Raw genomic sequence first — 144,179 nt, forward strand, 5'->3', positions numbered from 1 at the left:
ATATCTTATAGTAGGATACGTACCTGGTGGTATATTGAACGAAGATCTATCTTTGTATAGTATCTTGCCCCGTGGACTTGATCAAAAAATTCGTCCACTCGAGGCAAAGGATACTTGTTCTTGATGGTTATTGCATTTAATCCGCGATAATCTACGCACATGCGCATAGTACCATCTTTCTTTTTTACCAATAGAATTGGTGATGCCCAAGACGAAGTGTTAGGTCTAATGAAACCACGGGCGAGGTAGTCAGCCAACTGACTCTCAACCTCCTTGGCTTCTTTAGCACTCATACGATAAGGTGGTTTACTCACCGGCTTAGTGCCTGGCAAGACATCTATGCCATGCTGCACGTCACGTGTAGGGGGTAAACCCAGTGGTGAATCACTTGAGAATACATCACTATACTCTGTGAGTAAGTGAGTTAGCTTTTGCCGTGCAAAAGGAGAAAGTAAACTAGAGTTATACTGGGAAGAAGAATCTTGTAATTCTTGTTTTACAAAAGTTGCACGTTGATCTATAGAATTAAAATTGAGAGCACTTTGCTCGTTAGATTTGTTAACACTTTGTTTATCAGTAGAATTCATTGCATTTTGCATACCATTACTAGAATTCACCGCACTTTGCTCTTGACAATTCACAAGACTTGGAGACAAGTAGTAACACAAAAAGACTTCATCTATTAAATCTGCTCTCTACAAAATAGAAAGCTCGGTTGTACATATAAGAGGTGCAGATGGTATGTTTTTCTCACCAAGCAAAAGCACATGTTTACCATTGGCCATAAAGGATAAGGAGTTGTGTTCATAACTAGTGTGCAATGTGTTTCCTAAACCATGTAGACACTCCCATCCTAAAACTACATCAGCACGGTCCATGTTCATAACTTGGAAGTCAAGGGTCATCATATGATCTTGAACAATAAGCTCAACCCCTTGAAATACCGTGTTCCATACTTCTTTATCATTCCCAGACATCTGCTCCACCACATACTTGTGAGAGTAGGAAGTCTGTGTAAGCTTCAATTTCTTGACTAGCTTATAGTTCAAGAAGTTATGAGCTGCACCAACATCCACTAAAATACGAACACGTTGTTCGTTAATAGTGCCATGCATGCAAGTCAAATCATGGGGACCAAAGGTGGGCTATCACATTGAAGCAGGCACACAACACTTGTGCTTTTCTTCCATATGAAAAACCTCTACAACACAATATTTAGGAGATGAATCTAATGTGAGGCGTTGCACTGTGTGCATGGCCTTTTCTTTGCCTTGCAAAACGGACAATCTTTCTTGTTATGTTGGTCCGAAAGACATCTAAAACACAAATTGTGTTTCTTTGCATGCTTAAAATCAGCCAATGCTGAGAGACCCACGCGGAGTATCTCGTGATTGCTTAGGCTTCTTAGCCTCTTGTGGGTGTGGAGAGGTAGATTGTCTCTTATTCCTCTTGGAACGTGTGGGAGATCTACCTCGCCATTGGCTCTTAGCCACATTGCTCTTAGCAAAAGTATTCTTAGAGTAGGGAATATTTCCTTTACTCTCTTGGTCATCATCATATCTTTGTGCATGACTGATGACTTCTTCCAAAGTTTTTGGATGTTGGGTCTTGACATGAAGACGATAATCTTTGTCAAGACCCCTATTAAAACCCCGTATCTTTTGGAATTTATCTAGACCTTTTAGTTTTAATACGATTTCCCGATACTTTGAAAGGTACTGTGTGAGAGAGAGGCCAGACATGCGGCATGCATCCCATTCTAACCAATTCTTATCTTCTTCATTGGAGTCCAAAAACTCTTTGGAGAAAGAAGTTTGAAGCGTAGCCCAAGATGGAGGACGAGCATCTATTGGAAATGTCATCCATCACTTATACGCCTTGCCTTTAAGAGATAGACTTGTTTCCATAGCCGTCTTTATATCCGGGGTGTGTCTCAATCTATGAATATCACTCCATTTGTGTAAGAACGTATTGACCGCATCCTTGTTGTGATCACACTCTTCCTGGTGAAACGCAGGAATGGTGATATTCTTAAGTAATGCATTGCTACCTTCTGCATCTTCTACAACACTTGTCTCTTGGAATCCTTGAGTCGTGCGAGCTTGGTTCCCTTGAATTGTGCCACTTGTGGCTCCTTGAGTCGTCTGTGAATTCATAAATTTCACAAGTAACTCCGTAAGATTGGTAACATTTTCATTGAGTGCAGAGAGGTTGCTTTCAAGTACGCTTTGGTGATGTTCCAAAGTCTTGAAAGAAGCCATATCTACAAGCCCATGATCTCCTAGATCATCATCATCATGCATATTAGTGTCAACAGCACCCGTGGTGCCCTGATTTTGATCTACGTGCTCAAAATCGAACATGTGTGTAGGTGGGATATCCTCACTGGCCATGGTAAACACACACTAATGCAAAGAGAGAAAAAAAACGATAACTTGTACCTTGGGAAATTGAAGTCTTTGTGCTTTGTATGCTCCGCGATTTGCGTTGCATGCGAACCTCGCCTTGCGAGAATTTGGGACTTCACTTGTCGTTCGTTGTAAGAACACCTTTGATGATTCTTCACAAAACTACGTCATTTTTGTGAAGGCTTTTCTTCACTTTGAAGCTACCTCCTTGAGGAAAAAAGAATTTTTGGAGGAAAACTTGCCTTCCTCCAAGAAGTAAAAAGGAAGGGTGAAGCTACTTCCTTGAAGTTTGAAGCTTTCCCTTTCCTTCTAGTTTTCTTTCAACACAAGTAGACTATCTTTCCTTGTTATACACAACAAGGGCCAATAGCTTGATGGTAAAGTGTTGACCTCTTACCCTCATGGGGTGGGTTTAGTCCTCCTTCATGCAAGGGTTAAGCTGGCCTTCCTACGCACGCAGCCAACGACGCCAACGGAAGCCTTTGGAGCCTCGATGCCGTCGAGTTTGCCTTGGTCGCGTGCCGTAGGTTGGTGGCCGTGATCGGCCGTCGCTATCCGTCCACGCATTGCTCGCATAGAAAACTGTGTCCGCCTTCTTTTTATTGCACATCAAAGACGTCATTGTGTGCAGAACGTGGGAGAGAAACAGAGCGTCGCACGCACATGCAAGCCGCTTTTAGCCTCCTCCCAAAAATATCTCGGATACTAGTGAAAGGACGGTGGTAATACGTGTGCTAGTCTCCACCAAGCCGTGCTATCTTATAGCCTCGCCTAGCGTACACATCGTCCGGCCGTGCTGGTGGCCTTGCCCATAGGAACCATGTCCTTACAATATCCATATGGTCTTGGAGAAAATTCTTAACCTGTTGGAGTTTTTTGGTTGCCAACCCCACCGTAACGGGTGATCTAGGTTGAAAACCATACATGAGCATGAAAGGACTAAATCCAGTTGTGACATGTTTAGCACTGTTGTAAGCAAATTTAAGAAGAGGTAGATACTCACCCAACCATGCTATCTTATAGCCTCCCCCTAGCGTACACACTATCCGGCCGTGCCGGTGCCCTTGCCCATAGAACCCATGTTCTTACAATATCCATATGGTCTTGGAGAAAATCCTCAACCTGCTGGAGTTTTTTGGTTGCCAACCCCACTGTAATGGGTGATCTAGGTTGAAAACCATACATAGCATAAAAGGACTAAATCCAATCGTGACATGTTTAGCACTGTTGTAAGCAAACTCAAGAAGAGGTAGATACTCTTCCCAGTCTGTTTGTTTCTTGCTACCGTATGTGCATAGCATATCCTCTAGCACTTGGTTAACTCGTTCACTCTGACCATCCATTTCTGGATGATCGGCTGTACTAAGGGTGAGTTGTGTACCCAATCATTTAAACACGGCCCTCCAAAAATGATTGTTAACTTGGGATTACGATCACTCACAATGTTACTTGGCAAACCATACAACTTGTACAGATTGTCCATAAATAACTTAGCTAATTTTGCAGTCTTAATCATCGATTGGATTGAAATAAACTTGCATAGTTTAGTCAATCGATCTACGACCACCCATACTAAGTCATGGCCTTGTACAGTGTTTGGTAAACCCACAATAAAATCCATAGAGATACTTTCCCATTTTCCATTGGGAATCTCCAAAGGATGTAAGAGTCCTCCTGCCTTCAGGCGCCTTGCTTTGTTAACTTGACATTTTTAGCAATGTAAGACATAATCCTGAACAAAGCCATGTAAACCTGGCCAATAAAATTATCGTCGTACGAGAGCATAAGTCTTTTTAATACCCAGGTGCCCTGCACTTGGACTATAATGACATTCATAAAGAATTTGGCACCAAATGTCCGTGTCCGTCAGTACACAAACTCGCCCCTTGTGGAGTATGTACCCATTGTCGATGGTAAAATTCTTCCATCGTTATAGTTCATCACTCGACAGAGGAGAACCATGTGTGGAGGTTAAGACACACTACCAACATTGGAGTGAGAAGGATCCCTCATTTGCACATGGCTCCACACTTTGGAATATGCATCATCATGCTCATATTTGCACTTCAAAGAATCCAAAAATTCACTGCGAAGTTTCATGAACAAAAGGGAATTGATCTTAGGCATACAACTAAGAGCATCAGCCACCACGTCCTTTATGATACCAGAGCTTTGCGTCATACTCCTGAAGGATCTCAGTCCACCTGGCTTTTCGACCCTTCAAGCTGATTTGTTGTGTAAACCATTTAATGCTTTCATGGTCAAACACAATCTCAATCTGAGCTCCATACAAATAATGTCTCCATGTCTTCAAGGCAGACACTATTGCATAGAGTTTGCGTTCATAAGCAGAATAATTATGATGTGCTGAATCAAGCTTCTTGCTTTCAAATAAAATTGGCCTCCCTTTTTGTAGAAGGGTTGCTCCAATAGCACGGTTACTGGCATTCGTTTCCAAAACGAATGGTTTCAAAGGATCTACATTAGCTAGAATAGGAGTTGTAGCTAATGCATCCTTGAGTGTATCAAAACTATGCTGTTGAGCAGTCCCCCCACTGGAAGGTCTTGCCTTTGCTTTTAGTTGGTCCGTCATTGGAACAGCAATATTAGCATAGCTTTTAATGAACCTTCAATAAAAACCTGTAAATCCCAAGAAAATTTGTAACTCTTGCAGATTTTTAGGAGAAGGCCACCTCCGAATGGCATCCACTTTGGATGGATCCATGTGCATCCCAGTAGCTGAATAACATGCCCAAGGGTAGTGAATTTCCTCCTTGAGAAAATCACATTTGGATGCTTTGGCATATAATTGATTTGTTCGTAACAATTCAAATACCTGCCTTAGATGTTGCAAGTGTTCTTCCTCAAAAGCACTGTATACAAGAATGTCATCGAGGAGAACGATAACAAATTTGCCCAAGTACGGTCTCAAGACACTATCCATGAGTGTCATGAGTGTTGCGGGCGCATTGGTTAACCCAAAGGGCATAACCAAAAACTCATAATGTCCAAACCTTGTTCGGAATGCAATTTTGGGTATATCAGCAAGTCAAATATGTACTTGGTGATAACCCGACCATAAGTCTACTTTCGGAAAAATGCGAGATGGGTGAGCTTGTCAAACAACTCATCCACGCGTGGCAATGGGTACTTGTTCTTAACAGTAATCGCATTTAATCCACGATACTCTACGCACATGCACGTACTACCATCCTTTTTCTTCACTAGTAGGATAGGAGAAGCCCATGGTGAAGAACTGAGTTGAATAAACCCTCTGCTAAGATAGTCAGCAAGCTGACATTCCACCTCAACATCTTCAGCATAACTCATTCTGTAGGGTGGTTTACTGATTGGTTTACTGCCTGCAACCACATCGATGCCATGTTGCACAGATCGTGTCGGCGGTAATCTTGATGGCAAATCACTAGGAAAAACATCGTTCGTGAAATTCCTTTAATTAATTTTCTAATTTACTAGTAACCTTTACTTGTTAAGAAGTAGCCAATCGTGAAAGAGATGAGAGAGAAGCATGCGGGTTGAGGAATGTTCAACAGATTCAACATTGGAAAGAAAATGACACAATGAGTAACACAAGAAAACGTCATCTATTTCATTATCAGAAACGAGCTTCATAAGCTCTGCTATACATATCAGGGGTGAGGAAGGTACATCCTTCTCTCCTAACAACAACACATGTGCGCCATGGGATTCAAACATCAGGCTGTTGTGCTCATTGCTATGCTTCATTGATGGTCCTAGGCTATGCAACCACTCCCTACCAAGTACCACATATGCCCTCTCCATATTCATAACCTGGAAATCCAAGGATGTAGAATAGCCTTGTATTTCCAATGGTATAGCTCTGACTTAAGTATCGGCATCATAACCATTCATCATTGCTACCTTGTAGCGGTGGGAACTCGGGGCACTTTGAGTTTTTTCGCTAATCCATGGTTAATAAAATTGTGAGTAGCACCATCATCTACCAAGATGCGCACCTTGTGCCCTTGAAGAGATCCGTGCATACGCACTAACTCATGTTGACTGAAGGTCTGTTGCCACATGGAAGCTGTGATATAGTATTCATGCACCACCTCGGTGTGTGTTACTTCCACCGTAGAGAATCATGAGGAAGACTCAAGAGGCAGCAGTTGCACCTTGTGCACTACTTTCTTCTTGCCGGCCATGAGCAACAGACTTCCCCTTGGGACAATCCTTTTTGCCATGGCCGCTTCCCAAGCATTGAAAACATAACTTCTCTCTTTTAACCTTCTCAAATTCCTCAGGAGAGAGAGGACCACGAGGCCCCTTGGGCTTTTTAGCTGCTTCGGAATTGGCTACTATAAATTTTCTTTTATTGTGCCTACATTGTGTGCGTGTATTACCATGTGTATTAGCAGGCACATGATTATTATGTGATTTCTTTTCATCTGGATCATTATGAATGTGTGCTTTCACTATGGCCTCCTCAAGTGCTTTAGGGTCCTAAGTCTTGACGTGCACTTGCTGAAAGGTGTCTAGTCCTTCCAACTTGAGGATAGCATCCCAATAATGAGAGATATACTCAAGCAATGATGGGTGTTGGCACATGGAACACGTGTCCCAAGCCATCCAATTTTGATCTGCCTCATTCGTGGGCAGAAACTCTTTTCGAAACATAGCATCAAAGGCTACCCAACTCTATGGTATGATATTCTTCTCCTTGAGAGACATCCACCATTTGTACACCTTGCCTTATAGAGTTAGACTTGTCTGCATTGCTCTGATTGCATTCGGAGTACGTCGTAAGGTGTGAATTCCATCCCACTTGTTGCTGAGAAAGATATTCATTGCATCCTTATTGTGATCTCGATCCTCTCCCTTAAAAGTTGGCGGCTTGGTATTTTTCAACAACTTGTCCACATCCTTTGCAGTGAGAGAGTTCAAAGAGTCTGGAGATGGACCTTGTCCATGATCAAAACGGCCCTGCCCCTGATCGGTAATGTGCATATGCATAGGTGTGTCATTAGGGCCCTTGGCCTGCTGATGCATATATTGTATCACTAAAGTGAATAATTTAGTGACATTTTCATTTAGGGATGCAAAGTTTGTTTCCATTACTGAAATACGTGCTTGAAGTGTCCAAAATTCTTGGATATCGAGCAATTCATAAGCGTCGTCTTCTCTCGTAGCGTCACGGGTACCCTGCGTGAGAGTATCCGACTGCAAGCCATCATGGGAAGGTTCAGGCGTATTATGCTCAAAATCAAATGTCATATTGATATCTGAATCCATGGAAACACCGTGCAGTGCAAGAAAGAGAAAGAAGAATACCTTGATTCAAAAAACAATCTTGTAGCCGTAGTACGCACCGCAAACAGTGAGAATTAGCCGTGCTAATTACGTTGTTTGTCCAAACTTTGTCAACCCGGAATTCCACCCGTTCAATTACATCGCTTGAATATGTCGCAATCGACTTGATCTTCCAAAGCAATAAGTGATGATGCGTACTGGTTGGAAAATCTCAAGACCATCGTAAAATTAATCTTGATGCAGTTTTTCAATTTTTGCAATTTGAGAGAAACTGCAGCAAATTGACGGCCCGTCAAATGTTGTCACGGCCCGTTGTGGCTAAGATTAGGGCTTTCTGTTGCGGACCACCGGCTACGGGTGTGTGTCGGGTGGGCATTCACCCTTGCTGGAAAAATATTGAGACTGCCCAAGGCCAAAGGCCATAGGGCTTGTTTTTTGAATTGTTATTGGTGTGAAATCTTCGCACATACAGTCGGATATAGCGTTCAGGACTGTCCCGCAAGCTTGGCAAGTGGATGGGGGCACACTCGTTGCTTCCCACAGCTTGCTCCACTGATGGGAATTGCGGGCATGTCCTGCACGCACCCTCCAAGCTCCTTAGAGAGGCGTTTGATTGAGGTCGATGTTGCATCCCTCCCCGCCTCAAGAGGCCCTGCACGCGGTGGTGTTCCTAGGCTTCCTTCCCTGCTTGGCAAGAGGAAAGCCTCATGGCCATGCAACATGCAACATGCAAAGAAAGAGAAGGACGCCCTTTTCCCAGTTAACCTGTGGCTCTGATACTAGTGTAAGAACTAGGGAACTAGAGCTTGAGATCCTCCTCCCAACCTCCCATTATATAGGCAGGCTCCTAGCCTCTTGCCCTAGACAGATCCCCTATCCACACTGCCTAGCCCGGCCGCCTGGCCGTAGTCCGTGACCTCCCTAGTCCTTAGGTTTGGGCCGTGCCCCTTAGGTTTGTGACCCTTGTCCTAACACTTCCAGGCGGCATAGGATTTCCTATGGCCTCTTCTTTTAGGTGGTTCAAGAGCTGCACCATCACTTTCTTTAGAAGAGGAATAGTATGAGGAGGATGGCGAAGAGGGTGACCTCTTTCTTGCCCTTTTCTTCCCTTGTGCCTCCTTGTTTGCATCATCACTTTCTTTAGAAGAGGAAAAGGATGAGGAAGATGGAGAAGAGGGTGACCACTTTCTCGCCTTTTTCTTCTCTGTTTTCTCTCTTCCCTCCTTGAATTATGGTGTAGAGAAGTATCTGATGGTCTTCTCCGTTTAGGGGGTGTTGGAGAGCGTTTTTCTTGTTGTCTTCATGGAGCCATCTCCATTGCAGGAGACTCACTTCTTTCTTGTTCTTTCGGTGGGGGCTCTACCGTTGAAACTTGGGTTCTCCTTTGAGAGGGATCCTCCTCTTCTTCCCTTATCGGAGAGAGTCCTGTTTTGGAAGTCTCACCAGGAGCTTTTCTAGGTGTGCTCTCTTCTTGACGGGGATTTTGGAGAATACCCTAGGTGCGCAATTGTTGTAGCACTTCACCTTGGAGGGATGGGTTTCCCAGGGCTTGTTGAAGCCTAGAAACAAGATATTTTACAAGCATAGGGGCATCATTAGTTTCTCTTTCATTAGCAAAATCAAAGCTATCAACATTCATTTCAATCTCTTTTTCCATGTCAGCCATACTAGCAAATTTTACGTGTAAATTTTTACTTGTACATTGGCACTTCAATCCCTAGTTGCTACTCCTCTTTACCTTCAAAGATAAGTACTCAAGCATCTATACTCGTGGCTCGAATATTATTGATTGTAAGGAATAGAAGAGAGGCTTTAACAAAGCCAAGACAACACGAGTTCCTGTCAAGCTTCTACTAGCTCAATAAATCTTACGCCATAGGCAAGCCCCGTGGAATTCCATTATTAAGACCATAGGTACCATGTACCTTGAGTAGCAAGGGAATTTTTAATCTGCTCATTATGGTCCTTGTTTTTCATCGTTTAAGATTTCTCTCAGTCCCTTGTTGGAAATTGATTCTTGAAGCCACCATGGTATGGTGTATCACCGCAGATATGGAGTTTGGCCTTTGGGAGTTAACATACTCCGCCATATCCTCAGCTAAACGTGCACAAAATTGTTGTTTTGCTCTCCAAAATCCATCTTTTTGAAGACAGTGGCTTTTAGGTGTAAATCCCAAAATTTGTCTACATATTTGTCAATAGATTCATAGGGAGAGAGCTTCAAGCTTCACCATTTGGTGAGTACTTTGTTTTTGGCATCGGTAGCCAAAAACTGCTTGATGATGGAAGCTCTTAAAGATTTGGAGCTTCACCGTTTGCTCGTAGGCTAGACCACCATTGCTTGGCGGACTTTTGAAAATGCATAGCTACATGATGTAGCTTAGAGGACTCCGTGAAGGCCTCATCTCCAAACGCCGCATCAAATTGTTGGATAAAGGCTAAGACTTTGTCATTAGCACCAAAGATGCCATCGTAGGTAAGGAAAGGGATGTTCTTTCCTCCCTCTTTGACCTTTTTGAGCTTGGATGACCTCTTCCAGGCGGCATAGGATTTCCTATGGCCTCTTTTTTTAGGTGGTTCAAGAGCTGCACCATCACTTTCTTCAAAAGAGGAAGCGTATGAGGAGGATGGAGAAGAGGGTGACCTCTTTCTTGCCTTTTTCTTCCCTTGTTCCTCCTTGTCTGCACCATCACTTTCTTCAGAAGAGGAAGAGGATGAGGAAGATGGAGAAGAGGGTGACCTCTTTTTCGCCTTTTTCTTCTCTTGTTTTCTCTCTTCCCTCTTTGAATTATGGTGTAGTAGGGGATGTTGGAGAGCGTTTTGCTTGCCGTCTTCGTGGAGCAATCTCCACTGAGGTGGCGGGAGACTCACTTCTTTCTCGTTCTTTCGGTGGGGGACTCTACCGTTGAAACTTGGGTTCTCCTTTAAGAGGGAGATGTGTCATTGAGTAGCAAGTTTTTGAGCCCTTCGTACGGATCCTCCTCTTCTTCCCTTATCGGAGAGAGTCCTCTTTTTGAAGTCTCACGAGGAGCTTTCCTAGGTGCTCTCTCTTCTTGTTGGCGATTTTGGAGAATACCATGGGTGCGCAATTGCTGTAGCACTTCACCTTGGAGGGATGGGTTGCCCAGGATTTGTTGAACCCTAGAAACAAGATAGTTTACAAGCATAGGGGCATCATTAGTTGCTCTTTCATTAGAAAAATCAAAGCTATCAACATTCATTTCAATATCTTTTCCCTTCTCAGCCATACTAGCAAATTTTAGGTGTAAATTTTTACTTGTACTTTGGCACTTCAAGCCCTAGTTGCTACTCCTCTTTACCTTCAAAGATAAGCACTCAAGCATATATACCTGTGGCTTGAATATTATTAATTGCAAGGAATAGAAGAGAGGTGCTAACCCTCATGGCTCACGGACACCCCATCACCTACGACGGACGTGTATTATGTATTTGGTAGAGTCAGGTACCGGGCTTGTCGGACCAATAGGAAAAGGGTAAGAGTGATCGCCGATGAGAGGCACACTCAAGGGACATTCAAGGGATTGTTATGTATGGAGCCTGATTTCACCTTGTAATTTTCTGTGGTAAAAGCGCACATTTGTACGGCCCCCGTTATGAGGAGAAGCCATCGTGAGTGAAGGAAAATCACTCACCGCAAACCAAAATTTTCACGGACATGAATCAGGGGCAACTTTAAAGGCCTCGGGGGCGGACGCCGCCAAGAATTTTTCTCGCCGGAATATTCTTTTTCGATGGAATATTATGGCCGGACGGCGGCCAAAAAGTGGTCGAAAAACAACCGGTCGGTTGACCGGTGGCCGGTAGTCAATGGCCGATGGCCGGTGGTCGGAAGTCAATGGCCGGTGGCCGGTGGCCGAATTCAAAAGCAGACTTGTCTTCTCAAGGGTGGCCACACATGGGCGGATTGGAGGGTTCGATTTGGACTTATTCGTACAAGGGCGGCTACACATGGCTGTCTCTCATAAGAGACGGCAACCCTTTTGGCCTATAAAAGGAGGCCATTTCTACACACATTTCATAGTGTGAAGTTGATGCAACAAGGTGAGTGTGAGGTGGTGAGAGTGAAGCAAGGCGGGAGCTCCATTAAGGGTATAATCCCTTTGTAAACTACTTCTTGTTTTGAAGTACTAAAGCCATTGAGTGGCTGCTTTCCCGTGGACGTAGCCCACATTGGGTGAACCACGTATATCGTGTGTACTCTCTCTCTCTCTCTCTCTCTCTCTCTCTACTCTATAATCTCGTGTATATAAATATGTCTCTCTCCATTAAGACGTAATCTACTCAATTATCTATTTAGCTACGTCTTATTTCCTAACAACTGGTATCAGAGCAAGGTTTACTCGTAGCTAAATTATCTCAAGGAAAGGATTCCTTGAATTGAGTGGAAGTTATGGCGGAGGAAGGGAAGCTCAAGATTGAGAAGTTCAACGGCAAAAACTACCAACATTGCAAGATGCAGATTGAAGACTATCTCTACCAAAAGGACCTCTATTTGCCACTAGGCGGTCTTGCGAAGAAGCCCGCAACAATGGCAGATGAAGCATGGATTGTCCTTGATCGAAAGGCACTGGGAATAATCCGGTTAAGCTTGGCGTCAACGGTGGCCTTCAATGTTTCGGAGATGAAGACCACGGAGGACTTGATGAAGTCACTTGACGACTTCTACGAGAAACCATCGGCATCCAATAAGGTATTTCTTATGAAGCGCTTGTTCAATCTAAAGATGGCAGAGAATGGTTCAGTTGCAGAACACCTAAATGACTTTAACACAAACATAAGTCAACTTCGATCAGTGAAAATCAATTTCGATGACGAAGTGCGAGATCTCTACCGGATAGTTGGGACAGCCTTGTGATGGCTGTAAGTAATTCTATCTCTGGCACAAATACTCTTAAGTTTGACGATGTTGTGGGTGTTATCCTAAGCGAGGAAATGCGAAGGAGAAGCACAGGAGAATCATCAACTGCTGCACTATCAGTGGAAACAAGAGGAAGGCTTAAGGAAAGGTTCAAAAACCAAAAGGGTCGTGATCGCTCAAGGCGGAGCAAGTCACGCACAAAGTCAGTTCTTGAATGTTGGAACTGCGGCAAGAAGGGCCACGTCAAGAAGGATTGCTGGTCCAAGAAGAAGAAGGAGACAGAGTCTCAAGACAACAAGCCAACATCAGAGGCCAATGTGGTAGGTAAAGTAGAGCAAGATGCTCTAATTCTCTCATTAGACAATGTGTCTAATTCCTGGATAGTAGATTCCGGGGCTTCATTCCATGCGACACCACACAAGCAACATTTCCAAGACTACACCAAAGGTAATTTTGGGTATGTATACTTGGGAGATGATGAAGCTTGTGAGATTGTCGGCAAAGGTACAGTTTCTGTCAAAACTGCTAACGGAAATGAATGGAAGCTTAAAGATGTTAGGCATGTTCCTTCTCTTCGCAAAAATTTGATCTCTACAGGACAATTGGACGATGAAGGTCACAACATTGCATTCGAAAACAAACGGTGGAAGATCTCAAAGGGTTCTTTGGTGGGATCCAAGGGTGAAAAAGTCGGTACACTTTACTTGCGTACTGTTAGCACGCAACCTTCAGCTTGTGCAGCAACTACAGAAGTTGACAGTGCGGTGTGGCACTACCGACTTGGGCATATGAGTGCCAAAGGAATGCAAATCCTTCAAACAAAGAAGCTTCTACCAGGTTTGAAAGAAGTGGACTTAGAGTTCTGTGAAGATTGTGTTTACGGTAAACAAAAGAGGGTAAAATTTCAAAAATCAGGAAATGAAAGAAAAAATTAAAAGCTTGAGTTGGTTCATTCTGATGTTTGGGGTCCTGCAAGTACACCATCACTCGGTGGCTCATTGTACTATGTAACATTCATAGACGATGCGACTAGAAAAACATGGGTTTATGTCATGAAGAATAAATCCGATGTATTTTCCATATTTCAAAGGTGGAAAGCCTTTGTGGAGAATGAAACAGGTACCAAGGTTAAAAGCCTCAGATCCGACAATGGAGGCGAATATTGCAGCCAAGCTTTTGAAAGCTTTTGTGCTAGCAATGGCATTCGGAGGCAAAGGACAACCCCAAGGACACCTCAACAAAATGGGATTTCGGAAAGGATGAACAGGACAATCATGGAACGAGCACGAAGCATGCGGCTACATGCAGGCCTACCGCTTGAGCTTTGGGCGAAAGCTATAAGTATGTCTGTGTACTTAATCAATCGGTCACCCTCAACGGCATTGGATGGGGGAGTTCCAGAAGAGGCATGGACAGGTAAACCGGTAAATTATGCATTTCTCAAAGTGTTTGGGTGTGAGGCTTTCATGCACATAAATAGAAGCCTAAGATCAAAGTTAGATGCAAAGTCCAAAAAGTGTTTCTGCATTGGCTATGGAGAAGGAGACTTTGGGTATCGCCTATGGAATCCTGAAGATGGTAAAATCTTAAGGAGTAGGGATGTAATTTTTAACGAACAAAATATGTACAAAGATTACTTGGAAAGAAAACAAACAAAAGAAACAGGTGATGAGTACATGGAGCTTGAGGACGGTGAAGACTCAAGGACTGCAAACGGTGACAATGTGCAACAACGTCAACCAAATGAGGAGCCTCAACCTATTCCCCGAAGATCTATAAGAGCAAGTAGACCTCCAGAAAGGTTTGTTCCTTCCTTCAACCATCTCTTGATCTCAGATTCTGGAGAGCCGGAATCATATGAAGAAGCTATGCAACATGAATCCAAAGAAGAATGGACGAAGAGCATGCAAGTGGAGATGGACTCACTACATCGCAACCAAACATGGGAGTTGGTTGAGTTGCCTAAAGGTAAGCGGGCACTTCAAAACAAATGGGTGTACAAGCTAAAGGAAGAAGAAGGTGGGAAGAAAAGGTACAAGTCTAGGCTTGTGGTAAAAGGTTTTTCTCAAAAGAAAGGTATTGACTTCAATGAAATATTTTCTCCTGTTGTAAAAATGAACTCAATTAGGCTTGTCTTAAGCCTTGTGGCTGCTCATGATCTAAATCTCGAGCAAATGGATGTAAATACGGCATTCCCTCACGGTGACTTAGAGGAGGAAATCTACATGCTTCAACCAAAGGGGTATGAAGTAAAAGGTAAGGAGAAAATGGTTTGCAGATTAAAGAAGAGCTTGTATGGTTTAAAGCAAGCATCAAGACAATGGTACTTGAAGTTTGATCGATGGATGTTTGATCATGGATTCACAAGATGCAACTCGGATCACTGCGTCTACACGGAGAATTTGGGAGATGGGAAATTCATCATCCTAATGTTGTATGTTGATGACATGTTGATTGCAAGTGCTAACATGCAGGACATCAAAGACCTAAAAGAGGAGCTGTCCAAATATTTTTCAATGAAAGATTTAGGTGCTGCAAAGAGGATACTTGGTATGAAAATATCAAGGGACAGGACGAAGAAGACAATAAAGCTATCTCAAGAAGATTACATCAAGAAGGTACTAGAAAGGTTTGCAATGCAAAATGAAAAACCAATTTCTACACCTTTGGCTGGTCATTTTAAACTAACGAAGGATATGTGTCCAAAGACACAAGAGGAGATAGCCTATATGTCTAAAGTTCCATATGCTGCAGCGGTAGGTTCTCTAATGTATGCTATGGTCTTTACAAGGCCAGACATTGCACATGCAGTGGGAGTTGTGAGTAGGTTCATGGACAACCCAGGTAAAGAGCATTGGTAAGTTGTGAAGTGGATACTTAGGTATCTAAAAGGGACAACAACAAATGCTTTGTATTTTGGAGGAACTGATATTTTTCTAGAAGGGTATGCTGATGCAGATATGGCAGGTGACAAAGATACTCGAAGGAGCACTACTGGCTATGTGTTCACGATTGGAGGCACAGCAGTAAGCTGGGCTTCAAAGCTGCAGAAAGTGGTTTCACTTTCTACCACGGAAGCAAAGTATGTAGCAATGACGGAGGCAAGCAAAGAAATTCTGTGGCTTCACAGATTCTTAGAAGAGCTTGGATTCAAACAAGACAATTGTGTCTTGTACAGTGATAGCCAAAGCGCTATCCATCTTGCAAAGAACTCGGCCTTTCATTCAAGGACAAAGCACATTGAGGTGAGATATCACTTCATACGCACTCTTTTGGAAGAGGGACAACTAAAGCTAGAAAAGGTGCATACAAGTGAAAATCCTGTAGACATGTTTACAAAGGTGGTCGATCTCTAATAGTTCTAACATAGTGTACTTTATGGTAGCCGTTATGACACCCTTCAACCACTGGATCATAGTTATCCTATTTTAATAGTTCTAATAAGTGTACCTTATGGTAGCTGTTATGACACCCTTCAACCACTGTATCATAGTTATCCCATTATAAAAGTATGTTTGATGGATTATTCCATTCATCTCTCAAAATTGCAGGTGCGAACATGTCTTGATTTGCATGCAAAGTGTACCATTCTTGTGTGAGCGTTCGGTGTGTCATAGACATCAACATACTGCTATGGACCATAGAAATTCTAAAGCTGAAATAATCAATGAAGTAAGAAGTATTCTTGGGAAAGTCTTCCAATGTCTGCCATCCGTCTGTACGATATATATTGATAAAGTGAGTTAAGCATTGGTGTCTATCATACCCATTGAGTAGGATCTTTACATTATGCAGGTTGTGGATAGTGTACCTCCTCAATAGGTCAAAGAATAATTCCCAAGGCTAGGAATAAATAAATGTGTGTGTCATTATTTATAGATTTTTTGCCTCACACATTAAATATAACAGTATCAAAGCACCCTGATGCCATTACTAAAGGAAGTACAACTCTTGCTAACCAAGCCTCCTTTTTCAGTCTAGGATAAGTTCATGGGAATCGATGTATAATAGCCATTTAGTGATACTGATCTCCTTCCCTATCTTGGACTATACCCACTTGATGCTCCCCACATGTGTAGATTTTTGTTTCGGTGGTCTAAACTCAGAGTTCCCCACAACATAGTGGTACCGTGCCCTAAAAGTATTTGGTACTATACAATCTATGGATAATAGTCTCTTCTTCTTTGTCATGTTTAGTCTGGTTGTAAGAGTCGCTACACCTCAACCCATTTAAAGACTCTCTTTGATTATCAACCACAAAAATATATTCACCCATATCCCACAAGGTAAGATGTCAATCATCTATACACAATACACACACCCCATCAATCAAGTTAGTTAAATTTTGGTAATACTTAAGTTATAGTTGAAAGATTGCTATCTCAAAATAACTCAAACCAATTCAAAAATCAAAATTTTCCAATTATAAATGGTGAAAGCTACATGCTACTAAAGAAGGTGCATAAACATGCAAAGGTCCGATAAACCAATTCTTGGATCCTACGATTGAAGCTATATCCTTGTATCTACTCACATCTCGGGTTTCAAAGTTCAAAAATTTACTTGGGCACTCAGGTTTACATCCTCTTCTTTATACTAATCTTCTCCATTAAAAATATATGTCAGTGGTAATGCACAAATGAACTTTACATGAGCAGGATGTTCATTTATATCGTTTTGCTAGAAGTATTTGCTTGGGTTTATCACCATATGATATACTTCCGAGTTAATGGATTTAAGTTAAGAGAGAGAGAGAGAGGCATAGAGAGAGAGAGAGAGAGAGAGAGAGAGAGAGAGAGAGAGAGAGAGAGAGAGAAAATGTCAAAGTGGAAGCGACAATCGAGAGAGAAAATCATTTGCACAGTAGTCAAAAGGTCATTTGTGCAATGATAGGGGCATAATATGCATAGTGCATATATCAAGCATATATTCTTGCATGCTCCATTAAAGCAGTCAGTGGTGGTTACTCATGGCACTAGCAGATGCTTTTTTAGAATTGGGACCCCTCATGGAACTAACGCATGCCTGTGAGACCCTACGCCACTCATGGAACTAGCAGATGATTTTTGAGACCATGTCACTTCAGCCTATATAAATGGTATAGATTCAAGCAGCATATGCAACACAAGTGACTCTATTGTGCCGGTCAGCATGTTCAACCATCTAAAATGTGCTCGCAACACTGGAGACTAGGAACTTGAGCAAGGCTATGAGACAATGAAAAGTGCTCTAGCAAAGTGGGAGACATGGGGCTATATTGACAACACTCAGAGAGCCGCTTTGTAGGCTAAGATTGACCATTTGCTCGTGTGCAAACGTACTATCAATCTGGTGGATATCTCTGGCTCAAATGTGGTGCAAAATTAAAGCAAGATTTATTCTTAACTAATCTATTTAAATAATTATGTACTAGCAATCAATAAATTGTACTTTCAAGTTTAATGCCTACGCCTAATGTTGTAAAGGACTTATTTTCATTATATGATGCACTAAACAAAGCTTAAATATTTTTGTGGATGTATTAATTCAAACCTCTTGCTTCATGTTTCAGTATTTATCTTGAAAGAACTAGGAGTGGGACCTGCACATAAACCATTACTTGAAAACACCATTGGCCACACTTGCTTGAGTTGAAGAACTGCTTACTGCACACACACACACACACACACACACACACACACACACACACACACACACACACACATATATTCTTAGACCGACATTGTAAAGCAAATTTTTTTGCAGCACACACATTAGAGCCAAAAATCATATAGACTTTTTAAAGAAAATAAGACCATAGCTCATGCCATCAGAGTCAAATACATTCCCGGCGCATGCCATCATAGTCAAATAAGTCCACAGGATATGCATGCCATAGAGTCAAAAATCATGCCAAATAGAGATAATACAATTTTTTCCAAGCTTGAGCATTTTGAATCAACGTAAGTTTACATATGTAAGTACATTTTCTAATCTACCATAGGATAGGACCAAAGTCAGAGTGCAAAAAAGACATAAATTCTATAAATGTAATGGTCACTCTGAAAGGTAAGTAATTTTCTCCCAAGTGTTTAAACAGCTTACAAGTTGCTTCAGTGTTTTGTTTGAAATTTAAAATCCTGCACAGCATAAACAATTTTTTTCTAAGATAGATAATTGCAAGTGGAATAAATTAAAATAAATGCAAAAAAAACTTGAGTATCATACAATAATTATCTAGTTTGGTGAAAGATGCATATTAAACCACCAGCAATTAAATGGGGGGAGAAATCCTCCTTGGTTGTCCGAGAATAAAGGTGATATCCATTGGTGAGAGGGTTGGCTAATGAATAATCATGTGCTCCTTAGGTTCGAGTCCGAGCACTTTCACGTATACATAGTACATGTGCTTGCATGCCAAAAAGGATTTGTTTGTCTTCTCTCGCTTTTAAAAATCTGGACACGTGCATGCTGGACTCCCTCTTATATGAATCTCATAAATGTTTTCAGTGAACATTTGAAAAACTACATGCTCTGGGGACTTTTTCACTTCCTCCAAAAATAAAGGCGTTATATTATTACATGCTTCCAATTTCTTCATGGCCTCTTTAGAAATTCCATGCCTCCACTTTTTCTTCTGTGAGCTTCTACTACCTTCTGGGAAATCACCAGCTAGAGGTTGAGCATTACCATTGCCTTCTCTATCCTAAATCCAGTCTGTTGTAGTGCTGCAAGTTCCTGTGTCGAAATATATGTCTCTCTTGCTACTGGCCAAACATTCGAAGCAGGAGGCAAATCTTTGACTTTTTTTTTGATTGATTGAGTATGCAAAATGTCATGATTACAAAATCATAAGCACTGTTCAATTGTTTTACCCTTGAAGATCCTTTTGGACCTTATACATGGAGCAACGAGACCAATAGAGCGACTATGCAAGAGATTGTCACAATTTTTTCTGCCCACCATTCCAAAACACTTTCTTTTGAATTTGAATGGGCATTCTCCTCAAGGCCAATTGATTGCGTGGCACATCACTCTCCAACACATTGTCTCTGTGAGATGAAAAAGGTGTGGTTGTTCCTTTTAAAGATCCAATAGCATCATCATTGTCACTAATTTGTAGTGGAATGTTAGAAATTCCTGGTCCTTGGTCATCAAACTTGATTTTTTTGGGCCGACCACATTGGTTCCGCTGCCTAGATTCCATGACATATTCCAGGCAATGGGAGCTACTTTTTCACGTTCTACCCCTCTTTTTGCGTTGTATTGTTTCTTTGTCTCCATGCAGAATTGGTTGCACATACATTGGAGTCCCTACAACAACAGCCTTGTATAGCAGGTGGGCCACGTTGGCCAGAGTTGGAGTGTGTTGAGATTCAACTCAAGAAAGCAAGGTCTCCATTGTGGGACATGTTCCTATATATCACCCAGTTGTATATCCCAAACGCTTTACACATTGAATATATGAATTCATAACATCTGTTACACAGGCATCATATAGGGAAATTTTTCTTTTTCCACCTTCACCCGCTAACCAACTGGCATGCACACTTTTTGATAAATTAATATTGGGAATTTGGGCTTGCTCCCACGGACTTGAATCAACCTATGAAACTCAAAAACACATGCGTAGAAAATTGTAAATTTCATGTATGAAAAATTTATAAATTTTGCTAGCAATATAAATTCTCATAAAGGTACTTTACATATGTACCAATCCCTCTCCAGTGAGACATTCGCTGCTCCCACCATTTAAACCATCTGCTCACTCCTGTGATGCTCTCTGTATAGTTAGATGCTTTCTCCACCACTTGTTAATAGAATGCGTCTTTTGAGATGCAAGCTCAATGGTCTTACATGCTTTCCATTCCTCACACATGTCAATGTGGTGATTTGTTAGATTTTGACATATCCACTTTTTAGCATATTTGTGCAGACTATGCTCCGAATGAAATAGAAATGACAGTTCACGTCCCTCCATAATATTATTTGGCTCGCCATTGAAGACTGTTTGAATAGCATTCTAGTTTGCTCTAGCCTCATCAAACATAAAACCTCCAAAATCAGATGCGCGATGTCCATAATTTTCCATTGTTGAATTAAAGGTCTCCCAAAAAATAACTTGAGTCTTTTCATCCTCCTCTTTAGTTTCACATATAGCAATTATCTGCAGTAATCGTATGCTGCAAGATATTAAACATACATATTTTCACACATATCATCTCATATTTAATGAAGCAAAAGAAAAATGAGATATCTTAATATAATTGAAGGTTACCTTGGATCACCTCCGAGCTCTCATCCCTCGAAAAATGGCCCAAAAAGCCCCCACAAATTTGAGAAGACTCCCTTTATAGGGTGCGTACTAAAAAAGTCAAAAAAATGTTTTTTTGACCCGTGTAGCTCAACTTGAGCCCTTCTTTTTTTATCTTTCCTCTTCCAAGCATCCCCATTTTGGCACCCTTTGCATGTTTTCCACATCGGCCAATGGCCACCCTTTATTGCATGTGAACCACACCCCTTAGCCGCCAACTCGGCCTCTCTCTTACACATTACACATTATCCCTTAGAGCCCAAGGGAACAGTCACGGTGCCGTGGCTGTCCCCCGTGGGAACCAAGCTCTCAATCAAAAGGTTTTGGCACCGGTGTGGCATGCAAGAACACCCATCGAGCGGACTGCCACATCATCGTCTACAACACGCGAGCGCGCGTTCCCCAAGGCCATCGGCGAACGCCAACAAATGCCCCCATAGCGCCGCCTAGAGTGGCCACCATAGCTCACACATCCTTGGAGCTCCAAGAGTTGTTCTTTGAGATGCTTTAGGACCCTCACCCCTCTAGGATGTATACCCTGCACCTCAACACCATTTGAGCGCATGTGGGATCAAGATGCCACCACGTGGCATCCAGTGGGGCATCACCTCCAAGGACCTCCCAAGTTCATGAGATTTTCATCAACTTCCAGGCTTTGCCATCTTGTAATCATGCATCCAATGCCCGAACCAAAAAAAAAACCCCTCAAATCTTGAATTGCTCACCTCAAACTCGTCTGTCTCTGCTGCCCTTTGACTATGTCACGTCCATTAAGCGAGCTATCCAGAAACAAGAAAAAACACCTGATAATGCATTATCGCCAATTGCTTCGGACCTCATTCTGTAATATCTCCATGATCCGATCTTCGATTTACGAGTAGTCACTTCCTACCAGCTCCATGCGATGCGCAACACAATTTAGGATCTAATTGAGCTTCAAAAACTTCGAGGTGACACTTTTTCCAAGGAGGTCAAATCGGTTTAGAACCAGTCCCTGGCAAAAATTCAGCTGGTAATATCTGGCACTCCAAAACTCAGATTGTTGATTTGAAAAGAGCGACAGGCTCCATAAATCAAGCCCTACACATCCATCCGCCAAGGCGGGCTCTGATCACATGGTATCACCTAAACCATCCGTCTCATATCTGCAACACACTCCAGCTTTGATCAGTCCTATCTTTTATCATGTAACTCCGTTTGAGGATCTATATAGACCAGCTCGTTCCACACTTCAAGCTCTTCATACCCAAGCCAAAAACTTGCACTTTGGACATCCTTCACTTGTCCCCCTGTATGGACCACTTTGAAGCCCTTCTTGGCCTATAAACCGCATCACCCATACACACCCTTTGCTACCTGTCTGCCCAGGCTCTTTTTACCTGCTTCAAGTATTTGCCATGCACCTGCTAGCTTGCATAAACCTACTTGTGCCATCTTCTATGGTCAACTTTGGTTGCACGAGCGTGTGTCAGCAGAGTAGGTGTGCCCCCACCCCCCCCCCCCCCCCCCCCCCCCCCCCCCCGAGGTCCTGTGGTACAAAGAGGGATAGAGAGAGGTTGTGTGCGTGTGGAAGGCAGCAACTTGAACAATGCAAAGTGATTGGTCTTGTTTGGCAAGTGTGCACATATGGTCGTGTGCAAACAGTGATTTGCCTAGGAATTGTATTGTGTGTGAAGGTGAAATCTAGTGGATTGGGATGATGTGTATATCCTGAGCTATAGAGAGGCATTTATTGTGTGTACCCCTTTCTCCCTTTCCATCGTGAACGAGGATTGGGAAATGGTGGTTTTCTTGGGAATTGTGTTGTGTTTGAAGGTGAAATCTAGTGGATTGGGATGTTGTGTACATCTTGTGTTATAGAGAGGCATTTATTGTGTGTTCCCCTTTCTCTGTTTCCATCATGAACGAGAGAGAAGCTCCTATGGAGATGGTAATGGAGAGCTTTCACCACTCCGAATAGCCATGTAGCAATAGACAAAACTATCGTGGCACTAAAAACTGAGCACTAGTGACCTTTTTATAGGTTTTTTGTGAGGCTAGAGTGCTCCCTGAGCTGAAATAGGGTGACCCTTCTCTTGCTAGGAATAGATGAATGCTTTTGAGAGCCTTTTCTATAAACAAAGATTTTCTTTTGGTGGTTAGTTTGTGTGCTTTAGAATGCTTGTTCCAAAGTTTCTTTCGACGTCTTCAGAATGCTTTTGAGGGCTTTCAAGTGCTTGCAAAAGCTATCAAATACTTGAAATTGATTTAAGGAGCTCATGAAAAGCTCCAAGTGATTCAATGGGCTTCTAAAAAGATTCATTTGAGAGTTGTGTTGTGCTTGCAAATGCATCCATGTGTTGTTGAATGCTTTTTGGTGCTACCAAGGTCTTCCAAGGTCTTTTGAATGCTTCAGAGAGATTTAAAGTGCTTCCAAATCCTTCCAAATACTTTAGGGTGATTTAACAAGATGATGAAAGACTTCAAGTGCTTCTTTTTTCTGTAGAAGAAGTCCTTTGAGTGCTGTCATGTGCTCGCAAGTGCTTTTAAATGCTTTAAAGTGCTTCTAAAAGCTTTCAAGTGCTTCAAAGTGGGCTCCAAGCACACAACAAGCCTAAACTAGCAAGCTCAAGAGAACAAAGGGTGTGTCACTCACCGCTCTACGCTCGCCTTTGTGGTGGATTCCTCGCCGCGATGAAGAAGAAGCTGCAGTCGTGCCGCGCTCAACCGCTTCGCCGCCGTCGTGCCTTCGTAATGCTCGATCGCACACACACACTCTCTCTCTCTCTCTCTCACACACACACACACACACACACGCACACACAAGGAGGTGAAGAAGAAGAAGATGGAGATGGAGATGGAGCAAGAGCACTCTTCTATTGCACAAATGAGAGAATGAGTAAAAATTAGGTTTAGTTGGCTTTTATAGGAGCTCACCCCATTCACACTTGGGCGCCCATGCTTAACCAACTAATCCCTTGAATGTCCCAGTTAGAGTGCGCCTCTCATCGGCGATCACTCTACCTTTCCCTATTGGTCCGACAAGCCCGGTACCTGACTCTAAATAATACAACGTTTATAGATCATAGGGTGTCCGTGTGCCGTGAGGGTTAACATGCCCCCCTTCCTGATGTAGATTCCGTCCTCGGAAGCTATTGAGTTGAAGCTGGTTCGTCGAGGTGGAAGAGCATTTGAGATGAATGTCCTTAGCCTTCTTCAGTTACTGCAAAATCAAACAACATTGGCACAGTAATTGCATTCTCTTAAAAAGCATATGCAGTTTTAGGTAGACAAATTGATTGGTCAAAGAATTTCAAACAATTTGGTAGCAATGAACATTAAATTGCAATGTAATCAAATGCATAAACAGATGTAAAGGTAAAAAATTAAACAAGTCTGGGGTCGCTAATTTGACGGTCGAAAGGCACTAGAGATCGAATATTAATACCATGGGTAAGCTTCTTAATTTTCTGTGGTCAATTAAGTTGTTTAATCGCGAGAGCCAAGTACTCATGTTCGAGGGCTGACTAGAGGCTATATCTAGAAAACCTTGTAGTTAAGCTACCGTAAAAGGAATTTCTCATGAAATCATCGCCTGACTGATTACTTTTTCTTTGACCCCCTAAAGTCTTTTCACATTGATTCAATTATGATGTGTGTGCTTATTTTGTATGCCTTGGGTTTTTTGCTTTTCAAGGAAAAGCGCCCACACTGGGAACCTCTAGGGCTCTAGTACCATAGGCAATACATGTGAGTGAAGTACCAATTTAAGCAGGGATTTCACTTCCAGCTTAAAATTTTACATTGTGGCACTTTGATTTTTTTGCTTGTTCATTTTCAGCATTTAAATTTTGTAACTTTGGGGGGTCATATAACACTGTTACACTCCCCAGGCTCATCACATTAGTAAACTCCCTTTATAATACTTAAGCTAAAGGTCAATAGGGTCAAGCCCACTAGAAAGCCCTAGTACATTTCATACAATGCTGCCTAAATCGGATTAAGAACCTAAGTAACCATTGTTTATTAGGAAGGCATTCCCCATGGTATTAAGAGAAGATTTCTAATACCTAGCTTGGTCAAACTAGCTTAGTCGGACTGCTTGATTTTTACACCTAGACAAGTGACTATGACAAAACACTACATTGAATTAAATGTTTGATACTAAGCCAATGCGCTGAATATTATGCTACCAATCACAATCAAAGCAGACAAACATGGATGCAAAAAGATAAGGGCAATGCTAATGGACAAGAAACACCTGTTTGTGTTGATGGTCGTGCTTGATTTGAAGGTTCCATGAAGGTCCAAATCCTATCAATAGCAACACGCTCCTGTACACACTAGGAAACAAAAGGAATACCTCCAGGAGGCACATTAGTGGAAAAAATTAAAACTCCTAAAAAACAAACTCAAAACACAATCTAGACCCCTAACCTACCTATCTGTCACCCCTTTTAGAATCAAGGAAAGAGGATATTATATAAACCGGGTGGCCACCCTAAGGCTAGGCCTCTATCCTCATCATCTAGATAAATAAAATCGTTGTCCGTGAGGCCATAGTCTTCCTCGGTCTCTATTAGTTCCTCTTCATCATCCTCTTGTGCTAGCATGCTAATCAAGAACCTCGTGATGCGTGGATACTCATCTTGTGCAAAAGAATAAGCATGTGCCATTGGAGACACATTCGCTACTGGGTAGGGATCACTAGTTAGCCATAGACGTATCAGCCATTCTAACTCCTCAAAATTTCTCTCACATGCAAGGCTCTCTATCAAATCCCATTCGCAAGAAAGTATAGGGTAGCATACGTAGAACACTTGTTGAAAAGACAAGGGGTACCTTTCATCAAAAATAGAAGTGCATGCCTCTGGTGAAGTAGCCATTTCTGACAAGACAGATAGATTTGGTTAGGCCTTTAAAACATAAGAGTTGTTTTTGTGTGTTGCTTGAATTGACACGGTGAATTTAGACTTATATGTAAGATCTGATAGGGTGCTCTCTCATTGCTAGGCGCTCTTGCTCTTTACTATTTTTGTTTCTTTGTGAGTATAAGGCTATATATATACATTCCCTAAGATCGGAGATTGAGAGGTCAGGGAAAAAGGTTGAGAGGGAAACAAATGAATGATGACTGTCAGCAAACACTCCCCCCTTCCTTGGGTAGATCATACCGTTTGAAATGAGCTTGTCACCCTTTGAAACCAATTGTTCCAGTTGGTAATAGGTGAGGATTTTTGCCAGTAGTTTTCTATTACCCTAGGTGCCTCGTCAAGTTGCAAGGGTGGTAAGGTACTCTCCCACGATCGAACTTGAAGTGGTTCATCAGGTGATTCTTGAACACTGGGAGGTGTGGGTTCTTTTGTAGCTTCATGGCGGTCCACTACTATAGATGGAGGCTGTGTAGAAGCTTTTACCTCTATGGATGTATTACATGAGGAGCTAGAATCTTCATGGGACTCCCCCCTTCTTGAGCTAGGTGGAACAAATCGTTCTTTCTTTGGTACCCAAACTAGCTCGGGAGCGGGTGTATAGCATTCTGTGATTTTTTTCTTTCCATGATCATTGATTCGTTTTGGAGCTACGGGATTGGGCTCACTTGGGTCAGGTGATAGGTAAGAGCACAATCTACATTTTGGTACCCAGATTTGATCATTTCCTTGATAGTAGCCTTGGGCTTCCAATAGTCGTTTAGGGATCCATCGCAACATTTTCTTACTTTTCTTGGAGCGAGTGGTACGTTTCTTACAAGGCTTCTGTTTTTTAGCACTAGCTATGGTCGCTAAGGAAGCTTTAGGGACCCACTTGTATGTTTTCTTCGTTACATTAGGATGAGTCTTGTCGGAAGCGATATGCATTGCTTGTAGCATATTTAAGGGTATAGGCATTTCATCCCCCTCAGGTGTTACCCAGGTCGTCCCCCTATTTCCCCAAGTGTCTATGGTTGATGCTAGGTGGACCCAATCCACATTGTCCGACTCAGTCATCCCAGGTAGGATATCCATATAAGGAGAATCTTGGCCAATGTCTGTATCCTTCTTACAAGTGTAACAATATTGTAGTGGGGCTGAGTGAACTGTGGTGTTAGAGCGATGATCAATAATGGTTTTACTCCCTAAGGGGTGTACCTTACCAGTCACCAAATCCACTCTAAGGACAGAGTCTTGGAATTGCAAATAGACATGATTTTTAGACCAATCATGAACCATTTGTGCTTCCCTCATGAATGGTCGTCCTAAAATCATTTCATATGACATAAGGTGTTTAGAGAAATCCATTACAATGAAAGTATGTCGTACCTTGTGTCCTAGAACTTTGATCTTAAGATCCTTGAGCATCCCCATAGGTTTGGCTATGGTACCATTTGCCATCTTTACCACAATGTTAGTAACACTGAGGCGGGGTTTTCCCATGGATTCCCAACAATCTTTTGTAATGATGCTAACTCCCGCACCACCATCAAGAATTCCCTTTATAGTTAATCCCTTGGTAGTGATGGGTAGGGTCGCATTACTCGTCGCCTTCAAAATACTGCCCTAATTCGTTAATGGGTACCTCGATCACAGACTCGTGTCCATCTAAGTCAAGTGATTGCACGTGATTTTCCTCATCAATCATAATCGAGTCAGGCCTATTTGGTTGCGCAAACTGCGGTAATCCCGTTCGTAGCTCTCCGTTAAGGAATGCTCGAAGTGCAAGGAATAACTCAGGATCTCCATACAGCTTTGCTATGATCGTGGTTCGGACCTCAGAAGACATGAAGTCCACTAGTTTGGCAACATTCATTGGCGTTTTGCAGGGTGTAGGTCCTTGACTAGAAACTGGTGAGGATGGAATCTCATATTCCTCAATGGGATCAGGTATTCCTTCGTTAAACATCCTTTCCAACAAGAAGGGTGTATGCTCACTTTCAGATGTCCCGTCCTCACTCCCTTCTTGGATGATACTAGATATGGCTAACGGTCTATGGTTCATGTGGGGTGGATGAACTTGCGTGGGAAACACTGTGTCATGAATTTTGACCTGCATGGGTTCTGGTTCTAGTTTCCTTTGAGTCTCCTCCACTAAACCTCTTAGATGTTTCACCTGCTTAATCTCATCTACAGGGTTTGGGTAAGTCCCAATCTTCTTTTTACAATTCTTCCCTTTTTGCCCCTGCGGTTTATCTTGGGGGTCTTGGATTGGATTTGGAAACACTTGTGGTGTTTTCAGAGGCTCTTTATGATTTTCTCTTATTCGGTTTTCATTTGGTTCCATGTTACGGTTTTCTTTGTCGGTCTTTCCCTTTGTGGTATTGGTTCTAGTCTCCATTGTCTCGACTGAATCTGAATCATCCTCGAGGTCATTCATATACACGGGGTCATCTCCTGTTCCTATGTTTGTTTTGGAACTTGGCTTTGAATTTTCCGTATTCTGCGACTTCTTCCTTCGTGTCTTCTTTTTCTTTGCTTGGATAACTGACGCGGTATCTCTCTCTTCGAGGATATGGCCTGGCCCTTGAAGCATGGACCGTGTAATCGCATAAGCGGGTGCGACGGGTGGTATTGGCGATGTCACACTAGCAATTTCGACCAAATTCAGGGGTGTGATTTTAGGCGCATTTGGGTTATAGGGGCATTGGGCAATCAAGTGATCTATGCCACAACGATTACATGTGAGTATTGGCATTGCAGACGTGCTCCCTTGATTCATTTGCATCTGTGCAGCATTCTTTTGCAGCCTAATAGGGCACTCCGCTGCTCGATGTGGTCCACCACACTCGTAGCATTGAAGAGGTGGCCTCCTAGCCTGGGTGTTGATATTTTGACCTCTAGATGCGAGAGCAGCAGCTTGATAAACCGGCTTGACTTGTCCCCAACAATCTTCCATGTAGTATATAGGACACTCTTCCAATGTATCAAGTCCGTAGGCAATACTAGTGTCTATTTCCTCCTCACAGCCATCTGGATAAGCATTTGATGGCTCGCAACCCACTTGGTTCATAGGGGCGACTCTTGGATGCGGGGGCTGCGGTCCTAGCACAGGAGGTGGTAGCGGTGTAGCTTGTACAACATTTTGAGATCTAGGGACCATGTGTTGCGGTAGTTGCTCAACAGGTGGAGTAGGCATCAATACAGGAGCTCGAGGCGCATCCATCCAGGCTACAGGTGGTCTATTTGCCATCATACGTTTGATCATTAAACAATCCTTAGCTTGGTGACCATACCTACCACATACGTTGCAAGTTCCATTAAATTTTACTCTAAACGTAGGGCACTCACTAGTGCTATGTGGACCTAAGCAAATGGAACACCATTGTTGCTCCCTTCTTGGATACATGTGACTATTTTGAGGGGGTCGATTATCCTTAAGAGACTCTTGGATTGCCTTGGTGAGGTCTGTCAAGAATGTCTCAAATACCTTTGGCTCATTGGCAATGGGCTTTGCAGTCATGGGTTCATACTCAATGGCTTGTGAGCTAGTGGATCTCGTGTCAGTAGACACCCTCATGCCTGCTATCATCAAGTTGTCCTCTAATTGGATTGCATTGGCAGTGACATCTTCCCAGGTTGTGATACCTCTAATCACTAGTCCATTATAGATTCCTTCATTCCTCAACCCTCGAATGAATCGATCAAGCAGTTGGTTATTGTTGAAGCGCTCATTTACAGGGCAGCGAGAGTTTAAGTGCTTTAGACGACTAATGAAGTCCCTTACTGACTCTCCTTCCTTACGTTCGGCCTTCTGTAGCTGAGATGCTACACCCCAAAGCACACCTTCTCGTATGTACTCCTGTAGAAACAACCTTCGAAGGGTAGGGTAGATTGTTTTCTCGTCCACCCTTAGGGTCCTATACCAATCTCCAACCTTCCCACTTAATGTCAAGCTTAAGGCATTGCACTTATGTAGTTCGTTGCGTTCCCCTAAGGAATCACATACTTGTTCAAACACTTCAATGTGTTTTCTAGCATCTTCGTCCCCATTGAATTTTTGCGTGAGTTTGGCAATTTGTACTGCCTTACTTCTAGGCTCCCTATCAGATGCGTGACGCATATTTTCCGCAATAGATCGACCTATGGTTTGAGCAAACGCTGCCAAGTCACCTATGTGAGGAGGCAGGGCTGGTGGAGGTACTCTTGAAATCATATGTGGGAGAGGAACGGGTGCCGGTCTTGGCATATGTGTGGATGATGAAGGATATGGAACATAACCGGGCATAGGTCCACTCGGATAAGGGCTAGGGAGCGGCACTCGAGGAGCATAAGCAAGTGGTACAATTGGAGGTGTGGGGGCCATGTGTGCATAAGGGGCTAGAGGCACATATGGTCGAGGCCCCATATTAGGTACTACGACACTAGGTAGTGGCACTGCGCTAATCGTAGATGTCATCGGTACATTCTCTGTCAGGCTTATCCCTGGAGTGAGCACTGTGTTTTCCTTGATAGAGGGTTGAGCCAAGTTAGGGAAGCTAAAGTTTTCGCTCGGAGGCTCAGATTGCATAGAGACCCCAGGTGAAATGACGTAAGATGGGTCCATGGGACTCATTAGAGGAGTCTCCATTTGTGATAGAGTAGGCTGTTGAGCCTTGCTCGTATCCAGAAATCTCATGGGGCCAGTTGAGAGTATATTTACCCCTCGGTTTTGCCTTTCTGATTAAATAATGCCATGGATAACATTACAGATCATTTTCTATTGATCTTCGATGCTCGTGGCACTAGAGGTGGATTGTACAATCTCTATCCATCCTACATGGTAGGCGTGGCCAGAGTGTAGATCCGTCAACACCTCAGTGTGGAGGTCGTATGTCCAATGATCATTAATGAACAATCCTTCTAGAGTCGACGTGTTAACGGTTTCTTGTGAGGTAGAAGCAATGTTGCTCCCCGTGGTTTTACTTGTCACCAACGGTACTCTAGAGGGAACTTCTGAAGGAGGCAGCTCAACAAGGCCTTCTTGGTAAGAAGTTGGTAGGATATCCACATGGACACTCTTTGGGGGTGTGGGGTCCACGTGCGATGTGAAAGGAGAGTCCACTTCCCCACCCCCTTTGTGTGCTTCATTTGCATCAGGTTCCGAGCGAGTAGCTCTACCTAATGTTTCCATGAAACGGCTAAACATACTAGTACTAGGCTGTAGAGCTTCGGGAGGTGCATGGCCTTCTCTCTCAGTGTTTTGGGTACGGTATGCTTCCATGATTTCTGAGTCGGAGGAGGAATCACTAGCGGCTATTTTAGGGTCTTGGGTGGTGCTACCTTGTGTCCCCGCTAAGGGTCTAGAGCTTATCGTGGATGGGTAATGGGTGTCCGTATGAACAGACGCACCCACAATATACTCATGTTCTAGCACCCGCTCAGAGCGTGAGTGCATGTGCTTCTGATACCCTAAGGTGTCAAAAAGCTGCTCTAGGAGGCCTTGTGACTAGTTTTTAGCGTGTTTTTTGTTTGTTTTTTTGCTAGATTTTTTAGAGCGTGTCGTGGAATGGGCCGTATGATAGCTCGAAACGAGCGTATCGGTCAGAGGGTCGTGCCGTGCTTTACAGCCCTCCGTTTGGTCACTCTATGCCCTCGGAATCCCTAAAACTGTCGATTTTCAGTAGGGAACTAGGCCCAAACTAGAAAGTCTAAGGGTGCAAGTGGGAAGAGAAAGGAGGAGAGTGGAGGATTTGTCCCACATGCTCTCATTTTCTCTTGAGGGAGTAGGGTATATATATAAGAGTGAGTGTAGTATATATCAGAAGACTGAGAACTGAGGCCTGGGCCTGGGCTTGGGCTTGGGAAAATGATCCCGATCTATCTTTTATACAAACCAACCCGTTCGTTTGAAGAGTCACGTTTTTTATTTTCGAAGAATTTCGTCGCCCGCTCACTCGCGTTTTTAATTTCCAAATTTTTTTTTTAAAAAAAAATAAATTTTTTTCCAAGATTTTTTTTTTTGAGAAAAAATAAAAAAAATTTAAAATATTTTATTTTTTTTTTGTACAGAAAATACAAAAATTGAAAACGCAGATATGCAGAAATTGCAAAAAACGCAGATATGCAGAAATTTCAGAAAACGCAGAAATTGAAAAAACGCAGATATGCAGAAATTGCTAAAATTGAAAACGCGAAAATTGAAAATGCAGAAATGCAAAAAAATGAAAAAACGCAGAAATGCAGAAAATTACAGAAATTGAAACCGCCGAAATTGAAAATGCAGAAATTGCAAAAATTGAAAAAAACGCAAGAAATGCAGAAAATTGAAACTTGACAGCAAATGCAGAAAACGCAAAAAACAGAAATCTCCACACACTCCTTCCCTGCCTTTCCTATGATAGAAATTGCACCACAAGGAAGCGTAAAGTGCTAACCGAGCTTAATGTAGAGCATATCCCCGACAGCGGCGCCAAAAATGTGCGCTCCTTGCCGCACTGTCGAAGCAAGGGGCTTGCCAATACACCGTGTACGAGCCACAAACGGCTCCAAGCACACAACAAGCCTAAACTAGCAAGCTCAAGAGAACAAAGAGTGTGTCACTCACCGCTCTACGCTCGCCTTTGTGGTGGATTCCTCGCCGCGATGAAGAAGAAGCTGCAGTCGTGCCACGCTCAACCGCTTCGCCGACGTCGTGCCTTCGTAATGCTCGATCGCACACACACTCTCTCTCTCTCACTCTCTCTCTCTCTCTCTCTCTCTCTCTCTCTCTCTCACACACACGCACACACAAGGAGGTGAAAAAGAAGATGGAGATGGAGATAGAGCAAGAGCACTCTTCTATTGCACAAATGAGAAAATGAGTAAAAATTAGGTTTAGTTGGCTTTTATAAGAGCTCACCCCATTCACACTTGGGCGTCCATGCTTAACCAATTAATCCCTTGAATGTCCCAGTTAAAGTACGCCTCTCATCGGCGATCACTCTACCTTTCCCTATTGGTCTGACAAACTCGGTACCTGACTCTAAATAATACAACGTTTATAGATCATAGGGTGTCCGTGTACCATGAGGGTTAACAGCACAATTTATGAAACAAAGAGGAGGATGAGAAGTCTCAAGTATTGTTTTGGAAAAGTCAGAATGTTACCATGGCTCAATGTGGCCAAATGTGATCCCATTATTTATTTTGGCTTTTAGGTATTTATTTTACTCATTTGTCAAAGTGTGGATAGGGTAATTTATAGAGGTTGGTATATATGCAACCCCTTGCTTCCATTGTATACACATTTAGTTATTTCATTGTCAAGGTTGATTGGTTTAAGAGAGTCTCTCTCTCTCTCTCTCTCTCTCTCTCTCTCTCTCTCTCTGTGTGTGTGTGTACTTGGTCCCTACGCTTCCGAATCATTGACTTCTACAATTGTTGAGTCTCCACGCTTTAGACATACCAATGTGCTCATTTTTCTTTGGTACAAACACATATTTTCTAGTGTACTTTTACAAGCTTTGCTCCCAATGAAAAAGACAAGAGTACTCTCTACCTTCCATTATATTATGTGGACCTCCATTATACATTGTTCGTATTGTCAACTAGTTTGTCCCTACCTCATTTGACATGAACCTTGCAAAAACAGATGGTTCTTGCGACAAGCCCGGCCCATGACTAAACATATGCATAATAATGGCGACATCATGGGTTAACAAACAGCATTTCCTAAAATACACCAAAGATAATTTTGGGATACTTGGAGAATGATGAAGCTTGTGAAATTGTCGACATGAAAATGATGCTTCGATGATGAAAATTGAAACATTACAGTTTGAAACAAACGTTGAAAGATCTCAAAAGAATCTTTGGTGATTTCCAAAAGGAGAAAAGGTTAGCATGCTTTACTTGTGTATTGTCAACACAATCTTCAACTTGCACAATAGCTACAAAAATCCACAGTGCGATGTGGCATTATCGGCTTGGACATATGAGTGACAAAAGAATGCAAATCCTTCAATCAAAAAAGCTTCTACTAAGTTTGAAAGAAGTGGACTCAGAATTCTATGAGTTTTTGTTTACGGTAAACAAAAAATAAATAATTTTTTACAATCAATAAACAAAAGAAAAAATAAAAAACTCGAGTTCGTTCATTCTAATGTTTGAGGTCTTGCAAGTACACCATCACTTGGTGTGGCTCATTGTATTATATAACATTCATAAACGATGCGACTAGAAATACATGGGTTTATGGAATGAAAAATAAATCCCATGTGTTTTTCATATTTCAAAGATGAAAATCCTGTGGAGAATGAAGCAACTACCAAGGTTAAATACCTCAGATCCGACAATGGATTCGAATATTGCAACCAAGCTTTTGAAAGCTTTCGTGCTAGCAATGGTATTCGGAGACAAAAAACAAACCTGACATTTCCAAAAGGATGAACAGAACAATCGTGGAGTGAGCATTGAGGGCTTCCCAAATCTATGCATTATATTCATCGCCAAACAATAATCAGATGAAAATCATATGCTTATACATGCTTAATATTATTCCAAGGTTACATTTCCTTTGCAATTCTCTGTAAAGTTTCCTTTGTTTTATACACACCCGAGGGCCCACAAGGGGAGGTGCTTACCCCTTCCAAATATCAGCCATGAAACATGGTCGGGCAAAGGCAGGGTACCATTGGGCAAGAGCCACGCGTAGGCATCACCATGGCCACCTAATTGATGCACCACATGCTGGGAACAATGGAGCGTACTCATAGCAACCAGCTAGGAACCTCCTCCTCAGGTGACCCACCCCAAGAGGAGGATGCACTCCAATGTCCAAGGGCAAGAGCCGACGAACACGAGGTGAGTACAAGGTGTCCCTCTAGAGGTGACCCAATAGGGGATTTAAACCCACAACCCATAGGTTGAAAGGCCAAAGCCTTACCGTTAGACCAACTCTTTGGGGACTTTACACTGTGAAGTTACTCATAACCATTTTCAAGTCGCCTCTCCACACTGTTGTATGGTTGGGCATAAGCATATGCATGCTTAATATCATTCCCAAGGCTACCTTTCCTTTGCAAATTACTGTAAATTTACTCGTAACCATTCTCAAGTCGCCTCTTCACACTGTTGAACGGTTCTCTGATAATAGCATTTCATCTGTACTCAGCACATTGCAGTAGAAGCTTAGTTTTTACCTCTGCAAGGATGTGTTTTTGACAATGGTTAGTGATGTAACCGCTGTGTTGAGCTGTAGATAATCAGTATAGATCAACGCCACTTTCAAAAAAGCTGGGGGAACCGTGCCAGACATGCTCAGAGCTTTGGCCACAAGCTTGAACATAACAAGAGACAATCAATCATTCATGCTTTCTGAAGAATGACACAGTCCATTAAAGCAAACATCCTTAGGAAAGCACCTAGCAGTGCCATTCTTCCATGGGCCCAATAAACATTGAATATAATTAGATAACATGTGAGGTGGTTACCTCGCTTTGCCACTTATCACAAAGCTTCCACCATGTGATGTGTAAGAGTACATTATACATTAGCTGCTACACAAAATATACAACAAACTCTGCCAGGGAATGGCTGCTTAAGGAGGATACCCATGCCGCTGTTCATCAAACCATCAACCAAAGGTTGAAGCAAGAAGATGTTAGGACAAGCTTGTAGCCCATAGGTAAAATTGTGTGCTGCTTGCTAGCAATTGCCAACCGTGTGCAAAAAGATAATTTATGGAAAACCTTCTTCTAGCTTCCTTGTGAGAAAAGGTTTCCACAACTTGATGCTAAGCAGGCTCAGCTTGCAAAAACTGCGACCTCCACATAAATGTCACCAGAGTCTGTTCAAGACCATAGAATGAAACTTCTTCATGATGTGTATGTAATAATCCTATCCTGTATTGTGGTCCTGCAGAGAGGGCACTCTGCGCAGGCTACTGCACAAGATTTGCACACTGCAAATTATCACACAAAGCAAAAGCTGAGTTGTACCGATGGCATTGATACTTCAACCTTTCAGAAATCATACGAAAAAAAGAAACTTACGGGAAAAATGACGACAAGGGAGAAGAACTGCCGCTGTGGGTGCTTCAAAACACACCTTGCAAACATGCCCACTTTTATCTTCTTCAACATGCTCTCCTGTGGGTGCAATTAATCCATTTCCTTTATCTTTATCCTTTTCAAGCTTCTGCTGCATGTTGGCCTGCACATTCACCCATTGAGTCATCTTCATATAAACATGTATAAAAATACAACATTTACAAACCTTAGCATGGCAGAGCCTTGTCAGAGCCTCAACATGAAGAGCACTCAAGTCCTCTAGGGCTGCAAGATCTAACCCATTGAGATCTTCACTCTGGAGAAGGTAAAACTAAATGTTACACCCCATCAAGATCTTCTCTTTTAGTTGACATGTTCAGACGGACAAATAGGGAACTAATCAATCTAAGTTACAAAACAATGAAATCTTGCCTTACAACCTTTTCAGCCGCAAGACACAAGACCATGGAGTTTCTGAAATCTGGAGTGCAATAAACAGCAAAGGTTACCTTTAACTGAGATACAAGCATCTCAAGCTCTGCAGTATGCTGCCTTTCTTCCTCCAGAGAATTTTTTAGCATTGACGGATCGACCTCCAACAGTTTTTCAGATCCATTACAATATCTGATGCCATCTTCCATGTTCCCTAGCCCTTCAGATATTCCTGACAAATCTTGACTATCCAAATTGTTGCCTCTCCCTTTCCTTAGTTTTGCCACAAGGACCCACATCCCAGCAAGATCGTTTTCCAAATCTGCCTCGCGTCTCTTTGCCTCCTCCAACTTTTTTCGGATCTCAGCATCTCTTAGCTCTCTCTCAGCTAAACCAGCTTCCAAAGCAGCTTCCCTTTCCTTGCTGGCTAAGAGCTCTCTTCTCAGATCCTCCGCGATGGCTTCTTCTTCTAACCTTCTTGCATTGTTGGAACTCAGTCGCTGTCTTCCAGCAGACTTTGGTCCAGCACGAGCGTATGCTAATTCTTGAGCTGTTGCCAGCTCAGCTGCTAGCTTTGAATTCTGATATGACAGTTTTGTTACTTCCTCTGCCAGATTCTTCAACTCTACTGCTGCAGCTGATGCTAGTTCCTTGGCATAGGATGATTCCTCAGCCAATTTACAGCTTTGAATCTGAAGAGCATCTTTTTCTTCCAGCAAATGATCTTTCTCCTGCCTAAGCTTTTCTATCTCCATGACCTGATATTTGACAGAATGTAAAACTGTGTAAACCGACACTGAAGCAAAACTTGTCAAAAGGCGAAAGTTTGTGTAAACCGAAACTCAAAAGGCAAAACTCTTAACCAAAACTCGCCATAATAAGAGCAAATTTGTGCCCGCAGAAAAAAAACAAGCACAAGTCGAGGCTAAAAGCTCCACGGTGCGTCTAATTCACACTTCAAATGCGTAAGAATGAAAGATTTCATTACCCCGCATGGGCCTATGATAGATTAGCAAATGCAAGCTGAACACATTTGTATGTCACAAGCCCTGCCAATTGAGCTCCACCAAAAACTCATACACTGCACAGGAACCAAAACATGTATTGCGGTTTACTCAATTGTGCGTGACATTGCAGATGGTGAGCAGCTGTTGTGTCCTTTTATCTCGGAAAAACCCTTTCAGATCCTGACAATCAATCAGGAAAGTCTTTACGAAGGCCAAAACAAAGGAAACTGTAAAATTTCTGTGCTGAGAAGCATCAAAGAGCTGTTTATAGTGCCCAAAACAAGGAAAGTAACAGACCTTGCAAACTAATAAACCTCCATTTATGGTCCTCACAATTTTTACAAAATACTTTGATGGTAAATGATAATAGACTGGGCAAGCCATTCGCATCAGCTACTGCCTATACTTCTACTTGACTTTGAGAGAAGTTCCAAACAGAACAGGGTGGGATTTTTGGAGTACACGATGCAAAGGTTGTGCCTCCCTGCTCAACCGATTGCTGCAGTAGTGGGCTTGTACAGATGATCTTGTAGTGCAGTTTCCATTAGTGTACTTGCGGGCCCAGAGCAGCACTGCTCATTCGCTCAATGCTTTTTTTTTTTCCAAAAGAGAAAATCTTTCTATTAAAATCACCTCAAGGGCACAGACCCCAAGGTAGAATTACATCAGAATAATACAGAGAGAACACCATAAATGGTATCACCAAAAGATAAAATCCTAGGGCAATCTAAGATACAAGATTGCCTCAAATCAAGGCTAGATATGGGGGTTAAGTCTTGAAGACCTCCTAGGCATCTTCAAAGACTCAGTAGACTTCTTAGCACTTTCTACCAAAGAAGGAAAATGCTGCTCATAAGCTGAAAATATGCCTTCAGAACTGCTGTTGATATCCAAATCACTGCCCTGACAATCAACTGGCGGATCATGACCATTGGTTTCCTAAGCTCATGAACATTGAGACCTTGCACCAAATTGAGATATAAAAGAGCCATAACACTGGCTAGAAGAATTTGCAGCATAAAAGAACAGCTTCAGAGGTCCAATACCTAATTCCATTGAACGCCATCCAACTAAATCGTACTAATTGTACAAGACAGTACTAATCACACTAGCAGTCCTGTACATAGGACATGGACAACCTTGCCTGTAAGCAAGATCCTTACCTACAAGGTCCTTGTGCTCATGGGTGCCCAGCTCCACACATGGCAACGGCTTGGCCAATGATACTCCACTAGAGCTGACAGGGTAAAACAGTGAAATCATAACAAAAAGGACATGAATCAGGCCCTCACAGCCACCACGGGGCATACAATCCTAGTGCACTCAGCTGCAATTGTGTAAATGAATTCCCAGAATGCACCCTGATCCTAGAGGCTAGCATGCTATAGGTGTTAAAAAACTACTCCCATCCTGAGGATATGCTAGGGTTAAGGATAAAATACATGGAAGAGAGTGAGATGGCCGCTCTGAGTAGAACTAAGACAGGGATCTGGCAACGCCTCTTCTCTTGTTGTGATGAGCATCTGGCATAAATCTTTGCTATCCATCGAGGCTGTGAACCAGGCAAGCATAGTCTCTATCGAACTCAGTGCTCCTCAAGGTGAAACCTTGAATAGGCCTCACCCTCGATGGTCGTGACTCCGATATATCAATTGCCCTTATTGTCTATTGTCTCTGTCGCAACTCATCTCTGCTTGGGAGGCTCCTCCATGCTAGCTATAAGACTGTCTCAATGCATGTGCATCTCTAGTAGGAAGAGACCTCAGCATTGCTGAGACCTAGGCTTCACTGATCCGCAAATCTTATGATGCAACTTATAGCCCCAAAGCCTTTCCTAAAGAAGCACTGGTATCTCCCTCTGATCTCATAATATACTAGGCATCTACATATAAAATGCTCCTCTGCCTTTTGTTTGTGTCAAAGGTGCAGCCGAAAAGGATGAATCAGGTCTACAGCCGCGACCAAACCTCCTCTCAAGACCAGGCAGCCAATGGATCTTGGATCTATCGTGATAGACCTCCTCGAAATCGACCACCTATCACGTACTGCCCACCAAAAGGGCACATGAACACGATTTGCAACAAATTCTACAGTGTAGGGTGTCAAAGCAGTGAGAAGGTGAAGCACTAGAGAAAGAAAGAGAGATCGATGGAAAAATTAAAAGTACCTAGAGAAAACGCTAGGACTACGTGTTAGGTGCAACGAAAGTGTTTAAGGGTTTAGCTCGGATCTAGTACTCCGCTAAAACACAAGGCTACTTGACTTCACTTATAAGAGAAACTGAACTGAACACAATGAAGGGGAGAGAGACAAAGAGAGAAATGAAATGAAATGTTATATTTAACGTCTTCAAAAGGCCAAAATGACCTATGAGACCAAACTAATACAATCCTTCTGGATCTACTCCAATGTCTGGGTACAAAAATAAGATGAAGTAAAGTGAAAGACTAAACTAAAAGACTGAAATCATCACCATGATCATCAATGCCCGACACCAGGCGTTGTCTAAGAAAGTATTGCATCGGTCGCTGAAGAGCTTCGCCAATGTCCGCCTCTGTAAATAGTCGTATTGGGCGTCTCCCATATCGTGCTAGAATAGTCTTGATCATCTGTTGGAGCCTCCATTGATGTCGTGGTCACCTTCGTAGACATGGGCATCTAGCTCTCGCAAGCTCAATGGCCCTATCTACTAATATACCTCTGGTATAAATGGGCTCTGAAGTCCACGGTGAAGCATGCTCATATGGCTATTGAGTCCTTGCTCTAAAGAAGTGAGTGATCTCCCTCAGTGAATGTCTCCCACTGCCTGGTCTCCTCAAGAGATTGTCCCTGTGTCTGCGCAACTCTAGCAAAAACAACCCGAGGAAGAGCTTCGCCAATGTCCGCCTCTGTAAATAGTCGTCCTGGGCGTCTCCCATATCGTGCTAGAATAGTCTTGATCCTTTGATGGAGCCTCCATTGATGTCGTGGTCACCTTCGTAGAAGTGGGCGTCTAGCTCTCGCAAGCTCAATGGCCATGTCTACTAATGTACCTCTGGTATAAATGGACTCTGAAGTCTACTGTGAAGCATGCTCATCTGGCTACGGAGTCCCTGCTCTAAAGAAGTGAGTGATCTCCCTCGGTGAATGTCTCCCACTGCCTGGTCTCCTCAAGAGACTGTCCCTGTGTCTGTGCAACTCTACCAAAAACAATCGGAGGCATCTCTGATCCTGATATCTCATGACTCTAGACAACAATCCAAAGCCCTCTTTGAATAGACAGTGAAAGTGGCCTTGTATCTCATAGTATACAGGACAATGACAAATGTGATGTAACTTTGTCTCTGGCTCTATATGACACAACTCACGTATCATGGCTTATACTGGTACTCTTCTAAATCTGCCAGTCTCAATCTCTAGCTGGTGCGATGATGTGCGCCTCTGACCAATAGCACATCCTATCCCATAGGATAAATGAGCGTCCATATAGGCCGGTCTCATCACATATCCATCCTCTGTTAGTTGGAGAAGATGCTCTCTATAGAAAGCCATCTTCGTGCCCAACTCTTGTACCAGCTGTATCCATGTGCTTCTCGTATCTACTTGAATCAAATCCTGACGTATAAGTCTAGTGATCTCTGTCCGTGTAAGAAAAAGGGAGAGTGCATCCAAGGAATACTGGAATGGGGGCAATCTATCCATGTTAAAACCATGTGACTGAAACCATGATGTCATCTGCCATTACCAGCATTTTGTCAATCTAGTCTCTGCTACTCTTCTCAATGAAAACGTCAGTCCACTGAAGACTACCCCAAGATAGGTATATGCATCTATATACTCCACCGTCTCTGGGTACTGACCTCTTGACCCACTGTGGTGTGGTGTTAAACACCATAACCTTGGTTTTCCCCAAGTTAACAGTCGATATTGTGCTGATTTCCGACTCCCCAAAGGGTATGCAACATCATTTAGATGCTTTGTCCACATTTTCCCACGATAGTGGATTCAGCATATAACTATAGTGGAATCCATGTCCCTACCAATTGTGCTCCTCTATCACCATCCCTCTCAATGTAGTCACCAACCTCATCCACATACATGCCAAATAGTGTAGGAGATAGCGGGCAAATAATAGAGTGAACCAAATCAAAAATCTCCTTTTTAGTGCATACATGCCCCACTACTGACTTGTATAGAGCCAAGATCCCCCATATCAACTCTTTGGGTACCCCCATCTCTTGCAGTTTGCGCATCAATCTAGCTTTAGGCACTCTATCGAAGGCTTTGCAGAAGTCCACAAAGCAACAATAGAGCCATCTCCCACGTGATCTCCCCTCCTCAATAATGGTTCTGAGTGTCGGAATATGATCAAGAGTAAAGAAACCTCTCCTGAAACCCGTATGTCCTACTGCCCGTACACCCTCTCTCTCTGCCCATCTACTCAACTGCTACTCAAGGATCGATGCAAACAAACGTACCAATGTGTGTCCAATCATGATAGTGTGGTTGTTCCCAAGCTTTATAGGGTCCCGTGACTTGAAGATAGGTATGATTGTGGACCAACTCCTAATATCAGGTAGGCCCTCGCACATGGCACAATTGAACATTACTGCTAGAAGCTCTGCAAGCAAATCTCTAGCATGTATAAAATGCTCTGCTACCAGGCCATCGTGATCATATGCTCTCCTAGTCTTCATCCTATCAATGGCTTTATTTACCATCTCGACGGTAAAGAAAGCACATGTGTGTGGGCATGGCTCTAGCGGATCTGGAAGAGGTGGTTGCCCCGAGACAAAGTAGAGAGATGATGCATACTGACACCTCCGTAGAAGTGATGACTGGTGGGGGAGAGAGCTCATGGAAGAGTTACCATGCCTCGCGTGAATCTTGACTCAAAAAAAACTCATATAAATCCTGCTCTAGTCAAGCTAGAAACGCCCTCTTCTTCCGTCGTACCAAACGCAGAGAAGCAATCAGTGACTGCCTGTGAGTAATGACTCCTAGAACTTCCTCCCTCTGAAGTCGGGCTCTAGTCTCTCTGCACTCCTCGTCATACCAGCTATTCTCGGGTATGCTCCCAAAACGTCGTCGTTGCCCAGGCTCAATATGTTGGTATGCCTTTGCTGCTACATCCTTTAGTGTCTGTCAATATATATGTGAGCTCTCCTAGAGGTCTCCTCGGATCCTCTGTACATAAGAGCTCGTAGATATCATCTATGTAGACGGAATCATTCTTCGAAGTAAAAGCGTATTGGATATGCGTAGATGTTTGTGCCAATCAAGCTGTGCTGAACTGAAATGAGACGATAAAGGTGAGGAGGGCACGATCTATTGCTACCCCAATAGGCCTCGGCCCGATTATAAAGTCCTAAATAGAGAGTATGAAACTGGGCTGAGCCAAAACATAATCCACAGTGCTAACCCCATGTCTATCAAGAAAACAAGTAAACCCACTAGACATTGGAAATCTCTGGATGCCATTCAAGATGGCCAGTCCATGTGCAGTCCCCAAGTCTGTCAGATATCCCCCATATCCATTATACTCTTCATCCTGCGAACACCTTCCCAATCCCATATCATTGGCATCCAATTCTCTCAACATTTCCTTTGAGGTATCGTGAAAGGCTGTCTGAGATTGGCTCGTCTACATCCCTAGAGAACACCCATATGTCCTCGTCCAATATCCCTTGGGCGATGCATAATGAGATGTGTTGAGGGCAAAATAGCATATTGCAATGTAGAGTGGCCTCCTTGTCTCTGCTCTCACTCTGACCCACATATATCTGGTCTCCTCATCCCTCCGAACAATACGAATGAGGGGTTGCATCTCCTCCCTGAATAGGACTGCCACACCTCTTGACCGAAGTCCTCTATGTGTTCATCTCACTCCTAGTAGTCTCCCAATGGTATCCTGTCACTCTAGGTAATGTGCCGCAAGGAGTTTGATTCGTTTCTGAGTAAAAAATAATGTCTCTTCCCTTAAAGCTATCCTCAAATGCGCCTACATCTAGCTTCATTGATCCGTTACAATTCCATGCTTCCATTTTAAGGTTGGTCCCGTAGGTCTCGCACTGTCATGCGGAGGGTTTATCCAACACCACTACTCTCCCTTTCTCCCTCGTCGCCTTGATCTCTGGCATCAGCTCTTGCACGTGTGCTACCTGTGATAGAGTGGGGTCATCATCCAAAAATATTCCAATTTGCTTGAGTATTGGTCTCTTCTTCAAGAATTCCTTCCTAGCTTCCAACGTAGGGAAACGTATAATGAGTGCTCTTTCTTTGAGCCTTCCTTTCTCATCACTTCCCTTCTTGCCAACTCTCCAAGCACATGTGTGTGTGGGTTCAAAAATACCCATGCGCTTCAAGAGCTCTTGCACCTCTTTTACTACCTTTTAGAGTCTTTGAGACCTCTAACATGCACATGAAGGGCTTTAGTCTTTCTCTTTTGCTCCTCCTCAATTGCCATATTGATGATGTCGTTGTGGCTTCAAGCATCTTATCTTTTCCTTTCTTTGAGTCCTCGATCCACTTTTCAATTTTATTAACCTTCTCCTGTGTTTTGAATAGGTGCTCCGTCCATGAGGAGGTTGTTCATGCCTTCTGCTCTTCCTCTTTCCGTAGAGTTTTCACCTGCTCCTTAATGCTTTCGAGCTCCTTGATCAGTGAGGGTTGATTTTTTGCCTCCTTTGCGGGGGTATTTTTGCAAGCTACGAAGTCTCCCTTCAGTGCTTCGATCAATCCTTTTCATTCATGCATTCTTCCATTTCTTATTTCCAAGATTCAAAGACAGCAAGTGCATCCTCTAATCTTTTTGGCATTATACATTCCATTACAGTCACATTTGCCCTCACAATCGTCCACATTTTGACCTTCAATGGTGTGTACATCTTGTCCCGTTTACTAAGCATCTCTTTGTCCAATTCTTTCCTCATATCTACATACATAGCTTTTTTGTAAGTCTCCGCATTTGCATACATCTCTTTTTCAATGTCACCCCTCAAAAGGCAAGGCTCCGCCTTAATCATCACATGTACCTTCTCAAACATTAAGTCATCTTTGACTCTAGAAAGTTGCTTTGCTCTCATAAAACCTGGCGATAGTGTGCTCTCACGAATCCTCCGCCTAAATGTTTTTTTAAATTTAGGCGGGGTTTCATAGATATCGTCATCTCCGAGGTCGGCTTATTGGTCATTATCCCCGTATGTCGGGTCCCAACCACCGTCAAGGGCCCCCTTGCTTTGTTGCCAAAGCAAGTACTTGCTTTTTTCTTGCCCATATGTAGATACAATGGCTAAATGCGAGGATGCTGACAGGAACTTGATGTAGATGCTTGGTACTTCGGTGCTTTGGTATTGTTGGTGTTTGGTACTTCGGGTACGGCGAGGCTACGGGTTGAATTCTGGAAACGCTAAGGGCTGAATGTTGAATCTGGTGCGGTGCTTAAACGCTGATGAAGAGCTGCTGAAAACATTGGTGATCCAAGCTGAAAAAAACTGACTGGCTGGTACTGAAAATGGTGAGAACTACGGGCTGTCTGTATGCCTTCCCTATTCGCTCAATTGTTGCTCAAGGATAGATGCATACAACCGTGCTAGTGTGTGTCCAATCATAATAGTATGGTAGTTTCAAGGCCTTGAAGATAGTCACAATAGTAGAGAGTCTCCAAGTCTGAGGTAGATCCTCACACATGACATGATTGAATAGAACTGCAAGAACCTATGCCAACATATCTCTAGCATGTATAAACTGCTCTGCCATGAGTCCATCATGATCATATGCCCTCGTGATCTTCATCCTGTCGATGGTCGTCTTTACCATCTCAATGGTAAAGAAGGTACTCGTAGAAGGGCATTGTGTTGGAGGGCCTTCTTTGATGGCCTGCACTTGTTCTTTAATCGTGTTGAGTTCTTCAACTACTGAGGGTTGAAGCACTCCGTCTTCGAGTGTGTTACATGATTGCAACTCTAAAGCTCCGTCTTGAATAATACGATCTCCTCATCTTGGGCCGTCACACGATCCTCGAGTGTGTTTATCTTGCTTTCCTGGGCCGACACGCATTCTTTGAGTATCTTTATTGTGCCCAAGAGGTTGCGGTTGATATTGTTCATGGTCTTGCACATTTCTTCTTTCCATTTTTGAATGGCATCCTCCACAAGATCGGCCTTGCCATTTTGCTGCTTCAAGTTGGAGAGCCAGCCGCAAAAGGAGAGGGAGAGGGAGAGGGAGAGGGAAAAAGTTCTTAGAGAGAGAGAACACTATGGGTATGGGTGGTTCCACCTTATGCTACATGTTTCTTGCGCATAGGTGTTCCCACGTCAAGCATACATGTCTATTCCAGACCTAGACACAATCTCTGCAATTTCGAGTGTTTTTGAAATGCTTCCCGCAATGCTTTTGCACTCTGAAGTGTCCCTGCAATTCTGGATTTCCCGCTGATTTTCAATTGTAGTCACTCCTACAATTCTAAATTTCCCTTTAAAAATCTCAAAAAACTCACTAAAATCTGTAAATTTTTCCCCCAAATCTGTAACTGCAAACAGGGGAGCAGGCTGCCAATGTGAGGGATTTACGTGACGTGGCAATGGGGGGGACTGAGGGGAGAGCGAGACAAGGAAGCACGAGAGAGAGAGAGAGAGAGAGAGAGAGAGAGAGAGAGAGAGAGAGAGGCGAGGGAAGGGGGCTGGAGAGGGTACATGACAGGGGAGGGCTTGGGAGGGAGCGCCCAATTGGGGGGGAGAGAGAGAGAGAAAGAAAGAGAGACCGTTGCAGCAAGTAACGTTTTGCATCTGAGGCAATGGTGAGGACTGAAACCCCCGAGGATACTGATGTTGATTGTAGTACTGAACTGGAGTCTATGGGTAGAGTCCCATAAATTGCTGAGAAGGACCCGTTGTTGCATTCTACACTTGTGTACCTGCTCCAGTCCATCCATACCCCATACCCATCATCGTAGGCTGGGTTGCCCTATTTTCATGTAAGAGCAGTTCTCTAAATCCTTGTACCTGATTTTGAAGGTCATTAATTACTTCAGACTTTAACTTCAAGGCATGTTGGAGTGCGAAAATAGTAGCATCCCGATCAACGACGGCGCTCTGAGCAACTCGCAAAGATCCCTCTATAGCTGCGTAAGTAGCTGCGTGACGCTAGCGTGTAGCTGCAAACCGCTCTGCTCCAAGCTCAATGGTGGCAATGGCTTGCTTGGACTCCTGCAGTATATCCTCAGATAGGCGAAAAAGAGATGTAGAGTCCGACACTATGGAAGGTCGTGTAACAGGGTCAGGCGGAAGAGGGCTGGCAAGTGGTACTACTGGTGGCATTGGGGTGGCAAGTGGCACTACTCGTGGTGAACTAGGAGCATGCCTCTCTGGTGGAGTAGAGACGGTTGGAGTGGCTGCAGCAGGACTAGGCATAGGAGAAGAAGCAACTCTAGAGAGCTAGTCGTTGTGGTAGGAGTAAAAACAGTAGCAGTAACGAGAGAAACACACACTGTAGAAGCCACAACTGTGACATGCATAGTGTCATCTGCAGCGCCTGAACTTACCATTGAACAAGTAGTTGGAGTATGCGAAGAACGTCGAATAGGTTGCTTCACTCGAAGCTGCTGGATTTCAAAAATTGACAGTGATACTAAAGATTCAACTGTGTCCTTCACTACTTTCGCCCTTTTTTTCTTCAGTTTCCCAGGTAGATCCTTTGTCTGTTCAATAGCTTTCCCTTTTTCCTTAGAGCTTTTACGCCGAATATCTGCATCCATATCCATGGGGCTAACATGGAAGCTGCAAAGCATTGAAAGCTAGATTGCACGGATTGCACCTGAGCTCTGAATCTTTTTGCCCGCAATTGTAAAGAGGTGAATAGAATTTGATGAAAACCACACGGAATGGTGTTGATGAGGCAGTATAGGCCATCGCAGTGAGAGAACGTAGTAGGTACGTCAAATCTGCCCTTGCTTATTTTAGCAACTCTGACCAGAAAGTAGTCCTTGAAAATGGCCCAGAGCTTTTTATTTCTTGCATAATCAGCATGACTACTACTAAGTAGCTCTTTGCATGCTTCCATGGTCGCATCTTTCGAAAGTTGTGAATAAGTTCTCGTAGCCGGTTTTACTACCGGAAAGGTTGTCATTCCCAAAGCATGACCAAAGCGTGTAGCCGTCAGTGGGTGTCCTCTTACTTTGGGAAAAAGCTTGAGAACCTCATGCACCATATCCATGGGAATATCAGTAGGCAGATCGGCCTCCGCTAATGCTGACAGACCTAGCGTATGTAGCTAATGCTTTGATAAAACTTCTTGAAGAGAGGGATGAGGCTGTTGCAGATGGAAGTTTAAAATGAATTTGGTTTGAGTTTTGGAGGAAGGAGGCCGAGGAATTTGATTGTGCAGCACCTGCGTGATGGCCTTCTTCTTTTTGTCTTTCACAGCATCTTCCTGTTGCTAGAAGAGTCAGAGTCCGATTCAGAGGCAAAGCCGGAGTCAAACGCTTTGTAACTTTCATCACTATGATCAATGGAGGATAGATCAATGAGGCCATGGCTTAAGGTTTCTACATCTTCTTCTGTAGAACTTCGAGGCGTTTCAATAGGTCTCTGTCAAGACAAAGCTTTCTTCCGAGCCTTCTTGCTTGTACCAGCCATCTTGAATTGATCTTTTTTCTTTTCTTTCTTTAACTCACTGTGTGCTGAAATAGGTTTTGAAATAGGTTCTGACTGAAAAGCGTGAGATGAAAAGTTGAAACAGCTTCTGCCTGCAAAGGGTGAGATCTGTCCATGAATAGGGATCGCCTATAGGGTGAAGAGGGGCGCGATAGACTGACCCGATTACTTTACTGATTACTGTAGGGAGGAAGAGGGTGGGCGATAGACTGCAGGAGGGGCGAGGGGTTTGGTTAGGGTAAGGGCGATAGCAGAGAGGGGATGAGGGTAGGGGCGATGGGCTTAGGATAGGGGCGAGGGTTATTATATAGGGGGCGAGAGGGAAAAATTGGGTAGGGGTGAATGGGAGAGTTGTTAGGTAGGGGCAAGGGGGATTAGTTGGGTAGGGGCAAGGGGGAATTAGTTAGGTAGGGGCGAGGGGGGATTAGTTAGGTAAGGGCAAGGGGGTGTGGTGAGGGGCGAGGGGGAATTAGGTAGGGGCGAGGGGGTTGTTAGAGGGTAGGGGTGAGGGGGAATTGGTTAGGGGCGAGGGTAGTTTTAGAGGGTAGGGGCAGGGGGTTTTTAGAGGGTAGGGCCAAGGAATTAGAGGGTAGGGCGAGGGGATTATTTGGGTATGGACGAGTAGGGAATTAGAGGGTAGGGGAAGGGAATTATTTGGGTAGGGGCGAGGGAGAATTAGAGGGAATTAGAGGGTAGGGGCGATTAGGATCAAAGGCATAGTGCACCAAGAGAGAAAGGAGAAAGGGAGAGAAAGGAAGTTGTAAGTGCTGCGAGCATAAAAAAATTTGCATGCTTCAGGAGCAATGAAAGGAGTATGGCAGCAGGAGTGAAGCTACAAAAGAGGTCACACCAGAAAGCAAGGAACTAGATGTGTGTGTGTGAGCTCACCATAAGAGAGAGAGAGAGGGGAAGGGAGATACAGCAAGCAGGTTTGAACAACTTAAGAACAATACCAAAAATCAAAGATCTATCCGACAAGAGCTGAACCCTTGACATTCAACAAATCCATGAGGAGAGAGAGGCAATGGAAACAACCAGAGCAGCAATGATGGATCGTAGTAGGACTCCAAAAAGCCCAATTCTATCAATGAGAGGAGAGCAAAATTGATGCACGCCGTCAACGAGGAGAATTTTAAAGATAACACCGATTACAATTGAGCTGAGATGCGACTGGAGGACTGGAGAGGGAAAAGGGAAGGCCAGAGAGAGCTGAGGACGGGACAGTCATAAGGTTGTTGGTGGGAGGGATAAAATACCAAGATTTCTAAAGAGTCAGGGAAGTGAGTGATAGCACTTAATTCTTGATCCATTTACCAGTGGCAAAGGAAAGCCTGCCAGAGTGACTAACTGGACAGCCCCCTGTGGCAAAATCTCTTGTACCATGAATGGCCCTTGCCAGGCTGGGACCAGGTTCTTAGCTTTTTCAGATACTTCACTTGATAGAGTAGCACCAAGGAACCCTGCATTATTTTCGGCTTTTTGAGATGGCGATCATGCCACACTTTGCGACAAAGTTGCTCGGCTTGGAGAGCATGTGAAGCTAACATCCTGCTTTCTTCTAACATTGAGAGACGAGAGAGGTTTGCGGAAGCAATCCCCGCTTGACGCGAACACTTCCCACTCTTGCTGAACCTGAGTTAAACTCGTATGGTGCAATTGCTTCTAGAACGAAAGCTAGCTGGAATGGGGTGTAGTTAGTGGTTGCCTTGAAGGAGGTGCGATAAGCCCAAACTGTGCCGAGGAATAGCCTGAGCCCAAGAAGTTGGATGCAAGTGACAAGCTTCCCAGAGAAGCGCGATTAGCACTTTGTTAGTGCTCTCAGCGTGCCCATTTGCTCTAGGATAGTAAGAGCAAGATTTGCGATGAAAAATCTTGTAGTTCGTGAGGAGTGTGGAGATCGGGTCGTTGACGAAATGACTACCTCTATCACTGGTGATTTCCAGAGGACACCCAAACCTGCAAAAAATATTTTCATACAAAAATTTTGCGACAGTGACGGCTGTACAGTCGATTGTAGCCACCACTTCGGCCCACTTTGTTGCATAATCCGTTGCTACCAGGAGATACTTACGATTGCCGGGTTGAGCAGGTGGATTAACTGGACCAACAAAGTCCAAGCCCCATCGCTAAAAGGGCAACCACGCCATAGATACCAGCAGAGGGCGATTGGATTGCTTGCTAGGCTTGGGCGCACATCGCTGACAGATATCACAAACCTTGACATGAGCAATAGCATCTCTAAATATATAGGGCCACCATAAGCCGATCTGTAAGAATTTTTGCATCGTGATGTGACCAGGGTAGTGGCCACCTATAGGACCACTGTGTGCATCCTCAAGAATGTGGTCTACTTCATGAGGGGAGACGCACTTGCACAGCACACCATCCGGCCCAGATTTGTAGAGCTGTCCGCCAATCAAAGAGAAGGGTCTAGACTTCAACAAGAGTCTTCTTTTTCGCAAGGGAGAGGAGAAGCATTCTCAGGATAAAGGCCAGTAGAGAGCAGATGTAACACATCTCCATACCATTCTGGGGTCGTGTCGACCTTAAAGAGATGACTATCCAGAGAGTCATCATCAACCCCAGTATCGGGCTCACCTGTATGTATGCGAGAGAGATGGTCGGCCATGACATGCCGTTTGCATGGACTAAGAACTACTTCGAAATCAAATTCCTGGAATATCAATAGCCACCTCCAGACTCTTCCTGCAACTTGTGGTTTATTCAAAAGATAGCGTAGCGCATAATGATCCGTGATGATAGTGAAGTGAACCCCTAACAAGTAATGACGAAACTTCTATAAAGAATACACCATAGCAAAACCTTCCCTTTCTATGGTGCTGTAGTTGCGCTCTGCTTTGGTGAGCAGGCGACTTGCATAGTGAACAAGGCGATCCAGGTTGTATTCCTTACTAGGCTGAGTCAGGACAACACCCACAACCAGTTGACTGGCATCAGTATGCACATGAAAAGGTAGAGACCAATCTGGAGCCACTAGAATAGGTGCTTCAGTGAGGCGTTTTTTGAGGTATGAAAATGCTTCAACCTCAGGTTTTGACCATTGGAAGAGTACAGTAGCGCTAGTGAGTCAAGTCAATGGTTGAGCCACCTGTGCATACATTCGTATAAACCTGCGATGATAGCATGTGTGGCCTACAAAGCTCTGAACACCTTTCGAGTTGATGGGAGGTGGTAACTTCAAGATAGCCACGATCTTCTCTGGTCAGACGCTAAACCTTTGGTAGACACCACATGTCCTAGAAGTGTGCCCTCAGTGACCAAAAAATGACATTTGTTAGGATTGAGCTTTAGGCGTGCCTCTCTTCCCCTGAGGAAGACAGCAGAGAGCTGAGCGAGGTGCTCCTCTAGATTTTCCATTGGGGTTGAACATTGGGCACCTGAGAAGGTCGAAAAATCGTCCATGAAGATGCAAAGATGATCCGTAAGTAAAGGACAGAATATAAGATATACTGCTCGATTGAAGGAAGGTGGAGCGTTTTTCAACCCAAACGACATCCTAGTGTAGATAAAAATACCCCAAGGAGTCACAAAGGCCGTTTTAAGCTGATCACCTGGATGGATGCCCAATTGAATTTATCCACCGAGCCCATCCATGAAACTGTACAATACATACCCTGCTACATCTTCGAGCACACGCTCAATGAAAGGTGTGGGCAAACCATCTGGGATAGTTACCTTGTTCAGAGCGCAGTAATCTACGCACACACGGATTTTATTGGACTGCTTCGTAGGCGCTATCACCATGGGTGATAACCACTCAGAGTGCTCCACAGGTACAATGATCCCTGCCTCTTGCATTTGAGCTTGTAAGCTCGGCCTCGGACAGGCTTAGCCCCTTCAACCATAGGGTAGTGTGCACACCCAATTCTGGTGAGATCCCTTCCAAATCCTTGTAGAACCAAGCAAAAACATCTTTGAAAGAGTGTATAAAAGAAACTACATGATCAAGTAATGCGGGATGCGCCCATAACCAAGCTGCTAAGAGGACGTACTGAGGGTTGTCAGGGTCGCCCAGGTTGACTTTTTTGACCGGATCAAGAGGTGTAATTGTGGAGGGTACTTCGGAAGTTGAAAAGTGAGATGCCTCTTGGAGCTTCGAGACATCATGGGCTTGTGTTTGATCGATTGGAAACTCTGCATACTCTTCTTGTAACCATCCTGGTGGAAGCTCCTCGAAGGGTAAATCTTTCGACACAGACATAGCAGAGTGCTTTTGAGGGGGTGGGGCGTCCGACTTGGGAGATGTTAGAGGAAGGGAGGAATCATTGGCGAGTTCATGCAGAGGAGATTTCTTCCCCCTTAGGTGATGTGTTATAGGTTCACCAAGGCCGAAGGCTTCCATCAAAGCAACACTAGAATCATGGGAATCAGAGACTAACACACTTACTTCTTCGACTGGCACACTTTCTGTTGTAGGGCCTGGGACACTGGTGTCCGCCTGAGGAGCTGGGAGAGAGAGTGTTACCAACACAGGTGAGGTTTGAATAGAGATTTCTTCCCCCTTTGATGATGTGTTATAGGTTCACCAAGGCTGACGGCTTCCATCAAAGGTACACTAGAATCATGGAAATCAGGGACTAACACTTACTTCTTCGATTGGCACACTTTCTGTTGTAGGGCTTGGGACAATGGTGTCCGCCTGAGGAGTTGGGAGAGAGAGTGTTACCAGCACAGGTGAGGTTCGAATAGAGACCACATAGCATGGCATCGAGGTGGTAGCTTCCAACCACTGCAACAGGTCTTCGTCAAACCCGTCAAGTGGGATGGGCTGCTCAGGGTCGAGGTTGGATTGTACTGACAATGAGTTGTAATGAACCACTGGATCCATACCTCCTTCGAGCCGAATTGGTTGCATGGGGGAGCCAGAAGTATGTATCCACATGGCGTCGTTTCCCCAATCATGAAGTACCTTAGTATGCCACAACCATGGTCTACCAATAAGCAAAGGAAATCCTCCCTCCACCTGAGGAAGACTGACCACCACAAAATCCAAGTTAAATGTGAAGTCTTGTACCTTCAGAGACACCCCTCTCTACTATGCCCACAGGGTAGACTGTCCTCTGGTCCACCCATGTAACAGTGAATGGAGCAGGGCGGGTAGGCTGCACACCTAAGGCCAACATAGTAAATTATGGCATCAGATTGATCCCATGCCCACCATCCACTATGACGCCTGAGAATTGATGCCCAAGAATAGACACAGTGAGACGAGGACTTTTGTAGTCGGTGAGGGGAGCAACTGGGTAAGAAATCATGTAGGACTCCAAGGGCTGCACAGGTAGGTGCCCACCACTAGGTCTTGCACCAGGATACAAAGACTCGATGATGAAAAGGGTGTCACTTCGGAAATTTGCATCAGGTCGAAGCATGTCGTACAATGACACTTGCCGAAAGGTGTTTTTCAAGATAGACTCTGTTGTAGGCTTCTCTCGTTTGATGAGATCTTGCTCTAGTATCTTAAGCTTCTGCAAGTCCTCTACTGCTTCCATGAAAGCCCCATCAATATCTGATAGAAGAGAGGTAGGCTGGCTCTTGGCACTACCTGCTGGATTGTCAGCTACTAAGGGAGTTTGACTTATTTATGTGACTGGAGACGGAAAAATTGAACTGCCAGGGAGGCTGAGACCAAGAGCAGCTCTCTGTGCCCGTGTAACCACCCAACCGACTCTTCCACCTTCTTCAACCCATCTCGAAAGGCAACTACAAGAGTGGAAGGCGGGGCCTGTGGAATGGTGCTTACTGTGATGAGGTTAACCTTTGGGAATGTAAACTCCTGTTGGTTCTGGCTTGTGCTTGCAAATGTGGATGCACGTTGTTTTGGGCAATCCTTACTATAGTGATCCTTAACTTCAAGGCAGTGTCGACAAGGAGGGGACCCTTCTAGCAACGGACATTTGCTCTGATAATGTCCATACTCTCCGCGCCTGTAGCACAAAATTGGCCTATCGGAGGGGCGAGGTGGTCTCGACCCTTGCTGCGTGGGACCGGATGCTGACGTGTAGAAGCTTTGGGGAACTGAAGAAGTACTAGCATGATAAAAGCTGGGAGATGCAAAGTTGTTGTGCATACCTTGCATAGGAGGTGTTGTCAACAGAGGTGACATCGGGTTTTGATGGCCATAGGGTGAAACCATGTTGGATGCAAGTGCTAGCCCTTGTTGGAGAGAAGGACCTAGACTTTGTTGTATTTGCCATAATCCCTTGATATAGTAGCAATCCTTGTCTTCATGCCCAGACTTTTTGCAAAGGTGGCAATAAGCCCAAAGGGAACAGTCCTGTGGAGGATGTCCTGGAGAGCGACACGAGCTGCACCATACCATAGCTTTAGTCTCCTGCTGAGACCGAAGCTCTTCTAGCTCTCTCTTGATTTGATCCAAAGCCTCAAGATGTGGTGGTTTCTCTTGTCTAAAAGAGATTGATTTCTCCTCTTGAAGAGTGCGTTGTAGTTTTAGGGCTTCAAGTTCTCTACGCAAAGAAGTCAATGGATCAGCAGGACTTTCCGAAAACACAAAGGGAGTCTCTATGTGAGGGGAGTTGGTGAACAGCTCCCTAGCCCCCTCTATCCTAGTAGCAACTGCGACAAACTCCTCCAGAGTGGCGTCGGGTCGGAGACTCTCTCGGAGTTTTTTCTGAGAAGCTTTGGAAAGAGCCTTCTGCACCCACTTCTTAACCATAAATTCACCGGGTTGCTGGGGAAGCTTGGAAACCAAAGACTTGGTTTTAGTCATAAGTTCTGCAAAAGTCTCCTCTGGCTGGAGCACCATGTTGGCCAACTCATCCAAAACCTTCTCCTGGTAGTCACCTGGCATGAATGCTGCACAGAACTGTTGTCTTAAAGCTGCCCAAGTTGCAAAATGGTTCTTTGCAAATTGACTGCAAATTGACTGTACCATTTGTCTGCTAAGCCATCCAAGGTAGAATGGAAAGAGTACCAAATAAGCATCTTCTCTATTAAGACCACGACCCCTACAGAGAGATACAAACCTTCTCGCATGGTCGTCTGCATCTTCTGAAGCCCTTGAAGGTAGGAAACTTGATATTTACCTTGGCCAAAACTCTGGCCAACGCCTCCATGGCCTCTTGCTCAGGAGCCCGTTGCTCAATAGCCTGCTGTAACAAAATAGGAGAGAGCTTTACTAGGGAAGGTGACCTAGAAGATGTGGAACAGGATGGAGGAATGGGTGATGCCGTATGTGGAGGTATGGGTGATGAGGTTGATGGACTTCTACTACGCACCAAGGGTCGTCTTCTGTTGTAGTACTTCAGAGGACTTAATAGTGCGCTTTGACGCTCGAATGACCACCTTGTATGTGTCATGCAACGACCACAAATCCAACCAAGCTTTGAGCAAGAAGACCTTTAACTGCTTTAACTGGATGAAGACAGGTCTAATCTCTACTAGACCAGTAAGTGACTAGACCCCGACGACCAGGGACGAGGAGGGTTGGGCCAGGACGAGGAGGGACTAGACCAAGGACGAGGAAGGACTAGACCAAGGACGAGGAAAGCCTAGACCAGGACGAGAGAGGACCAGACAGGACCAGACCAGTAGGTAAAGTAGGCGAAACCAACTAGCTTACGATTTGTATCTCAACAGAGAGTGAGACTTCAGTTGAGGTCCCACCGTGATCGCCAAAATGAGAGCACTTGTAGCGCGGATAGTGTGTCGTGCTCTCTACAGTGGGTGCTCCTCGGTGCTATGTACGTGACAATCTCACTCAAAACAGACTGAAAACAAAGGAACAATAGACCACAACTGAGCTCACAGAGACACAACAACAAACCACAACATACGACTCGACTATCTCAAAGAACTGATACAGACTCTGGCGTGGCAGCACACTCGGCTCCAGCCCAAGACTCACAGGTACAATGGGGTGTCGAGGCTCAAATGTGCAGGGATGGTGAAGACGTGCTGTGTGTATAGACTCTCTCTCTAAAACGACGACGTTGGACCATATATCTAGAAGATAATCCGATGACCCAACAACTACTAATCATATATACAACCATAAAGAGCCACCAACGGCTCATAAATGTCAGCCATCTAAATTTATCCCCAAACTGAGTGGTGGTGACCTAGCCACGATGTCCACTAGACCACCGTCCGTATCCTTGCTGCCACGTGTCACTGCCCAGCCAAGAGAGTCCGTCTAGTGTGAACCAGCCTAGACCAATTGTACTAACTGTGTGTCTTGTGAAAGTGACACTGTAGCCTGCTACAACCCCCGTCCTCTATGCCTTGATCTCACTTCTTGCCTACAAGTAGTCTCCCAATGGTATCTCGTCACTCTAGGTAATGTGCCGCCAAGAGTCTAATGCGTTTCCGACAAAAAAATAATGTCTCTTCCCTTAAAGCTATCCTCAAATGCGCCTACATCCAACTTCATTGATCCATTACAATTCCATGCTGCCATTTTAAGTCTCGTCCCATAGGTCTCGCACCATCATGCGGTGCGTTTTTCCAACACCACTACTCTCCCTCCCCAGAAGAAAGCAATTTTCCCTTTCTCCGAGTAAAAAATAATGTCTCTTCCCTTAAAGCTATCCTCAAATGTGCCTACATCCAGCTTCATTGATCCATTACAATTCCATGCTGCCATTTTAAGTCTCGTCCCATAGGTCTCGCACCATCATGCAAGACTCCTAGTCTTAAGCTTTTGCGTTGTGAAAGTCAACAGCAAAGAAAAGTCCAAAAGCACTAATCCCGAGAAATTATACGATGGTCCGTGATACAGTTGTGCCTAGGAAAGAGGTTACAGATATTGAGTTCCTATCTCATAGACGGAAACATGATGAAGCCGTGATTAAGCCATATGCGAGCCTATAACTTAATGATTCAAATTTTCCATTAAAGCTAGAAACCAGTTTTACAGATTAGATCATCTATACAAACCTGGTCCAGAATCTGGGCATGCAAACTTCCCATCTCATCAGGTGCTTTCAGACTCCTTGAGAGACCCCCCTCAGTGCTAGCTTCAACTTCTGCTCCTACGAGATCTACACGCAATCCAGATCCACTGTTGTTCACAGTCACATCTTCATTGACCAGCCAAGTGGAATTTGACTTGCCACTGCTTTCAGACACTGCATCCGTTGTACTTTGCAGTGAGATGTTCTCTGTCTTTTCAGCAATTTGCTGTCGAAGGGCAGCAATGGCTTGTTGAAGTTCTGTATTTTCATTAACCTGAGAAATAGCATCAAAACAAAACACAACTTTGTGAGTGCAGCAATAGAAAACATATCCCAGAAACAAAATTTGACTAGTGCCTTAGCATATGTAAGGATAGACTGTTTCAAGACTAGGGGCACTGTGTCACAGCACCTCTATGATGGCTAAGTCTAAATAGAGTGTATGTATAACCGGAATGGCCCAGCTTATCGAGGATTTAGATCAGAAATGCATGCCATGTGGTACTCGAATAAAATATGCTCTTTATGTACATTTGAAAACGGAGAACAAAATTGCAAGTTATGTATTTGTAGCAGTCATCCAAAAAACAATTTAACCATTATCAGTCATCCAAAATTGCAAGTTATGTATTTGTAACAGTCATCCAAAAAACAATTTAACCATTATCCCCACTTTCAAAGTCTTTATTGAATAATCAGGCATTCCTATTAACATCATCAAGGGCGTGTGAATATATGCTCAACTTAGTTTCATTTCGGGTACTCTCAAGAAAGTAGTGAGAAATTAGGTAGACATATCGTAAGAACCTTCTATGGATAAAACATCTTCCCTCTAACTTCAAAGACAAACATTGGAAAAGACAAACTTACTTTGGCTTGTAACTGCTCCTGAAGAATCCTATTATCCGCACTTTTAATCTGCAATAACAATCAGCGAAGGTAAATGTAACGAAAAAGTCTCAAAATTAAAAATAAAGCCAAACCTTTCTCAAAGGCATACACCATTTACTGTAAAATTTTCACTGACAGAATCATATGTACCTCAAGTTCAAATGACTTTTGATTTAATTGATTTGTCAGCTTAGAAATAGTCTGCACCGAACCCAACAATTTGTTAAAAACAAGCAGATTGAGAGAAAAAATTTGCAATACTTTTGGCTCCTAGCCTTCATCTTTTTCAAATACTAAGCAATATCATGGAGGAATGGGCGTGCATTGCCTGAGAAAATTCTAATGCAGCTGCATTATTGGACGCAACTTCTCCATTACCAACTATCCGGCGCTCAAGCACACGCATCTGCCTTCTTTTCTCCAATATTTCATCCTTCAAATTTTTCACTTGCATCTGTATATTCACCAACCCCAAATAAAGCTATTAGAGCATGTATGTGTAGTCTGCAAGCAGGAAAAACCGTGTGTCAGATAGACTGCCTACTTGAATCTGATTGTCATCAGGATTGGCTGCAGCATGCTCTGTTAGTCTCTTCAATGTGCTAGTGCATAATGCAACCTCTCCAGCAAGCATTTTGACTTGTTCTCTTAAAAGATCCATCTGATCAGCCATGGTTGTCCCTGTCTGCATAATCAGGCAACAATTTGTAAACTTAAACCACGTGCATCCTTGAGATACACCTTGAAGACATGGGAAAATGAAAATAATTTCTAAGCGAAACCACAAAATCACTATAGCTGGTACCAAAACAATTGATTTTAGTTGCTTCTATGCAGTCTAAGCTCAAAACTCGTGTGTCTCAGTCTTGAGATATTCCAAAACTTGGCAACATGAGATAAGTCAAAAGTCAACATTTTAACGTCTACGAAGCTCATCACTACAGCCAATCATACCCTTCATCCATAAGATGGCACGAATATGTGCATGTGTACATTTGTATTATCACAATTTTACTTTTTTTTCCCTAAACAAAGTGCAATACCTCGAGCCATAGAGGATAACCTACCAACTTTCACAGCATTATTGTAATCATTACAACAGGTCAGTGATAAAATCGGAGCTTAAGTAACTGCATCCACACATCCCCATTGATCACAGCACAACTACACTGACTGATATTGAGCAATAAACTTTTCCACAAACATAATGAAAACTTTATTTTACTTCAGAAGTCATTTTGGCCTTCAGAAAAGATACATAAATACTTTTGCCTCCTCCAGTACATCTTAGCCTTTAGGAAAAATTGTTTATGCTGTAAGTTGCTAAAATCAGTTAGTGATGTCTCAGCATCAAGGCTTATAAAATAGCTTCATCTGAACTGGGCTGGACTGTAGACAGCTGGTCATTGGCCTGATGCCTGTAGCAGTCAATGTTCTAGCGACATCGAGTGAAGAAGCTTCCAAACACTAGTCTAGAGAGAGGAAGCAGCAGCACATAGTCAACCCTACACTAAAGCTCTATTTATGATGAAAGATTTGAGTCAGCCATCTTTCAGGTTAGCAACAGAAGATGAAAGAGAAAAATTAGTTCTTAACTCAGACAATTCAGGTCAAAAACGCAGATAAACTTACAGGAGGAGGCCTTCGACCTCGAACAGCAGCACTAAACAGTTCCCCTGCCTGTGTAGGCTCGAAGAAGGGATCGACAGGAGCAACTTCATCTACCCGCCGGCTGACTGATTTTCTGCGGCCCTTGAGATCAATGCCCGGGTCAATTTGGGTCACAGAACCACTTGTTGCGGGTGATGCATTTGATGAATTATCTGAATCAAAGCTTGCTGCATGGCCACCGTTCTCAATTTTCTGTTTTAAACGGGTGTCTTCGGTTATATTCTTGTCTTTTTTCCACTCAAGCAACAAGTCAAATAACAAGAATGATAAAAAGGAAGTGGGAGACGAGCACAGGACTGCATGCAGCACACTTTCTAGTTGCAGAAAATTATACTCGCCTTTGACTTGAACCAGGCAAGCATACTGCGCCGCTTTGTCTTCTTTTCTCCTTTGAAAAGCTCGTCGGAGATAATATTGTCACTCCTTCCATCTACAGACAGTTCTGATTCATGACCATCTTCATCCTCAAAGATGAAGTCATCACGTCTTCTATCAGGTAGATATGCAAGCTGAAAGTCAACATGTAATAACTCAGGCATTATTTTACACTAGGGCAGGCTTATTTAACATTGCCATGTGTGCAGCATAGAAACAAAAACTACGAGAAAAAACTAAACAAAAACAATTGTTGAAAAATCATGAGATTCATAAACAAAAAAACTACCTCTTCTTCTCCAAAAGAATGCCTGCGGCGATTGCCTTGTCTCTCGGGAGGAAGACTTTGAGGGACTGTGTTCTTGGTGGAAACAAGTATCAGTTTTGTCAACCTTTGAATTCTACCCAGTAATGCTGCCTTTGCTTGCTCTTCTTCTTCTAATCTTGATTGAAGCTTGACTTGACCTGCTTCCAACTACCAAAAACTCGTCCAGTAAAACAAGAAATGAGATCAACGACTTAAATCTTAGTTCTGAAAATGCACATAGTGAAAAAAGCCCTACAAGAAAGCTAGAATACTGCTGCATGTAGCATTATTTTCTCAAATTTTTCAGGACTTCAGGAAAACAACAAGACAGCTTTCTTAGATCCATGCAAGAGCAAGATTTATCAATGATGAAAAGCAGAGAGAAAAGCTGCAAACCTGCTGCTTCAATGATGCAAGATCTTCTTGATTGCCCATGAGGTATGTATTGTCTGCAATTCCTCTCTTCACTTGTTCCAATTCATGTTTCAAGCTCATAATTTCCTTCTGATATTTCTTTATCAAAGACTTTTCATCCATAATCTGAAAGACAGGAGAAAGTCAAACGGTGCTACAGCAGTGATTCATTTTATTAACAGAACATTCACCTTGAAGACTTTGAACAAGACCTAGATATATCTTAATAGCCAGAGCACTCTGTTGACTACCGCCACTAGCTACGAGTCGTTTATCCGATGAGTCATGGTTATGCAGGGTTTGAGCAGCTGCATGCATCTAATGGCAAATACTGCAAGACCCATGTTCGTGTCCAGGGTTTACTTGCTCAAATCACAAATTCGACATTATTTCTCAATTAGTCTTCCTTCTTCACAAACAGAAAGACTACTCCAGAGGCTAGCACTAATCATACAAGGCAGCTTTCTAGATCGTATACATGGCCAAAATATTCTAGTATCTACATCTTTGGTGTTGGAAGAGCCTCACGAATCCGACATTGGAGTAATTTGCTTGCGGACTCACTATTCAGCACCCTTAGCAACGTATATTATGGACCATTAGTGTTTATCACCAATACATGTGGTACATCAAGTTACAATCTCAACAAGTTCAATCTCTGCTCCCTTGAACATGAACTAACAGCATTCACTTCCATTTCAGCTATAAGACACTCACTGTAAAATAGCAGCCTATTTTCTGTTGTTCATAAGACACTCGTTGTAGAACCCTCACAAGGTGATTCTTACGAAAAGTGGCACCCTTTTCACAAAATGTGTGACTGCTATCACATCAAAGAAAGACTAGAGTACACCACTTAATATAGCCCATGCAAATGTGCATGTGCACATACATTTGTGTGTGTGTGTGTGTGTGTGTGTGTGTGTGTGTGTGTGTGTGTGTGTGTGTACGCACATTGTCACCCCATCTTTTGGCCATCAAAAACCGACTTATTGGGATGTTGTTTTTGGGGAACTTGAAGGACACATTCCTGGATGTCCCTTTACTTCTTCTCTCATTGTTGATTGGAAGGTTGTCACTTCGCATTTGGCTTGGAATGGTCGACAATCCTCTATGGGTAACTCTCTTCGTTTGGAGAGTCTGCATTGGAGCAAGGTCTTCGCTTCGACTTTGATTCGACGGTCTCCTCGTCAAGCGTATTTTCTTTCCCAAGAAAGAATCTGTCAGGTGCAACAGGTGCTTGATGACTCGGGTTATGTTCTTTCGTTCACTGAGGCAGTGTCCCGCTTTCAGTTGGGTCCTCACTATTCTCCTCTCTGGTAAAAAATTCAACGGATGCTTGCTGATCACTCCCCCATTCCTCCTTTGGATGTGGACTCTCGCTACTCTGATTGGAATTTGGCTACTGCTAGATTGGACTGCATTTCCGCTGGCAGTGTATATGCAATCCTTCAATCTGATGCATGGATTGTGCATCATGGTAACCAGCTGTGGCTGCTTTCCGAGTCATCTTTGTGGTGGCAACACACATTGTCTCGCATTTGGCAGAGTCATCTACCTTTGAAGGAACGTGTTTTCTTGTGGCGCTGCTTGGTGGGAGCTCTACCTGTTGGCAGTGTGTTACCTACTCGGCATATTGCGCCTTCCCGCTGCCCTAGATGCCTTGAAGCTGAGGAGACAGTGCCGCACTTACTGTGGCGATGTCGCCACTCCAGAGCAATCATTCGGCAAGTGTCGACTGCTCTTCGGCTGCGTTTCCCTTCCGACTCTTTTCACATACGCTTTTGGCTTTTTGGGGTGCTCCAGCCACCGCAATCTCAGTTTGCGGTGTTCTTCACTTGGGTCAAATTTTGGACTCTATGGGCCATCTGGCACCATAGGAACTCCTTCATGTTCCAAGGCATTTATGTTGACCCCTTTCCCTCTTTCAAATTATCTCTCGGTCAAGCGCTACATTTTGCTTATGATGCTGGAGACATCACTCCTGACACCTACAGGGCTTTACTTTGTTTGTTTCTAGCCTTCGGAGCCTCATAGTGCTCCGCTTTTTGTATCCCTTTCTTTTCGTGGGTTTTCCTTGCTTTGAGGTTTCCCACTTGTAAATTAATCAAAGCAGATTTACAAAAAAAAGTGTGTGTGTGTGTGTGTGTGTGTGTGTGTGTGTGTGTGTGTGTGTGTGTGTGTGTGGTCTTCAGTTTTCACAGGTGTGTGGTGTCTGTGTGTGTGTGAGAGAGAGACATGCGCGTCGAATTTCTACTCCCCTGTCGCGTGAACTTTTGCGCATTGTTGCAGCTCTTTGCGCCTGCGCCAACAGGTGTGTGTGCGTGTTGTGTGTGGGTAAGAGATTTAGGGTTCGAACGTGAGCGAATAACCCTAATACGCAGGTCTGAACGTGAGCGGATAACCCTAATACGCAGGGACAAGAAACCCTAATCGTGTCGTCTAGCTTTGTTGCATTCCTCAATTCCTTTTTTGGATTTTTTCAAAGGTTTTTTTCTCACTACAATTTAGCAGCGAAGTGTACCAAGTCTCTACAGTTAATGTAAAGTTCATTTAGCATGTGAACAAAAGGTCTTTTTCAGTTCAGCAGCAGGTGTACAAAGTTTCGTAGTGTTCAAGCATCTAGCAGGTTTCAATTCACATAGGGTTTTGAAGCGAATTTGTTCTTTCATGACTGAGTTGGCCTCCGATCTCGATCAGGTTTATAAACGCAAGAAACATATGGCCGCAGAATCCTTGGAAATGGGTGAAATCCAAGCTTGTTTGTTGGAAGACTTTGAAGGTGCATGGAACGCCTGGGAGGGTCAGGAGCCCACCACCGAGGTGCTTATCCCAGTTCAAGCTCTCATGGACCCAATGGTGCAGTATGCTCTCAATGCGGTTATTTTGTTCTTTCCGGGCAAGATGCCCACTGCGCAAGACGTGGGTCAGTGGGTAGATTCTCTTCTTAAACGCCAGGCTGTCCGGGGTGTCTACTTTGGAGCCAGAGGATTCTATGAAGTCTTGTTGGCTGACACTGACGCCCGCAACATGTTGCTTGAATCATCTCCTTTGTTTTCTGGTACTCAGATGACACATGTACTGCCATGGGCTCTTACCAGAGATTATCAAAGCCTTATTCGTCACAAGTGTCCAGTATGGGTCGAAATAGTTGACTTTCCGCGCACCTGGCGACACTTTCTTCTTGTGCTTGCTTCTCGCTTGGGGAAAGTAATATGTCCTCCTAACTTGATGCCAATACAAATAGGTTTTGTGTGCTTTGGGACACGGATGTTCCCACTCCTCAAGGTATTACTGTTAACTTGGGGGACCCTCTTATTGGCAAGCATCCTTTCAAGCTCAAATGGGGGAAATTTGCGAATTCATGTTTTCGTTGTGTGAAATTTGGACGCATGCAATCAGAATGTCTTGAGACTCATCTGCAGCCTCCTCCTTCAACTGTTCCGCAGCTTGTTGTTTCCAATGGAAAAGAGGACTCTAATTCGAGATCGACTTCCATTGGGGCCACTGCCTTGCCTGCTGTACCACCTCTGGATAAAGGCAAAGTTAAATCTGTTGGTTCCCCTAACTCTCAAAGCAAAGGAAAGTTTGACGCAGCTCAGGAGACGCGGAATAAGGATAAAACTGTGGATCTTGGGGAAGGATCTCCTTGGATAACCCCTAAGAAGACTGTTAAAATGCGCTCGCAGCTTTCTTCTCGTAGCTATGTACCTCCTGCGGTGAAATCTGCAATGCAAAAGTCTGTACCTTGTAATGACAATCGTACGCTTGCGGATGCATGGAATAAGGTGGTGCACTCTTACAGAGATGCAGTGATTCATGGAGTTTCTTCATCACCTGTAGGTGTTATTTCTACTAATGCGGGTATGGAGGATGATCTAGTCGAGCCACGATCTATTGATGATGATGTGCCTATGGGCACGTCTTCTTAGTTCTTCCTTTTCTTTTGCCTTTGTACATATCTCCTTGATGCATAGTTGTGTTAAATGCATTTCATACAATGTGTGTGGGTTGTGCAACCCTGATAAATGGAGATTAACCTGGCAGTATGTACATACATGTATGGCAGACATTATTGTTTTGCAAGAACATAATCAGCATGAATTTGTTGGGCAATGTTCGTATTTTGTGAGATACTGGATAGCATATGCTGGTTTGACGGGCTATTCAAGAGTTTTGATGATAGTTAGACATAAGTTGCAGCCAGTTCTTGCGTACAATTATCCAACGGGTCGTTGGCTGGTGGTTCAATGTACAATTGATGGCCAAACTTATGAATTTGGGGGTATCTATGCCCACACAGCCTCGGGACCACGTGCTGTGTTATGGCGTGCGATCTCTTCTTATCCTTGGCTTTCCAATGCCTTTCTTTGTAGTGATTTTAACAATGCGCCTGCTTGATCTGATAATGCCATAGGTCAATCGCACATGTTGGGTGTGGAAGTGCACGCATAGGCAGATCTTGTTGCATGCACACGGATGTTGGATTTGTGGACCTTTTTGCATCCGGATGTTTATGGGTACACTTTCCAGCATAATGCTCGCTCCTCCTATCGCACACGATTAGATCGGTGGTATGTCCTTAACATGCAACAATATGATGAGTATGTATGTGAGATGCGCATTGACCACACCTTCTTGTTATATGATCATGTCCCAATTATGATGACATTGCGTTTTGGGCGACTGCAGGGGGATCAATTTCTCTCTAGGAAACGTTTGTTGCACATCAATAATGCCTATCTTTCGCATGAGTTGTTTCGTGATATGATTCATGATATTATTCCCCCATTGGTTGACCAAATGTATTTGGATCCTAACGTCGCTTGGTATCATTTCGTGATATGTGTGCAATGTGCGATTCAGGATTATGGTAAGCACTATATGCTTCAGATACGCGGGGATGTTGAGGATGCTAAACATGTTAAAAGAGCTACAAATTTTGGCTGATATACGTCCTTTGATTGAATGTGAGTTGACGGCGCTTTGCAATGCTTGAGTATGTCTACAACATAATGATAAACGCAAAATGATAAATGGCACACTCGTGCTCGACATCGAGCACGAGTAGACATGTGCTTCGAAACACTTTTTTCAGCACCTCCATCATTCAAGGGCCTCCATGCCATTAAGAGAGTAATGCTCCAATCGAGCTCTTGGACAGCCTCTAAACGTGAGTTTGTTGATGCCATGACGTCGCATTTTGGAAATGTATTTGTTGTTCCTCCTCCAGCTTCGACTAAAGCTCATCGTGCCCGTCGACTTCTGTTATCTACGGTGCATGCAATTCTCTCGCCTCATGATTCGCAAGCAATGGAGGTGGATTTTACTGAAAATGAATTGCATTCAACATTGATTGCTCTTGGCCGTTGGCGTTCCCCCGGTTAGGATGGGCTCACTGTTTCATCTCTTTCTGGGAGTCCTTGAAAGAGACTTTGCTATATGATGAATGCGGTATGGAGTAAGCAAAATTTGCCATTGTCTTGGAAAGAAGGCTTACTGAAATTATTGCCCAAATAGGAGCTCTGCCAGCATTTCTCTCATTGGCAACCAATTACTCTCATGCCGGTCATTTACAAAATATTGGCTAAAATGATTGTGCATCGCATTAAAGAGTCTCTTCTGGCGGGTATCCATCCTGCTCAGTATGGCTTTATCCCTCGTCGCCAGATAATGGATAATTTGGCTAATGTCTTGATTGGAATGGAATATGCCAACCACCCAACAAGATGTTCTCGTGATGCAGGTGAACATTGAAAAAGCCTTTGATATGGTACAGTGGGATTTCATTGCAGACACAATGCGAGTCCTTGGATTCGGTCCTAAAATAGCAAATGTTGTATTTCTCATGTATGCTCACAATACGTCGTCTGGCCTTCTTGATGGTGAGCTGACCGATCCTTGGCCACTTGGATGCTCTATCAGGCAAGTTGCCCCCTCAGTGCTTTATTGTATGCCATTGCCACCCACCCCTTGTTGATGTATTTGGATCACTTAGTTTCCCTTGGCCATCTTCACGAATTGCAATTGCCTCCTGGGAATGATTTTATTGGACAGGCTTATGTTGATGACTCCATATTCATGCCTCGAAATAATCAGGATGACATGCGGGAGATTATGCAAGCTTTGGATACATTTGGACTTGCGGCAAGCCTTAAGGTCAATTTCAGAAAATCCAAACTCTTGCATTAAGCATCATCCCTTGTGGCCAAATAAAGCCCAAAAATGAACCAATTAAAAGGAGCCTTGAGAGAGAGCCTTGTCGACTGAGGAGAGAGACAAGAACCTCTTGGATAAAAGAGAAAAAAGTCTCCATTTTTATAGCTGCAACACTTGCAAACTTTCCAAAGAGCTCATTTTTTAGCAAGAGAGAGTACACCCCCAACTTTGAATGGCTATATCTCTCTCATCTTTTATCTAGTTTTAGCCTATGGATACTCTACGGACATCTACTCGAGACGAGCTACGTATTAATGTCCTTGGTTTCTCCTAATTCCAAGTGTGCTTCATGCTAGAAGGGTTCTTCATAAAACTTTACAGGTGCTTATCACACGTGGTTTCGGCGGTGCAATAGTTCTTTCCGACGGTGTGACTCATGCAAGGCTATAGAGGCACTCGTTTTCCTTATTTGCACGCTAACAATGGCACCAACATAACTCACAAATGTTTCATGCTCTAGAAATTGACCATTTCCCTTACTTCAAATTTTCGCTTGGACAAGCATTTCACTTCGCTCATGATGTGGGAGACATCTCTCTTGAAGCTTATAGGATTGTTTCTAGTTTTTTGAGCCTTCTCAAGCTTCATCTTTTGTTGTAATGTGCAACGGAAGAGAATGATGATGTATGCTCAAGATGAGTGATCAATGGGTGCTCAAGGTTCCTTTTACTCGGGGAAGGGAGAGCCTTCCTTGGCTTAATGAGTACCGTTATGCATTGTTCTTTCCATTGGTCTTACCATTATGTCGGTCTTGAGGGGTACTTGACTTGTTCTCCCTCGGCTTACCTTTGTTGTGCTTCATTTCTTGCGCTAGAGAGATTCTAACGGCGTCATTGTAGTCTGTAGGGTTGAAAACTTGCACAACGAACTTGATGTACTCGTCTAACCCGAAAAGGAAAGCCTCTATTCGATCCTCATCCGACTTGCACAATTGAACGCCAATCTGCAAAACACGGTTAGAAAAAGACATAAAAGGAGTGCCATTTTGATTAAGACCACGCCAATCTTCTTTTAACCGATCAAGGTTTTCTTGCTAGTCGCAAAGTAAGCATTATATTGATTGCAACCAAGAATGAACCACAGAAGCATACATCTTACCATCATACTTACTAAACGTCAACTTGTCAATGATTGGATTGTTGGAGTCGTCGTCTCAACCTATGCTACGTGATGACTCGCCGGTCTCCTTGAGTGGCTTGCTCTTCGTAGAGAGTACTTGTAGGACCAACTTCTGCATGCGTTGGTCCCTTTACGTAACTCCATAGCTGCTCGCTTTTCTTTGGCCACTATGCGTTGAGCCTCGCGTTTTTGTTCACGCTTGAGCTCCATAGCTATCCTTCTTTCTTCAACCGCTACGCATTGAGCCTCGCGTGCTTGCTCACGCTCAAGCTCCATAGCTGCTCTTCGTTCTTCACGATCTTTATCCCATGGCGGCACGATGAGCCTCTTGTTGTAGCATCATCTCCATCATCGACTTGACCAAAATTACCATAGGGCTTGGTGAAATATGTGGCGTAGATGGGATGACATGGAAACATGCTGTACGGATTTATCATGAGGTGGCAACAAGTTGTACGGACAACAAGCCCAGGATTCGCACTGACAGGCCACGTGGCAACAGTACGGATTTCCGTAATATGCGCTGGCATTCTACCGTGGCTACTCTACAAAATTCTGTAAATTGTCCCGTTTGCTTTTCAGGATAGATTTTGGGACCAGAAGCTTTTGGGGCAGATTGCTTTTGAGTTTACAGCTTTTGGGGCTCTGCTCTTGGGGCATCTCTTATAAGAATAAATAGACCAAAAAGGCCTCACTCTTCAGAGCATCTAGACAGAGTTTGAGAGCAGAGGACCCCTTGGGTCATACACTTTGCTCAAGCATTAATAAAAAAATAAATACCGAAAGGGGCGCCAAAGCAGGCAATACCTATGGGCAGTGTTCTCTCATGTGTCGTGTCGGATTTCCGACTTGGGGTGTCCAAGTCTGTTACTAATCCGCCCCCAAAAGCTGGCGCTCCTTTCGGTATTTATTTTTATATTAATGCTTGAGCAAAGTACAATAGGCCAAGGGATCCTCTGCTCTCAGACTCTACGTCCAAATGCTCTGAAGAGTGAGGCCCTTTGGGTCTATTTATTCATACAAGGGATGCCCCAAAAGCTGTAAACTCAAAAGCAATTTGCCCCAAAAGCTTCTAGTCCCAAAATCTGCCCCGAAAAGCAAACAGGGTAATTTGTGGAATTCCGTACAGCAACCACGGCAACATGCCAACGCATATTGCGGAAATCCATATTGGTGCTACGTGGCCTATAAGCACGAATCTCGAGCCTGTTGTCCGTACAACCTGCTACCACGTCATTATAAATCCGTACAACTTACTGCCACGTCAGCATTTTGTGACATACCCCCCTCTTGAAAGAATTGTAATCACCCTCGATTATGCCTGCAAAATCAGACATAAGCCATAAACCAGTTGAATACACACTCACTCTTAAGTACCGACGCACTAGACGACACAAATCAAACACTTGTACAAAGACGACAGTCATATCACATTCACATCACATCCAGATCATCACATATAATCCATTCTGATCTAGGACTATGATTCCTGGCAACGTATTTAGCAATCGAACCTAGACCCGCACCAGACCTCATTGATGTTGGATTAATTAATCCCATATTGCGATCATGTCAATAGATTTCTCGCGACCAAAATGTTGCAATCATTTTGTCAATCATTTCATCTTCACTCAAGCACAATCATGTGCGAGTAATCATTTTTGGGAATTCCAATCTATCAATCAGACACTAAGTTCATACTAAACGAAGTGTTTCAATCATTCAATTCTAGCTGTGAGGCCATCTCATCCCTTGGGAACTCTTGATGCTCTCACAACGGTTCCATTCAATAATTCATCATGATTCCAAATTCATGATTCTTTTCGTTATCAAGTTTATTATGGAGCTATCATTGCTCCAAAATCATGATCATCGCATTCTCGATCATGTTATCTGTTTACAAATAGCAAGATCTTTCATAACACATTACTTCCATACTTAAATCAAAATCATCTTCAAATAGTCCTACTTAAAAATTATTCAGTCATAAATTCACAAAGGAAAATAGTGTCAGTTCATCCGTAATGTTCTATATAATATCTATTCTGGAAAGAGTATCTCCTTGTCCATTTCTATTTTCATTTGTCAATCATTTTTATTCTTCCATTTGGGGCACCATGTAGAGATATGTCCTTGTTCTCCACATTCAAAACACTTTCCCGCTTTGAAATATTCTTCTGTCAATCGAGATCGTGTCTCTCTCTGTCGTCTGCTTCTGTTATGACTTGTCGAAGGTTCATCTGGTGGATAAGTCAAGTTACCCGAATGCATAGCAAATCCCCGCTTGGCATGTCCCATTAATTGTTGTATGAACTCGGACTTCTGCTCAAGGCAATAGTCTCAGATCTCTTTGGGAAGTCCACAGCAAAACCGCTTGATTTGTTGCTTGAAATTGATCTTCTTAAAGGATGAAGCACGTAAAAAAACATCCCAAAATCTCTCACAGTGATTATCCAAGGGTTCTGCCTTGACCATCTGAAGATGCACGTCCTGTTCATATCTTGAGTGAGCCACAAAGAAATAAAGAGTCTCTTAAACTTTAGTCACTTTGTCGGTGCCTCTTTTCTTAACAAAAGAGTGGACCACCATGTCCGTGCATTGCCTTTCAAAAAGTATGTTGCTCGTCTAATCTTGGAGTGCTCTGTATAGCGGCCTCCAAAAAATGCTATATCAAATCATTGGATAAAGGCTGAAGTCTTGGGAGCATCTCAAAACCCTGAAAAAGTTTCACTTTACTGCCTATCCACCCTCTTTGAATTCCTTGGTCGTTTTGCCCTTGTCTTCGAGAAAATCATATTGGTTGGCTCTGTAAAAGTGCTTCCTTTTTTAGTAACACGTATGGTCATCAGACTCCGAACTGTCAGAAGAGGATAAATCTTCATTACAACTGTCAAAAAAGTGTCGGGATCCGCTTTTCTTGGCCTTCTTCTTGATCTTTCCCAATCTCTTGTTGGATTAAGGGTCCAAATGGCCCCCTTTAATGTATATTTTAAAGGTTACTAACCTTTGGCCAAGTTCACATTGAACTTGGCCACTAACTTATAAATTGGTCCTATACAAATAATAAAAGAAATGTGAGTTTTAACTTACTCACTTATTTCCCTGCAGCAATAGCGTGCCCTCTCTCTCTCCCTATCGTTTCTGCTAGCGCTTCCTCTCCTGCTGGCCTTCACCACCACTACCTCACGTGCTCTATCACTTGCACACACCGCCTCTCATCAACTGGTATCAGAGCCAAATTAGGGTTTGCCTCAAACCTGCAAACGCTGAATTTCAGCCAAGAAGGTCAACTTTCATGCAAGATTTTGCAATTCGGTCGCCAAAGGACTTGTCCCCGGACACTAGAGAGCTCCCGGCAACCCAAATTGACCCAAAACAGACTGAAATTAGGTCAAAAACAGCAAATTACAGGTTATAACAGCAAAATACAGGTTTTGCAAATGATGTATTAAGAAGGTGTGGGAATACTTTTGCTAAGTCCCTGCTACTCGAAAACACTGAAATTGCCGAAAAACAAGCCCTAAAACAGGTGTTTTAAGCAAATTTCAGATTTATGCAAGTTTTTGCAAGTGTTTTTATGGTGCGATTACATTGGGGAAAGTGCAAATTGATGCAATCCACGCACATTTGACAAATTTTGGCAATGTATGACCATTTGTGGCTCAATTTCATGCAATGTTGATGCTACAAATTGGAACTTTTGCTCTTATATGCTTCTAAAGGTTGTGTATTAGCTTTATGTATGTTCTGTGAGGCTAAAAACAACTAAATTTGTTGTTTTCGAGCACAAATTTGCTCGCTGAAATTTCCTGCGCATAAATTTCAGAAATTGAATTTTGTGTCCAAATCGACCTATTTTGCCCCAAATTGCTCCTGTGACCATTTGGAGTTGTAGTGCACATCTCTATGAGACTATACTCCGATTTTTGCGCATTTTGCCCAAAAATTCAGCGTATTATCCCTCTTATTTCGTGCGACTATGGCCTCATCTTCTTCGGATGTGAAGAACCTCTTCGAGATTAGGAGGTTCGATGGAACAGGTTTTGATCTTTGGAAAGACAGCTTGAATCCTATTTCTTAAGGATTGCGAAAGGGCACTTGAACAGGTGAAGCCACAGAATATGACGGATGAAGCATGGGTTAGCATGAACAGGAAGGCCGTTACATACATTAAAATGGCCATGATCGATGAAACCGTCATTGATGTGAAAGGTCTCACGACTGCTTTTGATGTGTGGGAGAAGTTAAAGGGAATGTATGAAAATACAACGCCTGTCAACCAGATGCACTTGATGCGAAAACTTGTTGGTATGTAACTAGATGAGTCCAAGAGCGCGACAGAGCACTTGTCATTATTCGCAGGTACTTTGTCGCAGTTACAAGATTTTGGCTTGTCCCCTTTTGATGATAAGCTGGAAGCTATCTTCTTGCTTATGACCTTACCTGAGTCATGGGAAACTTTGTTGGTTTCGTTGTCCAATAATCCCAATTTGACCTTTGATGGTGTTAGGGGTTCTATCTTGAATGAAGAAATCAGGAGGAAAGCAAGTGGAGAGGAAGGCAGCTCTGCCAACATGGTTAGAGGCAGGACAGAAAAGAAGAATGCTTATGCACAAAGGAGTAAGAGTAAGAGTAAAGAAAGGGGAAATGCAAGCAAAGGCAAGGGTGATGTGACTTGCGATCAATGTGGCAGGAAAGGTCACAAGAAGCCCGATTGCACGTACTATAAAGCTGAGTTAGAAAGGAAAAAGAATGGCAGAGACAAAAAGAAAGAGAAGAAGGAAGTCAAGGCAGATGCACAGGATAGCTCAAAGGACAAAGAGAAGGCCAATGTGGCCTCTAGTGTCGTGATTGAGGAGCTGTCAGATGTAGAGGACATCTTGTGTGCCACTTTGTCGGATGATGATGCTTATGACTTTGATGCTTCTCTAAATGTTCATTCACAGGACATGCAGATCACCAAGAGTGATCTTATTGATGCTTTGTTGACTATCAATGATGCATTGTCCCAGACTTGGATTGTTGATTCCGATGCTTCATTTCATGTGACTCCTATCAAGGAGCGTTTCTCTACCTTTGATGTAGGCAAGCGTGGCCATGTATACCTTGGAAACAATCATGCATGTTCCATTGAGGGTATTGACACAGTGCATCTCTCCATAGATGGCACAAATGAGCTTGTCTTGCATGATGTTAGATATGTGCCGGGAATCAAGAAGAGTCTGCTTTCTGTTGGTCAGATGGATATGCATGGTTACAGCATCTTGTTTGAGAGAGGATCATGGAAAATGACTAAAGGCTCAAGGCTGATTGTATAGGGCACAAAGAAAGGGACACTTTACTGCATGCATGGAAAGGCCGTGTTGGGCAAGTTTATTGCCTTGGCTGAAATTAACTCTCACATGGAGTTGTAGCACAAGAGGCTTGGCTATATGAGCCAAAAGGGCCTTTCTAAGCTTTGTACTTTGAACAAGCTTGATGCTAAAGGCACAAAGCTTGACTTTTGTAATGAATGTCAATATAGCAAGCAAGTAAAGCGTTCTTATTACTCTGGTGCATTTGGGCATTAAGAGGGAGCTTACTGTGCCATACAGCCCCTCTTCTAATGGTGTGGCTAAGAGATTCAATAGGACACTTTGTGAGAGGGTGAGATGCATGCTGTCCACAGCTAATCTCTCTCGTGGATTGTGGGGAGAAGCTTTGAAAACTGCAGTGCATATATGCAATCGATCCCCTCACATGTCTTTGAAAGGTGACATCCTTGAAGAGGTTTGGTCTGGCAAGCCTGCTTCATATAATCACTTACGCATTTTTGGTTACGAAGCTTTTTTGCATGTTAGACCTGAGTTGAGGAGTAAACTAGATGCGAAGTCCATTAAAGGTCTCTTCATGGGATATGGTGAAGAAGGCGAAATGGGTTACAGGATTTGGTTACCTCAGCTCAAAAGGGTTGTACGCAGCCGGGATGTTGTTTTTAATGAAGCAAGTCTGCTTCAAAACAATTGTGCCTCAAAGCATGACCATAAAAGGGTGAAATTTCAGCATGACCAACCACTTGTTAATCCTATTTTTGATCCTCAAGATACACCACAAATGGCTGAAAATGTAGATGATCCAGTGGTGTTTGAGCCATATGATGTTGGATAGCAAATTGAGACTCCTGAAGGGCATTTGCAGCCAAGAAACAATGCTGAAAATGATGTACAGCAGCCCATTGTTGATGATTTTGTCGTGCTACCTGATGTAAACCCATTGCCGAATAATGTGGATCATTGGGTGAGGCGGTCTACTCGACAAAGACAGCCTGTGAGTCGATATGACCCCTCTTTGCATTACATTATGTTGACAAATGAGGGAGAGCCTCTTACGTATAAAGAGGCAAAGACATGTGAGCACAGCGACAAGTAGGAGCTTGCTATGCAAGAAGAGATTAAAGCTTTGCATGCTAATCATACTTGGGATTTGGTTTAATTGCTCAAAGGAAGGAAGGCTATTCCTAACAAATGGGGGTATAAAATCAAGACTGTTGATGCAAAACCCAAGTATAAGGCAAGGCTTGTTGCAAAGGCATATGTTCAAACCAAGGGCATAGACTTTCAGGAAGTGTTCTCTCTTGTTGTGAAGATGACCACGTTGCGTGTATTGTTTGCCATTGTGGCTGCTCTTGATTTGGAAATGGACCAAATGGATGTACATACCGCTTTCTTGCATGGTGATGTGGAAGAAGAGCTTTACATGAAGCAACCCGAGGGTTTTGTTATCCCTGGCAAGGAACATTTGGTATGTATGCTCAATAGAAGCTTGTATGGGCTGAAACAATCATGTAGACAGTGGTACAAGAAGTTTGATCGCTTCATGCTTAAACATGGTTACAAAAGAAGCCATGCAGACCATTGTTTGTTTACCAAACGTGATGAGGATGGCAGCCCTATCATTCTTGTGCTCTATGTAGACGATATGTTGATAGCTACAAAGAAAAGAAACACTGTTGATGCTCTTAAAGGGCAGCTGAAATCTGCGTTTCAATGAAAGACCTTGGGGCAACTGAACATATACTTGGAGTGCGAGTTACACGGCAAAGAGACAAGCGCCTATTGTATTTGTCGCAAGAGAAGTACATTGAAAAGGTGCTGGACAGATTTAACATGGCTGAAGCAAAGCCTCTTGGTGTGCCATTAAAACCATATGTCAAAATCTCCAAGGATGATTGTCCCAAGTCAAAGGAAGAAGCCAATGACATGCAAAGTGTGCCTTATGCTTCAGCTTGTGGTTCACTTATGTATGCTATGGTTGCTACTAGGCCAGACATAGCCCATGCAGTGGGAGTTGTGAGCCGATTAATGGCTAATCCAGGCAGGTTGCATTGGGATGCAGTGAAGTCCATTATGAGGTACTTGAAAGGGACTAAAAACAAATGCCTCTGCTATGGTAAAGGACCAATGGAGTTGAAGGGATTTTGTGACTCTGACATGGCTGGTGATGTGGATACACGGAAATCCACAAGTGGCTATGTATTTACTCTTGCGGGAGGTGCTGTTTCATGGTGTTCTAGATTGCAAAAGATTGTTGCATTGTCTACAACAAAGGCTGAATATATTTCAGCCACTGAGGCTTCCAAAGAAGCTATTTGGTTAGCACGCCTATGCAGTGAGTTTGGTTTGCCTGCCAAGGCACCTATGCTTGGTTGTGATAGCCAGAGTGCCATATGTTTGGCAAAGAACGCCATGTTTCATGCACGCACAAAGCATATTGATGTGCGGTATCACTTCATACGTGAAGTGCTTGAGGATTGCCTTATTACATTGGTTAAGGTCCATACATCACAGAATCAAGCAAATGCTCTCACTAAGTGCTTACCCAAAGCACAACATCATCTATGCATAGAGATGGTGGGAGTCACGTAGCTTAAAGGCGCCATTTATGCCTTTAAGTGGGACGTTGTTGGGTTAAAGGCCCAAATGGCCCCCTTTAAAGTATATTTTAAACGTTACTAACCTTTGGCCAAGTTCACATTGAACTTGGCCACTAACTTAAAATTGGTCCTATACAAATAATAAAGGGAATGTGAGTTTTAACTTACTCACTCACTTATTCCCCTGCAGCAATGGCGTGCCCTCTCTCTCTCCCTATCGTTTCTGCTAGCACTTCCTCTTCTGCTTGCCTTTGCCACCCCTCTCTTCACACACACTGCACTTCCTCACGTGCTCTATCACTTGCACACACCGCCGTGCGCTCATCATCTCTGATTCTTTCTTCCGTTTCATGCCCTTTCTATCCTCATCACTTGAGTCACAAGAGGATGAGTTGTCCGAGCTGTCAGAAGAAGATGAGGACGAATTGGACAATCCTCCGAAACGTACATGCTTCTTCTATTTTCTCGCATTCACAAAAGAGGATTTTCGGCCCACGTAACCATGGAAGTCAGTTCCATCTTGCATTTCTTCAATTGATTCTTCTTTGCCCCCAACAATTGGTTGACTCGTCTTTCGACAACGTCCTCGAGTTCATCTTCAATAAACATCCGTGGGACATGAAGTTTTTGAGGATTGACTTTATCGAGCTTTCTACCAATGGGAATGCACCTCATCAATTGGGTTTCGGGTCAAAAATTAGGCATATCGAGGATCCTTTGCAAACTGAAGCATCTGCTTTGCACAATCATCAACCTGTTGTTGACGCTGCATCTCCATCAATTGATATCCCATAGGTCGAGGTGGCCCATACTCTAGATCTGCTCCTTTGTGCCTCCCGTCTCAGAAGTGTCAAGAGGGTTCATCTGATTCTTGCGGGATTCGTCGTTTGAATCCATTTGTGTCGCGATAAAAGGATCGGATTTCTCGATAGAAGAGAATTTGGTCGTGCTCTGATACCACTATAACAGACTTAGATACCCCAAGTCAAAAATCTGACATGACACACGAGAGAACACTTTACAACTTTAAATCACAGCTAAATTTTACTCGACACGACCCGACATAGTTCCGTGCCCAGAGGTATTAGCCCCAAAAGTACCATGTTGATACAAAGTGGTCCAAGTTTGGGGACCATCTGTGAATCATGACAGTTGGAGGAACATGGAGTATCAAAGAGCCATAGCTTTGTTCGTGGTTCTTGAAACTGAACCTGCGGACACATCCTCTCTAGCCCTCCCAATGCCGCATAGGCTCTGGACAGTCTAGTCTCTGCTGCTCTCCTCAGAGTAAACCTCGGTCCCATGAATACCACCCCCAGATATGTATATTCATCTGTGTACTCCACAGTGTCCTGACCATATACGAGTGTAGGTGCCGATCTCTTGACCCACTGTGGTGTGGTGTTAAACACCATAACCTTGGTTTTACCAAGGTTTACAGACAATCCACTATCCTCTGCAAAGTTGTGCAATGCATCCAACTGTCTCTGCATGCCCTTGGGCGACTCTGATACCAACACAATATCATCAGCATATAATAATAAAGGGATCCATGTCCCTGCTAGCTAAGCACCTCTGTCACCCTCTCTGTCAATGTAGTCAGAGACCTCATCTACATACATACCAAAAAGTGTAGGGGACAAAGGACACCCCTGTTTCACTCCAATAGTGGAATGAACAATGTCAGAAATCCCCTCAAGAGTACATACCTGGCCAATCACTGAGCCGTATAAAACCATGATCCCCCATATGATCTCTGTGGGTACTTCCAACTTCGATAGCCTGTGCATCAATCTGGCCCTCGGCACTCTGTCAAATGCTTTGCGGAAGTCCACAAAGCAACAATACATCCGTCTCCGATGTGCCCAATCCTCCTCAATAATGGCTTTGAGTGTAAGAATATGGTCCAAAGTGGAGAAACCCCTCCTGAATCCAGCCTGTCCTGTTGCTCATATGCCCTCATTTTCTGCCCTTTTACTCAGTTGTTGTTCAAGAATGGATGCATACAACCGTATCAATGTGTGCCCTATCATAATAGTACGGTAGTTCCCTGGCACAGTGGGGTCCCGTGCCTTGAAGAGAGAGAGAGAGAGAGAGCGAGAGAGAGAAATGAAATGAAATGATATATTAACGTCTTCAAAAGGCCAAAATGACCTATGAGACCATCAGATACAAAGTGGTGAATCTAATACAATGTCTAAAGTACAAGTACAAAAAGTATTGAATGTAAAAAATGAAAACTGAAAATGAAGTGTGAAATGTGAAATGTGAAATGTGAAAATGTAGAATAGGCCCTCAATGACAATCTGGGTGTCGTGCTAGAATGCCTCTGATCCTCTGTTGGAGCCTCCGTCGATGGAGTGTGCTCATGTGTCTCGGTCGTGGTCGTCTCGATCTCCCGAGCTCAGTCGCCCTGTCAATGAGGGTGCCTCTGGTATGAATGCGGGTACAACCCTGTGCTGGTGGTTGGTCTCCTGGCTCCCTCAATCCGAAGAAATCCGTGATCTGTCTCTCTGACTGTCGTACTCCATGTCTCCTCAACAGACTATCTCTATGTCGGTGTAGCTCAAGTAGATATGACACCAGATGGGGTCCCAAACGCCCCTCCAAGGGCCCCACAATAGTTCTAAATGCTATGATGCTTGACAACGACGAAGTCGAGGTTAATGTCTGAAATCTGAAAACACTAGGGATGCTGATGGAATTTTGCACATGCGGTGAGGCTACTGGGCTGAACTGCTGTCGTCGGCCACGACAACGGCTGAAAACTAAAAAACGCTACTGATCTGCTGGCTGGAAACTGATCCACTGTCTTGGCCGCGATGGGAAAGGCGATCGTAATGAAGGAAGTGTTGATCTGATGTGGTTCTACGGCAGGATACCGAGGAAGCAAAAACGCTGCTGCTGGCTGAAAATGCTGAGCCAAAAACGCTGATGCCACTCAGAAAAACGCCAGGGCGCTGGTACTGTGGCCACTACTTGGTGCTCAGGAGTGTTGCTGCCTCCTGTGTGTTCTGCCAATTCCTAGCGCCCAAGGGCCACTTATATAGGTGCAACAATCTGGGGTCGAGCAGTCTCATGGATGCCCCCACGACCCTGGAAGCTGAATAGTCATTCAATTAATAATAGGTTGTTCACGTGCAGTTGGGGAAACAGGTTTTGTGCGGTGAAAATGCTTATGCTTGGTACTACGTATTGATGCTAATGCTAATGGGTTGTGCAATCAGAGGGTATGCACTCTAAGTGCCTGGACATGCCCATCTTGCGTACAGACTCACAAAGGTGCCAGAACACATCCTAGGCTAGCTAAACCCTAGAAGTAGGTACAGCTTGTCCACATGCCCATAGGGTTAGATGTGCACGTGACATTTGTACCTCTTCTTTACTATGGGTTTTCCTCGCTTTGAGGTTTCCCACTTATAGATTCATTCAAGATTTTATTTTTTTAAGTGTGTGCACCCGCGCTCCGGGGCACGAGTGCATATGTTTGGTCTGTCTCAATGCACCACAAGCACAGTGAGTATGAGTCAGAAAGAGTGTTACACTCTCAACTATGTGAGAAAAAGTGACAGGTTTCTTCATATTCATGGACATTAGTACCTTAGCATTTCTTGGAATTAACCACATCCATTGGGTATTGTATAGTTGTGTAAGAAGAACTTCCATTTTCAAGTTTTTGAGAACAATATACAGAAACCAGTTTTAGGCTCTTCGTTTAACCAGCTTCAAAGACTGAATTCTACTAGTTGTTCCTTCAGGATGGGGCGTGAACAACATCGTAGCATAACTGCCTAATGCGAATGGTCGCCATTGAGTACACTTCACGCGACGTGAACTTGCTTTGGAAAACCTTGAGCCCACAAACTTTATAAGCCAAACGTCAGAATCATGGTGCAGACACAAGCATGAAACTTTGAAAGCCAATTAAATAAATATAATCTCAATCCTTCTTAGATCATATCAAACGCTGAAACAAGCAAGATAGAAAAACTTATTGTACTTCAACTTGTAACTACAACATAAAGCTGAGAAACAGTTCCATACTTTGTTCTGGGAAGCATGAATCTCCACATTCTTTGCTCTATGAGCAAACTTCAATGTGTTATGTGTCTCTTCGTTACTGGTGGAAGCTGGAGTAACGGTACATATGAGCTGACACAAATACAAAGGAAACCTAAGGTGATGTCATTACCTGTAGCAGTTCACTTATCAAATTTTTTAATTGAAAACTGCAAACATACCGATACTCTGCCATGCCCACTCAAAGAAGACTGCAACAACCTGGTCAATTTCGAGTCCCTGTATGGTATATGGGTAGCTTTCACATCTGTTAATTTAGAAATAACCTGCATTCAGGAAACCAACTGCTAAGGCACACCCTTTAATATTTTCCCTACACCATAAAACAAATCAGATACAGTACTCACAGTTCCTAATGTCAACAAGCTCTTATTAATATAAGAGCCCTCCTTCCTACGAAGCCCGGTGGTTTCTGTTTTGGAGCTTTCAGAGCCTGCTAGATCGATGAGATTCTAAAACAACATAATTGTAAGCTTTTAACTCCTAATAATACTAAACAAGACTTGAACAATACTAGATTGAGGTGCTAAATACCAGCTGTGATAAAGTAACTTCTTCATCGCTAAAGTTGTCACCTCTTGGACTGCTTTCAATTGTCTGCAAAGGAGCATCCAAAAACTCAAATGACACAGACTGAGAAATTTTTCTGAAACTTCATATCCCAAGAGCACCCACCAAGGTGAATATTGTATGACTGCGACTGCTCAACAAGTTGAAATTATTCGATCCCACATGGCGATGCTCTAGCAGGCAACAAAAGCAGATCAGACAAGAGGAGCTAAAAAGTAATCAATTTGGTTATTGGTCATTGAACACGACAGCCTGCAGTATTCTTTGACAAGACATTGCAGAAGATCAAGGTTGCATCAGGTTACAAGGAATAGGCACTTTGCAAAGTGTGTGAATAAGCACACACGTACGTGCATGATGTGTGTGTGTATCTGAGTGAACCTGTCCTACATCTGCAGTCTGAAATACTACTGGAGTGTAGCACTCAAGAACACATTTACCTTCTCCAGTGGCAATCAGAGAAAGGCAATGAGCTGGAGAAAGCACTACTTCCTCCTTGATTCCTTCAACATATGTACCCTGCACAGTAGGTAGGATGTCAGCCTATTAGACAAGGATACTGAGACAGTGGGATGGTCCCCTCCAACTAATTTATTGCATGCTCTCTAAGCATCTCCACAATAGAGTCAACAATCTTTGTCTGCACCAACCTGTGCATCCTCGCGGACACGCAAATTCTGTCCTGCAGGATCTAGAAGGTCATTGATTACCTGACTAGCAACAAAAAGCCCACTCAAATTTCTGATTTGAATGGCGAAGGGCTTTCATTCTATGATGCCTTCATCCATACAAAACTACTAAAACTGAAAACAAACAGACAGACCTCGTTGTAAATCTCCAGGTAAGAGACTCTAAGAAGAAATTCACGTCCTGGGGTCTGTATACAAAATTCAGCAGAAATAAATGTCTAGCCATTAGCTGAAGATTTTTCAAGCACAATAATAGTGTCAATACTTTCAATCTTCTTTCCCAAATGCCTTGAAGGGCAGGAAACAAACATACTAAGAACTAAAAAATGTCTCAAATATGGGCATACCCGTGCAACAAAGCATAGCAAATACAAAAAACACAACACTTTCTCCATCCTTAAGTAGGTCAACGTATGTTTCGACTACATAGAATCCATCGACTTATCATTTTTGCAAGAACCCGTCTTCTTAAGCACAGCTTCAATGCCAACTACATCTCGATTTGCTTCATGCCCCAAACTAGGCATGACTCAAAAGTTCACTCTTCCCCATTCTTTCCATAGTATTGGTTTTTGTACTGCGAAAGCAATGAAGTAAAAGGCAATCTGTCACAGCCTCTATTGTCAACGTGCAACGGTAGAAGTGATGACACGGAGCAAGGGTGTCACAACTCGATGGCATGGCAGATCCAGGACCAGGCCAGAAGAGGAGAGGAAAAGCCGAGCCCGTGGGTGACCTGATGGAAGACCTTGATCATGGCATACTATCTGTAGTCCATTGAGTTCAAGCCAATCTGGAGGGAGATCTATCATCTACTGCCAGATGTTCGAGGCTAGGCAGCTGTTCACAATCTGAGAGGCTATCATCACAGGTTGCTGCCCCGTTCATCATCCAATTCACCTTTTCTAGTGCCTAGGCTAGGAGGAACAGCTATCGAAAGGGGGCATGGACAGATGTGCCCTTTTCTTCTCTTACTTGAGTTAATGGGCAATCCCAACCCTTTTCAACACCCTCAGATTGTTCTAGAGCCTTGAACCCAAGCAACCCTTCAGTTTTAATTCAATAGTTAAAAGTACCTGAAATGAATAGCTTACAGTACACATTGGTGAACATCTCATCCACGCCACTCCGATTGGTACAACACAGGAGGTATGAATCCTACTTTTCCTGATCTACATGATGCCACAGTAAAAACGGCCAACTACCCTCGTACAAAGCATTCAAGCAAACAAGGTTATGCAGAGGTATATACTCACTAAATGGATCTGCTTACACAAACGGGCTCACAGGGGTGCCAGACTAAGATTCCCTAGGCTTTCAAACTTAAAATGGCTTTGGGTAGTAGTAGCATGTCAACGTGGCACACAGAACTAGTGTGCATGTTGACATGCCCCTTAATGTCATGGCAAGTGTTTAGTTTCCCCAAGCTAGAGTACCCATCCACATAGTTGTTGATGCACCAAACTTCAAAACTGCACATAAAACTGCAGCAACACATTGATGCAAGGGGCTACCAGTCATCAGGTTTGGGGGCTATGGTATGGCAGCTTGAATGTGAAGGAATCTGCTTGCAAAGTGTGCTTCTGACCACCATGACTAGGGCTGGCTTCCCTTTGCCCCTCCTGCAAGAGCCATAGATTGTTCTTGAAAACACTACATCAGCCTCAGACACTTACGCCCCCAAACAACAGAGCTATGGTTGCTTAAGTACTATTTGCGGGACTTAACAACTGCACTTCAACTGAGTACCTACATAAAGTGCATCCCATGCTATGCTTGGGCAATAAAGACGAGGTTAAAGCCAAGGCATTTACACACACTAAGCTACATGACAGTCTCCCACTGATATTGTAACAAGCACCCACCTACAATCAGCTCAACCACCTCAAAGAGGGTTATTCATTGTACACAGTTATCTGACAGGCTAAACCAACCATGCAAGTCCTTTGAAAAGTAAACAAAATTGCAAGCAAGATATAATCTCCCATAGTTTTCTAGATTTATTTGGCTCTAATATAGATAGCGCATGTCCACATGGCACATAGAGCTGAATGTGCATGTTGCATCCCTCTTGCTTAAGTGAGGCATGGTCGATATGCATGGCACCTAATAGAATGTTAACAAATCCAAAGACTCACAGAAGTAATCTTTGTCAAATTTTTTTGCAACATGGTAACTTTAAATTAAAGATTTCTTTCTTTGGAATGTGTAAACTGATTAGTAAAAACAAGTGGAGCACTCAAACGCCCACTTATTGTTTGACTTAATGACTCGCTTGTTCGTAATTCATCTATCTCAATTGCATTTGCACATTTCATGCAATCGCTCCTTAAATGACCAGTGCTGGCCCTTGTACTCCTCGCCTCCAGTTTGCAATAAGAGTTCAGTTGATCGGTTTGTGAAGTTATTCTGTTTAGAAAAGATTCTATACACACCTGCACCTATAGACTGATGATAGCCGTAGCTTTTGTCCAAGCTATGCATGGCAAATCTCTTTGGACAAGCAGTGAAGGTTACAGTTGCAAGATGTCGAGTTTTGAAATTTGTATTTAAACAGGTGTATCTGCTCACTCCATGTTGATGCACCAAAAGAGGTTTGTGAATATTGTAAAGAACGAGGTGACGAACCGATACTAGCAGGTACCGGCAGTTAAAAAAAGCAGGACACAACAGAGAATAGACCTCCTTTTGGAATTGAGGCAAGTAGAAGAGTCTCTTTGGTCACAAGTGTGTGCCTGTCAATATACTTGAGAAGTCAAACAAACAAAGTACAGGTAGTGCCACAGCCTTTTTTGTACTTGCAAAAGGGTACCTTGGGAAAGAAGTTTAAGGCTGAGTCTTATACCCATGGCGCAAACAATACAAAACCCCTTTCTAAAGAAAAACAAATCATACGATCAGTTTCTAAAATGAGGAAGGGATGAGAAGAAGACCTCTTGAATTATACTGAAAACATCTTTGACAGCCAGAGGAATAATTCCTGGAGACTTCTGATCACCCTGCATCAGTAAACCGAATAACCTTGAAATGATCAAGAACATCCAACTATTCATTGGCAAAGGCTCCATGCAATAATGAAACTTACATGCATAGTATGAGTTTTCCCGCTACTAGTCACACCATACGCAAACACAGTACCTGATAAACATAGACATAAATTGGTCAATGGGATCTTTTGCAAACACCTCTGGACTTGCTTTAGTCAGTCCAAAGTAATCTATACAAAATGCAAGACTCGTGCAGTGAGACTCCAAATTAAAGGCTCACCATTGACTCCTTCCATTGCACCACCAACCACATGTTGTGCAGCCGCATCATACACATGTCTGGTTGTAGTTGCAGGACCAAAAACTCGGTCTGGCAGAGTAATTAAAAACAAATAAGCGGCTAATGGTTATGACCCTTAACTATAAGATGAGTAAAGGCCTACTCCAGTCAAAACAAAACAAGCCATTCTAGATAAAGGCATTCAACCTACCACCAAAACAAAACCAAAGAGAGGTAAAGATTATCTCTAACAGAAATCTACTTTCCTTGACCCAGCACGCCAGCAATCAATTGCCCTGAATAATACTAGAAACGGGCCCTTGGCATCAATATGAACTATCCTATGAGCGTTCCACACTGTAACAAGGGATGAAGAGCCTGCTCCCAAACAAGACTACTACGTGACTTTAGAACAGGATTGCCTGGATAGTACTAGGATTCTAAAGTTTAAACTAGTCCTTGGCATCACTGAGCTACCTGGGACCTGAAACTTTTCCACACCCCACAGTGATTCATCGTATAATCCTCTCATATGCATGCACACCTGGCCTTAGGGCTATGCTCTATTGTATAATCATGTCCTTCCTCCTGTAGACTGTCTCAGTAGCATCTTGGAAGACTCGGTACTCAATAATACAGCATTGTTTCCATTGAAAAAATAAAACCCAATGATTGGATGTCCAAAAATAAGAATGGTTGATCGTCATTAGAGAATGGGATTGGCCCATATCTATGACAATGAATCAAGGGCTCCACAAGACCAATGAGCAAACTTCAATACCTCTTTCCATGAACCCACCAAGCACGAGAGCAAAGACGATTGCTTACATTTGAATAGTTGATTTGCATTTACAACATGCCACCATGGTGCCTCTATCAAAGTCTTGCCATGTGGGAGAACTGTCACGTGCACATCTAACCCTATGTGCATGTGGACAAGCTGTAACTCCTACTTCTAGGGTTTAGGTCAGCCTAGGAAGTGTTCCGGCACCTTTGTGAGCCTGTACGCACGACGTGCATATCCAAGCACTCTAGAATAGTTGCATACCCTCTGATTGCACAATCCGTAAAGTACCATTAGTACCAAGCCTAGGCAATTTACCGCATGTGAACCCAATTTATTGCACGTGAACCATCTCTTATTACTGAGTTGTCAAACTTATTAATAAGTGACTTTTTAAGCCTTATTTCTCAAGATAGTGGAGATAAAGGGTGCTGCTCAACCCAACCTTCTGAGGCTAGAAAGGCAGTGATGGGGGCGCTTGGAAGACAGGAAGTAGAACCGCAACACAAGGACCCAAAAGCTCTAGCGTTTCCACCCTCCGCCTCAGCAAGCGTTTTTCAGCCATCGACCTCAGCATTTTCAGCCCATCAAATCAGCATTTTCAGCCCCTCAGATCAGCGTTTCCAGCACCTCAGATCAGCGTTTCAGCAATTGCAAGCATCAAGCATCTACCGTGAGTACCATCAGCATTTCAGCATTCAGAACCCATTGCAGCAGCATTTGTGCAATCTAAAGCAAACACCTCTCTAACAATAGAGAGGGGTGCCCTTGGAGGGAGGTTTGGGAACTTCTATCGCAGTGGCAAGAGTCATCTCTCTCTCTCCCCTAAGGCATCTGCAGTACACGCAGAGAAACTTGGTACAATAAGGGTGTTTGCGGATGGACCAACCAGTCGATGTGGGGGATAACATTTCTGAAACCCCGCCTAAATCGAAAGTGACATTTAGGCGGAGGTTTCAAGAGAGCACACTATCGCCAGGTTCTGTGAGAGCAGAGAAACTTTCTAGAGTCAACGATGACTTAATGTATGAGAAGGTATAGGTGATTTAATTATTAAGACGGAGTTGAGCCTCTTGAGGGGTGACATTGAAAAAGAGATGTATGCAAATGCGAAAAGTTACAAAAAAGCTAGTATCCAGATATGAGGAAAGAATTGGACAAAGAGATGCTTAGTAAGCAGGACGAGATGTACACATCATTGAAGGCCGAAATGCAGACGATTGTGAGGGCAAAAGTGAATGTAATGGAATGTATGATGCAGAAAAGATTACAATCTGCACTTGCTATGTTTGAATCCTGGAAATTAAAAATGGAAGAACGCATGAATGAAAGGGATGCATTGATCTAAGCACTTAAGGACCTTGAAAGTTGCAAAAATACCCCCGCAAATGAGGCAGAAAATCAACCCCCAATGATCAAGGAGCTCGAAAGCATTAAGGAGCAAGTGAAAACTCTACGTGAAGTGGAAGAGCAAAAGGCACGAACAACCTCTTCATGGGCAGAGCACCTATTCAAAACACAAGAGAAGGTCAATAAAGCTGAAAAGTGGATCGAGGACGCAAAGAAAGGAAAAGATAAGATGCCTGAAGCCACACCGATATCCACTATCATCAATATGACAATTGAGGAGGAGCAAAAGAGAAACACTAGAGCCCTTCATGTGCGTATACAGGTCTCAAAGACATTGGGTGGAAAAGTAGAAGAAAAAGTGCAAGAGCTCTTGAAGCGCATGGGTATTTGACCTCACTCTAACACAGGTAGCACACATGCAAGAGTTGATGCCAAAGATCAAGGCGGGGAGGGAGAAAGGGAAAATTGCTTTCTACCAGGGAGGGGGAGTAGTGGTGTTGGAAAAACGCACCACATGACGACTGAGACCTATGGGACCAGCTTCATTGATCCGTTACAATTCCATGCTGCCAGATGTAGGCGTGTTTTGAGGATAGCTTTAAGGGAAGAGACATTATTTTTTACTCGGAAACGCATTAGACTCCTGGCGGCACATTACCTAAAGTGACAGGCAATTGGGAGACTACCTGTAGGCAGGAAGTGAGTGCTTCAAAGTTCAAAAATATGGCTGTTGGAGAGGAGCTGGCCGTTAGAAACGATCAGTTTTTCAAATTTTTAAAAAAGTCCCCTGTCGTTCCCTGTCATCCCCGGGACGTTTTGCCTATGTTCCCACCTGGCAGGCAATCTACCGTTTGTCCCCACCCGTCCCCGTCCCGGAATCGAGCATCCACGTCTCTAGGCTCCGTTCCCTCCGTCCCCTGTTACTATGCTTTGAGAACTGCTATCGAGTCCTCGGGCATAATATGGTTGTCGCCTTCTCCGGACATACTAACAACTCAAAGGGAATATCGTCCACGTGACTCAGTTACGTGATGAACTCGAAGCCTTCGAACCCATCTAGAGAATCGGCCATGGCACATTCACAGGGGTTGCATGGTCCAGCGATGACGAGAGCGGGAGCACCAAATGTTGCAAATTAGCGTTGGCTGAAAACGGTAATTCCATCGTCGGCTGCTGAAATTTGATCGCCAAGGGAAAGGGCACGAGCGGGCAGTACCCGGGATATGTCCCACAAAGGGGGGGCGATCAAATTAGGTCAACAAGGGGCTGCTGTGAATGTGTTACATGCTGAATTTTTGCTTATGCTGCTCTGTTTCTATACAAGCACAGGCTGAAGTTTTATGATCCTTGCTGAGAAGCTTTATTATTCTGCTGATGTGGCAGTAAATTGTAACGTCAGCCTATTACTTATGGTGACATGGCATCAAGTGATGATGTGGCAAAAAAATTTAAAGGCTTGCTTGGGCGATTAAAGCACAGCCAGCGATCTGTGTACACATAAAAACACCAACGAAGAGGTGCAGCCCGTTGATTCAGCCCAGCAGTCCGGCGTATGGAAAAGCAATTGCGCAAAGGGGCATGTCGCTTGAGGAAAGGGGTGCAAGCGCCAGGGAAGGTGACCGTCGGCCGTCTTTGTGCCCTTTCACGTGAAGGGGTGCGAGTATAAGTTGGAAGAGGTACTACTTGGGGAAAAGGTGCGAGCAAGGTAGAGGCGTTGCCCTTTCACATGAATAGGTGCATGCACAATCACGAAGGGACACCACCCGATGAAGAGGCACACGAAGGGTCACCAACAAAGGGTTTCCAGAATTCAGCCCAGCGATTTCAAAATTCAGCCCATCGCTTGTGAAAGGGTGCAATCCTCTAGGAAGGGGTGTGAACACAAAGAACAAGGGGCATGCTACCTGCTGGTTCAATACCTTACTATGTGAAGGGGCACCAACAAAGGGGTACATCCCAATGAAAGGGCATGCTAAGAGACACAAACACAACGATCCCAAAATTCATCGGGTACGCCACACACACAACCATATTGTTGTCTTTTATTTATATAATTGGAGCGGAATAAATTACCTCATGCTCGTTTGGGTGTGTGTACCACCTTTCTTTTGCTTCCATACAACTCCGAGAAGGGGGGAGAGGGTAGCGGCTGTTGGGTTAAAGGCCTAAATCCCCTTTTTATGTACATTTTATACTTTGCCCAGGTTCACATTGAACCTGGCCACATTTTTTAAAGTCACTTATAATAAAAGTGGGAAAGCCCACAAAACTCATAAGTGAGTTTTCCCCAAATAGTGCGAGCTCTCTCCCTCTCTCTACTTTCTCGATCCCTAGCGCTTCTACTATGCTGCACTTGTGCCTCGCTCTACCCAGCCCAATCCTGCACTCCTTCACCTCGCACATCTACCGATAGCCTCTCCTTCGCGCTTTCAACTGGTATCAGAGCCCTAAAGTCCGTAACAAGCCCTGCGCAGGCTGCTGGACAGCAAGATATATTGCTCTCCCGCAACAAATTTTGCTTCCATCGCGAAGCCCTTTGCTTCCGGGGTCAAGAAGGTCACCAAAACTGCCAAAACAACCCAAAACAGGCTGTTTTTAGGTCAAAACAGATTATTTACAGGTTATTACGGGTTAAAACAACCATACGCAAGTGTACCAAATTTGTGGGATCACATTTATTGATGTTTTGTGCGAGGATTTGAGTGAAAAGCTGAGTATAGGGGATTTAAATCGCATATTCAGCTGAAAATTCAGATTTGGAAAGTTTCATGTAAAGAAATTGAGGTCTATCATATGCAAAGTCTTGTGGTTGCTCCTATTTTTCAGCCTATTGCATCTCTCTTGTGTACACACTTGTGATTGAGTTAAGATGGCTTCTACCTCTTCCGCATCTGACACTAAAAATTTGATGGAAATCAAACGGTTCAATGGTCAAAGCTTCGACCTCTGGCAAGAATGCATGCAAGGTATCCTTTTCTTAAAGGATTGTGAAGATGCATTGGAAGAGAATAAGCCGCAAGGTTTGTCTTGACTTAGAGTGGGCCAGGTTGAATAAGAAGGCCATGGCCTACATCAAAATGGTTATCAATGATGACATTATGACGAGCATCAAGCGTTTGAACTCTGCTTATGCAATATGGCAAAAGTTAAAGTCCAATTATGAGAACACCATGCTTGTGAACCAGGTGCATTTGATGCGAAAATTGGTGAATATGCAGCTTGATGACTCGAAGTCAACATTTGAGTGCTTTTACAGGTGTATTGAGTCAATTGCAAGACAGTGTGCTTCAGCAATTTGATGATAAGCTGAAAGATATTTTCTTGCTTATAACATTGCCAAATACTTGGGAAACACTGGTTGTCTCCTTGAGTAACAATCCCAACCTCACGTATGACAATGTGAGAGGCTCTATTCTCAATGAAGAGATCAGGGTTGTTCTCGTCCGTCGGACGGAACGAGGCATACGGTGGTGTCCGGTGGCGTCCCGTCCAATCAAGGCGTCCGTTGCGTCCGATGGTTTTTAGTACGTTTGACCGGTTTTTTAGTCCGTTGACTGTGCTTTTTTTTGGGAGGTTTTTGGGTTACCTTTTGGCATAGGATCCCTCCCACCTAGCCTAGGATCCCCCCCCCCCCACACACACCCCCCACATGCCCTGAGCCTTCTCTCTCTCTCTCTCTCTCTCTCTCTCTCTCTCTCTCTCTCTCTCTCTCTCACACACACACACACACATTGCTTTGGATTCCAGTAGACTCCTCTCTCTTCATCTCCCTCTCCCTCTCTCACTGCTTTGGTCCTTCACCTTGGATTCCATTAGGCTCTCTCTCTCTCTCTCTCTCTCTCTCTCTCTCTCTCTCTCTCATCTAACTCTCTCTTGTTCAAGGACAAGTATCTACACTCTAAATCTATATATGGATGCCCTCTCTCTGTCCTTCTTCATTATGATCCAACTCAAGGCTCAAGCTCACGAGTCATTCTCAAGCTCTCTCATGAGTCATGAGAGATTGCTCAATGGCTCAATGAATCCAGGATAAGCCCAGATTCACCCTTAAAGGAAAGTGCAAGGTATAGACCCATGGTAGTCACCCACAAGACAATATAACCATCAACTCCATCCTCCATAGTATTGACTAAATACCACGACATCCCCACTGTGATAACCAATTGTCTAATTGTCCCAAGTGTAAAATCTAGGGTTAAGAATTGCATGTTTTTATTTTTGAAAGTACGTAACCATGTCGTACAAAATAAAATTTTCTAGTTCGATGAGTACTGTACGTCTTCGTACGTGGACAAAACGTACGTGACCGTACGAGACCACCCTGGAAGAGATTAGACGCAAGTCTAGTGGGGAAGGTGGCGGTTCTGCCTACAATGCAAGAGGTAGAAATCAAAAGCGTGATGCGGGCAACAGGACTCAAAATAGAAGTAAGAGCAAAACAAAGGATAAGGATGTCACTTGCTATCAATGTGGCAGAAAGGGTCACAAGAAACCCGATTGCAAGTATTTCAAGAAAGAGCAGGATAGGAAGAAGGAAGCACAAGAGAAGAAGAAGAAGGATGAGAAGAAAGGGGGAAATCAACAGGTGATTCCTCCAAGGATGCTGAGAATGCGAATGTGTCCTTTAGTGTGGTCATTGAGGAGTTGTCAGACGTTGAGGAAATTTTAGTTGTGGCTTCATGCTCCTCAGATTTGGTAATAGCTAATGCAGAAGACATGCTTATCTCGAAGAAAGATGTTATTGATGCATTGCTTAGTGCTAATGATGGCCTATCTCAATCTTGGATAGTAGATTATGGTGTCTCTTTCCATGTGACTCCATCTTTGGAGTGTTTTGCTCATAGTTACAAGGGACGGGGGGGACGGGCCCTAGAGCCGGGGGACAGCCGTAACCGGGCCGGGAACGGAAGAGGACGCTGTGGGACAGATGGATTTCGGGCCGGACGGGCGGGTCGCAGGGGGGACGGACCGGGAACGGCCAAAACGGCAAGGGTCGGACGGGGTCGGCCGGGAATGGCTGCAATCAGGCCGAAAAGTGACCGTTTTTTACCGTTTTTAACGGCTCTGTGCAGCCCCAACTGCCACATTTTGGGGGGCCTTGGCCCTTAGGAGGCTATAAAAGGCTCCCTTGGGCCTCTTAATACTTATAGTCTCATTCCAATTTGCAATTTCCCTCAAGCTCAAGCTACTCAATGCTTTCCTCTCTACTCAATGCTCATTGCTCAAGCCTCATAGCCTCATTGAGTCATTGCTCAAGGCTCAAGCTTGAAGCATGACCATTGACTACTCTACACTCTAGTCTCCACTCTCAAGTCTCTCCCTCTTCTACCCACTTTGAAGTTTGAACTTTGAAGCTCTCCTCTCCCTCTTCTACCCACTTTGAAGCTCTCCTCTACTCTCTCTCCACACAAGCTCTCCTCTAACTCCTCTAACTTCTAAGCTCTACTCTCTTGAGTCTCTCCACCATCATGTCATCTCAAGCCAACTCCACTTCTCAAGCCGGTTCTTCTCGAAGGAGGCCCGCCGTGCAAACGTGGTCGTGGTGGAATGAAGTCGACTTTAGCTCGCGTGGCAAAGGTGGCGGTGCAAGACCATGGACGTGCAAGCTATGCCCATACAAGAGAACGGGTGGTTCAAACAAAGTGCGAGCCCATCTTCTTCATGAACCCGGTCACGAGGTGAAGTTTTGCCCTCATGTAGCTCCCGAGAAGAGGTTGGATCTTCTTAAGAAGCTCACGATGTATGAGGTTGCGGAAGCGGCCAAGAGGGGCTGTTTTGTTGCCGTTGATCCCTCCGCCACGGCGACACCGCAAAAGCAAAGGGAAGCCGACCTTGACGACATCTCTCGAAGCTTCAAGAGCCATGCATCTACACCGTCCTCTTCCGTTCCGCATCGCCATAACACTCTCAATGAAAATTGGAATCCTAAATTGAAGGAAGAGGTGGATAGGTCGGTTGCCCGATTCTTCTTCCACGACCACATTGCCTTCCATGCTTCGCGGTGAGTTTCCCTTGGCATATGCACATTGCAATCTTCCATTTTGTATTCATAATGGGTTATAACTTCTCGACTCTCGACTCTCCATACTAACACAACATGCTCTATTTTGTGTGGATAGGTCTCCATACTTTCGAACCATGGTTACGAAAATAGGGGAATATGGCTCCTCTTATGTGCCACCTTCATCGGAGAGGCTTCGCACCACCCTCCTTGACAAAGAAAAGCTTGTCGTGGAGCAAGCGGCCCAAGCAACAAAGGATTTGTGGGAGACCAATGGCGTCTCTCTCCTTGTAGATGGATGGAGCGACACCCGCAAGCGGTTCATCCACGGGGTGGTGGCCTACTCTCGAAGGGAGATGTACTTTGTGGAGTCACATGATGCATCCGATAGTGGCAAGGCCGCCGAGATGCTTGTTGCGGAGTGGACAAGCACCATAGAGATCACCGGCCCGGAGAATGTCCTTTGTATGGTTGCAGATGGAGAGGCGTCAAATAAGGCAGCCGGAGCTATCATTGAGGGCATGTATCCCAGCATCCATGTCACATTTTGCATTACACATTGCCTCAATAACCTCCTCAAGGACATAGGGAACTTGTCATGGATTTCACCCACCATTGGTGACGCCTCTCGAATTGTCTCCTTTGTGCTCAACCATCAAAAAGTGCGCCATGAATTCTCAAAGAGGAGCCACTTGTCCTTGCTCAAATATTCAGAGACGAGATTTGCATTCAATTGGCTTATGCTAGGCCGCTTGTCTACATGTGGCAGAGCCTTAAGGGGCCTCTTTCTCAGTGATGAGTTCCAAGCCATGCCGGAGTCTACATCAGCAGTAGGATTGAAATGCCGAGAATGGGCCGACGACGCCGCTTGGTGGGAGGAGGTGAAGACTCTTGACGCCATGGTCAAGCCTATTCTACACCTACTTCGAGTGGTGGATGGCTTGCAGCCATGCATTGGCAAAGTCTACGAAGCCATGGATCAGATGATAGAGGTACTTGAGAAGCTTGTGCCTGACCCTGTTCAGTATGCGGAGATTCATGGCTTGTGTGAGTCGAGGTGGAATGGATACTACTCTCCACTTCATGCGGCAGCTTATGTGCTTGACCATGAGTTTCAAGGAAGGCGTCAAGAGACCGACAAGGAGGTGAGCAAAGGATGGCGGCTTGCATTGGAGCGCCTTGAGCCTAGCAATGACATTAGGCGCAAGATTAGAGACGAGCTACTCAACTACAGACAAAAGAAGGGCTCCTATGGATGTGTAGATGTACAGCTTGATCGCAACAAGATTGACTCGGTTTTGTGATGGGAGGACTATGGAGGAGATGGCCCACATTTGCATCGCTTGGTTGTTCGTGTCCTTAGCCAAGCATGTACCACTAGTTGCTTGGAGCAACTATGGAGTGTGTACAACCACACTGCCTCTAAAAAGAGGAATCGCCTTGGGGTTCATAGGGCCAATGATTTGGTGGTTGTGAGCGCTAACTTGCGCATGCTTGCCAAGAGCATCACACACAAGGCAGATCCTTTCACTGTGTGGGAGATGGCACAAGAGAATCCATCTATGGCCGATACTCTTTTGGAGGAGCTAGAGGAGGACTTCGAGCCTCAATGCGAGCCTCCCGAGCCCTCATACGTCGCTGACGACCTCGACTACGACGACGATATGGAGATTCAACGGGCGAGCACTTCTTGAGTTTGATGATCATTGATCACTCGAGTCTAGACTCTTGAGTCTACGACTCTACCTACTACATAGCCCTTTGTACTTTTTGTTATCCTTGAGACCTCAGGCTTGTCCTAAGTCCTTTAGGCTTTTTGACTCTTGAGCCCTTGTGGCATGCACTTCTCATTTTGTATCCATCGATCATCGATGTTTTATTAGCACATTTCAACCTATATGACTCGTGTTCTTTCATCTATTTAGTGTAAATTTATGGTCAAAGTGATGCTCTATGTGTGTGGCATGTGTGTATGTCAAAAAATGCCAAAAAAAAACTTTTTTTTTTGCCGTTCTGAACCCCGTCCCCGTTTCCTAACTTTTGCCATCCCGTCCCCGTTCCCGACCCCGACCCGCCGTCCCATGTAACTATGGAACTTTTGCTACATATGCTGCAGGTAATTATGGCAAGGTGTACCTTGGTGATAATTTTGCTTGCAATATTGAGCAAATGGATATCATGCGTTAGGCTCTTAACAATGTTCAAGAGCTTATATTGAATGATGTCAGGTTCGTAACAGGCATTAAGAAAAGTTTGCTATCTGTTGGCCAGTTAGATGCACATGGTTTTACTATCATTTTTACTGGGGGTTCATTGAAGTTGCTTAAGAGCTCTATGCTTGTTGCAAAAGGGTCTAAAAGAGGTACTTTGTACTATCCTCGATGTAAAGCTTTGCCTGGCAAGTTTCTTGTTGTTGTTGAAGTTGCTTCACATACAAAATTGTGGCATAAGAGACTTGGCCATATGAGCCAAAGGGATATTGATGTGCATTCCTCTCTGAAGAGGGTTGATGTAAAAGGCAAAAACTTGGATTTTTGTAACAATTGTCTTTATGGAAAGCAAAAGAAATCTTCTTACTACTCTGGTGTCTCTCGCAAAGCTAATCCTCTTGATCTTATTCACTCGGATGTATGCACTATGCATGTTAAGTCTTTTGGTGGTGCATTGTATTTTGCTACATTCATTGATGACTATACTAGAAAAGGATGGGTGCATTTGTTAAAAAATAAGAGTGAGACTTTTAATGCTTTTAAAAAGTTTCATGCATTTGTCACTACTTAAAAGAGTGCTAAGCTTAAATGTCTCAAGTCGGACAATGGAGGAGAATAGGTATCTGCTGAATTTCAGCGTTTTTGTGGTGATAATGGGATTAAAAGGGAGTTGACAGTCTCTTATAACCCGTCTTCGAATGGTTTGTCTAAGAGGTACAACCATACTTTATGTGAGAGTGCGTTGCATGTTGTCCACCGCCAAGAGTTTTGGGGAGAGGCATTAAAAACTGCAGTTCATATTTGCAATCGCTCTCCGAATAGTACGCTGAAAAATGACATTCAAGAGGAGGTTTGGTCTGGCAAACTTGCCTCTTCTGATCATTTGAGAGTATTTGGCTACGAAGCTTTTGTTCATGTACGCAATGACTTGAGAACAAAGCTTGATATGAAGTCCATTAAAGGAGTCTTCCTAGGTTATGGGGAAGAAGGTGAAATGGGCTATAGAGTGTGGTTACCACAATTTAGAAGGATAATTCACAGCCGAGATGTATTGTTCAATGAGGCAAAATTGCTTAAGCATGCTACAAAATCTGATACTAACAAGAAAACAGTCAGATTTCAGTCTTTCATGCCACCCATTGATGTAGACGAAGAGCCTCATGATGCATTACCGCAAGCTGAAATTGATAATCAGCTGGTTAACCTTGAGCCAGAAGAGGTAGGACATGATATTGATGCTCCTAATGAGGATGGACAGCCACTTGAATTGGTTGAAAATGATTTTCAGCAACATGATAGAGTTGAAAATGAGTTGCCTCATGATGTAGAACCGTTGCCTGAGAATGTAGATCATTGAGTACCCAAGTCAACTCGTTTGAGAAGACAACCGCAGAGATTTAATCCCTCATCATGTAATGTTGTCAGATGAGGGTGAACCTCTTACTTATAAAGAGGCTAAGTCATGTGAGTCAAGCAATAAGTGAGAGCTTGCAATGCAAGAGGAAATGAAATCCTTGTATGCGAATAATACTTGGGATTTTGTGCCATTGCCTAAAGGGAGAAAGGCTCTTCCTAACAAATGAGTGTACAAGATTAAGATTGTGGATAAAAAACCCAAGTACAAGGCAAGATTGGTTGCAAAAGGATATGCACAGAAAGAAGGAATTGATTTTCAAGAAATCTTTTCCCCTGTTGTAAAGCTTACAACTTTACCTGTCCCTTTTGCTCTCGTTGGGGTACTTGATTTGGAATTGAATCAGATGGATGTAAAGATAGCGTTTTTGCATGGTGACATTAAAGAGGACATATACATGAAACAACCCGAGGGTTTGTAGTTCCTACACACGAGGAACTAGTATGCAAACTGAAAAGGGTTCTGTGTGGTTTGAGACAATCATCAAGTGTCAAGTGCAGCGGAAGAGAATAAGGATTTTGCTCGGATCTAGTACTCCGCAAACAAACACAAGGGACACTTTACTTCACTTGAAAGAACTGAACTGAACTGAACGAAAGAGAGATGATGAGAGAGAAAAGAGATGACACAAGGATGTCGGGTCCCAACCCTCAAGGGCCCCCTTGCTCTGTTGCCAGAGCAAGTACTTTCTTTATTCTTGCACAAATGCTACTACAATGACTGGATGCTGAGATGCTGATGCTAAGGGGTACTAATGTTGTGGTACTGGGTACTGAGGTACTGCGGGGATACTGAGGTTCTATGTTGAAGACGATGATGCCAACGACGGGTACTGCGGGTTCTATGTCGAAGGAGGGGAGGTCGACGACGAGGTCTATGTCGAAGATGATGAAGTCGACGACGAGGTACTAAGGGCATAGTAACAAGGAATGGCCGTTTTCAGGTCTTCGTTCCCCGTTCCCATTCCAAGATCCCGTTCCGAATCCCCGTTCCGTGTTTCAAACGTGAGTACCTGTAACAAGGAATGGCATTTTGTTCGGCGTTCCCGTTCCGCGTTCCCATTCCGGTTTCCCGTTCCTGGTAACTATGACTAAGGGTCTTTGTCGATGACGATGAAGTCGACGACGGTGCTGTGTCGAAGACGGTGAAGTCGACGACGCTTCTGTGTCGAAGACGGTGATGTCGACAACAGGGTCTATGTCGAAGACGATGATGTCGACGACAGGTACTGCTGGTTTATGTCGACGACGATGATGTTGACGACGACGACAATGGTGTCGTCGTCAAGTCCAGGACTGCGATGACGATGACGAAGTTGATGACGACAATGGTGTCGACTATGACGGCATCAAGGCTGAAAACTGAAAACGTTGGGCTGATCTGGGCCTTCTTGTTCTTGAGAAAACGCTAGGGCTCCTGCTGAGGTGTTGCCTGACTACTGGGTGCCTGCCTCCTTATGTCCCTGCTTCTTTTGCTTCTACTGAGTGCCTAATGGGTTTCTTTTATAGATCTTTAGCAATTTGCCCTACCTACTTTTCTAACAAACTTACGAAAAGAATTCCAAGAGTCACTTTTAGTAAAATGACTTATAAGAGGTGGTTCGCGCGGTAAAATGCCTGCATGATGAAATGGTTGTTCTTGTGCAAGAGAGGGTATGCAAGTGTGACTGGCCTAGACATGCACATCATACCAAAGGCTCACAAAGGTGCCAGGCTCAGTCCTAAGCTAAGACTCATGCTAGACTATGGCAGAAGCGTGTCCACGTGGCGCAAGTGAAGTGCGCACGTAACATCAAGGCAGTGGTATAAGAAGTTTGACACTTTTATGCTATCTCAAGGCTTTAAAAGAAGCCATGCAGATCATTGTTTGTATACGAAAAGGGATGAAGATGGTAGTCCCATCATACTTGTTCTCTATGTTGATGACATGCTGCTTGCTACCGAGAAACATAAGACTAATCTCAATGCTCTGAAGCGTAAGCTAAATTCAGCATTTGCTACGAAGGATTTGGGTGATGCAGAGCATATTTTACGCATGCATATTAAAAGAGATAGAAAGTTGAAATTGATGTTTTTATCTCATGAAAAGTACATTGCAAAAGTACTTGACAAATTTAATATGGCTAATGCCCTCTGGAGTACCTTTACCTCCATACGCTAAGCTTAGCAAAGCAGATTGCCTAAAGGATGAGGTGGCATTGAAACTTGAAAGCAATGAAGGAAATCCTTTATGCATTAGCTTGTGGTTCTCTCATGTATGCTATGGTTGCCACTCGTCCCAACATTGCTTATGCAGTGAGAGTTGTTAGTCGATACATGTCGAATCTTGGCAAAGCGCATTAGGAAGCTGTCAAATGCATTCTGAGATATTTGCAAGCAATCAAAGTATATTTGTCATGGCAAAAGTTACTTAAAAGTTGTAAGAATATTGTGATGTAGACAAGGCAAGTGACATGGATACCAAGAAAACTACAACTGGATATGTATTTGCTATTGCTAATGGTGCAGTCTATTGGTGTTCTAGGTTGCAGAAAATTGTGGCACTGAGTACTACTGAGGCTGAATACATTTCAGCAACAGAGGCTTCAAAGGAAGCCATTTGGTTGAGCAGACTTGCAAAAGAACTTGGCATGCTTGCTCATACTCCAAAGTTGTGATAGCCAGAGTGCTGTCTATTTAGCCAAAAATGCCATTTTTCATGCACGTACCAAACACATAGATGTGCGGTACCACTTCATACGACATGTATTGGAGGATGGTCTAGTCACCTTGACTAAGATCCATACACAAGATAACCCTATAGATGTTCTCACCAAGAGTCTTGCTAAGGCTCAACACGAGCATTACATACAACTGGTGGGAGTTGGTTAACTTAAAGGTGTCATTTATGCCTTTAAGTGGGAGGTTGTTTGGTTAAAGGCCTAAATAACCCCTTTTTATGTACATTTTATACTTTGTCCAGATTCACATTGAACTTGGCCACATTTTTTAAAGTCACTAACAATAAAAGTGGAAAAGTCCACAAAACTCATAAGTGAGTTTTTCCCAAATCGTGCGAGCTCTCTCCCTCTCTTTGCTTTCGATCCCTAGCGCTTCTACTCTGCTGGACTTGTGCCTCGCTCTATCCAGCCCAATCCTGCACTCCTTCACCTTGCACATCTATCAATAGCCTCTCCTTCACGCTTTCAGCGGCGAGGATGAGAGGCTCACAACCTTTGGATCCCGAGAAAAAAAATTGCTCATATATCATTGTAAGGATTCTAGTTACTAATCTTCAATTAAGTACTTAAACTCATGATTAAGACTTAAGAAACTTAAACTTGATTCAGAGACAAGACTCAGAAGACTCTGTGTTTGATCGATAGAAATGTGTTACAAGGACATTCTAATATAGAAACTGAAGAGACACGATGAAGAGACATGACCATAGGTCAAAAGACATGACTCTAGGCCAATAGTCGTGTCCCTCTACTGTAGAGTCGTGACCCTTCGACGTAAAGGTGCAACCATTCGCTGAAGTGGCATGGCTATTTGCCAAACAGGTGCGACTCTTGGACAAAGAGACACATCCTTTCGAGAACAGGGGTCTCTGATCTTGTACCTCTTCATATCTACAAAAGAATAAAGTGAAGAAGGTAATACAAAACAAAGAATATGTCACTATCGTGACATCGGGCAGTGCCTGTGTAAAAGGCATACTTAACCATTCCCTACTTATTTCCCATTTGTAAGATAAAAGTCTACTTTTGTCTATCTTGCTCTTAATATCCAAATGGCTGTCTTGGGAGTCTCATGGGATCACGAAAGTTATGTCATTTAGCCTTCCTAGATAACCTCTTGTAATCTTGTTCGGTACAAGCAATGAAGGAGAAGTAGTTTCATGTCGTCTCTGTGTATACAGACATTCCATAGTCTGTTTGTTTTTCTTGCTTATGTTCATTGTTTACCACAATTAACAGTCGAGAGGTTATGATATGAGCTATGCTCCTTTTGTAATTATCTTACATCAATACAAATTCTCTATTTTGTCCAATTAATTCTACGTACTTTGTCAATTTTCTGTTTAACAATCTATTCCCTCTCGTGTCGCGTTACAAATATGCACCAAGTGTACCTGCAACGACAAACTTGATAAGACATGCACATGCTCGTATACATCTTGCTTAGAAAATCCGGTAGATACATGACCACAAACAAGTGTGCAACTAGTTTAAACCACTACCCAATGTCGTTGACTTCATCAATTATGCAAAGAGAGTTGCGTAGGAGTTCTAAATTCTAATTGATCTAATGAATCTGCTCAAAACTGCAAGTCTTGCAGACAGGCTCCCAAGACTACAGACACAAATGTCAAAATCCCCTAGGTTTACCTAGTCTACAGGTTGGCTCTAAGGCGTGGCCATTATCACTCTTTGGATTACCTGGTAAGCTTAAGGCCTACAATAGGCTTGAGCAACTAAAGAACACCAAAATGTTCAAGTTGATGCGGGCTAAAAGTTCATTGCCAACCCCCAACCCCAAAGGAATCACACACCAGGGTCAGTGTGGCCTCTACCTCATTGCCACCCTTCACAAAAAATTTCTCCCATACCCACCCCGACCATCCCCAAATAAACTCATACATTTACTCGTGATTGTCAAAAACCACTTTAGTCATAATGTAAATCTATTTCTAATGTCCAACAATGTAACCAAAGATGAATATCCTAAACCCACCATGTTTCCCTAGCTGATTAACATCAGGTCGCACTGGCCATGCATTTAAAATATGGTATTCTAGTTTTCTTTTGCAACTTGTTTGTTTTGTGATCTCTATCCCATTTACTACTCGTTTAATATCCCTCCCCCTCATGATTGTAATTTGGCGTATCTGCATCCATGCCCGAAGATCCAACAACACTATTCCGACAACTAATTGATAGTGAAGCTATTGAAACCTAAATAGCCAGCCCTTGTCATAGACTGGAACAACGGTTTTCAACTATGCCCGAATCTATTGGTCAAGCTCCTATCTAATAAGCATTAAGACCACTTCAACTTAAGCTCTGATCTCAAATATTTCATAAGAACTTTTTTCTTTTGCAAAGAATAAAGCAAAAAAGTAGTTTGAATTGAATGGCACTGAATTTTGAGAAATTTGTATTACAAAAGAAGAATAAGTAACATTGCCTTGAAAAGGACCAAATGGCAGAAAGACAGATAATAGAAGCACTAGGTAAAGTTACTTTAAAACGGCTCCTGTCTTCATTTAATGAAAATTTTCATGAGAAGAGTATGGTGAGGAATCGAGTTGTTCAGCCAGCTTGATGCTTTCTCAAAAGATGTGTTTCTTTTCCAGACCATCTATGACCATAGGTACATGAATTGTGTGTTGGTTCAATCCTGGTTGTTAACTGCAACTACACTGGACATTACTCATTCTGTAGATGGAAGGATCACATACCAAATGCATACGCAGTAGCTGCATTGAATTCGCTTCGGACTGTGGTGTCGCCATCTGCATACCATGCCACTTCATCCCCCTTCTGGATCTCTCTCGTGCTGAATGACAATGAGGAGGAATGTCAGAAGCACAGAATTGCTTCCTAAAGTTCTAAAATGAGACATGTACTGTTCGATGTGAGCAGACCTGAGGGGGCGAAACCGGACAGTGACTGTAACATTCTCCTTAACTCTGGTGTGGACACCAAAATGATCAACTCTCTCAGAGGTGGGGGTGTTAGGGCTGCCAGAGCCGACTGAAGAGTTGGAACTCAATTGAAGCTTGTGTGGAGTTGGGGGATTAGGCGGGGGTAAGGCTCTTCCTTTCCCTGGTGTTGATGACCTACCTGCCAGGGATGGAGTCCTTGAAACTGCACTAGATCCAAACGAGGCTGTTGAAGCAGGTGATTGCCCTGGAAGTTTGCCATTCACTGATGCTGGTTTTCGAAACCGGAATGGTGAAATTGTTCTAGGCTTGGATGCTGATGATGACATCGCTGGTGGTGCAAATACTTAGGGACCAAAATTTGCATGGGCACAAACTGACCTTTGCAGGAAAATGCCGGCTTTCTGGAGAATGCTGAAGGAACCTAGGTAGGAGAATGCCGGCCTTCAGTAGGAAAGGTGGAAAAGATGATTCTTAGAAGTGAATGCAACAGAATGATCGAGCTTGCCAGCTAGGGCATCAAAATATGAGCAAGGCCGAGGCCACCAGATCTCAAATTCTTCAGGAGACCAGGATGCGTGAGAAACAGTGTGTGTGTGTGTGTGTGTGTGTGTGTGTGTGTGTGTGTGGGGCGAGGGGGGGAGACAAGTCTGTCCGAATGTTTCGTGTTTATGATGTAAAAGGGACAAGTGGAGCTTTGCTTCCGCACCCACAAGAGGGCTAATCTGCCAGGAGAAGCAAAGAGCACACTTGAGTCTTGAAGAAGGGCCCCGTCTTGGTGCGGTGCTGCTCTCCTCTTTTGTTTGTGCTTTGCCTTCACGGGCTATGGCGACAGACTATGGCAGAAGGCGGGAGTGTGACGACCCCTCCAAAAATTGCTTTTCACTTTACTCTCCTCATTTCTGCCACCATGTAATTTCAAACCTACCTCCCTTTTTTGGCCATGGTTGCTTGTTTTTGTCACACCACCTACCTTTCCCCCCTCATCAAGCTTTGAAATTCATCTGTCCACAACATTCTCCATCCACCCGAGGGTCAGCCTTGCACATGAGATTGTTGCCCTTAGAGCCCAGTCCCACTTTGCACAAGTTCGGCGCATCAACAATGCTAGCTTGCCAAAAAAACCTCAACGAGTTAAAGCCTCAATTATACATTGGACAACTTGTTGGCTCCATAAGAATTGCAAAGAATGTAGCACATGAAAGTGGTACCCTTCATGCATTGTAGCCCCCGTAATCATATGCATTACGTGGCTTTAAATTTAGGACACCTAGGTGTGCCCTTGCTTTAGGAAGGCCTTGGCAAACATTTTGTAAGTCAAACTCCAAGGACCGGCTTTCATGTATCGATGCCTAACTAGCACTATGTAGCTCGGTTGTATGTTTCTCCTTGTTTTACTTGTGATTGTTTATAAATTATTCAATGGCTAGTCTTATTAGATCTAGAAAGAAAAAACCTAAAGTCACATGTCAAAGAAAAGATTGAAGGAGTGGACAAATGTGGTAAAACAAAATGAAAAAAACACAAAATGGATAGAAGTGACTAAAAAGCAAAAAGTTAGCCCCTTATCTTTCCTTTCCTAGTATCAAAACGATACATTGGAGGAAGAGAATTGAGTGGAAATGTGAGCTTTGAATGTACTAGTTGTGGGATGGAAAGAGGACAAAAGTTCAAAAGAGGATGCATTGCCTTTATGTATAACGAGATGAAGACTCACAGTGGCCTGCTAGGAAGCTGTATTGCGGTAAGGAGTTGAGGTGCTTAGGTGAATGGGAGAAAAAGGTATATTGAGGAATGGTATGACCAATAGGTGTAGTTTGTTGGAATGAGAAGGCTATTCCAGATGTTAGATCAGATAGATAACCAGATTCAGACTTCAGGCAAAATCTGACATAAACTAAACTGAAGTACAAAGTCAAATGCTAGACACAAGAACTGGAGCTTGTATATTCAAATATTGAAGGAAACTACAACTGGCATCAAGTGTTGAGTACAAATAGAGCTAAATGACAGTAAGAGCAACAACTCGATGATTATAAAGACTTGTTGTAGCCTTGGGAGTGAGAAACCCCCAAAATGAAGTAGTGAGTTCTATTTATAGGTACCGCGACTAAACTTTGATTGATTGTACATTGTTACAGTTACTACAATAACTATTGTTGGTTATTTATAGGTACCCGGACTAAACTCTGTCTCCCTATACATTGCTACATTTACTACAATTATTTATAGATAACTGGATTGAACTCTGACTGACTATACACTGTTATAGTTATTACAGTAACTATCGTTGATAAATACTAATCCCAACTATATACAAGCGCCTGACTAAGGCCCGTTCCCATCGTCTACATTCCACCTCTCCTTTCTTTGAATGCTAGTATATTTCCAAAATTCCATATGTCCATTTGATATTAGTGCTTCCACTTTTGCTTAGCTAGACCTTCTTCAATGTTGTCTTCGAAATAGGCCAAGGTGGGACTTGAAGTGTGTCATAATAATCAATATCTAATTCTCCTAAATGATTTTCTCATATTAAACTGATCATTTAATGTGGGGAAAGCAAGGGGAGAAAAAGCTAGAATATTGGTTAAGCTAGCAGACCGGCCACAGTAGGGATCCAAAGGAGGGAAAATAGGGATCCATAGGGGGGACCATCTACAAAAGAGCCATGTGCAACAATGGGCTAAAAAGACCCTAAGGTTCAGCCCATTAAGACTTCCAAAATGCTAAGGTTCCAAAATTCAAAGGTTGTGTCCAAAGGTCAACCCTAGGGAAAATTGGATGCTTTGTGTGTGCCATAAAAGTCTTTGCACATCCCTACATGGGAGGGGGCGAGCCCTAAAGGTAGGGGATGAGAGAGAAAGCCACACACACACACACACACACACACACACACACACACACACACACACACACACACACAGGCTCCCTTTACACAAAGGGCATAAGGGACACATGTCAGCTCCCTAGGCCAGATGCCCACAAGGTGTGCCCAATTTCTATTTGATGACCCTTGAAGTGGACCAATGAGAAATAAGCTAGAGTAAATCTAGTTTAATTAATTTAAAAACATTTAATAAAAGAAACCAATGAGAATTAAGTCTCCTAGAAGACTATTGGGCAGTCTCCCAAGGGGTCCAATGAGCATTCAGGAGCCCCATGGCTTGCCTGATTCCTATTGGCCAGGAGGCAAAGGGGTCCAATGAGAGTTTAGTTTAATTATTTAATTACCTAAAGCTCTCACAAAAGGGGAAAGGGGGACACATGTCAGAAGGCTATCACTTATGCTGCTTAATTGTAATTGGCTTGACTTGGGGAGGGCCAATGAGGCTTCAGCAAGAGCAATTAGCAAGAGGGCTCGCCCAAGAGAGAGAGGGGGCTGATTTTTGCAAGGCATTATCACACACACACACTCACACAAGCTCATGTGTGAAGAAAGAGAAGACTATCTCTTCCCAAGCTTTAATGGAGAACTCATCACCTACTCCAAGCTTGTGAGATAGAAGCCTACATCAACACTCTCTTGGCATGTGGATGCAAATCCAACCAAGAGCCAAGCTTCAATGCATGCTCATCTCCTCTACCAAGCTAATTACTAAGCTAAGCTATGCTACATATGAGTGATTATGTGAGGAGATGTACATCTTTCTCGTAAGATACTCCTTCTTCCTCTCAATCTACTCTCATACCCTGCTAGCTCTCACCATCTTCGAAGGTGTGTGAGGTCTTGGGTCTGAGAACGGGGATAATTCAAGTTGTGTTTGTTAAGTGTTTTGCTTAGTGCATGAAGTTTCCATCTTCATTGCACTAGCTAGTCTTGAAGGAACACAAAGAATTGTATTGTACAATGTCTCTCTTGATGGGAGAAACCATAATACAAAGCCTTTTGGAGGGGGGACCGGCTCCATGAAAATCCGGTCCTCAACTGTTGTCAATAGCTTAATTTCTCTCTCTTTTGAAAGTATTGTCGATGCTATCTAACTAGGTGTTATGCTTTTTGTTGCTCTCTCCACCCAAGCACTCTTGTAATTCTCATTAGGAGTCTATTCTAATGAAATGCCCACTATGTTCGTGCTAATTTCCGCTACACATAAGTTATTAGGCCATTAAATGTTACAAAGTGTCCTAGTTTGAGAAGTTCCTTGAGCATTAGACAAGTGTTCTCCTTCTGTATAAGTCAATATATAGCTTCGTGCTTTCTACGGTCAATCACCATTTCTACTTCATAGGGTGTTAGTGCATTGTTTTAAGTCTTCTTATCAGCATCATACAATGTTTTATTCCCTCCACTTAGGGTGTCTCTAGCCAGCTTGTGACAAATCAAAGCAAGGATCTAGTTGGTCGGCCTTGATCCAAGCCTCGAATAGGATTTTCGCCATTTCCATGAATGGGGGTTCAAAGGAGGCTTATTGGTCGAGGCTTCGACTGATAGTTGGTTTATATCAGTTGTATACTTTATCATCATGCTTATCTGGATCCTCCCTAATGTCATCATACCTGTGAAGTTTATTAGCTCGTCTTTTAGCTCCGATATTGTTGTTTTCTATTATGTGTCATTGAAAACAATTTTCCACACAACCCAAAGAGCTTTGCTTTGCTCGCACCATTCCTTTGATTTGGTCTATTATCCTTGTCTACTATCCCGGTCTACTATCTTGATCTACTATCCCAATAAGGTCTACTATCTTGGTCTACTATACTGATCTACTATCCTAATCTCCTCCATGTCTCATATCGTAAGGAGTGCTCGTCCATTATGTTGAAACTCATGTTCCGATGAGGTAGAGAACATAGGGCTTTTGTTGAGGCCACAACTTGTTGTATATCTTCAATCTCTTAAGCTGCCTCATTGATGACAGCCTTCATGAATTGAGAGCTTAGTGTTCCTTTTATCACCGTGGTGGAGCTTTGTGACAAGCTTTGTGTAGAGAATGAAAACTTACTTGAAAAAAATGGTGATGCAAACTACAAGTAAACAAGTGTGTCGCGATGTGCGGTAGCTGGGGAAGGTGAAGGTGATGCGCGAGGAGGCTCTACAGGTGAAGGCTCGATGCACACATGAGGAATGAATGTGGGGTCATGTAATCTCATCATTGTAATCCTAATTTGAGCCGTGGATGCTCCACTCTTTGCGTGCCTCAAAGTAATGCCCATCGTTATTGACGTGTCGTCCATGCATTGCCCTTCTAATGGTGACTAGTAGGATACTAAAAAAGATTCATTCTTTAATGCACCACCAACGATCATTACAAGGTTCAAATGTCTTTTGAAATTCAACTATTTGGTTCTTGTACCACTTAGATCATCAATTAAAATCTTGTCCTTCAAATGTCCCAGTGACTTTTGGTTTAATCATAAACAGATCAAATGGTTGGTCTTCAAAAACAAATTCTTCTTTGTCATGCTCTTCTAGTGCTGGAGGTTCATGTAATCGTATCACTTGATCTTTGATCCATTATAGATCCCAGATAGCAACATTGGAGGTAAATCCTTCAGTCTGGTTGTGCCATTCGAGAATACACAATCTACCTCATATTGTCCCAACTAAGCTATTTTCATATCACGTTTATTTGGGCTTAACTTTGACTGATATAGTAAGTCCAAGTCCCCTTTCTTGAACTCCTTGACCTTCAACTTACTGTCATACCAATATTTTGCACTATGTTGTATCGCTTCTTGTTCCAACATTGCCCTCTGTCTTATCTCAACCAACTTCAGTAGCTCATTTAACCGATTCTTCAATGTCAAATTATAGTCCATATGAGGCTAGGAACAACAAACTCCAAAGGCAATATTGCCTTTCTACCATATACCATACAATGGAGTGATCCTAGCCATGATCTTGTAAGTTGTCATGTAAGCCCAATATGATGTCTCAAGCTTCTCATCCCAATTATGAGGTTCCTTCTGTCATAAAACTAATGTCTAATTCTCCCGAATGAGTTTCTCATGTTAAACTGATCATTTAATATGGGGAGGTACTAGGGGAGTAAAAGCTAGAATATTGGTAAGGCTGCCAGACCGGTCTCAGCAAGGGATCCAAAGGAGGGAAAATAGGGATTCAAAGGGGGACAATCTGTAAAAGAGCAATGTGCATTAATGGAGCTTTAAAGACCTAAGGTTTAGTTTCATTAAGATTTCCATAGGCTAAGGTTCCAAATTTTTAATTAATAAAAAATCCAAATGGTCAAAGCTGGGAAAATTAGATGGTGGTGGGAAGACTCAAAAGTCTTCCCACATCCCTATCAAGGAGGGGGCGAGCCCAAAGAGTAGGGGAAGAGAGAGAAACACACACACACACACACACACTCCAAAGCTTCCCCCAAAGGGAATACTAGACACATGGTAGACGCCTAGCCCAATTGCTCCCAATCTTCCCTCAAATCCTATTGGATGGCCATAGAGGTGGACCAATGAGAATTAGGCTAGAGTAAAATTAGTCTAATTATTTTTACAATGCTTGATTAAAAAAACTAATAGAAATTAAGCTCCCCAGAAGACTATTGGACAGTCTACCAAGGCGCTCGATTAGCATCAAGCAGCCCGATGGCTTGCCTCATTCCTATTGGCCAGAAGACTAAGAGGTCCAATGAGATTTTAATAAATTATTGTAATTACCTAAAGCTCTAACAAAAGGGGAAAGGGGGACACATGTCACAAGGCTATCAATTATGCTTCTATTTTGTGATTGGATAAGCTTTGCAGGAGCTAAAGGGAGGCCAACAAGAGTAATTGGCAAGAGGGGTCGACCAAGAGGAGAGAATGCTGCATTTTTTTACTAACACAATGCTACACACACACACAACTCATGTGTGCAAGAAGAACTCCATCTCCTTCTCCAAACATTGAGAAGTTGAGGGCTACACCAACAACTCTTGGCTATGGAATGCAAATCCAACCAAGAGCCAAGCTTCAATGGCATGTTCATCTCCTTGACCATGCTAATTACTAAGCTAAGCTATGCTCTAAGAGTGATTATGTGAGGAGAATACTTCTTTCTCGTAAGATACATCTTCTTCCTCTCAATCATCCTCATTCCCTGCTAGCTATCACCATTTTTGAAGGTGTGTGATGTCTTGGGACTGAGGCTAGGGACAGTAGGTGTGTTTTTCAAGCATTATTTGGTGCATGAAGCTTCCATCTTCATTGCACCAACGAGTTTTCTCAAGGAACACAAGAATTGTATTGTACAAACGTCTCCTTTGATGGGAGACGCTATAATACAAAGCCTTTTATGGAGGGGGGACCACCGGCTCCATGTAAATCGGGTCATCAACTGTTGTCAATTGTTCTATTTCTCTCTCTTTTCAAGTATTTTCTATGCCAATCTAGCTAGGTGTAAATTTCTATGTTGCTTTCTCAAATTAAGTACTCTCTCTATGCTCATTAGGAACTTGTTCTTAATGAAATGCTCACTATGTTATCAATTTTCGCTACACACAAGTTACTAGTGCATTAAATGTCACATTTGCATCAGAGCTATTGGTTTCTCTTTTCTTGCTCAAGAAGAGAGGTCCTCAAGCTTGCTACAAATGGTTAGTGTTATTAATTGCAAAAGAGTAAGTAGAATAGGGATTTTCCCTCCTTGAAGCACGCCTGCTTTATGCAGTAAACGGGGATACCGTCGAGAGCTATGGTCTTAATAGTGGAGTCCTATGGGGCTTTCCTATGGCTTAACCATTATCGAGCTATTAGAAGCTTGATAAGAACCGGTGTTGTCTTGGCTCTGTTAAACCCTCTCTTCTATTCCTTGTAATTAATCATATTCGAGCCACGGGTATAGATGCTTGAGTGCTTATCTTTGAAGGTAAAGAGGAGTAGCAACTAGGGCTTGAAGTGCCAAAGTACAAGCAAAAATTTGCACCTAAAATTTGCTAGTATGGCTGACAAGGAAAAAGAGATTGAAATGAATGTTGATTAATTTGATTTTGCTAATGAAAGAGAAACTAGTGATGCCCCTATGCTTGTAAACTACCTTGTTTCTAGGCTTCAACAAGCCCTGGGCAATCCATCCCTCCAAGGTGAAGTGCTACAGCAATTGCACACCCATGGTATTCTCCAAACACCCCACCAAGAAGAGAGAGTACCTATGAAAGCTCCTGGTGAGACTTCCAGAAGAAGACTCTCTCCGTGGGGCATAGAGGGATTTTGTCTACCCTAAAAGGGATAGAAACATACTTCTATTGGCCTACCATGAAAGCAAACATACAAGAGTATGTTTCAAAATGTGTGGTATGCCAAAAGGATTTTATCTTTGGGTTGCCCAAGTCTACCCATGGGAATACATGAATATGGACGATAATAGACAAGTTTAGCAAACAAACACATTTCAACCTGTCAAAAAGACTATTAAGGCCCATCAAATGGCAACCCTCTTTATATCACAAAATCTTCAAGTACCACGGCTTGCCAATGTCCATAGTGTCGGATAGAGATCCTAGAATGACCAATAATTTCTGAAAGGGTCTCTTTGAGAATTTAGGTACAAGGCTAAACTTCTCTTCGGCCTATCATCCCCAAATGGATGGCCAAAGTGAAGTAGCTAACCTAAAAATTATTGATCTACTAAATGCTTATGTCACATAAGTAGTTCAAAAGTCCCTATGGGAGAAGTACTTACCTTTAGTGGAGTATGCTTACAATAACATTGTACATACTTCCACGAAAAAAGCACATTTTGAGGTAATAGAGGGAAGATCAAAAGGTCCCCTGCTACTCAAAGTACATGGAAAGATCTTCACTACAGATGAATATAGCCGAGACCTGCAAGAATCTTTTCAAAAGATTAAGGATGCTATATCCATCTCTCAGCAAAGGCAAAAGGCTATTGTTGGTAAGCACATAAGAGTTATAGCCTTTAGAAAAAATGGTTGGATCTTGCTTAAGTTTCCCAAGGCTTGATTAAGGCACACAACGGGCAAGAATCCTACAAGACACCAAAAGTATTATGTTAAGTTAGCAAAAAGGTACTATGGTCCCTTTCAAATTCTTAGGCCAATCAATGAGATGACCTATCAACTCAAGTTGCCCAACCATTGGCCCATACACGATGCTTTCCACGTGAGCCTATTAAAGCCTTACAAAGGAGAACCACCTCAAGAAGTAACCATTGAAGACCCATTGGAGATCGAGGACCAAGAAGAGGTGCTGCATCCCAAGCTCATTCTCCAACACGAAGACAAAGTATTGAGAGGCGGTAAGACTATCCAATGATATCTTATCAAGTTTAAAAATGATCCTTTTGAAATGCTAGATGGATGCAAGGCATACAATTAAAGGATAACCTAAACCTTGTCGATCATTACAATGATTCCCTAGAGTAGTGAATGTAAATATGTTTCAATGAACAAAGTTTTTGTCTTATAAGACTCTCTTTTTCTTTATTGTGCACAAATGTTAATAAGTATGCATGCTTAGGATCATGTTTGTGGAGACGACGTCTCCCGAACACCAAGTAGAGTTTTTCACTCTACTATGGAAGATAGATATGGACTAATGTGCAGACATGCTTGAAGCAGCTTAGGCTCTCAAGCACCAAATGGACTAGTCATCCATTCCAGAACGGTGTCGTAGGGTAAAATAGGGATCCTCTACCCGCTAGCAAACGGACTAATGACTAGGCTTATCTTCTCTACCTCATAGTAGTCGAGGACAACTATGATTTCAAGAGAGAGGTAATGTCATAAAAACTAATATCTAATTCTCTCAAATGATTTTCTCATGTTACACTGATCATTTAATATGGGGAGGTACTAGTGGAGTAAAAGCTAGAATATTGGTAAGGATGCCACATTGGTCTCAACAAGGATCCAAAGGGGGACAGTTTGCAAAAGAGCAATGTGCATCAATGGAGTGTTAAAGACCAGACTTTACAAAGTCTTGGTTATGTAGAAATTGGGGATGATAGTGCACATCCCATTATGCATACAAGAAATGTGCCATTGTCTATGATAGATGGTAAAGTGAAGTACATGGCTAATGTATTGCATGTACCCAACATTGTAAAAGAACGGACAAATGGTTGAGTAGGGCTTGTAGGTCAGGTTGTTTAACTCAGATGGTTCTTTGTCAAAGAGCATAAGTAGAATGGAAGGTTGGTTGTGCAAGGAAAGAAAGTGGGCAGAGTGTTTACTTTGGATATAAATGTGCCCAACGTGAATGCTACCATGTTTGCACGAGGTGTAGGCGTTGTTCCAGACACTGAGATTTGACACAAACGTATTGGTCATGTAATTTTGCAGAGGCTAAAGATGATGCAAACTAAAGAGATGGTTATAGGTTTTTCAACATTTAAAAGTTGTTGAGATGCAAAAATTTTGTGAAGTTTTCACTTTGGAAAGCAAGCAAAAGCGTCCTTTCTTCATGATAAGCATTGGACAACTCTCTAATTATTAATATACTTAAAACTTCTCCAAAACTTAGAATAAGAACCTTGAGTGGAAGAAAAACTTATTGATAAAAAATGAGGTGTATTACAGAGAGAAACATCATGTTTCTAGGTGAAATCTCTACACATCAACGTAAGTCACTCATATTTTGTGTCTTTTGTGTGGTGCTTTGCATGGTGCGGGTGTGTCACACACCCCAACCCTTTATGCCAAGGAGAGAAAATGTAATGTTTCTAAGACATAAGCCACTACCTTGGGCATATCGTTTCATCAAATGTCATTGTGATGGGGATGCTTCAAAGTGGATGCTATTGAGGCGGCCCAGGGAGGGCAACAAGAGAGGTGGTGTCTAAACACCCATCAAGGCTCCGATGCTGCTCAATTGGGGTTGGGGAAACCACAAGCATGAAAAAAACAACAAACCCATAGCCAAACAAGTGAAGGGGCACCACCTAGTTAAAGAGCAAACTAGGACACAAGAGAGGAGAATCCTTGAGCAAAACAAGCAAGAAGGAAGTGTACACTAATACTAATACCAATGCTACACACCCATACACCAAAAAACACACACGAGAGAGGAGAATCCTTGAGCAAAACAAGCAAGAAGGAAGTGTACACTAACACTAATATCAATGCTACACACCCATGCACCAAAACACACACACACACACAAGAGAGGAGAATTCTTGAGAAAAACAAGAAAGAAGGAAGTGTACACTAACACTAATACCAATGCTACACACCAAAACACACACACACACACACACACACACACACACACACTCAACACACCCACATTGAGAGTTTGTGCAAGGATTTAGCTTCGATTTTAATGGTTGACATGGATGTATAAACAGTCTGGAGGAGAGTCAAGAAGCACAATTAAGCTTGATGATGTTGCAATCTACACATTATCTTAGGGTTACAGGAGCCCTCTCACCATACAACCCTATTACAATGTGTTCCCAAGTAACAAACAAACACAAGAGCTCTTGAGTCACATACAAGCAAATGCTACAAAAGAACCCTAAATTGAGAACGCTTCACCTTGAACCAAACAAGATAAGGTCGTGAAGCATGAATTGGAGAGACTCAAAAAGATTTATGGACTGTGACTGCACCCAAATTGTCGATTCAATTGATGTGTAAGAGTAGGTACAACCTTGATTGGAAGTTTAAGAATGACTTACTTCCTTGCAATGCTACAAGTAGCTCAAAGAAGCTTTCCTATGCACCAGTAGTAATGGTGTATAGTGAGCTCACTCTCTCCCCCTACAACTAAGATGGAGAATGATACGCTCAACATAGTGTGCAATATTGTAGAGATCATGGATTTTACAAAGGGGAAGGGATCTATTTATAGATGAGGAGAGCCCGTACTAGGATTATCTCCTAATCAACATTTACATAGAAAAACATGTTTATGAATTGTTATTTTGTATATGTTCTTATGAGAGTGGGACTCTCTTGTCTCTTGAGTCACATGGATGTGGGCTCAAGAGGGGAGAATTATTGAGGTGAAATAGAGAAGATTCTAAAGAGGTGAGTGATTTTTTGTGTGAGGTTCTTCACTCCAAGTTGGAGTAGAATGGGTGCAATTTACAAGAGAGGGTTAGCAGTTAGTGTCAATAATCACTAAAAAAAGATTAATAATATAATTACAACGGGTAGAATGACTTAAAGGACTGAGGAAAGAGGGGTGAATGAGATGGGTGAACCCTTGAGATGGTGAATCCTTGAAGAATCTTGGAGTCACCCATGCGTAGATTGGTAAAAGTGACCGTCGGTCTTCTTCTTCTTCTTCTTCTCTTCACGTCGCTACCATAATTGAACACCATAAAGAAAATGAGGGTTTTTGTTGATAAAAACCCACCATTTTGTAGAGGTAAGACATGGTTAGGTTGCTAAATTTTTATGCATTTTAAAAAATGTGAAATAAAATTGTAATATGGGGGTAATAGAGAGAGATATGGAGATGGTTATGAGGTACAGCTTCAAAAGAGAGCTATGGTGTGAGATGGGAGGATAATAATGACGAGGATGAAAGAGGGAATGGTAATTTGTAGGTTTGATGGAGGGATGGAGAGAAGGGAACGTGTGTGCTTATGTAAATGAGGGAGTGTGAAAAAGGAGTGAGCAAAGATTAAGAAGAGTCTTGTGTGCATTATGTGGATAGATTGGGGTCTACCAAAAAAAATTGTATCTCCAACTATGAGCTTGAGAAATTATGAAAAAAAATCCTTCAAGTTATGGGCTACAACTTTTGTGTTTGTCACCAATTCAAATTTGGATGGGAGATGGATGCAAAAAAATCATACCAAAAGATGTACAATTCAGGAGTGCAAAAGTCTTATTGTGGTCCATTTTTGGTTGAACCTTTATGTGGCTCCAAGATTGTGTCCCTCCATGCATCATGGCATAAAATTGATAATTGAGATGCCCTTTACACATGTATGGATGAGAACTTTTGGTGAAATAAAATATAGAGAAGAGGGAAGAAGAGATAAACTAGTGCATTGACTTGTGATAGGATTCTAGGATAAAGAGCTAAAAATATAGAAATAGAAAACTTAATAAAATAAATAATTATCCTTGAATTATTGATTAGTGTTACCATATACGCGTGGTAGTGATGTGTGTGAACACATTAGGACCGCCGGGGCATTTTTCCCTCTTTAGGAGGGTTTTTCCCCTGAGCATTGTATATACGCCCATCACTCTAGGGCTATCTATCTTTCCATTGCACACTAAGTAACACACTCTCTATTGTGTGCCTTGATCTTCCTTCATCTTCTCCAAGCTGTGTGCGTTTCTCTGCAACCCTAATTCTAACAATTGGTATCAGAGCAGGTTGCGTCCTCCCGGGCTTAGTCGCCAACTGCTCCAGTACACGCCTACTCACTTTCTCCTATTTTAGTGAGGTTTGGCAAGCGTTCGCAGGTCGACAAATATTTCGGGAGTACTCGTAGAGCTCAGTCTGCTCAGATTTCTGATTCGGGCTCATTTCGGCCTCCGTTTCCACTATAGGCAATACTGCACAAGCTATTTTGTCATTTTGTGAAAAATTTATGTCAGTGCCGTTTTCTGCATAACAGGTGCCTTGCAGTCTTCTACGGTTTGTGCTATATAGCACGTGTTGTTCCCGCTCCGTTTCTCCTATTTTCGGGCAGTTTTCACATTAGGTGCAGCATTTACCATGGCTGACAACAACAACACAGATGTGTTCAAGATGTTTGCTGCTTAGGAGAGGTTGGATGGGGACAATTACCCTATGTGGGCTTATATGATGCAACACGTTCTTGTGTCAAACGGTGTCTGGAATATTGTGCAGGGCATTGATGTACGTCCTTGTTCTGAGGATGTAGGCGATGTTGAGGATGTTGCAGGTCTTACTGCAAGGATTGCAGTTGTTAGAGTTGTTTTGCCTACAGCAGAACAAGCTTGTTGGGATGTTAAGGATGCACAGGCTCATGCATTGATTGCGTTGACTGTGAAGCGCATCATTGTTCCTCACATCCGTTTAGCAAAATCTGCAAAACAGGCTTGGGATATTCTAGCAGGTCTTTATGCAAGCCGCAATGAGGCTAAAATTGCTTTGCTGCGTAAAGATCTGGAGTCGAAGATTATGCATGAAAAAGATTATATGGACACTTTTCTTGCTGGTGTCAAGGATATCAATGAGCAACTTATTTCTGCAGGTGAAGTCAGTTCAGACAGTTCCCTTGTGCAGACTATTCTTGATGCCTTACCAGATTCTTACCAGACTTTTGCTAGACTTGGAGACTTATGACCCAAGGAAATCCTGAAGTTGTCAAGTTTGATGCATTATGCACATTGTTGTTGCAAGAGTCACTTTCCAGAAAAAACAGGACTAGGCAACGTGCAGTTGAACAGGCTTTTGTTGCTTCTCAAAGAAAGGGTGGTAACAGCAATGCAGCCACTTCTTATGGTTCTGCTGCGAGTGGCAAAACTTCTGTTCCTAATGCTTTTGCTGGCAGCACTTCGTCTGGCAATTCTGGTGATAAGGGCAAAAAGAAGATGCGTTGCCATTATTGTAAACTCAATGATCACTTGATCAAGTCGTGTCCTAAGTTGAAGGCCAAAGAGGCTAAGAAGAAAGAGGGTGGTTCCACTGCAAATGTTGGTTTCACTACAAATGCAGCCATTGTTGAGTCTTCCGTGAAAGGAGACTATGTTGCTGATGTTGATGCAGAATGGGCTTTTAGCGCAGAGTGCACTTACAATCCCGCTGTCCATGATGCATGCTTGTCATTTGCTGTAGATTCACATGTGTGGTATTTCGACAGTGGTGCTACAACGCACATTACCTCACATCGTGAATTGTTTACCTCTCTTGAGTCTATCCCTCATGGGAATTCAGTCACTTGTGCCAACAACGCCTCTCATCCAGTTCACGGAGTTGAAAAGATCGTGCTTACTGCTGCTAATGGCAGCTCCTTCACACTTGTTGATGCACTTTATCAAGAAGAATCTCTTGTCTGTATCCGCACTTGCTAGACTTGGACTTGTAGTCAAATTTGTGGATGACAGATGTACAATTCATGATCTCAGTTTTGGTGATGAAATTGTTGCATCTGGGCTTTTGTGCCGTGGGCTATATAAGCTCACTTTGTATGACAAGTGTGGACAAAATTTTGCAAATGTTGTTGCAGATTCAAAGGCTATTTTAGATGCAAAACTTTGGCATGCACGTTTTGGTCATCTGAATTTTGCCAGTCTGCTGCGTTTGCAGAAATCTGATATGGTTGCTTCTTTGCCGCCTCTTGAAGCACCTATCAAACAGGTTTGTGAAGGCTGTATTTTGGGTAAGATGCAGCGTTCTAAGTTTCCAAAGGATGGTTCAGTTCGGGCCACATGCAGGTTGCAGCTTGTGCATAGTGATGTTTGTGGGTCCATGCAAACTCTGTCTTTGGGCAATTACCTGTACTTCCTGACTTTCATTGATGATTACTCCAGGCATGAATGGGTATTCCCGCTTAAAGAGAAGTCCAAAGTTTTTATGTGCTTCAAACAATTTCTGGCTATGGTTGAAAATGTCTCGAAATGTACTATGGGCACCCTCCGTTCCGATCGAGGGGGGGAGTATATGTCTCATGAATTTAATGCATTTCTGGCTAGTCGTGGGATAAAACACCAATGTACAGTGCCTTATACACCTCAGCAAAATGGTGTTGCTGAGAGGAAAAACAGGCCACTGACAGAAATGGCACGATGTATGGTCAAAAGTCAAGCTTTGCCGCATTCTTTCTGGCTCGAGGCCAACATGTCTGCCACTTATGTACTTAACAGGTGTCCTACGAAAGCTTTGCAATCTATTACTCCATATGAAGCATGGCATGATAGAAAGCCTTCTATTGAGCACATGTGTGTTTTTGGTTGTTTGGAATATGCTTTGGTGCCACAAGTGCAACGCAGAAAATTGGATGATAAGGCTGTCAAATGTATTTTTGTTGGTTATAGTGCTGAAAGCAAAGGTTACAGGTTGTATCATCCGCAAACAAAACGTATTCTTGTTTCACGGGATGTAGTGTTTGTGGAAGATTCTGTTCAGCCCTTGCTGTCATGTACTAGAGACAGTAATGTAAGCTCACCGGACATTTATGAGACTTTGTTGCCTCTTTTCAGTGGTGGAAATACGAATGTAAGTTCCAATGAGGGAAATGTACAGCCTATGGGGGTTTCTGAAAATGTTTTAGATCAGCCTATTACTGATGCAGATGTACATGATGTACTTGATGAGGAGAGGTCTGAAAATGAGCAGCTAGAGGTATGCCAAAATGGCTGGTGCACACTTTGAGTGACAGTAAATTGGATGCACCTTTGTCTAGTCGTACTCGTTCAGGCTCTCGCCATGCATCTTATGCATCAGATTGTTATGCTTTGGCTGTGTCTAGCTTACATGATGTTGAGGAGCCTCTGTCTTTTGATGAAGCACGGAATTCAAAAAATTGGATGGCTGCCATGCAATCAAAATATGATGCACTTATAGAAAATGACACATGGACTTTATGTGATTTGCCTCCTAGCAAAAAGGCCATTGGTACGAAGTGGTTTACAAGTTTAAACGCAAGCCGAATGGTGAGATTGATCGCCATAAGGCTTGACTTGTTGCAAAAGGTTATGCATAGCAAAAAGGCATAGATTATGAAGAGACTTTTGCTCCCACTTGTCGTATGACTACTATGCGTTTTCTATGTGCATTGGTAGCTCATTTCGGTTGGGATGTACATCAATTAGACATTGTTACTGCTTTCTTGAATGGTGACATATTTGAGGAAGTTTATGTAACGCAACCTCGCGGTTTTGTCATAAAAGGACAAGAGGACAAAGTGTGCAGATGTAAGAAGGCTTTGTATGGGTTGAAGCAATCTCCTCGTGGTTGGTATGAAAAAGTTGACACTCATTTGGTTAAACGAGGCTTTCGTAATAGTCCAACAGAAAGCACATTGTATGTAAAGCGTGAGAGTGATGTACTTCTCATTGTGGTTCTTTATGTCGATGATTTGCTGATCGTTGGACCAAATGAGAGACATATTGCTGAATTTAAGGCTGATTTGAATGCTACTTTCAAGATGAAAGATTTGGGGATGTTGCATCACTACTTGGGTATACAGTTTAAGCAGTGTGATGGTGGTATTGCCTTGTGTCAGAAAAGTTACGTAGAGACATTGCTATGTAAGTTTGGACTTGAGGATTGCAAACCTATTGCCACTCCCATGGAAACAAGTTTGAAGTTGAGTCTAGATGATGCTGGCGATCCTGCTGATGTCACTCTTTACCAAACTGCTGTTGGCTGCCTCATTTATGTATGCAACACGAGGCCGGATATTCAGTTTGTAGTCTCACAGGTCAGTAGATTTATGCATAGCCCAGGGTCTAAGCATTGGCAGGCTGTCAAGAGGATTTTCCACTACCTTAGTGGCACTTTACATCTTGGCTTGTTTTATCCCAAGGGGGGATCATTGCCGCCAGACTTACATGCTTTTTTGGACTCAGATTGGGTTGGTTGTTTTGACACGCGAGTGTCCACAAGTGGTTTTTGTTTCATGCTTGGCAGTTCATGTATATCATGGTTGAGCAAGAAGCAACCTACTGTGGCCACTTTGAGTTGTGAGGCTGAGTACAAGGCAGTCTTCACAGCTACGGTTGAGTGTGTATGGCTCAGATGCCTTATGACTGATTTGGGTGTTGGACAGGACACTGCCAACACTATCTACACTGATAGTCAGAGTGCATTGGCAGTTGCGAGAAACCCACGTTTTCATGCTAGCACAAAGCACATTGAGGTGCATTACCACTAAGTCAAGGAGAGGCTCTCAGCAGGAGAGACTAGCTTGGCTTATGTGCCAACACAGGACAACCTTGCAGATCTTTTCACAAAGGCATTGTCTCGTGAGAAGCTTGAAGCTTTCCGCAAAGCTTTGGGCTTACTCCCCTTTGTGGACTGATCATGTCCTCAGGGCATGGCACTTCCCTTTACTCATGTGCCAGCTCTCATTCACCGCATCACTCCAAGGGGGTTTTGTTACCATATACACGTGGTAGTGATGTGTGTGAACGCATTAGGACCGCCAGGGCATTTTTTCCCTTTTTAGGAGGTTTTTCCCCCCGAGCATTGTATATACGCCCATCACTCTAGGGCTATATATCTTTCCATTGCACACTAAGTAACACAGTGACTAGTTAGCTGAGGGTTTTCAAGGAAATATGGGAAAAGTCCCTAACTCACACTCGCATATGTAGAGTGAAAAGGTGAGGATAGCCATAGTATTTAAGTGATTTTGGTAGGGTGAGGTAGCTCATATGGCAAAAACGGCTATCACTATGCTTAAATGGACTCATCCTCCTAATTTGAAAGGAGTATATTTTTTGCGAGCTTTAAAATTTGAGATTGTAAAGAAAAATCTTTAATGACTTTCATTGCTTGTTGTATGATTTGAGAGTGCACTAAGTTAGAGATGAGGAGTGGAAGAATGGAGATGTGAGGACTTCTTTGTGATGTATTACATCTTTATGGAAAGGGTTTTTTTTGTTGCAAACATCTTGTTTTATGCTTTTGCAATTAGTACTGTTTTTTCGTTCTTTTGCAATGCAACATGGCCTAAATGAGCTTGTTGAAGACAAAACTTGCACACAAACTATACGTTAAAAGTAAACAATATGAATCCAAAACCAAAAGCTCTAAACACATGCAATGTTGCGCGTCCTCTCTGCTAGCCTTCCCCAAACCATCACACCCTGCAAACACATCCATGACATAGTTGCAATGCTCTATGAATGTTTCCTAACCATGTCACTAACATAGAAATAAACACCATTACTATTGCTGGTGGAAACAATGTGTCAAACTTAATACAAGGACCATTCGAATCGACATCATACAAGACTAGTGACTTACCAAGAAAACAACACTACTTCTCTCCGTACCACCTTAAACAATTTCACCATCAATTTTTATGGGTAAAACACAATCATCTAACATATAGCTATGGTATGCTGGAAACAACCTCTCTGAAATCTTCTCCCCACTCTCTTTGTCGTAGCTGGGCACACCTTGATTGACATGATGCCCAAGATATATTGTAAGATCAAGCACCTAATTGGATATGAAAATTGAGAATATGATATTCAACCAGATTATGAAAGCTTGGAAATAGTAATGTCCTCTATTAAAAAAAAAAAAGCACAAGCCCCACTCTTGATGCATCTGCAAGGAACTCCCCTATGTGCTCATATGAGCACACGGTGACAAAGAATCCATTGTCGACCAAATACTCACAAGCGATATCCATGCAACCCATTACCAAACTCGAGGAGAATGTATTCCACTTAGAAATAGTAATGTCCTCTAAAAAAAAATTAAAATGTCAATAGGACAATTTACTTTCTCGTTACCCTTTAAAGTCACAAATTTTACCCACCCCAAGGGGTAGGACCAAGGGCATCCACCAATAAGGTTGTAGAAGAATCTACAAATATCAATCAAGCCATCTTTTTACATGGCACTCCATCTTTGCTATAAAGATACATCTTTTGAGTGGCAAAAAACTTGTTGACGCTATTAAAAAAAATAATTCAAAGTCATATATCAGAAAAATTACTAAATTTAAATGTTTCATGGTCATTTCATTTACCTAATTGAAAGCAAAGCTATCAATTTGGGTCACATCAACAAGTAGAGTATCAACGAAATTCTTGTATTGGAATCTTGCGACCATTATTTTTAGTGGTAACTTTCTAGCAATCTTTATATGCAAGAAACTTAAATTTCAAATTCATTTGAGACAACTCACCATCAAAACGAGTCATAGGTTGTCTCTCCCAACTCTCTCGGCCTAGAGATGACTTTGCAACAAAGGAGGTAGTGGGTGCTACATATACCTCAACCACATTCATCCACTTGGGATCACTTGAGGTGCTAGGAGGTTCCATAAGCCCTTTACATTTCGTCCCAGATGCTAACAAAAGGGGTAGAAGTAGCTCCAGTGGTTGTTTGAGTAGTCTGCACATTGGACTATGTACCTTGGGTAGCTTTTGTGGCATCCTTATTAGCTTCAATGTCTGGACTCCTTTTGTGTGCTTGATGCTCCATAGAAGAGGGAATAGTAAGTGTATCTAGATCTCTACTAATATGGGTCTCTTGCTTGAATCCTACAAGCATCATTGTTTCTATCATCATATGCATGGCTTCAAAATTCTTTTATATGATCATGAATTAATGTTTCACATGGTTTAAAGAACTTACTCTCATGAAGATCATTTTCTTGCTTTGGGATTATACCAATTTGATAATCGAGCCACCACGGACATAACCGTGCTTCCCATGGTGTCAAAATTTTCTCAAGCAGGCGAGGGAGAATACATAGTACTCTCATCATCGGCATCAACCCACTCGTTTGTAAATTTTGGAATTTCACCCAATCTTCCCTCTTCAACACATTGTAGAATCCACCTACATCAAATCTCAAAGAATAAACGAAACTAGAAGTATTGAGAGAAGAAAAGTAGCACCCAAACACATTTTTTAAAACAAAGTCTTCTTCATTTTAGATAACATTTTTCAAAAAATAATCATTAAAGCCACCCTACCTTGGGCTTCCATGTGGAATTTAAGGCAATGCAAGGATGAAGAAAATCAAGACACATGTTTTTTATGTATATAGTCTCTTTTGTTTTGGTAATTCCATGACACAAAATAAACAAACCACCCACTTTTGACCTTCTACGAGGAATTTAAGGTATAGAATATTGAAACATTAAAAATGAAAGAAGTACTTCTCATGCATGCATATCACAATAATAATCACCATCCATAGAGAAGTAATCTTAGAGTCAAACCTATACATCAATGGTTTTGCTGAAAGCACAAGCTCGGGCATCTTCTTTGTAACGTCTGAAGACTTCACCCCACCCATAAGATGCACAAAAGCATGCACACAATTACCTCACAATTACTCTAAATGTAGACATATTCATAAATTCTAACTCATCATTCACTTTATGTATACCCGCATGACATGATTCTTCAAGCTTATCTTAAAGAACTTATCAAATGACTCCAATAAATGAGGCCCTTCAAATTGTATCTTTTGGATTAAAAGAGAGGCCTCAAAGTGCAAATGAGCCCAATATGTCTCTTTCTTCATGTAGGTCCAAAATGCCTTATAATCTTCAAATTGAGGACATCGGGGGTCTTTGGACTTTGTTAGGCTCATGAGTTGCAACAATATTTTCTTCCTACAATGCATATGAACTAAAACTTAAAGAAAGCATTGAACAAGAACAAATATAGACATACAAATGCATCCAAAGTACCTCTCAGGAGAGATTTTAGAATTTGTAAGGCAATACAACTTGTCTCTTGTCATCTTACACATGCTTGTATCCTCCCACTTTATGCCAATTGACACTTTGAAAAATTCCTCTCTTTGTGGGAATTTTCCATGCATAGGTACTTGTAGCGTTTGTGTTTGAGCCTCTCCTCCTCCGCTCTTGTGGATTTATCTAAACATTTCTTCCTCTCGGCCTCAACTAAACCAAGTGCTTCAATCTTAGCCTTTTCTTAAGAGAGGAATGCTTGAAATCCATCATAACATCATAAATTAATTATGTAACCATCAAGTAATACACGAAACTATAAATCAAAGGAGGAAAAAGGAGAGTAGCCACCTTCCAAACAAGCTATGATATCAATCCACGAGGAGAGTTGTACCATGGAGTGACACCATGATAATATTGGGCCTCTTCACTCATTTCAACCTCTGCCCACTTCGTCATTTCTGGTGTCATCTATCGAGAATAGATTCTTTGTTGGCAACACCAAATTTTTGAAACACGTACATCTCATGAGCAATGTTTGGAGTCACATGAGCTCTAGAAAACCTATTTAAAACAATAAATTATGCGAAGTGAATAGTTAAGCACAACGTACATTGCCATGGAGTAAAGTTGATGTTAAGTGACTTATGCATTGGCTGTGTCCACTGCGAGTAGGAACTATGCCTCCTTTACCTTTGGTATTTGTATGAATTGACACCTCACACTCATATGGTATTTAGCATTATTTGAGTACTCTGCACATTAAAACAACAAAAATAAGAATCATATAGAAGCATCAGTCGTAACATGAAAATGTGAAATCATGACATACTTCTTTGATGCGTCTTCACCATTTCTTCACCTTGTGGTTACTATCCCAAACCAAAAATTTCTCACCCCTTAGGTCATGCCATCTTTCCAAAGAGCTCTTGCAAACTCATCATTCTTTTGGCACCATATAGGCCCCCACTCTTTGAGGTTGCCTATTGTCACTGGCATCATCTCTCCTCTAGCACCCTCCACGAAAACAAGAAAATGGCCCATAGTTTCAAGATAAGGAGATGAGTCAAAAGAAGGTATCAGTCATTGTGCATCATTGGTGCCAAATCTAATAGCTTCACGAGCCACCAATCTACATAGAGGAATGGGAGAAGGCATAGTCCTTTTCTTCACACAAAATTGAATCAACACATCATTCAGCACGCCAAGACAAACTTGTTTGCCCGATTGACTCGAATGTTTCTTTTCCCTACAACCATCCTCTCCCCCTTGATCACTATTCACTCACTTCTTCATTTTCATTAGGACCCTCTTCATCCAAATTAGCCTCTACAAAAACAAACCCAAAAAAATAACTAAAGCTCACAATGGAGATGTAGGAGGACACTTCTCAAGTGAAATTTACATATAAGAAAATCCTCCATGTAGAACTATGGTGGCAGACTATGATGCGGGATGTTAGAGCTTTCTGTAATGCGGGATGTCAAAGCTTTCTGTAAGGCTTGTGATATTTGCTAGAGGATGGGAATGCCTAAAGTAGCTAATATGACACCATTAACTCCAAGACATACCACTTGGAATATTTATGAAATGGGGTTTAGATTTCATGGGGCCATTTAAGAGAGTCACTCCCAGAAAGAACATGTCTATTGTTATGGCCACATGTTATGTCAGCAAGTGGTTTGAAGCCAAGGCTTTACTAGACAACATTGCCAAATCAACAGCCAAATTTTTGTATGAAAATATTATATGCAGATATGGATGCTCAATTGAGATTGTATCAGACTAGGGAACTCACTTTATCAATGAACCCATTTAGATACCGACTGAGATTTTCTCAATAAAGCACCAAAAATCTATGCCTTACTATCCCAAGTGCAATGGCTAGGTTGAAAGCAGCAATAAAACTATCAAGACCATTCTTACAAAGATAGTTCAAAAGGAGCCACACCAGTGGGATTCCAAACTCTAGAAAACGTTATGGGTAAGGTTACAACTGGAATGACACCTTTCAGAATGGTGTATGGAATAGAGGTAGTTGTACCAATGGAGTTTTCCATTCCTAGCCTCGGATTGGCAGTAGAACATGGCATGGACTTTAACCAACCAAATCTAAAGAGCAAATTAGATGAGTTATTGAAGCTTGATAAGATTAGACAGAGGGAAATGTTGGAACAAGGAGTTGTTCAGCAGAGGAGGAAAAACTGGCACAATGGAAAGATCAAGGTTAAAGAGTTCAAGGCAAGTGACCTGATAATGTTATATATCAATAAAAGCTAGACCACAGAAACCTAACCTAAAGATAGCTTGGTCATGACCGTATGAGGTGAATTCGGCATTCTCCAATGGCACAATGAGACTCGTAAGATTGTTGGGATTACTGTTGCCGGGGGGTTTACAACAAGGCTAAGATCGAGTTATATTTTTCTAGATCATAAGAAATCCCAATTGATCTAGTACCAGACATACATCCAAACTCAAAAAACGAATTTCTAGACCTATTTCACATAAGACTAGTAGGGCCACCATCAGTTAACTATATAACAACTTTGCTTCAGACTCAACAATTAACCAAGCTAGTATTGTCTCATTCATTCAACACTCACATGCAACACTCGGTCTGGATTGAGACGTGCCACAAACCAGTCAGACTAATCTAAATTCAATGGGCAGAGTCATAAAGAGAATCTTGCCAGTAATAATGATCAAGACATGCAAATGCATCAAAGAAAATTATATGCCACAATCATAAAGAGAATCTTGTCAATAATAGCAATCAAGGCAGGAAAATGCATGTTTGACACATCACAAATGGTGCACACAATCTCGAGACATGAAAGGAGTGGAGCATTCATGGTGTGTGTAACTATGTGAAGGGTGTGCCCATCTTCACTTTACTCACACCCTTTTGTGCCACTCATGCCACAACCTGTAGAGCTCTCATCACCCTCAACAGTTCCACAACAACAAGCTTTGTTGCCACCAATACCTGCTCCCTTGACATTTGTTGCAGCTTTACTAGAGATGCCTCAGTATTCCCCATTCGGATCCATCAGTACAAGTGAGTATTCTACCGCTACACAGGGTTGTTCACCTGCATCGTGCATGGGCAAGAAGAAGATGTCAGAGAAAATAAAGGATAAAATGGATGAGATGTCTGCACAGACTGAGTCATTGATGGCCTCAATAACTGAAGCTGTCAGTATTGTGGCCCATATTGAGTGAGCAGGCACTCATCAAGCTATGGCGCTTAGAGGTGGTGGTGGAGGCAGCCAGACTTCCATTTGATGCAAATATTACCCAGTAAGTGCTGAACACATTTCAGGTAGACAAGGAAACACAATGGGGTTCCATTAGAGTTAACAAGTGAGGAACTAGACCACATTTTCAATGTCCTAGATGCAGCCAAACCCCTACCAGCCACTACTGATGCAGTGAGCAAATCTCTAAAAGAAGACAAACATGTATAAAATAAATGAAAGGATGGTGCACAAGGGATTCTAGTAACCGCATTGGAATGCATTTCTATTTATAAAGTAATCAGCTTGAAGAACAACCCGACTTACCTCTCTAAGAAGTTGTTTACCATGTTACTGGCCAAAATCTAGGACAAAGAAGCGAGTATAAACATAAGTTAGTTCTTGTATACTAGTGTGGTGCAATAGACTGTATAAACATAAGTCAGTTCTTGTATACTAGTGTGGTGCAATAGACTGCCAAGGCTAAGTCAAGAAAGCTCTTCAAGGCTTGGTATGTCTGGCAATTCCTCTATTGGGAAAATCTGGCCCCAATCCATTCTTATAGTTAGACTGCCTAGGATAAGGTGGCAAAGGATAGAGCACCAAAGATTAATTTGACATCCTCTGAAGAAACTGAAACAAAGGACATTGGTAAGGAAAAGGGTGAGATTGCAACCAAGCCATCAGGAATATGCAAAGAGAAGGAAACAACACAAGGGGGCATCAAATGCCCATTACCCCAAATAGAACCAAGTTTATAAAGCAAAAGGCCTAAAATAATCGATCTACTAATGAAATTTTTAGAAAGGACCCAAAAACTAGCTAGTATGACTGCTCCATTGATTGCTGATGATAAAGGATAAACCTATACACAACAAGAACACAAAGAAACAACTGGTGGATAGTTAGCTCAAACAATCAGTGCTAAACCATATCTGAAAAAGAATTAGGCATGGGGTAGTGTTTCACAACCAGCTCGAGAGACCAATCCCATGCCAATAGTAAAATTGGATAGGCTCCAATGCCTCTAGAAGGAATCATTAAAGGCATGATTGGTTATTAAGAAACCTGATAGAGCTACACTACCATATGCCTTCCGCATGACAGTTTATGAGATGGATCAGATTGATCCTGACATCATACACAAGCATGTGTTGCACCTATCTAGTTTGGCTGGAATACCATAGTCAACTCTATAGGCTAGATGATGGAAGCCCACACATCTATGTCCAGTACAACAGTGGCCAACCTAGAAAAGGAACTCAAAAGTACTAAAGCAGTTGGAAACACTTAAGAAGGGACAGGCCGACTAGGTCAAGCAAATATTACATTATCGGCTTGGACAACAACAACATAGGTGAGAGTTAGTCAACCTTCAAAAAAAGAATGATAAGCTGACTAATGAAAATATGGTTATGGATGAAGAAAAGAAGATAGCACAGCAAGCAACTAAATGATTCAAATCAATGTTGAATGCAAAGCAACCAGATTACAAGCAACTCCACCTGGAGCATCATGTGCTGAAAGAGGCCACTAACACTTGATCATCAAAAAGTATACCTAAATCGCAAAAACTACACCTTACCTTTATTTGGCCAAAAGTTGTCAAAAAACTAAAAAAACATCAATTTTTGGAGCTACTTCAAAAAATGACAGTGAACACTACAAAAAAAACTTCAATTTTTTGTACTAAAGTCAATAAAGAAAGTTTTTTGAGACAAAAAGGTGCAAATATTTTTGAAAAAATCACACAACATTCCACTAGAAAAACAATTACATCCTTGAAAGCTTGCAATTGAAGACTCAAGGCTTTCAAATACAATCTTTGAACTTTTTCCATCAAAATTTTTGTGGTTGTTGATGAAGATGACCAGACTTCTTCAAGGTGAAACCATAAACAAGAATTTCCACATCCTCCAAGTTTAGATTATCGACATGTCGTTCGCTACTTTCCTTTTTTCTTCTTCTTATTCACCTTGATCACTTCAGGATAGTACCTACTGGTAATTGCATCTTCTCCAACCGCTTTGTACCATTGAACATCAATTGAATGAATACATTGATTTTCTTCATAGATCTTGACGACTTTGGATATCCAAAATGGACATCCACTCTCATCATCTGATGCTAACACAGCAATCATGACACCCACAACAAACTCATTGACATTCCCTCCCACATCTCTTTCTCTTGTTGTCATCTCTGTGTTGTTTTTCTTGCACCAACATAAGCTTCTCCAGTCTCTTGATACCAATTGCTCCAACTCCTCTGTTAATTGAGTCCCTTGATTTCCACCTTCTATAACATTATCATTAGAAATAATGTTTGATTAACGCACACGCGAAAGAAATGGATCCAGGTTTATGACTTCAGCTGTGTCACTTTCGAGGCCCTCAATTAATTGCTTTGGCTCCTCAAACAAACTAAACCACCACTCCATCGAGCATGCTGGAAAGTATACATGTGATGCTCGTACTGTGTCTTTGATTTCAGCTAAGCATTGCATATAATTGATGCTTTGATTCTCCTTTAGAGCTTTTGCCAATTCATTTGTGATCCTAATAGCACGTATCTAGATGGCACAATTTGCTTTTTTGGAACAAATGGTATGAATATTAAACCATCAGCAGGATGCCATGATTCTGTGTTAGAATACTTATTGCACCAAAGTCAAGTTTCACCATCTTTCTTCTTCATCTTGAATTGATGTTGAAAACTATGATCATTTAGTTGTGCAAAGGATGATGTACCTCAATCTCCACCAATGGCAAACTCACGAAGTTCCTTTAAGAACATGTACTTCCGGTTGAGGCTCGTAAGATTCTCTAAGGACTTGCACTTTTCTTTGCGAGCTTCACTAAAAATCTATTGAACATTTGGTCATTTTGATCGTGAGTATACCCCACTAATAAAAAACCAAGTTTGACCTTCGTAAAACCTCTTTTTCCACTAGCATGCTTAAGTAAGCTATCAACACTTGATTCTTGTTTTCTCGAGCTGTGTTGTCAAGTTGCACGTACAATGTTCTTGGTAATTCTCCTTCCCACTCATTCAATCTCTTTTGGATCACAGTGATTGTGAGGTTTGGATCATTATGTAGATTAGGTAAGTTGATGAAAACTTTCGATGTCATGACACCATTGAAGATAAGAGCTCCAACCACATGTAGATGCACAAAATTTTATTCTTTGAGATTTTGTGGAGCACGTAAAAATTGAGGTAGTAAAGTCTCCTTGTGATCCATCCCATCAATGGTCAATCCCAAGTATTGATCTTTGTGCTCTAGACACTTTTTCCTATGCTTTGCTAGCTTTTGTCGCTCTGCGCTTTGTTGTTCTCGGTGGATTTTGAGTGCAAGTTGAATAGGAGCTTCAAAACAAAAGAACAGTATTACTTATTGAATAGAATGATCCAAAAAATTATATTTGAACTTCAAAATCCAGATCAAGCTCACCTTTTTGTTCTTATGTTTTGGCTATGTCTCACTTTGCTCTTAATTCAACACAAATTTGACTCAAACCCATTCTTGGTTTTTTTTGGAATCTTTACATGGGAGAAGTGTTTTCTCCAAACTCTTAGAAATGAGCAAAGAGAAAGAATTGGCATGTTCCATTCCTTGAGAGTTTCAGCATAAAGATTGTAAACCTCTGTCTTTGTAAAGTTATCCAGTAAGTGTGTAAACTTACAGTTCGAAAGATTTTTGCCATTGTAACCCACAAATACATCCAACCAATTCTTTAAATATGATAGATCTGGAGTATCATGTGTTGTGTATGAGCACTGTATAACCTCCTCTCCAGATCTTGAACGTGCAAATTTTTTTTTCATACGCTAATTGCTCAAGCAAAAAGCTTTTACAAAACATCTTCTACATACAATTTCATCCAAAACTGTATATCTTGTGTGTTCATTCGTTATCCCAATTGATGTATGTAAGAAACTATTTTGGTTAGATCACTTCATCCCAAAGAATATCTCTCTTTCTTGCTTGATTTTGTTGAAGCCTAAACTTCTTAAACAATTTTTTGCACAGCAAAGCTCTCGACAAGTTTCTTTCACATATGCTCCTTTGAGTAATCTTTTTGTTTTGCTCAGAGTAGCGTTTCAATCGTCAGCACTTTCAGCATTGCCTTGAGAACCAAAAGCACTATCAAAGTCCATGTCCAATGTTTCTTGAAACCTTTGGCTAATTGCCTCTTCACTGCTAGAACTATTATTCTCCATTGGTGGTGTAATTAAGGAACAAGGGAAGTGAGAAGATTCAGAAGTGCTTGAAAATGACATCTTTGAGGCAACAAATTGAAAATGATAAAAAATGATTTCACAAAGGAAATCTTTAGCTTTGGCTTTTGTTAGAACGAGTCTAAGCAGTCCTAGGTACTTCTTACCCTATTTAGATGTAATTTAAAATAAAAATAAAAATAAAAAACAAAAAATTATTTATGCCTTAAAAAGGATCTCAAAGTCTCATTTTGAGTCACTCTTCCTTAGAGTTTTGTGCATTTGATCTCTAGAGCATGCTTTTGTTCATCGTTTATTTTCAGGTATGATTTTAATTTCATGTTTTGATATATTAGCTTTTTATTGCTGCACAATTTGTTTATACAAAAAATAAATTTTTTGAGTTTGATTATTTTTAAGCAAAAAAAATCTTGTTTTTTGCAAAAAATTGTTGAATTTTTATTTAAGACTTTTTTAAACCCGTAAAATGGAATGTTTAGCTTAAGGTCCTGATACCTACTTAAAGCTAACTAATAGACCAAACTCAAAAAAAAGAACAAGGTACTAGAAGTTTGAAAAAATTATAGCATCTAAATTGGCAATGTCACAACTTTATAAATTTTATGCATTGTTAGAATTCAAATGACAAGATGCAAACATGTAAGTGTGGAAATCATAGATAAAAGAAAGTAGTATACCTGATATATTGAAGAGCATCTGTTGTAACATGTAAACATCCATTGTTTCTATCCTTCAAAGGCATCCTTATATAGTCACAAACTGCACAATAGTCACCACCAAACATCCATCTTCCAGAGGCACATCAATGGGAAGAGGTACCGATCCTTATTGAACACAATTAAAAAACATAAGGAACCCTAACCTAATTATTTGCACTCCCCCTAGAGATTCAAGGGAATAGGATATTGTAGAGATTGGGGGGAAACCCTAAGGCTAAACCCCTATCCTCTTCGTCGAGAAAAACAAAGTCATCATCCATGAGACCATATGTGCCATCCGTGTAATCATGTAAATTGTCTTCATCATTAGAGACACCAATGTTTACTAAGAAGGTCACTAGACATTTATATTCATTTAGATCAAAAGGGTAGGCTTGTGCAATGGGAGAAATGCTCTCTACTAAGTATAGATCAGTCATGGTCAAGAGACGTATCGGCCATTCTAACTCATCAAAATTTCTCTCACATGCTAGTGTACCTACCAAATCCCATTCACAGGCAAGCACCGGAAAGACCATGTGAAACACTTGTGAAAAGTAACGAGGGTACCTCTCACCCAAGGCAGGAGTGGATGACTCTAGCGTACTAGCCATATTTGTACACATAGAATGATGAAGGTTAGAGTGCAAATATTACAAGGGTCATGTCAAAAGGTGGTGCCCTTGTGCATAATGTGTTGTATGATTTTGTGCTATGTATAGAACTCGTAGGTTTCTAGATTTTTGTTTGGGGGCTCTTGCTTTTTTACTTTTTTAGCTTGTTTCTATATGTATAAGGCTTTATATATACATTCCCTAAGATTGGGAGATTGAGAGGTCAGGGAGGAAGGTTGAGAGGGAAGCAAGTGAATGATGGATGTCAACAAACACTCACCCCTTCCTTGGGTAGATCATACCTTTCGGAATGATGTCGTCACCTTTTGGAACTAATTGTTCCAAGTTGTTATGGGTAAAAGCTTTAACCAATAGTTTTCGACCGCCCTATGCGTTTCATCTAGTTGCAAGGGTGGTAAGGTACTCTCCCATGATTTTATTTGTAACATTGTTGTAGGTGGTGAACTTACAACGAAAGGTGCAATCTCTTTCTTGTTTGTATGGATATGTAAAATGGTAGGTGGAAATTGTATCAAAGCTTCTATTTTTGTATATGAACTACATGAAGAGCAAGAAGCTTTATTTGACTTCCCTGTTCTTGAGGTAGGTGGAACAAATTGTTCTTTCTTCGGTACCCAAACTAGCTCTGGAGCGGGTGTGTAGCATTCTGTGATTTTTTTTCTTTCCGCGATCGTTAATTCGTTTTGGAGTCACAAGATTGGGCTCACATGGGTCAGGTGACATGTAAGAACACAATTCACGTTTTGGCACCCAGATTTGATCATTTCCTTCATAGTAGCCTCGGGGCTTCCAATAGTCTTTTAGGAATCCAACGCAACGTTTCTTTACATTTCTTGGGGCGAGTGGGACGTCTCTTACTCGGCTCCTGTCTTTGAGCACTAGCTATGGTCACTAAAGAAGCTTTAGGGACCCTCTTGTATGTTTTATTTGTTATATTAGGATGAGTCTTGTGTGTCTCAAGCTTTATTTCAACTACAGTAGTTGAAAGTCTAGAGTGTTGGGCTATGGGAACATATGGTTCAATCTCCTAAACATGCAATGTTTTGGGTTTTATTTCCTTAAGGGGCAATATCTCAGGGACTATGACTTGAGTGGTAGGGCTAAGAGTTGGTTTCTATGTTGCCACACCCCTAATCCCCCAATCAATAGTGCATTTGGTGGCTATCATCCACGTGCGTCCTAAGTTTATATTGCCCTCCATAGTTCCAGCAGGCATGACCAAAAAGTCTTGAGCTACAACCCATTGTCATAACTGACATAAGTGTGCCACATTCCAAAAATCGTAGTTTTTTTTCTCGTTGAAACCCTTGAATTGGATAATACTCTCCGATAGAGGCGGCTTTCCCAACTGACACCATACTCCATATGACAACAGATTATATTCTTGAGGTAGGTGGAACAAATTGTTCTTTCTTCGGTACCCAAACTAGCTCTGGAGCGGGTGTGTAGCATTCTGTGATTTTTTTTCTTTCCGCGATCGTTAATTCGTTTTGGAGTCACAAGATTGGGCTCACATGGGTCAGGTGACATGTAAGAACACAATTCACGTTTTGGCACCCAGATTTGATCATTTCCTTCATAGTAGCCTCGGGGCTTCCAATAGTCTTTTAGGAATCCAACGCAACGTTTCTTTACATTTCTTGGGGCGAGTGGGACGTCTCTTACTCGGCTCCTGTCTTTGAGCACTAGCTATGGTCACTAAAGAAGCTTTAGGGACCCTCTTGTATGTTTTATTTGTTATATTAGGATGAGTCTTGTGTGTCTCAAGCTTTATTTCAACTACAGTAGTTGAAAGTCTAGAGTGTTGGGCTATGGGAACATATGGTTCAATCTCCTAAACATGCAATGTTTTGGGTTTTATTTCCTTAAGGGGCAATATCTCAGGGACTATGACTTGAGTGGTAGGGCTAAGAGTTGGTTTCTATGTTGCCACACCCCTAATCCCCCAATCAATAGTGCATTTGGTGGCTATCATCCACGTGCGTCCTAAGTTTATATTGCCCTCCATAGTTCCAGCAGGCATGACCAAAAAGTCTTGAGCTACAACCCATTGTCATAACTGACATAAGTGTGCCACATTCCAAAAATCGTAGTTTTTTTTCTCGTTGAAACCCTTGAATTGGATAATACTCTCCGATAGAGGCGGCTTTCCCAACTGACACCATACTCCATATGACAACAGATTATATTCTTGAGGTAGGTGGAACAAATTGTTCTTTCTTCGGTACCCAAACTAGCTCTGGAGCGGGTGTGTAGCATTCTGTGATTTTTTTTCTTTCCGCGATCGTTAATTCGTTTTGGAGTCACAAGATTGGGCTCACATGGGTCAGGTGACATGTAAGAACACAATTCACGTTTTGGCACCCAGATTTGATCATTTCCTTCATAGTAGCCTCGGGGCTTCCAATAGTCTTTTAGGAATCCAACGCAACGTTTCTTTACATTTCTTGGGGCGAGTGGGACGTCTCTTACTCGGCTCCTGTCTTTGAGCACTAGCTATGGTTACTAAAGAAGCTTTAGGGACCCTCTTGTATGTTTTATTTGTTATATTAGGATGAGTCTTGTGTGTCTCAAACTTTATTTCAACTACAGTAGTTGAAAGTCTAGAGTGTTGGGCTATGGGAACATATGGTTCAATCTCCTAAACATGCAATGTTTTGGGTTTTATTTCCTTAAGGGGCAATATCTCAGGGACTATGACTTGAGTGGTAGGGCTAAGAGTTGGTTTCTATGTTGCCACACCCCTAATCCCCCAATCAATAGTGCATTTGGTGGCTATCATCCACGTGCGTCCTAAGTTTATATTGCCCTCCATAGTTCCAGCAGGCATGACCAAAAAGTCTTGAGCTACAACCCATTGTCATAACTGACATAAGTGTGCCACATTCCAAAAATCGTAGTTTTTTTTCTCGTTGAAACCCTTGAATTGGATAATACTCTCCGATAGAGGCGGCTTTCCCAACTGACACCATACTCCATATGACAACAGATTATATTTAGCACTCGTGTCCAATAAGGCGTTATATAGCACTTTTTCATAGGTACTATTTAGCTCAGTAGGGTATCGTAGAGGTGTGTCAAAGTACGACCAATCATCCTCTGTTTCAACGTGAAATGCATGCGTAACTCCAAGATTAGCCTCTTGTTGGCGTCTTATGCGTTGTTGTTGCTCCTTAGCCTCAACTTGAGCTTGTATCTTTTTCAATTTTGTTTGTGCCTTGGTTGCCTTTTTTTGATGGGTGGCACGTAGCTCCTCTTGGCTTAAAAGATCATAATATCTTTTAAATTTACTCCCATTGAGGAATCCAATGGTTCCGACTCCATCAAGAGTCTCCACACGAATGGTCCCTTGTGGGTGATTTCACATACTCTGTATGGTCCTTTTCCCACATATTTCAACTTTTTCTTTTCTTATCACCCACATTGATATCCTTGTTCTTTAGATGACGGTCAAACCATTTCCTCCTCCTATCTTTCTCCACAAGTGCGTTTTGCACAGCCAATTGCCTATCTTCATCTAGCCTTGTAAGGATATATAATCGCTCAACTAAGGGGTTACCATTCCAACCTTCTTGAGAAGCTACTCGAAGACTAGGAATGACAAACTCCCATGGCATAAGTGCTTCTTGGCCATACACCATCTTAAACGGTGTGCAATTAATGGCAACTTTGTACGCAGTACGATAAGCCCATAAAGCTGAAGTCAGCTTTAAATTCCAGTCTATGCGATGAGCTTCAACTATCTTTGTCAAAATGGAAATGAGAGTTTTGTTGGTACTCTTAGTTTGGCCATTTGCTTGTGGATAATAAGGTGTGGACTTATGGTGAGCTATCATGAAGTTGGTAGTGAGTTCTTTTATCACTCTATTTATAAAATGAGTACCATTGTCCCTCACAATCTCAAAGGGACAACCAAATCTCGTAACAATGTTCTCAAAGAGAAACTTGGCAGTTGACCTCGCATCAGCCTTACGTGTCGCCCTGGCTTCCGCCCACTTTGTTACATAGTCAGTGGCAACAATAATATATCGAGATTGAGTGCTACGAATCGCCGGACTAATTGGGCCTACAAAGTCCAAACCCCATTTTTCAAATGGTTGACTAACTTTAACAGGATGTAAGGGCATCTTATCCTTTCGTTGTGTGACCTTGTAACGCTGGCATTCATCACATCCTTTTGGAAAAAGTGATGCATCCTTGAATAAGGTAGGCCACCAATAGCCTGATTGCAACACCTTTCTAGCTGTTAGTTCCCTTGAGAAATGTCCTCCGGCTATACCATGTGGGTTTCTTGCAGTATGTATAAATACTCATCCTCATGGGCACAACGTCTAAGAATATTATCCTTCCCTAGCCTGTAGAGAGTTCCTGCGATGAGAGAATAAGGTTCACACTCTTTTAACGGTTTTTGAGCTGTGTCCTTACGAAGCTCTTTGGGTGGAAAATCGTTAACCAAAAAGTTCACAATCTTCTCACTCCATTTAGGTATGGTTTCGACTAAGAATAGAGTAGTATCAGACAATCCATCATCGACTCCAGTAGGGGCTTCACCATTGGGTATGCGAGACAAATGATCCGCCATGACATGTCTTTTACCAGGTCTCACCACAACGATAAAATCAAACTCAAGAAGAATTAACAACCATCATGTAATTCTTCCCGTGGAACAAGGTTTTTTTACTAGATACAACAAGGCTTGATGATCAACATAGAAAACAAGCTTGTTGGCCAGAAGGTAGTAGCAAAATTTCTTCATTGCATAAATCATACCTAAACCTTCTCACTCTGTAGTGGGGTAGTTTCTTTCGGCATCATTCAATTGACGACTTGCAAAGCTAATGGCGTAGTCCAATTTATGTTCTCCTGGTTGAGCTAGAACACACCCAATAGCAAAGTTTGATGCATCAATATGCACATGGAAAATTACATTCCAATCGGACACTCATAGAATAGGAGCGTTTGTCAAGGTTTTTTTATTAATGACTCATAAGCATGGTCACACTCCGCGGTCGAGTGGAACTCAATAAGAAGCTTGTACAAAGGACGAGCTATCTTGGCAGAGTTTAAAATAAACCGTCGGTAATAACCAAAATGGCCCATGAACCTTTGAAATCCTTTATAGTCTGTAGGTGATGGCAATTAAGCAATGGCTTTATTTGCTCTCATCTATGGAGATCCCATTTTTGGACACTGTATGCCCTAAAATGACTCCATGCTTAACCCAAAATTGGCATTTGAAAGGGTTTGATGCGATACAATTTGCACTTCTCAAACACTTTTCGTAAGCATGATAGATGCTCTTCCCAAGAGGAATAGACACAAAGGTCATCTAAGAAAGCTTCACAAAACTCCCTCAAATATTCTTTAAAAGCATTGTTTATTAACCTTTGAAAGGTAGCATGGGCACTGGTTAAGCCAAAAGCCATAACACGAAATGCAAACACTCCAAATTCGGTTATAAAGGCTGTTTTAGCTTGGTCCTCTAGCGCAATTGTGATTTGATTGTAGCCAAAGTACCCATCTAAAAAGCTATAAGCTTCCTTCTCTACAACTCTTTCAAGCACATGTTCTGAATATGGCAAGGGGTAATGGTCCCTCCTAGTGGCGGCATTGACCTTCTTGAGATCCATGCACACTCTGAGTTTCCCACTCTTTTTTGGCACAATCACTATTGGAGACACCCATATTTAGGATTCATCGGGTAGGGTTGGTGCTAAACTGGTTTAGCCATGCTATTCATGGGGATTGTGTGTTGCACCACGGAAGGTGGAACACCTTTCATATCATGATATGTCCAAGCAAATATATTCCTGAATTCCTTGAGAAGTTCTTTAAGTACACACTCTTCAGTCTCCGTCAGATCTTGGGCAATGAAAATAGGTTTGGACTCTTCTCCTCGTTTTGCTAGCTCTATCTCCTTAACTATCACTGGACCATCATAGACTTCATTGCTTCCATCGATAGGTTTTCTTTGAGCCTTTGTATACACAACCTTAGGTTCTGTAGACGGCTAGATAGCTTCACTATGTGGGAACATTCTCTTATGAGACGGGCAACGAATTGGTTAGTAATTACTATGGTAAACCCAAGGTGTATAAATAGGGCCCATTACATTGTAATCGGGTTGGCAATTGTTATCATTTGGGTTAGCACTTTGGCTACACTTGTACTTGAGAATCATTGGCAGTTGTTGTCGGCTATACTCTCTCTCTGTAAATCATATCATATTCACTGTAATCTTTTATCTATAATCCCAATCATGGTAGATATTCCAGTTACACTTACTTTGTGTCCAGTACTGTGAATCTGAATCTGAACATTATTTTCAGTACATAAGTCTGATTCTTATTCCAGTATCCAAATTCCAGTCTAGTTTCTGATTTTTGTCCAATCTACTGTCTGAAATCTTCTCACACTAGTAGCTGAAATCTTCTAACACTGGAATTAGCTGTCTCAAGAGATCAGCTCCAATTCCATTTCGGCAATCACGGTGGCTTGAGGTGAAGCTCGTTGATTGAAAGACTCTTCTCCCAGTTAGAAGTTTTCAGCAATGACACCTAAATCTAGTCGTGGTCGAAAATCCACCATTCGTGTTGATCCTATTCCTGAGGAGTCAGGAAGAGAGCCTTACCCCAAGCAAGAGAAGTGATTGACACTGAGGCTCAGGAGGAGCATAGTCAGGCTGCTGAGGCACAGGACTCACAGTAGTCCAGTCATTCTCGACGTCGACGACGGGCAGAACAGGAAGCACGGAAAGCCAAGAGTTCCAAGAGTTCTCGATCCCGGCAGGGGGATGAGGATACCAAGGGAAGTAAAGGTAGTCACCGTACTTCTAGCAGACAGGCCAAAGAAGACACTAACACCGAGACAAAGACATAGATTGATTGGGATGCTGACACTGACAATTTCAAGAAGACTTCCAAACACCATTCTAAATCCAAGAAGAGAAGTGGCAGGATCAGTGGTAATCGGAATGATTACACAGCTTCCCTGAAAATTTCTTTTCCAATATTCAAGGGAGGTAAGAAGGATGATCCAGACGTTCACATACAGGCTTTTGAGCAGTATGATGAACTGAAAAATATTGATGCAGATGATTGAGGGGAATATTTTTTGCAAACTTTGAAGGAGGTAGCGAGGAAATAGTATTACCATTGCCCCGCCTACCAGCTCAGATCATACAACAAATTGCTTAAAGCCTTCGGGTTGGAATATTCTGACAACAGAGGGGATGAAGATATCCTTAGTGAATTAGATAAGATCAAACAATGGAATCTATCAATCCGAAGTTATGTCGAAAAGATCAAGGAGCTAACCAGGTAGTTACATGAACCGCCATCTGAGAAGAGGTTGAGGGCATGGTTTCTGAATGGTTTCAGAAGCAAAAAGCTTAGGGAGCAAGAGGTACCAGCTCCTACCAAGAAATTCAATGATCTGGTCCAAAGGGCACTGAAGCTGGAACAGCAGGCCAAGAAGGAAAAGAGTCACAAAAGCGAAGGTCCAGTAGCAGTAGTTCTGCTACTGAAAGTTCTGATTCCAGTGAGGTGTCCAGTAGCTCCGAGAGCAGCTCTAATGAACGATCCAAGGAAAAGTCAAAGAAGGGATCTTGGACTAAGAAAATTGAAGAAATGGCTAGACAGATTTCCGAAATTAGCCACACTAGATAGCCAGTTCGGAAGATGGAGACTTGGTGTTTGAAATGCAAATCCAAGGACCATATCTCCAACGAGTGCCCACAATGTACCTACTGTAAGGCTTTTGGTCATCTATGGAACAATTGTGGCATCAGGATTCATCACTTTAAGAAGGGCAAAGATCTATCAATGGTCACCTACACTGAACCAGTGAAGGTAGAACCCGCCAAAGTATCTCAAGAGGAGAGGCCAGGTACCAGTGGTACTGGTCAGGGACGTGGCCGATTCCAACTGGGTATGGGCCGAGGCAGAGGGCGTGGAAACTTCCAAAATAGGAGTATGAATTGCTACACTTGTGGGAAGTATGGTCATTTTGCAGCCCAATGCCCAGACGCACCTGCAACTACTACTACTGAGGCTAAGGCACCAGAGCCAGTCCTAGTAAGGGTAGTCACAAGAAGCAAGGGTGTAGTTATTGAAGAAATTCCAGATACTTCAGAAACACCAGTCAATACTACCAGCAGCAAGTGGGCTCAACAAAGAGAAATTTGGAAGGCCAAAGGTAAAGAGAAGGTGGTAGATGAATGGCAAGAGCAGAGGGAACTAGCGGCTAAAATCACAGAGGATTTGGCCAAGAAGCTGTCAGAGCAGCCAGAAAGTTCTGAAGCTAGAGTCATTCAGAGGATACCAGCCCAATCAACTGATAAGGATCAGTCAATACCGAGCATACCTGAGACCATGCTGGTTGCGGTACAAGGACTAGCTGGTGAACTGAGAGTTGATGGAAGGAGTGGAAGCGCTGCAAAAGAGGAATGGCAGTGTGAAGATACCAGTTTTTCAAGATCTGACAATCAGTCTGACCAAGAGAGAGAAGAAATTCATGTGAAAATTTGTGATAGAATTCAGAAGTTGACTGTAGAGCTGGAGGATATCAGACTAACCTTGCCTGAAGTGGCCAAATTTATCAGACAGCGCAGGAAAGCTGAGGTGGAGGCTAGAACAATGGACCTGATGGCCGTCCGAGATGATGAAGTTCCACTTATTCAAGTGGACTACAAGTTTAGGAAGCAGTGGGAACCTCTCTCAAGTGTTATCTTGGATGGAGGAGCATGAGTCAACATAATGGGAGTTCATCTCCAGCAGAGAATGGATATCATGAATCTGAAGCCAGCACCATTTAAAGTGCGAATGGCAGATCACAAAGTGGTACAAGCGATGGGTATGATTGAAAATATGCAGATAAGAGTTGGGAGGGAAAAATTTAAAACCAGTTTCTTAGCTCTGGATGTGCAAGGGGTATATGGGATGCTACTAGGCCGCCCATGGTTGAGAACAACACATGCTGTTCACGACTATGCAAACCAAACATTAACGATAGAACAGGCCAGTGGCAGAATTCAAATCCAGACAAACAATACTAGGAGCTGGAGAAAAGAACCGAGGCCGAAGGAGTTATGTCATAAGTATAGAGCCAAGAAGATCGAGCGAACGTTAGCGGCCATGAACATATTTCCTTTAGCAGAGATTGACTTGAATGCAGTCTTATTGAATAAAGAGCAGGCCGACAAGCAGAAAAGGCAATTCCCTGATCAGTTTACTGAAATCAAAACATGGGAAAGAACAGTTCAACTAACGGGAAGGTTGGTGGAATCAGCTGATACTGGTATGATAGAGGAACCAGTATGTTCTAAAGAGCATACAGTGGATCAGAATATTGATTCAGAAATTAATGGACCATCCTGGGATTATGATGAAGAGTCGACCAAACAAAAAGGAGGCGGGCCTAATTGGTTGCTTCCAGACGACCAAGAAGTGGAAGAATGGAACCTAGGATTAGAGGATACTCCTAGGATGATCAAGGTCAACAAGCATCTCAACCCGGTAATGAAGGAGAAGGCACACAGGATGTTCCAGAACTATAAAGACGTGTTTGCCTAGGAACATACAGACTTGAAGGGAGTGGATCCTGCAGTATGTCAGCACCGAATACCGTTGAAGCTAGATGCTAGGCTAGTACGACTGCAAAGATATCAAATGAACCCCAACTATGCAAAGAAGATCAAAGAGGATATTGATAATCTTCGCAAGGCTGGGTTCATCACAGAGGTGGCCAATAGTGATTGGATATTTCCCATAGTCGTCGTTCCCAAGAAGAATGGAAAATTGAGAGTTTGTGTCGACTATAGGAAACTCAACGCCCAAACTATCAAAGATCCATTTCCATTGCCTTTTACTGACATGTTGCTTGATGAGATCCCAGGATATGAAATGTATAGCTTCATGGATGGTTACAGTGGCTATAACCAGCTACAGATCGCTCCTGAAGATAGAGCGAAGACCACTTTCATCACCGAGTGGGGAGCTTTCATGTATCTGGTGATGCCTTTTGGCCTGTGCAATGCACCAGCTACCTTTCAACGGTGGATGATGGAGATGTTTAATGAATTCCTTCATCGGTTCGTTGCCATTTTTATGGATGACTTTACTGTCTATTCAGATGAGGAACAACACCTACTATTCCTAGAAATGGTTTTCAAACGCTGTCTGGAGAAGCGGATTTGTTTGAATCCATTCAAATTTGTTTTCCTAGTCTGGAAGGGACAGCTACTACTGGGACATGTGGTTTCCCGAAACGGAATAGAGATGGCCAATGACAAAATTCAGTGTGTTCAGCAAGCTAAAGCACCCAGAAATGCTTCAGAATTGAGCTCTTTCTTGGGTTATGTTAATTTCTATAGAAGGTTTGTACATAAGTTTGCTTCTCAAGTAGTACCATTATATGAGCTTACAAAGAAGACCAGTAAGTTCAACTGGACTGCTGAATGTGAGGAGAGCTTCCAGAATCTGAAAAAGGCCATTATCAGTAAACCAGTCCTTAGGCAGCATAACTGGGATATTATTTTCCACGTACATGTAGATGCTTCGGGATTGGCAATGGGGACAATATTACCTCAGCCAGACGGACGGACTGATTATCCGGTTTATTTTGTCAGTCACAGATTCAGTCAGGTGAACAAGGCTATACAACTACTGAGACAGAAGCCCTTGGAATGGTTTTCAGTGCTACAAAGTTCAGGCATTACCTGTTGGGAAAGTTGTTCCATTTTTATGTGGACCATCAGGCTCTTCTGTTTTTGATTAATAAAGTCATTATTCAAGGCAGGCTGATAAGATGGATGATGTTCCTAATGGAGTTTGAATTTAGAATTTTCCATAAGCCTGGCAAGAATCATTGTGGAGCTGATTTTCTCTCAAGAAGTACGGAAGGTTATTCAGAATCACCCTTGAGAGATGAACCAGTGGACACTGACTTATTTCAGATAGAGGCAGGAGAATCAGTTGATTCTGAATGGTACGATGTTTATCAATTTCTTTCCCAAGGTGCTTTTCCAGAGGACTGGAAGCAGAACCAGAAGAAGCAGATCTCCGAGTTGTTCTGCAAGCCACAAGAATTGCTTTTGACGCAGACATCATAAAGCAAGTTCTTGATTCTTTCGACGCTGAAGATGGCAGTGCCATGGTGAATGGTAGAAAGGTGTCGGTTACATCAGAGACCATAGCTTTTGCATTCTGGATGCCCTATGAGCCCAAACCATCTGTGGCAACTCCACAACAGATAAGTATAGCCCTGAAGGAGGATGAAGCGGCTAACCATAAGCACAAGGCAAGTGGTCAAGGTGTTCCAGTAGTAGTAGGATTGGAAGCTTCCACTGCTTACAGGTTTGTGGCTGAAGCAGTATGTAAGGTCTCTACTTTCAAATTGCACACAAGTTCTATTACGCATTTGTATTTTTTTGAACCATCACTCCTTATTTAAGATATTCGAGTTCAAATTATGAATCGTAGGTTGAGAAAACCAATAAATTAAAATTTACGCTACAAAATTCTGACATGTTTAGCTATATGAATCACTAACTAACTTATTGCAAAACTTATTTACTGATTGTAGAATTTTCTTTTACTACTGTAAACTTAATATAAGACTGTAAAGTTTAACTTAAAAATGTAAAGTAAATTATCATTAAAGAAATAAATAAAATAATTATAAAGACAAAAGAATTCATAGGGATGACAAATGAAGGCACATGGACCACATAGGAGGGGACAAAGTGGGATACACTGTCACATGAAAAAGGAGAGGCTACTCTTGACTAATCTTAATGAGGGGGGGCCTGTGTGGCTTTATCTTTTGATGATAACGGCAGCAAGAGAAAGGAGATATAGCTTAGATGAACGAACATTGTTGTTCATAGCCAATGGAGGCATGGACGAACAGAGACATGCATACCAACAAAGAGGAGCTCAAGGAGCACCTCAACAACCCAAGGGACCCTGCTATAAGTGTGGTGGAGACCATTGGCTAAGAGACTGTCCTCATGATGAAATCATTAGAGTCAATGCATACTGCACTGAGTGTGGAGTTACTCATTTGATTCCCGATTGCCCTAAAAACCCGAGCAAAGAAGCAAAAACCACCTTGAACATGCTAGAAACAGTAACTTCCAGTGGAGGGTCGGAGAATGAAACAATCATACATATTCAGGCAGTAACACAAGCTTGAGCTCAAACAATGACGAACCAACCCATAGTTGAAGAGCCAAAAATCGATGCCCAAAGTTCAGAAACAAAAGATTAGAGAAGCACTTGGAAAGCTAGAAAGGCGCGTATGAAATCGAGGAAGGAACGAGAGCAAACAGCTCTATCCGAGGAGTTAAAACATACAAAGGATAGATTAGAGCGGTTAGAGGATCTATCTAGCTTAAGCTCACACACCACGGCAACCATAGCACCCAAGGAAATAGCAGAGC

The 144,179-nt window shown here is 42.7% G+C and overlaps 1 protein-coding gene and 1 pseudogene across 1 annotated transcript; both read right to left on the reverse strand.

Annotated features, from left to right (window-relative positions):
• Positions 1-35,166: 35,166 nt before the first annotated feature.
• Positions 35,167-102,666, reverse strand: LOC147462599 (kinesin-like protein KIN-7E, chloroplastic). The gene is made up of 26 exons (XM_086484458.1): positions 101,676-102,666; positions 101,490-101,587; positions 84,289-84,378; positions 84,107-84,159; positions 83,955-84,020; positions 81,156-81,209; positions 80,983-81,042; positions 80,773-80,851; positions 80,438-80,505; positions 80,297-80,359; positions 80,110-80,214; positions 79,924-80,028; positions 79,727-79,834; positions 60,415-60,558; positions 60,001-60,186; positions 59,675-59,845; positions 59,298-59,528; positions 58,210-58,350; positions 57,994-58,119; positions 57,816-57,866; positions 57,645-57,692; positions 56,758-57,048; positions 36,281-36,961; positions 35,998-36,087; positions 35,775-35,934; positions 35,167-35,683 (listed from the first exon to the last, which is right to left on the reverse strand). The coding sequence occupies exons 1-26, from the start codon at positions 102,020-102,022 to the stop codon at positions 35,598-35,600; spliced, it is 3,702 nt and encodes a 1,233-aa protein (XP_086340584.1). The 5' UTR covers positions 102,023-102,666; the 3' UTR covers positions 35,167-35,597.
• A 17,540-nt stretch (positions 102,667-120,206) lies between these two features.
• LOC147462600 (uncharacterized) lies at positions 120,207-122,484 on the reverse strand (annotated as a pseudogene).
• Positions 122,485-144,179: the final 21,695 nt, after the last annotated feature.

Source organism: Adiantum capillus-veneris, chromosome 2, assembly GCF_014529385.1.
Source record: "Adiantum capillus-veneris isolate H3 chromosome 2, ASM1452938v2, whole genome shotgun sequence".
NCBI lineage: Eukaryota > Viridiplantae > Streptophyta > Polypodiopsida > Polypodiales > Pteridaceae > Adiantum > Adiantum capillus-veneris.

What these genes read in the sequence shown, in the direction of transcription:
- LOC147462599 (XM_086484458.1), bottom strand. Translation starts at nt 102,022, where the DNA reads ATGTCATCATCAGCATCCAAGCCTAGAACAATTTCACCATTCCGGTTT. An exon ending in GAGGTCGAAGGCCTCCTCCT is followed by an intron (nt 58,351 to 59,297) that starts GTAAGTTTATCT and finishes CTGATTATGCAG; the next exon opens with ACAGGGACAACCATGGCTGA. An exon ending in TGCTTGTATCTCAGTTAAAG is followed by an intron (nt 36,088 to 36,280) that starts GTAACCTTTGCT and finishes TACCTTCTCCAG; the next exon opens with AGTGAAGATCTCAATGGGTT.